The sequence below is a fragment of the Syngnathoides biaculeatus genome, chromosome 17 (assembly GCF_019802595.1).
Source record: "Syngnathoides biaculeatus isolate LvHL_M chromosome 17, ASM1980259v1, whole genome shotgun sequence".
Classification (NCBI taxonomy): Eukaryota; Metazoa; Chordata; class Actinopteri; order Syngnathiformes; family Syngnathidae; genus Syngnathoides; species Syngnathoides biaculeatus.
The window spans coordinates 3,690,909-3,812,804 of record NC_084656.1 but is presented as its reverse complement, the minus strand read 5'-3'; the positions used below and the strand labels follow the sequence as shown (position 1 = coordinate 3,812,804).

At 40.7% G+C, this 121,896-nt stretch overlaps 4 protein-coding genes across 8 annotated transcripts; 2 read left to right on the top strand and 2 right to left on the bottom strand.

The window, feature by feature from the left end:
* The first annotated feature begins 1,278 nt into the window (after window positions 1-1,278).
* ntmt1 (N-terminal Xaa-Pro-Lys N-methyltransferase 1) lies at window positions 1,279-12,675 on the top strand. Of its 2 annotated transcripts, none has more exons than XM_061801649.1 (4): window positions 1,279-1,429; window positions 6,708-6,864; window positions 8,832-9,084; window positions 11,665-12,675. In XM_061801649.1, exons 2-4 carry the CDS (start codon window positions 6,709-6,711, stop codon window positions 11,919-11,921), a joined length of 666 nt encoding a protein of 221 aa, XP_061657633.1. In that variant the 5' UTR covers window positions 1,279-1,429; window position 6,708; the 3' UTR covers window positions 11,922-12,675. The 2 variants fall into 2 exon arrangements, with proteins under 2 accessions (XP_061657633.1, XP_061657632.1); XM_061801648.1 differs by lacking the exon at window positions 1,279-1,429 and adding an exon at window positions 1,494-1,546.
* Window positions 12,676-13,063: 388 nt separating this feature from the next.
* ndor1 (NADPH dependent diflavin oxidoreductase 1) lies at window positions 13,064-41,468 on the bottom strand. Of its 2 annotated transcripts, XM_061801635.1 has the most exons (16): window positions 41,351-41,468; window positions 37,759-37,935; window positions 37,544-37,683; window positions 35,594-35,671; window positions 28,954-29,051; window positions 27,410-27,508; window positions 25,523-25,624; window positions 25,181-25,384; window positions 23,936-24,063; window positions 19,161-19,372; window positions 16,644-16,751; window positions 16,422-16,536; window positions 15,198-15,344; window positions 14,987-15,105; window positions 13,376-13,470; window positions 13,064-13,304 (listed from the first exon to the last, which is right to left on the bottom strand). In XM_061801635.1, exons 3-16 carry the CDS (start codon window positions 37,676-37,678, stop codon window positions 13,160-13,162), a joined length of 1,785 nt encoding a protein of 594 aa, XP_061657619.1. In that variant the 5' UTR covers window positions 37,679-37,683; window positions 37,759-37,935; window positions 41,351-41,468; the 3' UTR covers window positions 13,064-13,159. The 2 variants fall into 2 exon arrangements, with proteins under 2 accessions (XP_061657619.1, XP_061657620.1); XM_061801636.1 differs by lacking the exon at window positions 41,351-41,468 and having other exon boundaries at window positions 15,198-15,341; window positions 37,759-37,917.
* Window positions 41,469-45,167: 3,699 nt separating this feature from the next.
* On the bottom strand, window positions 45,168-86,079 carry lrsam1 (leucine rich repeat and sterile alpha motif containing 1). 2 transcript variants are annotated; one of them, XM_061801630.1, is made up of 25 exons: window positions 85,780-86,079; window positions 84,946-85,130; window positions 80,381-80,437; window positions 78,438-78,482; window positions 78,254-78,331; window positions 73,952-74,020; window positions 73,760-73,844; window positions 73,554-73,675; window positions 73,339-73,429; window positions 72,464-72,573; window positions 72,329-72,358; window positions 69,817-69,939; window positions 69,462-69,601; window positions 69,327-69,371; window positions 69,012-69,082; window positions 63,201-63,300; window positions 62,984-63,071; window positions 62,784-62,858; window positions 59,769-59,849; window positions 58,401-58,496; window positions 55,087-55,185; window positions 54,879-55,010; window positions 53,167-53,233; window positions 45,542-45,669; window positions 45,168-45,450 (listed from the first exon to the last, which is right to left on the bottom strand). In XM_061801630.1, exons 2-25 carry the CDS (start codon window positions 85,015-85,017, stop codon window positions 45,328-45,330), a joined length of 2,127 nt encoding a protein of 708 aa, XP_061657614.1. In that variant the 5' UTR covers window positions 85,018-85,130; window positions 85,780-86,079; the 3' UTR covers window positions 45,168-45,327. The 2 variants fall into 2 exon arrangements, with proteins under 2 accessions (XP_061657614.1, XP_061657613.1); XM_061801629.1 differs by having other exon boundaries at window positions 45,542-45,744; window positions 85,780-86,078.
* Window positions 86,080-93,530: 7,451 nt separating this feature from the next.
* Window positions 93,531-116,260, top strand: lmo4a (LIM domain only 4a). 2 transcript variants are annotated; one of them, XM_061801651.1, is made up of 7 exons: window positions 96,277-97,578; window positions 97,767-97,910; window positions 97,991-98,450; window positions 100,585-100,822; window positions 108,905-109,001; window positions 109,126-109,284; window positions 111,879-116,260. In XM_061801651.1, exons 3-7 carry the CDS (start codon window positions 98,423-98,425, stop codon window positions 111,885-111,887), a joined length of 531 nt encoding a protein of 176 aa, XP_061657635.1. In that variant the 5' UTR covers window positions 96,277-97,578; window positions 97,767-97,910; window positions 97,991-98,422; the 3' UTR covers window positions 111,888-116,260. The 2 variants fall into 2 exon arrangements, with proteins under 2 accessions (XP_061657637.1, XP_061657635.1); XM_061801653.1 differs by lacking the exons at window positions 96,277-97,578; window positions 97,767-97,910; window positions 97,991-98,450 and adding an exon at window positions 93,531-93,726.
* The last annotated feature ends 5,636 nt before the right edge of the window (window positions 116,261-121,896 follow it).

Sequence of the window (121,896 nt, the reverse complement as noted above, 5' to 3'; positions counted from 1 at the left end):
GAAACTGTCAATGACGAATTCGTCTTTGGGTTATAATATATTATGTGGCTTCTCTGTCTTCCTCTGACTCCGGAAAGATCTCGCGCTAATATCAATGGTTTCTCCGTCGATATGCATGTAAATGCCATTGAAATACCCCTCGCTGAAATACTTGAAGCCCCGCTGTCTCCTTTTCAACGATATTTCACTGTTAGCTAAGAATGCGAGTGAGAAATCAGCCGGTAAATCGGACAGTTTCGCGCTATTCTTTTCTTGCTGCGCCGCCATTTTTGCTAATTGTTTGTCTGACGTTAGCGCACGTGGCGTGACGTCACTTCAGGAGGCGTAGTTAAGTGCCCTGTACGGAGGGGTCAATTAAGAGTGTTCAATTAATGTTGCATGTTTTTGGAATGTGGGAGGAAACCGGAGTGCCTGGGGCAAACTCACACAGGCACGGGGAGAACATGCAAACTCCACACAGGCGGGGCCTGGATCGAACCCGGGTCCTCTGAACTGTGAGGCCAACCTTTTACTAGCTGATCCACCGTGCCGCCTATTGGTTTTAATCCCCAAAAATGATATTGAATAATAGTGTACGCCATTTTAACGTTCCTCACAGTACAGTTTGAATATTAAAATCGTCCTTAAATGTAGGAAAACAAAACTCTACTTAAATAAGGATAAAATGTGTTACATGCCAAAATTTAAATAAAAGCTATAGTGAGTGAATGTTAGAAGACAAACATTTCTAAAAAAAAAAAAATCTAATGCAAATATTAAAAGGTAAATACAACTGAACTGTATTTACAAAGTACTGTGCTGGATTTGTCTTTTCGCATACGGCTAAAGGGAGCCCACATACCACTACTGGTACTTGCAACACACTGCTTCGGGGTATTGGTGTTCAAGTCAGGCCCAGGCTCGATTCGGCCCACCACATCAATTTATGCGACCCACTTATGAAAACAAAGTGTGACTACTTCTGAATTTTACGAAATGCACTCTGCAAAGCATATGGAGGCCCCGTATCTCAGTGGTTAGAGCACTGGTTTGGTAAACCAGGGGTTGTGGGTTCGTATCCCACTGGGGCCTCCACTCCCTGAGAAGGGTTGTGTCAGGAAGGGCATCCGGTGTAAAAATTGTGCCAAACATATATATGCGTTCATCTGAGATGACACGCTGTGGCGACCCCGAAAGGGACAAGCCGAAAGAAACACACACTCTGCTAAAGGACACAAGTGAATGTGGTTGGAGGCATGCACAAATGATGCCAAGAGGGGGCGCTATTGTTGTTGCTTTTTCTGGAGGAACCAAATTAGGAAATGACGTCCAGCATACAGTACGGTACACAGCAATGGATGCAAATAGAACACTCCAATCCTGACAACGCGACGGTGGTGGGACGACGTGGCATAGGGTCTTTTAGGGCCAGGAGCTGACAGAGGACTAGGTAAATTTTGTCGTCTCGAAGCTGGTTCATATTTTGTTGTTTTACCCCCGAAGCAGTTTGCTGTGAGCTAACAAGCTACATGCTAAAAGCAGTGGTACAAAAACTAATACATACTCAGTAAGTGTGATATGATATGATACTGTACTTGGCATAATCATTTACCCGGTTAGGAAGTAACTATTAAGTGTGCTTTGAGGCTCTACATTCAACTGGGCTAATGTATGCATGTTCAAAATCTTTGTACGAATTTTGTCGTTTTCACCTACTATCTGCCTGATAAAGACCGACGGTCCAGACTTACTCGTGTGCCCTTCGATTTAGATTTCTAATCATTTGTGTGGATGGGATGTCCGTTCAGGTGATGACTTCTCATTCTTGTTGGGAGTTCACAACTTTGTGACTTTGGTTAGTTGGTTAGAAAACGCATAGTAGCTGACAGCTCGACGTGCGCGCGCGACCATGCTGTTTTTAAACGGTACGGAGTCATTTGTGTGACGTTTATCTGATTTTAAATGTACGGTGGACCGTCGCATACACGCGGTTTTCACATACATATAGTTTTTTCGTCTTATTGGCGGTTTATCCCCGTTTTGAATTTTTTTTTTTTTTTTTTTTTTTTAAGGTTCGGAAATAATTTAAAAAACATGTTTTCAACATAGGGCGTCAATTATCGCCCGCAATTTGCGGACTGGGTTAGGGTTATCCTTTGCGAATAGCACGCGTCCACTGTTTAGTAGTAGTGAACATGTTAATAGTCCTACTTGACTTCACATAAAATCATTTATTTTCCAGCCTTGCGATATTGTAATACCACCGCTGGCACACTTCTAACAACATTCGTTTGTTTTTGTTTTTTATTGGACCAATCTGTTTTTACAGATGGTTTACCACACTGTACGTTCCTATTTCTATATTTGAGTGCATTAACATGAGCTGCATTCGTTCCATGCTTGATGCATTACATCTGTGATTTTCGAGCTGGAGAGGGCAGCACTGCGAGAACATGCACACTCCACACAGTGAGGTCTTTCTATTTTTTTTCTCATAAAATTGAAGGAAATCTCATTGGGTAATTTTTTTCTTTTTGCTTCAGTTTGACCCTAATATAAGTACCTTCAGACAAACTTTGTTACAGAGCGGAACCTCAATAGAATGGATTAATAGGAGGGGGTTGATGGTCGTTGAATATCGCTGATTGTTCATTATATTGACACTTTTTTGTCATATGCACCCATACTATTGTACAGTACAAAAATATTTTAGTTTATTCTTTTTTTTGGGCCCAATACATATACACTTGTAGAGGATGCAGTTGTTGCAAATCTTGAAAATGCTTGGAAGTATTTGAAAGCTTCACATTTTCACCAAATCTACCACGCCAGGATGTGTCGTCATTGAGACACTGTTGATCTACAGTACTCATAATTGGCAAGTCACTTTCATGGTCGTGAGAAATTAGTGTCATTTCTAATTTCAAATCCGCTACCAAATCTAAACGGCTTGACCAAAAAAAACACTGTCCCAAGTATCGCCTTTTCCAGACTGCAGACTTGGTTTGTCTTACTCCATGTCCCTCTCTCTCCCCGCCACATCAATGCCTCACATTCATTATGGCCACTACATAGGGACGTTTTCTGGAATTAAATCATTGTATAGAGCTCGTGCACCTACCTCATCAACTCATGTCACTGGCCAGAAGTGCCGGTCAAACAAACCATTCTTCAATGCTAAGTCTGTTGGAGATGACACGAAAATATGTCTTATATCACAATGCCCAGAGTTTTGTCCGATACCACTAAACATTTAGAAGGTGATAATAAACAAAGGTACATGGAAAAATGAGAGACACTTGGCATAGAGGACCTATATTTAATCCCGAAGTCAATGTTTTCGCCGATAAGAAATTGGACTATTAACCCGCTCCCGCTTGTCTTGGACAACTGGATCTACACATGTATCTGGTGAGTAAGTCGTCGAAATTTACATAGAAGAGTTTGAAAGCGTAGAAATATCTGGACGCATACAAACACTTTGTTGCTGGATGTGTTCTCAGTCAAGAATAAATCCGACATAGTGATGGCCCCACTCAGATTTTTTTCAATACAAATACCAATAATTAAATTAATGACCCCTGGTTTTACACAAATTCGCATTCATTAACTACGATTGCAAAAAAAAAAAAAAGACAGCGGAGTCGGCTCCTCTGTACATGAAGCGCGTCGCGCCCACACGGTAAACTTCGGTCAATTTCTCCGTGACAGACTTTTTTTTTTAAATATGTATTGTTCTCAAATGACTCCAATGCGTATTTAAAAAAAGAAAATAAACTGCTGGGATAGGCTTCAGCCCCCATACACGGAAGCGTGTTGCGGCCACACGATAACCTACGTAAACCTCGGTTTATTTTCTTTTTTTAAATACGCATTGGTCTTATTTGAGAACAATACAAATTTAAAAAAAAATATGTCGAGGAGAGGTTTACCAAAGTTTAACGTGTGGTCACAGCAGGCTTCCGTGTACGTTGAAGACGACTCTATTGGTTTTTGTTTGTTTGTTTTTTCAGGTGTATTTGGTTGGGAACCATCCATCACGTTTAATTGCCGAAATCCATCAATCTTTTCTCGTCTTTTCAGCTGGAATGCCATAGAATGATCTCTGAATATCTGTCTCGTCTGTTGTAACAACCAACAGCACAACAAGTCGCGGGCATTGTGAATATTCTGCTATGGTTCAATGTTCCCCACACTGTCGAGCAGCTATTTTGGCAATATGGTGGCGTGAAAATGGTGACATCACGTGCACGAGCTCTATATCCGTGAGCAGGAAATAAGTCAGTCCCATTCTCTGCCTGCATTGCACCACAGCCCCTGTTAACAACACCAATGAATTCTGACACTAACATACTTTGTCAATGGAAGTTCAAGTGCCACATTGTTCAGTCCCACCAGTCTATTTTATCTGTTATATTGGGGTCGATTTGATCAAAGTTCTACTGTACAGTGTTCCTCCGTTGCATTCCTTATATCCCTGCGAATAATTAAAATCTGTGAATAATGGATTCAGTATTGATACACACTGGTTACAATGTCAGCAAACATGCAACCATGTGTTTTTGCATGTAAGTGCGCTACCATATGATGGCACTCACTAGGCAGTGAGGAACAATTGCATTTCACATCTGTAGGTAGAAAAAGCTTACATTGCCCCACACACTGCCAGTGTAGGCAGGTCACGACTGACGATGTTGTACACACTCACAGTATCACATCGAAACCAAAATTATTTCACCACAGCAAAAATAATAGCATAACTAGCAAATAATAAAACAATTATTCACAAAATAATTGACACAAAACATGCACTTTCAACGCTATTTACATGCTGCCAGCATGCTTTCCGGCATACTGGTGTGGCACTAAGGACCTCTATAGTCCACCTTACATGCAAGGTGAAACACACTGATAGGATGCATGCTAACAGTTTAACCATTGTATTCAATGGATAGGTTTCCAATGACGTCACTACCACCCTTAGACCAATTGGATAAATTAACGGTGGAAAAAAACTTCACGCTTCACCTATCACCTGTGTTCTTTGACCTCAATGACACACAAGATGGCATAATTGGAAACCTATCCATTGCAGTCACTGTGATTTGACAGGCGCACTCGCAAATCTGAACAGTCGAGCATGAAAAATCACACGCATAAAATTTGTTAAGAGTAGAAATACATAGACATTCTCAGCGCACATGAAAACCAATCCAGCGCAAGTAAGTTTGCAAAAACACAAAATTGTTCTGATGGGAGTGTAAATGCTGTAATCTGAATCTTTGAATAAGGCATGTAACTTCAATGGATGACAGTGATCTGACCACAGTGCATACGTCTGATGTTGTTCATAGTGGGCAAAGGGGGCGCTCATGGACTGAATGTGTTTGCTCAGACACGTAAAAAATTAGAAGGAACGTTGGTCTTGACATTAATTTACGGGTTTATTTCATAAATGTTGGTAACAAAAGAAGCCTGATCCTAAACAATCAGTATTCACCCAGAACCAGGAAATGCAAGTTAACCATACTGAGCATGTTCCGTAGTGATGCCAAAAGCACATGTTCCAAGCTGCTTCACGTACTACAGGCACATTTACGTCGGAAGTCATCAACATCATGAGCCATGTCAAAGGAAATTCAGTTACACTGAAAATATTTTTGGGATATAACACAGGTAATGTTTCAGTATCTAACTATAATAAATATGAGATTGTGATTTATTTTGACTTGATCTAGGAACTAACAATAGACTAATCTCTCCATATATCTAAATGCGAAAGGTCATTGTCTCCTGTGGTACCGAAGTTGAAAACTTTTCCCCTCTACATGCTTTAGGAAGATATAGATCATTTACTGCTAGCTTTCATCAAAGGATTAACAATAGATAGCACCTTAAATTATGATAGATTATAACAATACATCATGATGAAATAAAATGATTTGATTGTATGAATACTTAGTTTTGAAACTGAATTTCTATTGACCTCTTTAAAAATGTCTGTCACAGTGCAGTGCCAAATTATGATTATGGTATGAGGTAACGACTACATACTCTGGTATAACAGAGTTTATATATATATATATATATTTTTTTTTTTTTTCAATTTATTTAAGTTATTTTAAGGTCTTGAGATTCCATTCCTAATCACACCCGCAACTTTATCTGCGGGCATGACTGGTGGACCACACCCGTAACTTTATATCTGCGGGCATGACTGGCCACATCCATGCATTTTTCAAATGTGAGTGGCAGCAATTGTGCTTTGTTGGACAAATCACATAACAACATTTGCATATATTTTTACTCATTTGGCAAATAAGATGCAACACATTGTAAGGGACCATGTCTGGTGTGGCGCCTCCTCTATTTAGAAGAGAATTTAAGACCTTTACAATTGTGAAGCTTTGGTAAAATTTTGAAAATCAAAACTTGGGAGGCCAAAATTTGCAAATATGCGGGGACAGGATCAATGAAACGTGATTAGGCAAGGGCACGCTGTACACACAAGTGTATCACACTCCTTATGTGCACTTGATTTCCAGGTCCATCTAACATGACATGAAAGGAAAGTTTGTCATTGATTTGGAAAGGGTCCCGATTAAGACTTTGAGGTTTTAGACCATTATGAATCATGTTAACTACCTGATGATGGGTTTATGTATTTTCATATGTGAAGAATTGTACCGTCTTGTGGCTAAAACATGGATATGGTGGGCTTCTTGCAGGATGGGTGACACATCAGGAGAGACAAATTTCTACTCCAACGCAGAGGACTACTGGAAGGAAGTTCCGCCTACGGTGGATGGCATGCTGGGAGGCTATGGGAGAATTTCCAGCATCGATATAAATGGATCCAGGGCTTTCCTTGGCAAATTCCTTGGCGTAAAATGTCTTTTGAAGCTATTCCTGTTGCACTGAACACACATCAACCACTTCATTCCAGTAATATCTAATCGTTCCTCATACAGTGCTGTGAAAAAGTATTGGCCCCCTTTTCAAATTATTTTTTTTTTGCAGTTTCCCCTTTTTAAGATCATCAAATAAATGTAAATAGACGAATATAACCCAAGTTAAGTTTAAATGCAGTTTTGAAATATTTGAAGGAAAAAAAGTTACCTTGTGGGTGTGGAAAAACTAGCCTCCCACTTGTTAACTCATGAAATTGGCTAAACACAATTTTAGGTTAATTTTCACTGATCACACCTACAGTAAGCCTGGTTACCTCCAGAACTGTTCAATCAAAAAAAAAAAAAATCAAAATAAAGTCAGACAAAAGATTTTAAAAAAGCGTAACAAAATGACTCCACAGACTAAAGGCTCATCTTTTGCAAAAAAAAAAAAAAATATCTGAATGATTCTTTGGGCACGATGGATCAGCTGGTAAAGCATTGGCCTCACAGTTCTGAGGTCCTGGGTTCAATCCCAGACCCGCTTGTGTGGAGTTTGCATGTTCTCATGTTTGCGTGGGTTTTCTCCGGGCACTCCGGTTTCCTCCCACATCCCCAAAACATGCAACATTAATTGGATACTCTAAAATTGCCCCTAGGTGTGATTGTGAGTGCGGCTGTTTGTCTCTATCTGCCCTGCGATTGGCTGGCAACCAGTTCAGGGTGTACCCGGCCTACTGCCTGTTGACAGCTGGGATAGGCTCCAGCACTCCCTGTGACCCTTGTGAGGATAAGCGGCAAAGAAAATGGATGGATGGATGGATGAATGATTCACAAGACTTTTGGGAGAATATTATATAGACTCATGGAATGAAAGTTGAGTTTTTTTTTTGTTTTTTTTTAAAAGTGTGGTTACATCTGTCATACTGTAGATGTAGAACAGCATTTCAGTTAAAGAACATCATAACAACAGTCAAATGGTGGTGTTAGTATTGTGATGGTCTTTTTGCCGCGTTTGCTCCTTCAAGACCTGGACTAATTGCTGTGATAGATGCAACCATGAATTCTGCTCTTGAGCAGAGAAACCTAAAGGAGAATGTTCAGGCATCAGTTTGTAACCACAAGATGAAGCGCACATGGGTTCTGCAGCAGCATAACAATCTGAAGCATAACAGCAAGTCAACTTCGGAATTGTGCAAAAAAAAAAAGGTTTTGGAGTGGCCTCGTAAAAATCTAAACCAATTGAAATGCAGTGGCATGACCTTAAAAAGGCAGTTAATGCTGGATAACCCTCCATTAGTGCTGAATGTTAACTATTCTACAAGGAAGAGTGGGCCAAAATATCTCCAGAGAGATGTGAAAGACAGTTATAGAAAATGCTTAATTTCATTTGTGAAAGACTCCGTGACAGTTATAGAAAATGCTTAATTTCATTTTTTTCTGCTGAGGATGGCCCATGCATGTTATTAGGGGGCCATTAATATTTTACACTGAGCCAGGTAACTGATTTTTTCCCCCTTAATAAACTAATTCCCAAATTTAAACAGCATTTTCAGTTCAATTGGATTATATTTGTCTAATACATTTGTTTAATGATCTTAAAAATTCTAGCCAAGATAAGCAAAAAAAAAAAAAAAAAAGATTCTGAAAATGGGGTGAACACTTTTTTTTTTAGACTCCTTAAATTCCACCAGCTCTCATTAATGGAACAGTAATTACTGGTAATTAGAGACAGTATTGATATTTTCTGGATGTTTTTTCTCTGTTTCTATTCCAATGAAAACAAAAATAATTATAGAATTGCTCAAATGTCCTAAAACCTTTTGCACAATCCAGTGTGAAACAATCAAATAATACACACTTGTCTTATATTATAATTCCTTCAACAATGGATGGATGCTGAATCTTGCATCACACCCTCAATGCATGATTGGCACCCATGGGTGCTTGCCCCTGCTGCAGGAAGGGGAGGGGAAGACAAATGCGGGCTGCGCTCTGGACTGCGGTGCAGGTATCGGGAGGATCTCCAAGCGTCTGCTGCTGCCGCTCTTCAAAACCGTGGACTTGGTGGACGTGACGCAGGAATTTCTGGACAAAGCGAAGACGTACCTGGGAGCCGATGGCAAGCGAGTGGGAAACTACTTCTGTAGCGGCCTGCAGGACTTTGTACCAGAGAGTGGACGCTATGATGTCATCTGGATCCAGTGGGTCATTGGTGAGTCTGGCATCATGTGCTCAGACATTCAGCAGACACTGCATTAAGTACTACTTCATAATTACTGTGAAGAAAATAAATACTTCAAAACCCTGCTATATTGCAAGATCTCCCACTGAGAAATCACGGAGGCGTCTGAAATTTTCATCATAGGTGCATTTCCACTGTGAGAGAGATAATCTAAAAACAAAAATCCAGATATCACAATGTGATTGTTTTTTTGAACGATTTATATGTATGATACAGCTGCAAATAAGTATTTGAACACCTATCAGCTAGAATACTGACCCCCAAAGACCTGTTAGTCCGCATTTAAAAGTCCACCTCCACTCCATGTATTATCCTGAATCAGATACACCTGTGTGAGGTCGTTAGCTGCATAAAGACACCCGTCCACCCCATACAATCAGCAAGACCCCAAACTTGTAACATGGCCAAGACCAAAGAGCTGTCCAAAGACACTAGAGACTAAATTGTACAACTCCACACAGCTGGAAAGGGCTACGGAGAAATTGTCAAGCAGATTGGTGAAAAATAGGTCCACTGTTGGGGCAATCATGAGAAAATGGAAGAAGCCTCATGTGAGATATCACGTCATGGGGTCTAAATGATCCCGAGAAAGGTGAGGAATCAGCCCAGGACTACAGGACAGGATTTGGTCAATGACCTGAAAAGAGCTGGGACCACCGTTTCCAAGGTGACTGTTGGTAATACACTAAAACATAATCGTTTGAAATCATGCATGGCACGGAAGGTTCCCCTGCTTAAACCAACACATGTGAAGGCCCGTCTTAAGTTTGTCAGTGACCATTTGGATGATACAGAGGAGTCATGGGAGAATCTTTTGTGGTCAGATGAGACCAAAATTGAACTTTTTGGTCATAATTCCACTAACTTTGGAGGAAACCGAATGATGCGTTCCATCCCAAGAACACCATCCCTACTGTAAAGCATGGCGTGGTAGCATCATTCTTTGGGGGTCTTTTTCTGCACATGGGACAGGACGACTGCACTGTATTAAGGAGAGGATGACCGCGGCCATGTATTGTGAGATTTTGGGGAACAACCGCTTTCCCTCAGTCAGAGCATTGAAGATGGGTTGTGGCTGGGTCTTTCAACACGACAATGACCTGAAGCACACAGCCAGGAGAACTAAGGAGTGGCTCGGTAAGAAGCATATCAAGGTTCTGGCCTAGCCAGTCTCCAGTCCTAAACCCTATAGAAAATCTTTGGAGGGAGCTGAAACTCCATGTTTCTCAGCGACAGCCCAGAAACCTGTGTGATCGAGAGAACATCTGTGTGGAGGAGTGGGCCAAAATCCCTCCTCCAGTGTGTGCAAACCTGGTGAACAACTACAGGAAACGTTTGACCTCTGTCATTGCAAACAAAGGCTTCTGTACTAAATATTAACATTGGTTTTCTCAGGTGTTCAAATACTTATTTACAGATGCATTACACAGATCGTTAAAGAAAAATCATACATTGTGATTTCTGGATTTTTCTTTTTAGATTCTCTCTCTCACAGTGGACATGCACCTATGATGAAAATTTAAGACCCCTCCATGATTTCTAAGTGGGAGAACGTGCAATATAGCTGAGTGTTCAAATACTTATTTTCTTCACTGTAAGTGGTTGTACTAAAGCTCAGTTTTAAGTTAGAGGGCAGCCAAAAAGTAATCAGCCTGATTTAATATAACCTAAATTTTTTTTTTTTTTTTTTTCTGAAATGAAAGCATTGGCCTCACAGTTTTGAGTTCAATCCCAGCTCTCCTTGTGTGGAGTTAGCATGTTCTTCCCGTGCCTGCGTGGGTTTTCTCCATGCACTCTGGTTTCCTCCCACATTCCAAAAACATACAACATTAATTGGAGACACTAAATTACCCGTAGATGTGATTGTGAGTGCGGCTGTTTGTCTCCATGTGCTCTGCGTTTGGCTGGCAGCCAGTTCAGGGTGTACCAGCCTCATGCCCATTTACAGCTGGGATAGGTTGGCCCTTGTTAGGATAAGTGGGTAAGGAAATGGAAGGATGGATGTTAACAGTTTGTAGTTTAAATACAACAATACAAGAGTTTTGTTTGAACCCGTCTTTCCCCTGTCAGCCTTTTAAAAAAACGATATCACTTTTGGATGTATGTGACAACCAAAGAGTACTGATTGAATTTTTTGCTTTGGAAGGGGAACCACCGTTAAGTATTTTCAGAAAGTTGCAAAATGTGTACGGGGAAGCAGCAGTAGGCTACTGTAAAGTCAGAAAGGACAAAAGCCTGCTTTGTGAGAGTCAATCCATACATTTTCCAAGCTGCTTATCCTCACAAGGGTCACAGGATGACAAGCAATGAGCAGCAGCCTCTCTTCACACTTAATCCTGGCAATAGTGCTAGAATGGAGACACTGATCAGCGGAGATTATTAAGTCACCGTTGACATAACCCTATGCCATAAAACGGCAACCTTTTGAAAATGGTTAGCGGCAGCACATTACTTTTTGAATGCTCCTTGTACAATGGTAATCATGATAGAAATGCTGATATTTGTTGTTATTTTTGAGGCACAATTGAAGCATCCAAATCTCCTCTTCAGGCCACCTGACCGATAACCATTTGGTGGAGTTCTTACGGCGCTGTCAAAAAGCCTTGCGACCCAATGGCTTCATTGTCATTAAGGACAATGTTTCATACGAAGGAGTGGTCCCGGATGAGGTCGACAGTAGTGTATGTCGAGACCTGGAGATAGTCCGTAGCCTGGTGAGCAGAGCGGGTTTGAGAATCATCTACGAGGAGCAACAGCTAAACTTCCCAAAGGAGATCTACCAGGTCCACAGTCTGGCACTGCGATAAGAAATGGACTGACATTTGTAGAGTGCCATTTCTGATATTTAACATGCTGTTTCTAGTTACATCCTGACAGATTTGCATTTGTTGAAGCATTTGTATGTTTTGACCATTGAGGGGGTCTGTCTCATCTTCTTTAACTGAAACTTTGTTCCAGGTCTTAGCCTGGAACAAATGTTCAAAAATAAGTTGTCATTATAACTTGACACTAAAGGACATGAAGCTCCTTCTGTTACACACTGTACCAACTTGTTTGCCACAGTTGTAGGTAACCACCTCAGGTTGGTGGGTGTTGACTTTCATTACAAATTCGACTGCCTGTCATCACTACTACTTCCTGAAAGATGTGAACAATTTTATAATTCACTAAGTGGAGGTTTGTGATCAATCCTTGAATTGTCCTTTTTTTTTTTTAGAACGGGAAATGTTTTTCACAAGCTCATACAAAGGTATAATTGAAATTTAAAAAAAATGTTTCTCATACTTTTCTACTTTGTGTTAAATATTGTAGAAGTAAAAATGATCTCACTGAATTATTGACATTGCCACTGTAACATGCGACATGGGCTTTTTAGAAAAAGCCAATAGAAAATGACCAACATCATGATGAGCAATATACCCACGAGTTCAGAACAATAATCAAGATCTTGTCTTACTTTAAAAAAAAAAAAACCTCACACCATAGTTGATCAAGATCATTTAGGATAAAATTGTACTTGATAATTGAATCAACAATTCCGCTACCAAGTGCTGGACTGCAGACTTGTATCATGGCATTATTGAGGTTATAAAAAATGGAATTGTGTAATCTTAGAAAAGCAAGAGGTCCATTCCTCCCCCCAAAAAGTACCACTGGAATTTCAGATATGGAGGTTTCCCACTTTTTAAGCAATGTGCAATGAGAGCAGGTAAGTAAAATGTTCACCATTGTTGTTCACACCTGTATCCTTGCAGTTGACACTTGTGGTACTTCATTTCCAATTCAGGCACATAAATTCAATTAACGCAGATTGTTTTGTGTGTTCAGTGAACACTAGTTTAGAAACAAGTACTGTAGTTGCATAAATCTCACTGGAAATGACCTATGTTTTGCTACATATTTTGTTGTTGCAGTGTTAGGATTAAAAAGTTCTTTCATCCCTTTGAAACTTAAAAATCAATATATACGCATGATAAAGTCTCTAGAGAAATGATGGTGTCGACAGCACAGTATAGCACATGCTGCTCTGATATTTGAATGCCGATCATGACCAGGTCTCATTCTGGGATTTTCCAGAACTTTCCATGGCCGCCAGCATCTTCTCTGCATCCTCAGGTGAAAGGCCTCCTTCCTTTTGGAACACCAATTTCAGCGCGTCACACACACCACTTGGCATGTCTTTTGCATTTCTGTATAAAGTACAGGACTCTTAAGGACCATTCATGTGTAGTGCAAGTGTGACAAGTTTTTAAGCCCTTACCCAGCGATGTAGAAGTAGGCACCTTTATTTGCAATCAGGTCCCAAATGAGTGTTGCGTTCTCTCGCACACGCTGCTGCACATAGACTTTTTCTTCCTGGAATGACAAACACAAATACTATTACATGATAGCACTTTGGAATGAATTGTGGCCAGTATTGCCACATTCGCCACTGTGCTCTGTAACTTTACATAAGGCCTTAAAAAAAAAAAAAAAAAAAAAAAAAAAGCAGTTCCAATTTCCTATCTTTAAGAAATAGGGGTTGGTAGTTTTTTTAACAATACGTTTTCATTTACCAGTTGTAACTCGACCTCTAACAGGCATGTGGAGAACCACGTCGCTGATAAGATTTATTACGTGGTGTAAAATGTTAAGAGTCAGCGGGAATTTTTAGGCTTTTTTTTTTTTAAATACCTAAGTAAGCGCATTTGTCATGTAAAAGCAAAATTGCAAGCCAGGAGAACGGTAAAACCCAGACGAGCACAAATAGGGACACTCGCAGATGTCACATGCCACCCCACCAGGTACAACCTCTTTAAGGCACTTCCATGTACAGACGCTGCAATATGTATGTATATTCTTGCCAAATACTCCTGTTTTGCCATGGGTACAGTTATAAGATAACAATAATAAGATAAGTAGATAACACGGTTTTGTCACAATCTGTTTCAGTAACAAATTAGTTAAAGATCATCCCATGTTTTAGTACTGGAAGTACTCCCGTTTTGAATGCTAAATAGTTGAAGTCTTGTGAAGGGTTAATCACATAATTCAAGTCAACATGAATAATTCATCCATTCATTTTTTTAGCTGCTTATCCTCAAGGGTTAGTGGAGGAGGGCATTACAGCTTTCTTCATGCAGGAGGCGGGGTACACCATGAATCGGTTGCTAGCCAATCGCAGGGCACATAACTATTTGCACTCATATTCACAACTACAAGCAGCTTTGAGTCTTCAATTCACCTAGCATCCATGCTTTTGGGGATGTGGAAGTAAACTTACGCAGGCACAGGGAGAACAGGCAAACTCCGCACAGGCAGGCCTGAGATTTGAACCCCGGACCAAAGAATGGTAAGACAGACGCTCTAACCAGTTGGTCACCGTCCCCAACATTAATATACTGTACTTATGAGTAACGTTAGCTAATAAAATGTCCCTCGCTTTATTTTGACAGGATTGTTTTAAGTGAAAGTCTATCATCATGGCAGAATGTGAGGTTTTAAGCCACATTTCTACCAATTTTTTGTTGTGGGGCTTTGACACCACCCACCCCACTGGGATTTTGTCCTGACCCTTGCTACTAAGCTATATTAGTTTCAAAAGTTGTCAGGTACAAATTTTGTATGATAGAATGTTGTTTGAAATTGGTTTTTCTGTTCAAATATATGTATTTAATTTACTACTATATATCATTGAATTTTACTTATGGTATGTCTGGAATGTATCCCCTGAAAAAACAGGGGTTAACTGTTATGTGCCTTTCATAAAAAATGAGGACACCTTTCAATTCTAGTGGTAGGAACAGTAAAAAGGATGGTAAAGACAAGAAACAATGACTGGAATAGGATACAGGTAGTACTAAGTAAAAGCTAAACAGAGTAATAGAGTGACCTGGTCGCGAGAGAAGGCTGTGAAAAGGATCAACTTTCCAGCTTTCGTCATCTCCTTCCACTCACACCTGAAGTAGAAGTCTTTGGACTCAGATCGACAACCAAAAAAAAGCACATTGGCTGTTGCAATGAGAAGACAACAGTAGGTGACATTATTATGAAGTCAGCTATCAATGTGATTGGTCCTCAGTGCTCTGAGGTCAAGTACTCACCATTTTTACCCTCAGCAGTCCTCTCTTGTAAAGCTGACCTGAAAGGCGCTACTCCTGTTCCTGGCCCAACCATGATGACAGGGGTGTTTGGTTCTGTGGGAAACCTAAGCGTTCCCTTCTTTACCCAGAGAGGCACATAAACATCTTCTGGAAAACAATGAAGCACAAAAGGCAACACTATTACGTATTTTAAGGTTCAATTGATTTTTTTCCCCATGTACATTAAAATTTTGAGGATATTCTAAAAAAAAAAAAAAAAAAACAAAGAAATACATTATTGTTGTTGTTTTGCATGTTTATCAAAACTGTGTCCCAACAAACTAAATCTTAGTCAAAGACAACACAGGTAGACAAAGTTTTTAAATTCTTCTTCTACTTTTCACTTTGGCTTCTCCAATTAGGGGTCGCCACAGCATGTCATCTTTTTCCATCTTTTCTATCTCCTCTCTAGTTTCCTCCCACATCCCAAAATCATGGATGGTAAATTGATTGAAAACTCCAAATTGCCACAGGTGTGAGTGGGAATGGGTGTTTGCTTATTTGTGCTCTTCAACTGGCAGGTGAGCACTCCAGGGTGTACCCTGCTTCTCTCCTAGAGTCAGCTGGAATAAGCTCGAGCACACCTGTGACCTTAATGAGGATAAGCATTACATAAAATGGATGGACAGAGTCAGATGAACGATTGAGATCCTAATTGAAATCCCCTGAAATAATTGCTTGGCTAAATCATGCAGGATTTGTAAAAAACTGTAAAAAATAAAGACCATTGTATGAGTATGTGTGTAAAATAGGACTGCTAAAACCAATAGAGTGCAGTTAGAAAGTTGGTAATTCATCAACCACCGCTTTCTCGTCCTGCTTAAAACAGGACAGTTGTAGCTGGGAGGGGAGGGAAAGATTGTCCCCTCAAATCTCCCGACTTGTCATTCAGTACCTGCAATTGTATGTTGCAGGGTGGTTAGGTTCTGATACTGTCAATAAAACTGAATATTTACCACCACTTTAAAGCAACATTTTTTTATTTTTAAACAAAGCTTTGATATTAAATTTCATTAGATCGTGCACATGGTAATATACTGAATACAGTAACAATACATAAATAATGACACTTCAATAAAATAGAATTAAAAGTGTAATACAGAAATATGCAATAGAATCATTGTGAACTGTAAAGACGCTCTTCCTGAAGTGGAAACACAATTAGGTTTAAGAAAATAAAAATACCTTTTGTGGGGTCAAGGGAAGCCAACCAGGTGGAACAGAGTCCTCTTCGTGGTTTAAACAGTTTGGTTTTGTATTTGACCACAGCTACCAGGATCTGGAGCCTGTTTGAAAGAGCCTGTGTGGGAAGGAGTATGCCACTTAATGGAATAAGGACAATATAGACATTGGACAGATTTCAGAAACGTGCTGTTTGATGTTTGAAAATGCTGAGGTTGTGTGTACCCTGAGAGACGAGGCGATGGAAAATGAGCGGGGCTGGATCTCAGGGAAAAGATCCAGCAGATAGTCGACCTTAAGTTTTGCTGTTGTGTGGGGGAAGTCTGCCAAGACCTGCAACACAAGAGGATATTCAGACAGTGAATCCTAAACAGAGACATTAATTTTAACCCTAGAGAACCCATGAGATCACATATGACCCAGTGTAATTAAGGGCCCACTGTATAAACAATGCACCACAGTTACTCTTTTTACCCTTAAAGCCCAACGTCTCACATGTGTCTGCATTAACGACCTTATTTTTTGGTAGTTAATTTCCACTGGGTCATATGTGAACCATTTATCTGAACCATAAATAAATTAGTATAGTTTTCCAAATATGATGTTTTTGAGTTCCATTGATGCTTATTGATTAATTTAGTTAGTACATACAATTTTAATGTCTTGGGTTCTCGAGGGTTAAAAGCGTTAAAAAAAAAAAGAAAAAAAGTACCTCCAAACAGGGTAGTTCTAAATATGACATAGTATAAACCTATCCAACAGTGAGATGAATCATTTTAAATTTGACACAAAAATAAATCAATTACATTTTTCCACAGCTTCATCATTCATGTCAGTCATGTGATTTGTTAGTTTTCAGATCATCCCCCACCCCACTCAAATGAGTAGATGCCAGCATCACTTTACAAGCTAACATCAATAATGTCCTTAAGTTTGTATAATTAATGTGCCTCAGTTTGAAATACACTGTATAGTTCAAATGAATGCAACAATGAGGATCTACAGTCTATAATATAAATATTCACATTCACAGCTACGGATTTAGTCTTAAATGAAGCTCATGTATGTTTTTAGGATGTGAGAGGAAACTAGTGTACCTGGTGAAAACCTACGCTAGCAAGGGTAGACAACATAAACTCCAAATAGGACGGTCATAGGCGGGACACAAACTCACAGCCTCTGATCTGTGAAACAGATGAACGGACCTGTCAACCACTGTGCCCCAATGTAAAATTCTCAAGAATGAATGCATTATTGTTTTAGTCAAAGTAAATTTCTGTTTCGTATTTTTGGCTATCTGACATTCATGCACTTATTCAACAAGATAAATCAAGTTAGTCACCTATTGCTGAGTTTTTGAGTTTTTTTTTTTTTTTCACTAAATACTTACACTTACCGTAATTATTTGGAGGCCTACTTGAAACTTTTACTTGACTAACATTATTCCAAAGTAATATTTTAAAGGGGAAATCCACTGGTTTGCATTAACAATGTATCCAATAGGTCATGTAATATGTACTCTATTTTGACGATGTGATGTTAAATCCTCTCTCATTTAATTGTTTTGAGAAGATTTTTTAAATTGACAATTACGTATTTTCAGAGGCGCCGCCGTTTTCGCGAGTCACATGACCTATGTGCACGGATGTGACGTGTTACGTGCCGCAACCAAGGCTCGATTACATCGGAAAGCACTATGCCCAGTGCTGATTTCTTGGATTTATCCTCATCTGATGAAGAAATAGTATCAGTTGATCGGGTAGATGGAGAAATACTCCCATACACAGCCGTGAGCAGCTTGGCCCCTCGGTTGATCAGGAAAATGGAGGGATACTTCCATACATAGCCGTGAGCGGCTCCCCCGAGCCCCGGAGCTGTGTCACTCACGGCTGTGTATGGAAGTATTCCTCCGTCTTCTCAGTCAAATGATCCTGGTATCTTCTCAAAACACTAATAAATGAGAGAGGATTTAAAATCACATTGTCAAAATAGAGTACATATTACATGACCTATTGAATAAACTGTTAATACAAACCAGTGGATTTCCCCTTTAAGTTGAAAGGAAAATTTGGGTTCTGTACTCACCTCTGGATCTAGAGTGTTCGGATTCGCATTTGTAAAACAATTTACAGACATTACAGTCTTATTCACTCATATTGTAATTCTACTGATGTTTTTCTTATTCAATTTTTTTGTCTTTCTCAGTGCTTTTGAAGGCTGTTATATTGGATATTGGAGAAATGCTAGTCTAAAAGGCAGTGATAATTACCCTCTCAAACTCATGAGGTGCAGCATGGTTTGTGTGCGCAACTGACATCTCGATTTCCATGTGTGAATGTGTTTGAACTGTGGGGTGTGCAGCACAAAATATGGCAGCCTAAAATGATTTTCCCCTTTTCAATGATCCATCCATTTCCTTTGTCGCTTATCCTCACAAGTGTTGCTGAAGTGCTGGAGCCTATCCAAGCTGTCAACAGGCGGGAGGCAGAATACACCCTGAACTGGTTGCCAACCAATCGCAGGGCACATGGCGACGGACAACAGTCGCACTTACAATCACACCATGCAAACTCCACCCAGGCGGGGCAGGGATTGAACCAGGGTCCTCAAAACTGTGAGACAAATGCTTTAAAGCTGCACCACCGTTTCACCCCGTTTTTCAATTATAATTTGTAAAATGCCATAAAAATTCTAATTGTGGAACAGTCACATAAAACATCTCAATGTCGACTGAGCCATTACCTCGAGTGCAGTGCGCCGGGGCCGGTTGCAGTAAATGTGCAGTTCCTCCTGACCTTCTGCTGAGCTGAACTCAACCAGCTTTTCACGCTCCAACTTGTCATTTGAGAAGGTAGAAAGCAATTCAAAAAAGGAGCGACGAGGCACGGCTGCGATGTCCAGGTAACTCTCCACCAGATAATGCAATGTCCATGGTTGCTGAAGCCTTGCAGGAACTGAGCACATGAGACTTTTAGTTCTAAGTATTCTTCACAATAGTCAGTTCTGTAACAATCAGGTTCATGCCATTCCATCAATGGATTTTCTGTAATACTTATTCTAACTGGAATCGGTGGGTGTGCTGGATTCTATCCCAGCTATCTTGGAGCGAGAAAAGGGGTACACCTTACTTGATAGTGAAAAACCTTAAGAATTCTGCTTGACAGCAGAGGATAAAAATAAATTAATCTTTCAATATGAAAATAAACCAAAGTAGAGATCCAGATCAACAAAAGAATGGCTTCACTATATGAGGATTAAGGTTTTGGAAGGGCACAGACCTGGATCTAATCGAAAAACTGTAGGGTGACCTGAATAGGGCTTTTCAAAGGAAAACCCCTCACAATCTTACATATTTGAAATGTTTTTACAAAATACACAAATATTGTCATATGACGTATCTGTGTGAAAGACTCAACCCCCCCCCAAAAAAAAAAAGTTGTGAATAAAAGGATAAGGTGCTCCAGCAAAGGATCACTTTGCTGCTGTGTATATTTATGCAGCCAGATTATTGTATTGTATTTTATTTTTGCCCTGAAAAGATTTCAGTATATTTTTCACTTGAGTTGTACAGGTAATTGGTCACATTAAAGAAGGAAAAGGTTTCAAAGTTATCCTGAGCTTTTTTTTTTATTTTTTTTTTTTTACATTACAAAAACCTGGCATTTCAACAAGTGTGTAGACTTTGTGCCCTTGCCCATTTACGGTTCACCGTTCGCAAATTTTCACGATTGTAGAAGTCTTAAATTCTCTTCTAAATAGACGAGGTGCCACATTAGACATGGCACTTTAATGTGGTGGACCTTATGTGCCCACTGAGTTCTACATTTGAAAACAAACAACAAGGTACACTTAAACACACTGATTACCGTATTTTACGGACTATAAGTCGCACTAGCCAAAAATGGATGATAAAGAAGGATAAAAATATAAGTCGCACTGGAGTATAAATCACATTTTTGAAGGGAAATTAATTGATAAAGCCCAATATTAAGAACAGACATTTCATCTTGAAATGCAATTTTAAATAAAAATAGAAAAAGGGCTGAATCGGTGTACGGTATTGCTAACATTGCATGACAACAACGAGTTGAGAACGTGCCTTGTATGTTAACGTAACATAAGTTATTCAGATAACTATAGCATAAAGAACATGCCAACATGTTTACCAAACCACCAGTGTTACTCCAAATCAATAAATCCAATAAAATCTTCATCCCTGGTGTCACTTCTAAAATAACTCCGCCAACTTCAGAGGCAGACGATGCCCCGCTTCCTCTTCTATGTTGCGTTCATCAGACTCATTGTCAGTTGCAGGTAAAACTAGCCTATTCCAGCAAAAACCATCCCAATAGGATGGTTTTGGTTGTCACGGAAGCCCTATACTTTGTCGAGCCATCCAATGACTTCCCGGAAAGTTGCACACCGCATTCACCCAGTTCCCATGAAGCTGGGCTCTCCATCAGTCATCCAATGCTCCCACAGGTTTTGCAAGACTGCCTTAAACCTCCGATTCAGAGATATCAAATGGCTGGAGTATTTTGGTTAAGCTTCCAGGTATGATGGCAGGTATGGAGTTCAAAACATTTAATTCATTTTTAAACCGTGGCATGATGTGCGCTCTTATGCTATAGACTCATCACAAGCAGAGCTTTTTGCGCTTTAAAGAAGCCATCCGGATGCTTAGTGTAGCTGCATATTTCACTACATGCAGTTTGTAATCTGCAAAATAAGATTTTGTCTTCAATACCATTTTTGTTCAATCCTTCAACTGTTTTTATAAGTTTCCGCTAATGGTGAAATTACAAATTTTTAGAGGTACAGAAGTAGAAGTAGAGAGCCATATCATTCTCAGTGATATCATTCCCTTCTCACACACATACCTTTGCTCAGCCAAATTTATTGTAAATGTCACACACCAACATGATGAGAAAATCGACTCCTACAGAGTACCAAGACCACAGGCCCATTAAATTAAATTAAATTTAAAAAAATCTTCCCACACACACAGACAAACTACGAGTTCGACCAAGTCTTGTCCTGTATGTCACAACTCATCTAATGCAGCACTGAAATACATGATTGCAACTATGAATCAGTAGCCATGCTAATGTCTGATATTCTCTGTTCAGTGTGACGGGACAGTTGAAGCGTTGATACCATTTGTTTTCAGGACACAAGATTTCAGCGACATCACTTATAAATTACCCATCAATGTATGGCTTTTGACCCTTCCAATGTTCGAAGCCACTTGATATGATGCAAGCATTTGTCTCTGGATCCTTCATTTTTTTTTTTTTTTTTAAACACATCTGCTTTTGTGTGTGATTTTTCAAAGTGACTAACTTGTGACTGGGAAGTTTGGTCCCTTTTGGAAATTCCAGTTCGATGTTAGCGTGGAGTGAGGTCAAGTAAAGATTTGAAGCGGTGAAATGCAACAGACATATGAAACAAAAGGCAGAGAGTGGCTTGTTGTTACTCTAAAAAAAAAAAAAAAAAGAAAATGTACATGAGGTGTCCCACTCATCCGGTTTTCATACACGTATTTTTAACTGCATTTTTCCCCGGCATTTTGAGAGTGTAATTGAAAAACTATTTTATCCAAAGATCACCATCCGACTGGGAAGCTTGACTTTATTCAATTCAAATTCCTGTTTTGTGAAAACACCGTGCTAAACTTTCCTCCTGCGGTCACGTGACAGAGGTCAAGAGACACATGGGAGATGTATTCTCTGTGCAGAGGTCATCCTGCTCTGTGTCAACTCTTCCTTCTCTCGCTGCACAGCTGAGCTGAATGGCAGGAATAGTAAAGGCCCTCTTCCCCAGTCACCATTGTGTTTTTCTTTTCTTCTCACCCTCCCACTGCACAGTCCCGTCTCCCTCACACGGCAGCGCACAACGCCCACACACACGGTACCAGTAACAACAGTAATAAAATCAAGCAAAGCGTTCACGTAAATACTGTAATAAACACGAGCAACGCTCACTCGTAACTACTGTAATAAACAAAAGCAGTATATAAAGAACTTCTATATGCTTTCATGCCTTCACAAGAGCCACCAGTAAGGAGACAAAGAGCCGCAGGTTGGCCACCCATGATAGGAAATTCAGGTGCCTTGAAGTCCAGTTGGAGCGAGAAGAGCAGCAGGGAGAGTAAAACTTGGAAGTGTCCCAGTTCTGATGGTGGGTGTGGATGAGGTGATGTCTCCCAGCCTCACCTGCTATGTCCTCCCTGTCAGGAAGTTGTAGATTCACTAGCAGATGGCAGGCGAGATGCTGAGCTGGAGAAGCTTGGAGGAGACGAGTTCAGGAATTATAGTGTTGAACGCAGAGCTGAAGTCCAGGTGTTCAAGGACGAAGCGCAGACCCACGTTGACATCGTTGCATCATCCACAGACCTGTAAACTCGGTAGACAAATTGCAATGGGTCCAGATGGGGAACTGCGACTCTCTTGAGGTGGTCCAGCACGAGGCGTTCAAGGGACTTCACGACTACAGATGTCAGGCCAACAGGCCTGGGATTGCAGGTTTCTTGGGGACTGGGATGATGGTGGAGCATATGAAGCATTATGGTACTTCACACAATTCTAGAGAGTTGCTGAAGATTTTTGTGAAGACTGGAGCAACTTGGTCTGCGTAGACTTTGAAGCAGAATGGGGACACAAGGTCTGGGTCCCCCGCTTTGTTAATCTGCTGCTGTTTGAAGATAGATGCATCTCACATCCTGTTCGTGCATGGTCAACTGAGAAGTTGGAGATGTTGAAGTAAACGGCGGTATGACTTGGTGTGTGTGTGTGTAGTAAAAGTGTCTCTTTCTAAACCTCTAGGGTTCTTTTTTTTTTTTTAACCTCACTGAGCATTGTGCACTGCGCTCTTACAGGATTCTTTACAAGATGACTACTCATTGGAAGCAAAACAACAATGCTGAACTTTTATTTGAAGAAAATTTACCATGGACTAATAAGACTTAAAAATAGTTTTGTAAACCTTTTCTATCATCACACAAGTCAACAATTCCCAACTGTAGATCTTCTGATCATTTTTCAGCAAGGCATGGCACATTAAAAACCATGGTTTAATCAATTTTCATTGACTTTACTCAAGCTTAGCTCGCTTTTGACTGATCGACCTCTGAGAATCTGTACCCTACGAGGTTCATTTAACGTTTCCTCCCTGTCCTATGAATGTTTGCATGCTATTTTCAATAATATGAAAACATAATTGTGTGGTATTTGTAATGTAGAAATTTAAGAACATCCAAAGGATCCACATACTTTTTCCTCTCATGGTAGCTTGGGTGTAGGGAACAACTTTTCTAATCAGGGTCTTATCTTAAAAAGCACTGCGTGATGACATAGAAAATCGATGGCAATTTAGATTGAACTAATAACTGCCTTAAACTATAATTTGTGCAGATTACATTTCAAGATGCTGTTAATTTCCATCAATAAATTGGTTGGAGGTTTATCTGTTGAACATTGACTAACATTCATGAATATATTGATGATATGAATGCCTACCTGTAGAGCCATCTGTTGCTTTAAGAGAGAATTTGGCCTCTGGGTCTAATCTCAAGAGTTGACATAGTTCCTCAACATCTTCGATTGCGTTGCAAGGACGCATCATAACAACGTCACCTGGATTAAAACTACACAGACCAGCAAATGATCAGTGAAGTGAATTACATCCAGAGGAAACACACAATGCGCAGGGAAACCATGCAAACCAGACACAAGAAGCCCTGAGCCAAGATCAAAATCCAGAACCTCTCGACATTGAGGCAGACGTGCTAACCACTAAACCGATACAGTAAGATGCCGGTTTTCATCTAGATTCACAATTACAATGGTTAACATTGTATGCTGAATTTTCAGGGGTAAGTGATTCTACTGTGAATCACAATGTGGTTTAAGCATCGTCCATTTCAATTGTTTCTATTATCTAGAGCAGTGGTTGTCAAGCTGGGGGATGAGCCTCTAGGGCAGTGATTCTCAAACAGTGTGCCAGGGTACATTAGTGTGGCGTGAGCGCTCTTCAGGTGTGATGTGGGAAATTATCCAATTTTATGTAATCGCTAAAAAAAAAAATACATTTATTCCAAGAAATAATGTATCTTTATTTATCTATTTATGCCAGTGAGGCACAATGACAGACAGAACAACAAAATCCTCTTCTACTATATGGCAGGAAGTACATACAGTAATTAATCGATCCATTTTTGTTGACATTTACTTTTGTTGGTGTGCCGTGGGATTTTTCAATTGTAAAATATGTGCCTAGCTCTATAAAGGTTGGAAATCACTGCTCTCGGCGGAGGTGCGGCGGTATGACCAAGGGAGTGTGGGGCGAACATGAACACATTTCAGTATTAAGTTACACCCAGCAGATGTAATTTTACTACTGAGCACACAATCCCAGACCAGTGACTGATATGACAAATGAAATGATGAAAGACGTAAAATTTCAGCATGAAAAAAGAAAAGTAACAAATTTTGTTCATTCTTGGTGGGTTGATAAGTTCGCCATGGTAATTTTTGAACTGTAAAAGTGACAAAAGTGACCACTGCAGTGATTATTGCAAAATAGCCTAAGTGTATTTATGGAGAAACTGTGTGTGCGTGCATATGTGTGTGTGTGTGTGTGGGGGGGGGGGGGGTGTAAAAAAATCTAATCTTCAAAAGAGATGATTGTAGAGAAAGGGGGGATGAAATTGGCAATTGCTGCTCTCTGAAAGGGTTTCTCAAAAATAAAAGGGTCAGACTTACTTAATCGTGGATCCCAGGATGTCAAACTCAATGTGCCTCACATCTTGAAAATGGTTTGGGTGAGTTACTCTCTCATTGGACAGCAGTTTGGCATAAAAAGGTTCCGACTGAGAGAGGCCACCTTGTTGTGTCGGAATTATTTGACAGTCATCAGTCTTCTCATTTGTACCATCCAGGAAGTTAAAAGTGTAAGTTGGTGGAAGCCTGATGAGAAATGAGATCAAATTTATATATTTTACAAAACAAAGCAGCATTTTAAGTTCTTTTGAGGTTTGACAGATAAACATGTAAAATTGATTAAACTAAATTGGTTTCTGAGCATAAAAACAAGTCAGTACTCACGGCTCATCTTCCCTCAGTGGGACCATATCCGAAAAACCTAGATACAGAGCAAACACTTTTTCCCAAAATGATTTAAGCCATGGATCAATCACAGCATCAGGCCTGTTTTGAGAAACATTTTTAAGTGACTTTGGTAATATGAAGACAGAATGTATGAATAAATCAAGTCTCAGATGAAGTACTGAGACATCTTACACCACCACCCAAGTAAAGATTCTCCCACAGCAGGTAAAATGAGAACTGAGAACTCATTGAAACTGAAAAAATGCACATTTGTAATAGTACATAGTTTTGTTTTTTTATGACAGGGCTAATACATTTATTAAGCAATGTATATGGTGTGCAACATATGCAAGCAACAAGTAAGGAAACAGTCACGAAAAATAATAGGAGCGACATTTAACCCAATCATGGGCAGCGTCCCATTTTTGGAACATCATGATTTTCATGCATTATATCCTTCAGTATATCAAAATATTTAAGTGTTTTAATCTGAAATCATAATTTTGTATCAGGAGAGGATAACTCATCGGTCAAAGTTAGCACGGAGTTATTTCCCTTTTCTTCCTGACCCAACATGGCTGCCTCAAGTTATCACATAACTTAACCATAAATGAAAAAGAAGTGGTATTTCCTTGATTGTGGCCTGTTAGGAGAGTTTTTCTCCATAAGGCAAAAAAATTGCCACCCTGCCCATGAATAGGTTAATTTAATTCATAATGACACCTTCATATGAAATTCAGTTCCTACAATAACTGGCATCAAATTTCAAATGAATAGGTCTGTAACAGCACTAACTTTGCTAGATCTCTGTGTGTATAGGTGTATTACACACACAGGCGTGCATTTATGGTACTTCTATAAGGTGGCCTAAAAGTTAGTGACCCATTAAAAAAAAAAAAAAAAAAAAAAAAATCCAAATATTTTTGTTTGTCAAGATTTTTTTTTTCCCCAGAGCATTTAGAGCTACCTTCCCAACATCACCATACGCAATACCAGACACAGCCCGAGCCAAAACACGATTTCAGGAATAGTTAGCCGTTTTCAGGAGCAGGATGCAGTTTGTGATATTCCAAGATCTGGAAGGCCTTGTACGGCAACAACTGTTGAGAATAACTGAAAATTGGAGTGAAGCCTGGAAGAAAATCCATGCATTTCAAAACCGGAGAACATTGCCAAGAAAAAAAAAATTAAAAAAAAGAGTTTTGCGTTCCTCCTAACAGAGAGCATTGCACAAAATGGACATGCTTACAATTAATGATTAGAAACGCAATATTGAGGATGAAATTTGAGCCATAAGACCAAAAATTCTTTCAAATGTAATGCAAAGTGTGTTGGATAGGACTGTCAGTACGAAACCGAAAATGGAATGCTTGGAAAACATTTTTAAGATTTAAGACATTTTGTTGTATATTGTGTTGTAATTGGCAAAATGTATATTGCCAAAACTCTCATAAGTATCATTTTACCTGCTGATGAAATTTTAGTATAAAATTAAAAAGGGGCCTGTAATTTTTGGGCCACCCTGTAGTTGTGAAATTGGTGCTGTGGAATATCACACTCACAAAAAAAAAAATACGTAATCTAAAATAAGTACCCTTAAATGTTAATTATCCAACAAAATAATAAAAATAAGTTATTTGTCTCATGAACACCAGGCACACATGTATCTATGCCACTTCTACTTGTGAAACTAGTTCTGTAAAAAAAAAAAAAAAAAAAAAAAAAAAAAAAAAAAATCACACTCACTAAACAATTAGGTAGTCTAAAGTAAGTACCATAAAATGTGTTTATCTGGAAAAAACAAAAAAAAAAATAGTTACGTCTCATGAATACACATTTTTTCCATTCCTGATTAATTGAGCTCATTTTCTTATGGCCCCTTACCCCAGGTCATGCTGGTCATCAGCTAGTCCGACAGGCAGCAGCAGAGAGGCACCCAACTGTATAAGACGCTTGTGAAGCTTCTTGGCCACAAAATTGAACCTACAAACAAATACAGAGTAAAGACTTGCTAAAGATAATGAGTCATTTGAATGAACACTATAGAGCACCTACGGCACCGAAGTCACATGACTGGCCATACTGTTGGTCAAGCAAGGCATTGCTCAATGCTAAGTCGGTTGGAGATGACCTGAAAATACGTTGTATAGCACGACGCCCAGAGTTTTGTCCGATATCGTTCAACATTTAGAAGGTGATAAGAAATGAAGGTACGTTGAAAAATGAGAGACACTTGGCATAGAGGACCCATATTTAATGTCAAAGTCGATGTTTTCGCGGATAAGAAATTGGACTGTTAATTTGCTTCTACTCATCTTGGACAACTGGATCTACACATGTATCTGGTGAGTAAATTGTCGAGCTTTACATGGAAGAGTTGGAAAGCGTAGAAAAGTCTGGACGCATACAAATATTTCTTTACTGGATCTGTTCTCAACGGGGAGACGGCTCGTGAACGGGGAAGTGCGTTTGGCTACACGTTAACCTTTGCCGAAATCCATCAATCTTTTCAGGTAGTATTCAATACAAATACCAATATTTAAATAAATGACCCCTAGTTTTACACAAACTTCCATTCATTAACTAAGATTGGAAAAAAAAAGAGGACAAGCGAGTCGGTTCCTTGGTAGTGTTTCCCAAGAGGTTTTTATAATGCCAAGTTGGCTCATTTGAGAACAATGCGGGGGCGTCTCTTACGTACACGGCCACACATTAAACTTCAGTAAACCTCTTCGTGACAGACGGTTTCTTTTAAAAATATGCATTCTTCATAAACAAGTCCAATGTGTATTTAAAAAAAGAAAATAAACCACTGGGATAGGCTTCAGCCCCCATACACGAAAGCGTGTTGCGGCCACACGTTAACCTACATAAACCTCGGTTTATTTTCTTTTTTTTAAGTACGCATTGGACTCATTTGAGAAAAATGCATATTTAAAAATAAAAAGAATCTGTCGGGGAGAAAGTTTAACGTTTGGTCGGAACATACTTCCGTGTACGTTTGAGACGACTCCCTGTCATTTTTGTTTGTTTTTTTTAAAACACATTCTTCTTAAATGAGCCAACTTAGCATTATAAATACTTCTTGGGAATTTGAGGTTGAGAAGAATAATGCCGACCTGAAATGAAGTGATCGCTACACAGTCGTGTATTTGGTTGGGCACCATCCATCACGTTTAATTGCTGAAATCCATCAATCTTTTCAGGTGGTATTCTATAGAATTACCTCTTTGATTACCTGTCTTGTCTGTTATAACAACCAACAGCACAACAAGTCTCGGGCATTGTGAATATTCTCGTATGGTATGGTATGGTATGGTATGTCCCCCACACTATCGAGCAGCTCTTTTTGACCGGCAATATGGCGACATGAAAATGGTGACGTCACGTGCACGAGCTCTATAAAGACAATAGTGAATCAGACTTACTTTGGGTAAGAGGAGTCCCCAAGGCCCAGTACAGCACAATCCAGCTGACACAGAGATCCAACAGGTAAAGATTTTCTGAAGAGAAACCTCCAGAAATTCTTTGGTGGAAAACATACATAGTTGTTTAGTTGTACTTTTGACTTTATACTGGATTTTGCAAATTGATTTCCATGCTTTTATATACACTGATTACAAAAAGTTTGATATTTGGTGTGCAAGTGAAATTCCAGAACAAACCTGAAATGCACTATTCCCTTTACTTACTTAACTTAATTCGAGCGTCTGCAAACGTTGAATGTACATGACCAAATATTCTATTTTAGTACTTTTTGCACCGCATGCTTTCCTTGAATAAGCTAAGTTCTATCTTCACAACAGGTCTTTGACCCATGAGTTTGCCAATACAATTCTATGTTAAATCAGAAATGGTATTTTCACAGTCCTCTTTATAATGCTGGTCACATTTTGACATCATGAGAACAAGGTGACACCTGACATTTTATTACTATTACCTTGCCATTGTGTGGCTTCAAACAGAATGTTTCCAGTGAAGTGGCCACTGAGCCTTGATTGTCATTAGCAGGTTGCAAAAGAACTCTAAAGAGACTCAAGGAGTCACAGAAAGACAGTAGAGGACACCCATGGAACTTTATTGGTGATCAATAACTGAAACTCATGTTTGCGATAATTATTGATGAGTCTTTCACGTCGCTCTACAGGATTTTTGTCCCACTCGTAAATCAAGCCTCGCCTTCTTTTCCTTCATACAGCGGTTCACAAACGGCTATACAGATACATATACAGATTCTGCACACAAGTGTGATATGTAACACGAAAATAGGAAACTGTCAATGACGAATTCGTCTTTGGGTTATAATATAATGTATTATGCGGCTTCTCGGTCTTCCTCTGACTCTGGAAAGATCTCACTCTAATATCAATGGTTTCTCCGTCGATATGCATGTAAATACCATTGAAATACCCCTCGCTGAAATACTTGAAGCCCTGCTGTCTGCTTTTCAACGATATTTCACTGTTAGCTAAGAATGCGAGTGAGAAATCAGCCGGTAAATCGGACAGTTTCGCTCTATTCTTTTCTTGCTGCGCCGCCCTTTTTGCTAATTGCTTGTCTGACGTAGGAGCACGTGGCGTGACGTCACTTCAGGAGGCGTGGTTAAGTGCCCTGTACGGAGGGGTCACTTGTTTTAACTCTGCTACATGGGAGGGTTTTCTAGCATGAACTGAACATGAACACCAAAGCATCTCAATTGGATTTAAAGCCGTACTTTGACTTGGCCATTCCAAAAACTTTTTTTTTTTTCTTTAGCCATTCAGAGATGGACTTGTGAATGTGTTTCAGATTATTGCCCTGTTGTGTGATACAAGAGCACTTGAGTTTGAGAGCACAAAGTGATTGCCGGATGTTCTCCTTCAGGATTTTCTGGTGCGCTGCAGAACTCATTGTTCCATTAGTCACAGCAAGTTGTCCTGATCTTGAGGCAGCAAAACAGTGCCAGATTATCGCACTGGTCAAGGATGAAGTGCTGACCCATGTTGAATAGCATCATCCGCAGACCTAATAGCTCATCAGACAAACTACAGTGGGTCCAACTGGGGAACTGCGATGCTCTTGAGGTGGTCCAGGACGAGGCGTTCACGAGACTTCATGACCACAGATATCAAGGCAACAGGTCTGTAGTCATTTAGACCTGAGATTACACATTTCTTGGGGACTGGGATGATGGTGGAACCTTTGAAGCAGGTTGGTACTACACAAAGTTTTAGAAACCTGCTAAAGGTGTCCCAAAAGAAAACATACTGAGTAGGTGAGAGCTTACACTGCTGTGAAAAGTATAGTTTTTTTTTTTTTTTTTTGCATAATTATCAAAAAGGTTTCAAATCATCAAACACATTTTAATATCACTCAGAGACAACCCAAGGGAATAGAATCCGACAGCAAGAGAACCTATGTGGTGATCCTGTTCGTGGACTTCAGCTCTGCATTCAACGTCATCACCCTAAACTCCTGTCCTCTAAGTTTCTCCAGCTCAGCATCTCGCTTGACATCTGCCTGTAGATCTATAACGTCCTGACGAGCAAGACACAGCAGGTGAGGTTAGGGGATACCACCTCATTTACACCCTTCAGCACTGGGACACCCCAAGGTTGTGTCCACTCTCTGCTGCTGTTCTCGCTCTACACGAACGACTGGACCTCAAGGCACCAGGCAGTCAAACTCCTAAATTCCACAGATGACACCACTGTCATTGGGCTCATCAAAGACGCTGATGAGTCTGAGTATTGACAGGAAGTGGAGAGGCTTTAGCTTTGGTGTGGTTGACACAACCTGGAGTTGAACACACTAAAGACTGTAGAAATTATTCTGAACTTCAGGAGGTATCCTTCGCAACAGCTGCCCCTCACAACTGTTAGGTGTCAATCGTTGATACCTTCAAGTTCCTGGGAATTACAGTCTCACATGACCTGGAGTGGTAAACAAACAAACAAAAAAGCCCTGCAAAGGATGTATTTCTTGCAGGATTTGAGGGCGCATGGGCTGCCAGAAACGCTGCTAAGACAGTTCGGCATGCAGTCATCAAGTCAGTACTGTGTATGTACCTCCATCACAGTCTGGTTTTGGGTTGCTACAAAAAGGACAAACTCCGACTTCAAACAACAATCAAAACTGCTGAACGGATTGTTGGAACCACCCTACCCACCCTTGATGACTTGCATGCCACCCAAACTAGGACAAGAGGAGGCAGAATCCTACCGGACCCTCCACATCCTAGCCACCTGTTCTTCCAGTTCCTTCCATCGGATAGGCGCTACCAATCTATGCAAACCAAAACTTGAAGGAATTCCAACAGCTTCTTCCCTGTTGCAAATAAAGTCTTACATTCTCGTACACCTAACAATTCCACTGTAACATGCTGCCAAATTTCTGCCTCGAGTTATTGTCATCACATTCTGCTGGACTACTTAGTATTAGTATGATATATGAGGGATTACCTCACGAATGCATACACGGCTTGAAGTCTTGACATCCTTTGTGGCATGGCATTATTGCACTGGACTATCGCTCTAATGGTCATTCCATCTACTTTAAATGCAAGAAGACTCAGCATCGAATCCTGCACAACTGAGTTAAAAAAAAAAGCTGAGAGGTGGCCCTTATTATTCAAGTTTTGAAACTTGACTTTATATTCTTAATTTTTTTTAATTCATTCAAATTTTGCAGGCTTGTTAACATTACTCTTCTGTGTTGTGTCAAAATTACATGCCCCTTTTTTGGGTCTGGTTAATGTTACTTGAATAATATACTAAAAAGTGTATAGAATACAATATATTTTAAAACCGTTTGACGAACTAAATATTGTACAGTGGTCCCTCGGATCTCGACCACAATCCGTTCCAGAAGGTCGGTTGAAAAGTGAAGCGTTCCAAATCTGAAGCGCATTTTCCCATTACAATTAATGGAAAATGAAATAATGCGTTCCAAGCCTACAAAATATTTTTTTTTAAACTTTTTTTTTTTTAGCTTTTCCTGTTCAACTGTTTCAAATGTCTTTGATGGGGGTGACTAACCCCTTTTTTTTTTAAATCAAAGAACAAATCTAATGTAGACTGTTTCTGCCGTCTTTTGAGCACCTTTTGAAGTGGTTCTTAACAACGTCAGTGACATTTTGCAGTACTCTGCAACATTCTGCTTTGTTAGGGTGATGGAGTTTGACAAAATTATGGATGGACATTTGGCACAGATAGCTTTTATATCAGCACTTGAGACATCCTTCCTACATTCAGCCTCATCAGGCAATATCTCCTCCAACATCTTCTTGTTCACAAAAATAAGAATCAACTTTGCGACCTCCTCCAAGATCTGTGGCTTCTTTAGCAATATCACTTGTTTTTAGGGCATCCTTGGATTTCAGAATGGTGCTGATCATCAATTTCGCTATGCCATACTTCTTCGATAGCTCAGAGAAACGCACACTAGATTCGTATTTGGCTATCAAATCCTTCTTGAAGTCGACAGTTTTAAGCACCACTTTCCTTTTTCATCACTAGCAGTTCCACTTGCCTTCTTTGGAGCCATGATTGGGGGTTAATATTGCTCAATAGGAATAAAAAAAAGTCAATAGCGAGACACGTCAGGTTGAGCCCACAGGAGGTTAAGGAAGGAGAAATTTGAGTGCGTTTTGTTGCACAACACGTCGGCATCTTGGCTTAGCTAGAATGAATGGTCTGTAATGGTAACCACTGGCGACATCAGGGGCGGCGTCAAGGATGTTTCTTCCATGTTTGGCTGTGAAAGCCGGCACATATCCAGATTTTGCTTGGATTTAAAACATTTTCTTTAATTTATTTTATTTTTTCAATGTCCAAAATATATGTAATAATACAACTTCATATTGGAGGGTTTATTGTACATGTGAATTTTGAACAAAGTTCTCCTTTAATAGGGGACCTTCTCTGTCTCATTTTGCTCTTAATATTGTTATATACAAAAGGTGCGAAACTAAATTCGGACTTGCCCATATACTTTAAAAACCCATAGAAAACGATTGCTAAATAATCAGTGATGCAGCAAGGGCATAAAAGATGAACTGGAATATAGGAAAGGTTCACTGTAGTGCAGGCGTGTCAAAACTCATTTGCACATGGGGCAAAAATGGGATGAGGATGAATTTGAGACAAAAATTAAACTTTTATATAAATGTAAACCATAATAGAGATGAAACAATATTATTCCCAAATCAATCAACTTAAAAGTTAAAAAAAGTTGTGTTGCTCTACTCTACATAAAAAAATAAATAAATAATCTTTAAACTAAATAGATTCAAAAGATCATGTAAGAAAATGGAAAAAAACCTGTTCTTTTCAGTAAAAGTTTAGATACGTATCTTGTCTTGGCAATAAATTTGTTTACCGTATTTTTCGGACTATAAGTCGTGTTGGGTTTTTTTTCTTCTCCATAGTTTGGCCGGGGGTGTGACTTATTCTCCAGAGCGACTTGTATGTGAAGTTTTTAACACATTATTACATCCACCCATCCATTTTTGAGTTGCTTATCTGTTATTTTCACACTGACAACCATAAGAGGGCGCCCATGCATCTGATGACAGCTGGAGAGCAAAGCTTCCGGGTGAAATCAGCTATGCAACTTTCTGGGAAATCATTGGATGGCTCGACAAAGTATGGGCTTCCGTGACAACACAAACCATCCTGTCAGGATTCAGAAAGGCTGGAAGATGGTAGTTATAACTGCCACTGACGATGAGTCTGACGTAAGCGACGTAAAAGAGGAAGCGGCGCGTCGTCTACCTGACACAGTGGCACAGAGGATGAAGATTTCATTGGATTTTAGTTACCGGACATTTGGAGTGACACGGACGGTTTTGATAAACTTCTTCGTATGTTATTTATGCTATAGTTATCGGAATAACTCTTAATGTTATGTCAACATACCAGACACGTTCTCAGTTGTGTCATGTAACGTAAGCATACAGTCCAGCCCGTTGTTGCCTCTATTCTATTTTTGTTTTTAATTATTCGGCATTTAAATTTTAAATTACATGTCTGTTCTTGGTGTTGGAGTTTATCAAATACTTCAGTGCAAGTTATATATGTTTTATCTTCGTTTTTATTGATTTTATGGGTGTTGCGACTTGTACTCCAGAGCGAGTTGTAGTCTGGAATATACGGTATGTTCGGGGTAAAGTCTATGTTTCATAGATTGTCAGGATGGATTGCCAGTGTTCATCATTGAGGTGACTCCTATGTGGTATTTTGTTAATTTTTATCACAGAGAACAGCTGCTCATAAAGATATTTGCTGATGACTCACAGCATCTAAGCCACACGGAGACAGAGCTACTGAATGATCGCTGGTGACCTAATGCTGTGCATTAGGTTCCTAATGTTGTGCAACATTATGTGAATTGTGTGTCAACAAAGTATGGGCTTCCGTGACAACACAAACCATGTGTGTCAACACAATTCACATCATGCCATTAAGACATATATTGTGGAGTGTTGTGTAGACAAGTGTTTGACAGTATTATACTGCATATTTTGTTATTTTGTACAAACATGGTTTAATAATTAAAGTGGTGTCACTGGTAATCATGTATTTTGCTACTTTTGGTGGCAATGAAGCTGGGACAATGTTACAGTGTTAGTGCAATTACTGATTAATGATGACAATAATGATGATCTTACAGCATTAGAGAATTACATGCATATTTGTATCAAATATAAATCATATGTTGCTGAGAATAGGAAAGACCATGTCTACATCTACACAGGCCACATAGTCCACCCCTATACATCATATATAAAATATGACTAATACTGCCAATCTGTAGCATACTGCATTCCTTATTCCACACCACCTATGCAGTTCAAATGGTTTAGACTTCTGCTATCGATATCACACACAAACACAGGGAGCGTGTCAATTTTGGCAATAAAATGTGATGCTCCTACGGCAATTAGTTACAGTATTTACCAATTTCTTCAAAATATATTACCCACTGGAAATGATGGGAAAGTAATTTTTCTAGAGTATTAAAACCAAAACGTTTTTGTGAAATGTGGACCACACTTCCTTAAACAGTCATTTACTAATTGATCATTACCTTCATGTTGTCAGGAGGCTCTCCTTGGCCGGTGGTTGAGCAGACAAAAACAACCAGTGACTCCGAGATCAAGTTACCCTGTTATACAAGAGGAAAAACAATATGGCAAAGCCAATTACCGTTTGGTTACAACAATATTGTGAATACCAGTGAGAATACTTTGGATATTATTTTGAGATTAGAAATCTTACAAGTATGCATTCAAAATCATTAGGGCAGGTTCAACACATACAGTAGTGTTCAAAATCTTAGCAGTCCAATGTGACTAATAAGATTAATCCAAATTTTAAATATATTTTATTAATGGTACATGTCAAACAAGTTACCAGCAGGTGCACTAGATTCTCAGAAAACAAACAAAACCCAGCATACATGACATACACACTCTTAACGCTGTGCAATTGGGCTATTTGTTGAAAGGGTGTGTGAAAAAAAGTGTCTGCAATTGACTTGACAAACTCAAAAATATTTTGAACAAACTTTTTTTGTTTCTAGGATTTACCAATCCTTTGAATCACTGAACTAATATTTTGTTGTATGACCACATTTTCACATCTGAGTGGTATGGAGTCAACCAATTTGTGGCACCTTTCAGCTGTTATTCCAATCCAAGATTCCTTAATGACATTGCACAATTCATTTACATTTCCTCATTTTGCTTCAGAAACAGCAATTTCGAAGTCACCAAACAAGTTTTCGGTTGGATTAAGGTCTGGGAATTGGGATGGCCACTCTGTGACATTAACTTTGTTGGTTTGGAACCAAGACCGTACACGTTTACTAGTGTGTTTGGGGTCATTGCCTTATTGAAACACCCATTTCATGTCCTCTTCAGCGTAAGGCAACATGACCGCTTCAAGTATTTTGACATATCTAAACTGATCCATGATCCCAGGTTTGCGATAAACAGGCCCGACACCATAGAAAGAGAAACATGTCCATATTGTGATACTTGCAGCAACATGCTTCACTGTCTTCACTGTGTCTGTGGTTTGAATTCAGAGTTTGTGGGTCATCTCACAAGATGTCTACGGGCCTTGGACTTTTACTCTCATCAGTCAACAAACTGTTTCTCCGTTTCTCTTTAGGCCAGTTTGTGTTTTTTGGCATATTGTAGATTATTGTGCACATGCCTTTTTTTAAACAGAAACTTTGCGGGGGATTCTTGCAAATCGATTAGCTTCACTCAGATGTCTTCTCACTGTCACAGTACTTACAGTTAACTGTCTTTACTCACACTGGAGGTGATCATTGGCTGAGCCTTTGCCGTTGTGGTTATTCTGCAATGCATTTTGATGATTGTCTTCTATTTTCTGCTAAGTGTCTCTGGTTTTTAATTTTAATTATTTTTTTTTATTAAATTTTAATTTAATGAGAATAGGAAAGAATGAAGAATGAAATGAAAGAACATTCTCCATTTTAATGCATATGATATCATTTTAGCTGAACAGCCTATATTTTTTTGCACCTCTTTAGAAGGTTGCTCTCCAATCAAACTTTTAACCAAAGTAGGCTGTTCTTTTGAACAATGTGTTGAACAACCCATTTTCCTCAAACATTAATGGTGAAATGCATGTTCAACAGGTGCGAGCTTCATCCCTAAATAGGGGCCACCTGCTTCAGACCTGTTTTTCACAAAACTGATGACCTTGAATACCACACTGCTATTTTTTCAACACACCCCATTCAACAAATTTCCCAGAATTGAGAATCTACTGCACCTACTGGTAACTTGTTTGACATGTAGCAATAAAAAATATATATATACTGAAAATGTGGATTAATCATGTTAGCCACATTGGACTATTATTATTTTAAATACTACTGTATTTGCAATTTTGCAAATTCATATTTAGGTGATAGAGCCCAAAAAGATTAAATTATACCCTGGTCCCCTTTGATCTGTAGTGTTAAAATAAATAAATAAATGAATACATAAATAAAACTGACAACATTGTAGTCATCAAGTGCTGACAAACGCATTTGCAGATGCCTTCTTAACGCCTGCCTCGCAATCCTCTGAGCTGTGTCCTTGGCTGTCCCGGTCTGGCTCCCATAGAGGATAAGTAAAGCAGGGACTGACATTGTAACTGAAAGAGCAGTAATACAGTGAAAATTTTCAGAGGGACTCATTTATATAAAGAATGGCGGTAATGTATATTTACCTGACAGATAGGTGTCAGCTCATCCAACCAGAGTGAGGATAAGTAAAAAAAAAAAAAAAAGGAAAGTATAGAACAGCTATGTGAAGCACGGTCAATCTGTGTGTGCTTAAAAATGCTGGCATTCCATCTTACAAGAACTCCGCTTGGGACTTGACAAAACAATGCGGCTGTCTTGGTCTGCGGAATAGAAAGAGAATGTTAACCAGAGCATGTGAATTCAAACAGCAATATGTTCAAATAAATCAGTTATTGGTTTCTCAGTGTGGCGTTGTTCACATTCAAAAGGAGCAGGGAGAAAAGCTATTCCCAAAAATATGCACAGCACCGGAGTTAACCCTAATACTGTTGTGTAAAAAAATAAAATAGTATAAGCTTATTAATTGTATAAACATCTGTCTTTGTTTATTTTATTTTAAAAATATACTACCACAAAGTGGCACAGGACACATCTAGTTAGCTAGTTGGCCTCACGGTTCTGAGGTCCAAATCCCGATTCTGCCTTTGTGGAGTTTGCCCCGTGCCTGCATGGGTTTTCTCCGGAAACTACGGTTTCCTACCACATCCCACAAACATACATTGATTAGGAGACTCTAAATTGCCCATATGTGTGATTGTGAGTGTGACTGTTGGCTGCCACCAGCAGCAAGCATAACTTAACTCTCTTGCAGGTAGGTTCAGCATTTTTCCTCATGTGAATACATTTTTTTTTTTTTAAATGATGAAATCCAAGGAATGAAAAAAGTTGAATTGTCTGAGTTTCACTGACAGCGCTGATTGACGAACAGGAGTATTGTTCAAATAATATTGAAAATGAATGAACAAATGATAAGTAAGGCGGCATGGTGGAGCAGTTGCAGAGCGTTGGTCTGAAAGTTCTGAGGACCGGGGTTCGAATCATGGCCCTGCCTCTGTGGAGTTTGAATGTTCTCCCCGTGCCTGCGCAGGTTTTCTTCGGGCACTCTGGTTTCCTCCCACATCCCAAAAACATGCATAAATTGGAGACTCTAAATTCCCCATTGGTCTAATTGTGAGTGTAGCTGTCGTCTGTCTCTTTGTGTCCTGCGATTGGCTGGGAACCAGTTCAGGATGTACCCTGCCTCCTAACCAAAGATTGCTGGGATAGGCTCGAGCCCTCCTGCGAAAATAGTGAGGATAAGCGGCTCAGTAAATGGACAGATATTGGCATTAAGTGTCATTGTTGGGCAATATTTAAATTTTCATTTTTACATGTCGATATTTTTAATGCAGCCCTTCTGGGGCACAAGCCAGTGCAATCTGGAGGCCAGCCCCAAGCCCAGATAAATGCAGAGGGTTGTGTCAGGAAGGGCATCTGGCTTAAAACTTTGCCAAACAAATATGAGTGTTCATCTAAAGAATCCCATACCAGATCGCCCGTAGCCCTGGTTAACAACGTCCGCCACTAGCACCATTAATCTGCAAGGTATCGGTGGAAATTCAGATACTGTGGCTCGAAGACAAAGAGGAGGAAAGCGAATTCTTCGGAAGAAGAAGAGCAATGCTGGGAAAGGTAGTAAGGCTAGAAGTTTAGGCCCAGGGTTTAAATTATTTTACTTATTTATGGAGTAGAGGTTATTTTAAAAGAAGAACTGTCTAAGAATGTCTTGAAGGAGATAAGAGTATCAGATTGAGTGATGAGGCTTAAACTTTAAATTGAGGATATGTATAATGTGATTTGCGGCTATGCCCCACAGGTAGGATGTGATCTAGAGTTGGAAAAAAAATTCTTAAAAGGAACTTGAAGTACTTCTGAGCATCCCGGAGAGAGAGTTGCGATTGGTGCAAAAATGATGGAAAAGGCAGGAGTGAACACTTTTTTTCCCAGAAGAGGCAGGAACCTAGATTGACCTACAAGAGCAGAAATAGAAGCATGCATGTGGATTACATTTTGTGCAGATTATGTAATCGGAAAGAGGTTACTGATGGCAAAGTGGTGGTAGGGGAAAGTGATACAGAGCTGTAAAGTTGATGAGCCACACAGTGGAGTTACAGTATGGGAAAGAGCAGTGGAGGCTAGACTCAGGACATAAGTATCTGCAAGCAACAGTATGGTTTCATACCTAGAAAGTGTACCACAGATACATTATTTGCCTTGACTGCGAGTGGAAAAATACAGAGAAGTTCAGAAGGAGCTACAGTGAGTCTTTGCTGATCTAAAGAAAGCCTATGACAGAGCACCAAGAGAGGAACTAGAGTAGTACAGGACATGGACAGTATAAGGGCAGCAGAACAGTAGTGAGGTGTGCCATAGGTGTGACAGAAGAATTTAAGGTCAAGGCGGGACTCCATCAAGGATCACCTCTGAGCCCCTTGCTGTTTGCTGTGGTCATGGATAGGCTGACAGATGAGGTTAGACTGGAATCCCCTTGGACCATGATGTTCACAGACATTGTGATCTGCAGTGAAAGCAGGGAGCAAGTGGACAAACAATTTAAAAGATGGAGGCATGCACTGGAAAGGAGAGGAATGAAGATTAGCTGAAGTAAAACATAATATTTATGCGTGAATGAGAGGGGTGGCGGGGAAAGAGTGAGGCTCCACAGTGAAACGATAGCGAGGGTGGATGATTTCAAATACTTGGGGTCAACAATCCAGAGCAATGGTGAGTGTGGTAAGGAAGTGAATAAATGGGTCCAAATTGGTGCAAAAAGCTGTCGGAAGGGGTCTTGTCTATTATGTGACAGAAGAGTATGATAGGATGAAGAGCAAAGTATATAAAACGGCAGTGAGAACACCCATGATGTACAGATTTGAAACGGTGGCACTAAAGACACAACAGGAAGCAGAGCTGGAGCTGGCAGAAATGAAGATGTCAAGGTTCCCTCAAGGAGTGAGCAGGTTGGATGAGATTAGAAATGAGCTCTTACCGGGACAGCCAAAGTTGGATGGAGACAAGGTTCCAGAAAGCACACTTGTCTGTCTTGGTTTGGACATGTCCAGAGGCGAGAGAGTGAGAATATGGGTAGAAGGTTGCTGAGGATGGGGCTTCCAGGCAAAAGAGCGACAGGAAGACCAAAGAGAAGGTTGATGGATGTTGTGAGGGAAGACATGAGGGCAGTTGCGGTTAAAGAGGAAGATCCAGGAGATGGGCTCACATGGAAAAAGATGATGCACTGTGGGCCCCTAACGAGTCAAGCCGAAAGGAAAAAGAACATATGTAGATATTTTTTGGCAATTGGTCGTTCACGCGTCTTTCTCACTAGTAACTCGGTACGCATTCTTTTCACAGAATCCGTAAGTAAAGATTTGAAGGACCGCTTTCATAATATTGTACAAATTGAGTACAATCGTTGTGTTGGCTACTCTACCCACCTCCTTAGTTGGGTCGTTATGAAAACCAAATTTCAACTTTGCACCTTTTAATTACATTATGTCGAGTAATGGAACGACCTTCATGACTGTGCACAAGGGGATAAGAGGAAGACATTCCTCCAATTATGTAAATGGTAAACGTATAACATCGGTACTACACGACTAGCATGCTAAAAAGAGGTTACGAAATATAACTTCCATATCTACTTATCTTCTCAGGTAATAAATGTGTGACGAAGAACCCAAAATGACAGACACTTACAATTCGTGGCATGATCAACAATTGCGAAACCGCTTCAAATTCATGATGTGCACATTTTAGATCACCGGTTCGGACTTGATCGTCACACTTTACGGCCCAAAAATCGCGCTGTGGTTGGCCATTGAACTGGCGCTACATTCATGGTAAGAAAAAGTATCGGAATTTTACACTTCAAATGCGTTTTTTTTTAACTTTTTATTTCAATACCCATCGACAAAAAAAACAACCCTTGATACATAAATATTTGCTTTATGTGTATTGTGAGCTGCAGTATTGTTTAAATATTCAAACATAAATCTCAACATACGAATCAACTTGGATGCCAATCAAAACGCATTTTTTTTTAATGTTAACAAGAATTCAAAATTAAAATAGAGAAGGCAAGAGACAGAGAAATAAGAGAAAGAGAGAAAAGGGCTAACAGTTTAATGAGTGTTCATTTCACCCAATTCTTAGAATCGATCGAATTTTTGTGTTATAACGCCAGCTCCACCCATATGGGTCCATTATAAGAAAACACAAGAAGCCAACTTTGATATTTGTGGTAATACTCAACCAGACACATTTTTATTGCATGACAAAAGCAATGCCAATATTTACATTGATTACATAATGAGTACAAGAAACAGGCATACTGTATATATTACATTTTATTGGGCGTAAGAGCACTTGAGTGAATACAACAGCGAATGAAGGGTGAATATATACCCATCCATCCATCCATCCATTTTCTCAGCCACTTATCCTCACAAAGGTCACGGGAGTGCTGGAGCCTATCCCAGCTGTCAACGGGAATTACGCATGGTACACCTGTGTGGAGTTTGCATGTTCTCCACATGCCTGCGCGGGTTTTCTCGGGCACTCCGGTTTCCTCCAACATCCCCAAAACATCCAACATTAATTGGACACTCCAAATTGCCCTTACATTGATTGTGAGTGTGGCTGTTTGTCTCTATGTGCCCTGTGATTGGCTGGTAACCAGTTCAGGATGTACCCTGCCCGCTGACAGCTGGGATAGGCTCCAGCACTCCCGCGACCCTCGTGAGGAGAAGCGGCTAAGAAAATGGATGGATATATATACATATAGTGGAGTGAGGTTTGCATCTTCTCTTTGTACCTGCATAAGTTTTCTCTGGGCACTCCGGTTTCCTCCCTTATCTCAAAAACATTCATTAAGTGAAGAATGTAAATTTTCCATAAGTTGTGAACGTTAGTGTTAATGTTTGTTTGTTTCTATGTGTCTTGTGATTGGCTGGCAACCAGTTCTGTGTGTACCCCGCCTCCTTCCTGAAGATAGCTTGGATAGTCTCCAGAACTCCCGCGATGCTTGTGAGGAGAAGCAGCTCAGATAATGTGTGGATGTATGGGGTCTGAATACTTTCTGCTTATGATCTAAAAAACACACCCTCATCTGTGAAGCAGGATGTAATGTCATGGCTTTGGGCTTGCACTAAATACCAGCAAGCATAACTTTACATCTCTCTTGAAGGTGGGTTCAGCATTTTTCCTCATGTGAATTAAAATAAAAAATAAATGATGAAATGCAAGGAATGAAAAACGTTGAATTTTCTGAGATTTATTGACAGCACTGATTGACGAGTAGTAGTATTGTTTAAATTATGTTCAAAATGAATGAACAAATGATAAATAGGGCGGCACGGTGGAGGAGCTGTAGAGCGGTGGTCTGACAGTTCTGACAACTGGCCCTGTGTTTGCATGTTCTCCCAGTACCTGGGTGGGTTTTCCCAGGGCACTCTGATTTCCTCCCACATCCCAAAAACATGCAGAGACTCTAAATTGCCCCTAGGTGTGATTGTGAGTGTGGATGTTGTCTGTCTCTATGTGCCCTGCGATTGGCCTGCAACCAATTCAGGGTGTAATCCGCCTCCTGCCGAATGATAGCTGGGGTAGGCTGCAGCACTCCGCGACCCTTGTAAAGTTAAGCGGCTCAAAAAGTGGATGAATGATAAGTAATGAGTTCCTTAGTTAATGAATTAATTGATTACCTTCTCTTTTATACAGCGTAAATATCGTGAAAGATTTTCTTTCTCAATTTGGTATGTATAAGATGATCATTTTAAGATATAGCATTCCCTCATACAAAATTTGGCAGATAATTAAGATAACTCTAACCAAACCCTAACCATTTTGAAGGGTTAATGTGACCTCATAGCATAAGTAGCAACTGAAGGCTAAATGGCCACATTAACCCTTCAAAATGGAGTGGCCCCAAAAAAGAAAGGGGAGTGGTTAAAATATAATTGTTATTTATTAAGCAATCATTTTAGCTGATCTCATAAATCTGTAATCTATTGCTGCTACTACATATATGTCTAGAGTAATACTGGGGCACTGAGGTGGTTTGGCCAACAGAGGATGTCTTAATGTAATCGTCAGGAAAGCTGCTGTCCCAGATGGACTGCCTGGGAAGGTACTGAAAGTTTGTGCTGATCAGCTGACCAGTGGTTTTACAAAAATCTTCAACAGTTCCCTGAAACAATCAATGATTTCCTTTTTCCTGAAATCTGCAACAATCATACCCATCCCCAAAAAGACAGCCACTGACAGTCTGAATGATTACAGCCCTGTTGCACTCGTGCCTGTGATCATGATGTGCTTTGAGATGCTAGTTGCAAACAACATAAGGGGATCCCTCCCTTACTCCCTCCCTCACTTGACCCATACCAGTTTGCTTATCGAGGAAACTGGGCCACCCAGGATGCTACCGCAATAGCTCTCAACACTGCACTGAGTCACCTGGAAGAACAAGGGAACTCCTGTATGTGACGATGATTTTCATAGACTTTAGCTCAGCGTTTAACACTATCATCCCAGGAATTTTGGGTGACAATTTTAACTATATCTTTCCATCTGCTGCTGGATTAAAGACTTACTTACAAGCGGTTCACAGTCTGTCGGACTTGGCGCACACCTCTCTTCCTCAATAACCTTCATCACCGGGTACCTTCCAAGGTTGTGTACTGAGCCCTCTGCTATTCTCTCTGAAAACATATGACTGCATACCGGCCCATCCCACCATCTCCATTATCAAGTTTCCGTGATCGGCCTCATCTCAAAAGGAGATGGTTCACAACTCGTGGCATCATCAACAATTGCAAAATCGATGGTTCACTGGAATCCTAAAGCTTTAAAAATGGCTTTGCAACTTTTTCCAGACAGATAGATGTAAATTTCTCAAGTGTTCTTGAATTTGGATCATGTTTGTTGCAGTTTCTTTTTTAGATCTTCTGTTCACTTGATTTGGTCAAACATGTTCTCTTTCAGTTATTTCTTCATTGAACAGGGCTGGAGGTAATCAGTCTAATCAGTGAACGTTAACCAAAACTTTTGTTTTAGCAGAATTAATTCATGAATAAACAGCACAGTAATGACTTTTTCACACAGGGCCAGGTAACTGCACAGTTTTTTCTTGAGTAAATGAAATCATCATTTTAAAAAACAGTTTTAAGTCACTTGGGTTATTGTTGATATTTACATTTGTTTGATGGTCTTAAAACATTAAACTGGGGAAAACTGTAAAATGTAGGAATTTCGGAAGGGGGGGATAATTTTTCATGGCACTGTATCTTATCCTCTTTATGTATCTTTGTACTGTGCAAGTGGTCAATGTTGTGACTGATCAGAGTTAAGTAGGCCAACATAAGGTTGGTATGTTGCTATTATGGTTTACAGAAACAAAAAGTATTGCTTAGAAGCAAATATATTTCCACAAAAAGGGACATGCCCATTCATATGTAAAACTGCAAAAACAAGTCCATTAAAAACAAATATGAAATGAATTGGACAAACCAGCAAATAAAAATACCATATATATTTTGTACAATACACCTAACATTTTAGTTAATACAGTAAAGTGGCTCAGCATTTTGAAAATCTCAAAGCGTGTCTATACCTGAACTACAGCAGGATTGTCATCATGCACATTTTACAGAAAAGTAATAAAGCCACAGTGACTTCTAGCTGTGGTAAAGTCGAATGCGTTGTGATATGGTGCCTCGACATAGAGGGCAGTTCTGCAGGGCGTCACTACAGACCTGACAACAGCAAACATGGCCACATGGCAGAAAGATGACTTGAGCCTGGAGAGAAGTTGAGTAAAACAACCATTCATTAGAAAACATGTGTAAAGCGCATATAGTTTTTCATAACAACACAACAATGTTTTTTTACCCCTGTCTCCATGCAGACCACACATTCGGAGCTCCCTGGTCCCTCCACTGGACTTGGGGCTGATGGTGTAACAGGGGTACCGGGGGTGAGTGGTGGGCTTGGGGTCAAGATGCTCGAGGTGTATGAACCTGAGGGAAAAAAGGAAGAGGACGGTTCTGGAGGGGGGACTTCTTCTTTGCTCTGGTCAATCACCTTTGAGGCACCTAAGAATGAAATGAGTTTTACATATCTATCTATATACATTGCCGTGAAAAAGTATTCGCCTCATTCCTTATTTCTGCTTTTTTTTCCCCACATCTGTCACACACAAAGGTTTCAAATCATCAAACTGATTTTAATATCACTCAGACACAACCCGAGGGAATACAAAATGCAGTTTTCAGATGACAATTCAATTTATTAAGGCAAAAGAAAAAAAATCCAAACCTTGCTAACCCTCTGTGAAAAGATAATTGCCCCCTGAATCTAAGAATGTGTGGTGCCACCCTTGGGAACAATAAAAGAAATCAAAAGTTTGCAATAATTGGTGATGAGTCTTTCACATAACTCTGGATTATTTTTTACCCACTTTTCTTTGCAGCATTGTTTGACTGACATATTGGAGGGTTTTCTAGCATGAACCGCTTTTTTAAAGTGCCACTGAGACCTAAAATATAACATTTAGTATGTTCTTAACCAAAAATAATGATCCCGAATGGATGAATCTGTTTTTTCACAGAAAGTCACAATGTTGCTGTATATCATTTTTTCATCTCCCGCCATAGAAAGTCTCTCTAGGATTTAGTGTTGAGGAAGAATCAGGAAGTGACGTTTTTTGCGGTAGCGGGGTCGAGTGTTTCTATTGGTTTACTGTGAAGAATTGAAGTATTTTAACACCCTGCTATATTGCAAGTTCTCCCAATTAGAAATCATGGAGGGGTCTGAAATTTTCATCGTAGGTGCATGTCCACTGTGAGAGAGATAATTTAAAAAGAAAAATCCAGAAATCACAATGTATGATTTTTTAACGATTTATTTGTGTGATACAGCTGCAAATAAGCATTTGAACACCTGTCTATCAGCTAGAATGCTGACCCTCAAAGACCTGTTAGTCCACCTTTAAAAATCCACCTCCACTCCATGTATTATCCTGAATTAGATGCACCTGTGTGAGGTCGTTAGCTGCATAAACACACCTGTCCACGCCATACAATGAGTAAGACTCAAAACTTGTAACATGGCCAGGACCAAAGAGCTGTCCAAAGACACCAGAGACAAAATTCTACAACGCTACACAGCTGGAAAGGGCTACGGAGAAATTGCCAAGCAGCTTGGTGAAAAAAGGTCCACTGTTGGAGCAATCATTAGAATATGGAAGAAGCTAAACATGACGGTCGATCTCAATTGGAGTGGAGCCACATGCAAGCTATCACCTCATGGGGTCTCAATGATCCTTAGAAAAGTGAGGAATCAGCCCAGGACTACACGACAGGACTTGGTCAATGACCTGAAAAGACCTGGGACCACCGTTTCCAAGGTGACTGTTGGTAATACACTAAGACGTCATGGTTTGAAATCATGCATGGCACGGAATGTTCCCCCGCTTAAACATGCACATGTCAAGGCCCGTCTTAAGTTCGCCAATGACTATTTGGATTATACAGAGGAGTCATGGGAGAAAGTTTTGTGGTCAGATGAGACCAAAATGGAACATTTAGGTCATAATTCCACGAACCGTGTTTGGGAAAAGACGAATGATGAGTTCCATCACAAGAACAGTGTGAAGCATGGGGGTGGTAGCATGATGCTTTGGGTGTGTTTTTCTGCACATGGGACAGGACGACTGCACTGTATTAAGGAGAGGATGACCGCGGCCATGTATTGTGACATTTGGGGTAACAACCGCTTTCCCTCAGTCGGAGCATTGAAGATGGGTCGTGGCTGGGTCTTTCAACATGACAATGACCCGAAGCACACAGCCAGGAAAACTAAGGAGTGGCTCCGTAAGAAGCATATCAAGGTTCTGGCATAGCCGAGCCAGTCTCCAGACCTAAACCCAATAGAAAATCTTTGGAGGGAGCTGAAACTTCTTGTTTCTCAGCGACAGCCCAGAAACTTGTCTGATCTAGAGAAGATCTGTGTGGAGGAGTGGGCCAAAATCTCTCCTGCAGTGTGTGCAAACCTGGTGAACAACTACAGGAAACGTTTGACCTCTGTAATAGCAAACAAAGGCTACTGTGCCAATTATTAACATTGGTTTTCTCAGGTGTTCAAATACTTATTTACAGCTGTATCACACAAATAAATTGTTAAAAAAAAATCATACATTGTGATTTATGGATTTTTCTTTTTAGATTATCTCTCTCACAGTGGACATGCATCTACGATTAAAAATTTCAGACCCCTCAATGATTTCTATGTGGGAGAATTTGCAATATAGCAGGGTGTTCAAATACTTATTTTCTCCACTATATACCTATTGTACTGGCGAAAAATTACCCATTTTTTTCCACTGTGTTTTCCAAAATCCCGACTCATTGTATTGCTGGAATTTGCTCGGACACTCGAGAGGATGGATTCACTCTTCACGTTTCCAAAATACCCGGTTCGTTGTGAAAAATGGATTGCAGAGGTGCAAAGGACATGAGCTGTGTGGGTTCTAAATGAGAGGAAGGTGCGTATTGAGCTATGTAGGGATTTGCGAGTTTGGACCCTACGCGTGTTGATGAGTCGAGGAAGATATGACCAATGATTAGAAAAAGTTAACAGCAAATGGATTTATTACAAAGGAATGTACAGTACAGATGTCCAGGTCTTATCTAGGTATCTGCCGCACACGAGACGTTTGTCTTCTGGCAGGATAGCCAAAGAAGAAGACAAAAGCTGCCCAGTTACACAGTTTTTTATCTGTATGGGTCCATGGTAGAATTGGCTGGGAAAGGAGGATGGCGCCAGCTGCTTTTCTGCGTACAAAGATCAAGGACACCCACTGGCTCCACAACACATCCTTGTCTGATGAGCAAATGGGCAACCCTTTATCCGTTGAATAAATGTATAATGTCATATTTAAGCAAATAATGAAACTGCAATAAAAGTAAAATAGTCTTCAGCTATTAAAAAAAAATATAGCCTAGCATTGTTGTGCCTTTGCCTTCTCAGACAGCTTAAACCGTGTATGACCTCAGGTTTGAATAAAACTATGCCTAACATATGCCCTTGTCTTGGAGTTCTGTATTTGGGTCCAGCCCCACACCGTTGTTTCTTGACAGAACGAACTGGCCATTACAGGACCCATCGCTGGGCACGTTGCCAGGCACCCCGCCTGCCTGAGGACCAAGCTTCTCCTATCCAGATGGGCTCTGTTATGTTGTCCTCGGCTACCTTGTCACCCGCACCGCCCGTGAGTCATGATTATGTGCCAACCACGACCCGTTGACCACTGCATATCCATTTGGACTTGGATTTTTTGGACTATGAGGAGGACCTGAATTTGTATGACCGGCTGCCTGACTTTGATACGCACAATGACTTTGAATTTCCTCTCCCTGTGATCAGTCCCAGTCTGTTTGTGTTGCCGCCTCATGCTTCCAGCCCATATACTTTCATCTCGTGCCTCCCATTGTCCATCGACCAAGCCACAGTCAAATTCTCCCCGCGCCTCGCCGGCGGTTCAGCCAAAGCAGACCATCACCCACTCCACGCTGACGAGCAAGCTACTGCCGCATTCCGCTTCAACGGTGACCAAGCCAGCAGATCCGGAACTGATGGCGAAACTTCCAGCCCAGAGGGAGGAGGGTTCCGCAACTCCCGAGGTGCAGCGACTGGAGAATCACGAGGCTTTCTATCGCAAAATGCGGGCAGAAATAGAGCGGCAGAGTGCCGAACTTGGGGTCCTCATGGCCCAGGTTCGGCGGGAATTAGATTACTGGCCAAGCCGAGCCCACGTCACAGTAGCGACTTATCCACTACAGAGCCACGCCCACGCCATGTGGGAGCTATAGACCCGCTGCTGACCCAAGGTCATGTCGTGGTGGCAACAGATTTCCTGGTGGAACTCGCTCACGCTGCAGTAGCAACCAACTCACTACCGAGCCACGCCCATGGCGCGATAGCCACAGACTCGCTGCTGATCCATGCTCATGTCACGGTGGCGACAGATTTCCTGGTGGAACACGCTCACGCTGCAGTAGCAACTGACCCGCTGCTGATCCATGCTCATGTCGCGGTGGCGACAGATTTCCTGGTGGAACATGCTCACTGACCCACTGCCGCACCACGTCCACGTCACGGTAGCAACAGACTGCCGGGCGAACCACACCAAGGCCGCGATAGCCTCCGATCCACTACCGAGCAACACCCACGTCGCCATGGTGACAGACTTCCAGGTGAACCACGCTCCTGTCAAGGCAGCGGCGAAGGCTTGTCGGCCGCCTCGCGTTCCTGTCCAGGCGGCGTTGAAACCCCGTCGGCCCATCACGTTCCTGTCCAAGCGGCGACGGCACGACGGCCACCTCACTTTCTGTCCAGGCGGTGGCGAAGGCTTGTCGGCCGCTTCACGTTCCTGTCCGGGCGGAGGCGAAGGCTCGTCGGTCACCTCGCGTTCCTGTCCAACCGGCAGCGAAACCTTGTCGGCCTCCTCGCGTTCCTGTCTCCGCGACTCCATGGCCGTCTCCCGCGCCTGTGTCGTCAGTGGCGGCGTCAACTCCTCAGCCGCTCCACGCTCCAGTCCCGGTGACGGTGACCAGTTCACGGCCTCTTCACCTCCCGGTCCTGGCAGCGATGACTCCTCGGCCGCCTTACGTTCCCATACCGGCGGTGACGACCCCTCGACTGTCTCACGATGCTGTGCCAGCGGCTACAGGTATGCAACTGCCGCACATTACTGTCTCGACGGCGACCGGATCAAAGCTGCCCCATGTTCCTGTCTTGACAGCGACCGGTCCGCGGCTGCTTCACGTCCCTGTCCCGGCAGGGACGACGATCTGTCCTCGGCCGCTTCCCGTTCCTGTTGCAACAGCGACGACTCCTCAGCCGCCTCATGTATCAGTCTCGGCGGCGACGACTCCTTGGCTGCCCCACGTTCCTGTCTGGTTCCACGGTCGTCTCACATCCCTGTCTCGGCGGCGACCCGTCCATGGTCATCTTTGTTCCTGTCTTGGCGGCGACAGGTATACTACCGTCTCACGTTCCTGTCTCGACGGTGGCAGGTATACAACCACCTCCCACTCCTGTCTCAATGGCGATTGGCCCACGGCCGCCTTCCACTCCTGTCTCGGCGGAGACCGAGCTGCTGCCGATCCACATCCACACCACGATGGTGACCGATTTTCACGCCCCTGTCTCGACGGCTGCCGCCTCCCTCTCCTGCTTCGATAGCGATCGATCCTCAGCCTCCTGATGACCATGCTATCTTGTATCTGAGGATGCGTTTGAGATCCTGTTTGAAAGGCCCTTTGAATGTTGGACTGCATCCTCAAACTTGCCGATGGACACACACCTTTGCGAGGACAACATGATCAGGGATTTCACATCTTTGACTAACCTGCTCACTGATGTCAGGAAACAAGTTTATGCAGCACTACCGAGGTCGGCAGAGGGATCTTTGCATGACATCAAACCCCAGTGACTTTGTGCTGATAAAGAACTTCAGGTGGAAAACGTGGAGACATCAGCGCTGGCTGTGCCCTTTCCAAATTCTCCTCATGACTAACACTGCAGTGAAGGTCGCTGAAAGAGCTACGTGGGTTCACATATCACACTGCGTGAAGATCCCAGTGGCTCCTGAATCTTCCACCCTCCTCATCTTCTACGGCAATTGTCCATAAAGGTCATCATGTTCATAAAGGTCAGCTTATGAAGGCTGATCCGACTGTCTGGATGATGTCGATCATTGTTCACTTTCCTCATCCTGAATCTGTTACATACTTGATGATGACCCGCTTATGATAGATTTTCTTAAACCGACAAGTGTGATTTTTCTGGATGATTGAGGTTGTTGTTTTATTGATGCATGATGATTTATTCATTCATTTGTCATATTTTAGCTTTGTTTTTAGTTCCTTTTAGCTCATTAATATTTAGTTTTTAGTAGCTTTACTTTATTTTACTTTCTTTTAGGTCAATGTTTAGCACTTAGCAACTTGTTTGCTTCAGTTTTAGTGTTTTGATGACTTTCTTTGTTTATTATGTTTGGGTTTTAATGGGAAGAGTTCACTAATGTATGTAGCAGTAGAGTAGTAGTAGTAGTAGTAGTAGTAGTAGTAGTAGTAGTAGTAGTAGAAGCAGCAGCAGTAGTAGTAGTAGTGGATTGATTAGGTTGGATTAATCAAAAGGGGGTAAAATGTGTTGGCAGATGTTTTTATGTACCAAATATTAGTTTTATTAGTTCTATCTTCAACTATCACAAGTTTTGTCCTGTTGTGGCTTTTAGTTCTTCTGGTCAGGCTGTTCATCATGTATTGGTGTTCCTACTGGCTCCTTGTATATACAGATGGACATAGATAACTGTATCATTTTCTCTATGTCTGTCTCTCTCATCTTAATGTAATGAAAGGACTAAGTATTATCTTTAGACAGGGGTCACAACTCTTAAGACTTGTACATTTTACTCTCTTTACAAAGACTTTCCTTTCTATTTGTGAAAAAAAAATCCATGAAGAAAGTATTGTTTCCTTACTTATGGTGTCAGAAAAAGATTTTGCCAAAACATGATTTAACGGGGACATGGGGCCACACGATTATCTTTTCACAGAGGGTCAGAAAGGTTTGGATTTTTTTGGGGACCTTAATAAATGTAATTGTCTTTTGAAAACTGCAATTTGTATTTCCTTGGGTTGCTTCTGAGTGATATCAAAATTGGGTTAATGATTTGAAACCTTTGTGTGTAATAGATGGGCAAAAACAACTGAAATCAGGATGGGGCACATAATTTTCATAGCACTGTATTAGAGGTACAGCAATTTTTCCAGTAATCGATGATTAATCGATTATCAAATTAATTGACAACTACTTTGGCACAATTACCAAATTGACAATTTTGATAATCAATTAGTTGTTTACAGACATCCTAAAGTTGTCAAAATCCTATGAATTAAAGTTTCAAAGAGTAAATATTCTCAAATATATGTAGTCCTCAGTAATTATCAGGTCAATTATCTTTATCAAAATAAAATATTTCCAACATATCCTTTTACTGTGGAAAATAATCTTCATCGTTTCTGACTATTTCCCAACACATTATAGACTAAACTAGGAGGTGGATCATAAATTTGTGTTTGTGAATGTTCTGCAATGTCAATTACAAATAATTTCCTCTTTTTGAATAAAACAGGGGTGCCCAATGCGTTGATCGTGATTGACCAGTTGATCCCTGCGGCAGTTTTGGTCGATCGCGTGATGGCATGCTCAAATAAAAAAGACGTCAACCTATCATCCATCCCATTGCTTGATTCAGGTATGGCTAATACATTGAAAGTGCATTCTAGCAAGCTGACCGCCTATTTACCGTCTGTCTCTTGCTTTCTCCAGAGCAGTCGAGAAACATTGTGTGGTTAAAAAGACAACACTCTCATAGTATTCCTTAACATATCAGGATCATCAATCATACTGAACGTATAACAATGTCATGTAAGGTTTGTGTATTATACCTTCAGGATTACATTCTTGAGCCCAGTTCAAAATTGCTTTCTGGACGCCGACTTCAATAATGCCAAGCTATAAACACAAGGGGGAAAGAAGAAGAAACAATAACGTAATTTTTTCCATAAATAAAATATCGTCCGTTACCTCAATGTTCCACATAAAGGGTTTCAATTTATTTTCCATTTTCAAATAATAAATGGGGGAAAAAAAGATGACTGAAGAAAGGGGCAGTTTACTGCATCCTTTCAGTGTATAAAGATAATGGTAAACTGTATTTCCATCCATCCATTTTCTTAGCCGCTTATCCTCACAAGGGTTGCGGGGGTAAACTGTATATATATTTTTTATTTTATATGTGAGTATTATACTCATTGGTGTCCCTCAAGGGAAAACAACTCATTCTTTCGAACTTAGTGTTGGACAGCACACAGAACCAGATCACACACACTGAGTCATGCAAGGACAGATTCAGAGGTACACAAAGAGTGCTGCACCACTTGAGCTGAGGTGGTAGGGACAATGCCTTGGTCAAGGGCACCTGAAGCGTATAACAGTACTTGCCTTATTTTTTTTTTAATTTGTTTTTACATCTTTTGTGTAGTGAGACTCGGACTTCCACTCCAAAACCCTTAAAAACTCTCACTACGTATGCAGGTCTCAACAAATTTGTTACACCACCCCCAGATAGTAAGGTTAATACTTAAAAACCTATACTAACAACCATGGTGATAATAACCATAGTCATCTTTATGCACACATGCTCCAGCCAAATTCAAAGATCCAAATCTCCATGTGGAAATTTAAATTTTGATTATTGTTTGCAGTTATTTCTAAGTATTGAAACGAGTAGATGGAAGATTGTATATTGAAGACATTTGAGTTCCAGCTCAAAAGATGAATATGAGACAAATCTTGGAGCCGATTCCAGGTCTCTTGGGGCAGGTAGGGTTATGTACACGCTGAACTGGTTGACAGCCAATCACAGGGAAGAAATAAACAACCAATTTACACTCACATTCACACCTTTGCTGCATGTAACGATTAGCAGCACTATACAGTGGCACGTTACTGAGGCTATATCTTTTTACAAATTTTTCGAACCACCCTTTGCTGGCCAAAAAGCCTCGTCCTCGAGGGGACAAAACACAATGCAGGGACCAACAAAGAGAAAAACGCCCTCTCCAAACCCCTGGAGGACATCCCGGTAGATACCACAGTCCCAGTGCCATTTGCTGCACAAAGTGGTTGATTCCTAAGGCTGGATCCCAAAAAGGATTAAAGTACTCCCAAATAGGAGCCAATTCCTCTCGATGGATCGCTAAATACACAAAAGTGCAGCGGAGTTACTACTTCTTGGGTGATGCGGAGGAAGCTTTTGCTGGGGCACAATGCTGAGGTGACATTGTAACTACATTATCAAAAATTATCACTTAAAAAAAAAAAAAAGTTTTCAGGAACACAACACTAAGATACAAGAACAGCGTGGACGAGACAATAGGCAAAGCAAGGAAATGGGTGAGACAAGGGAAGTTGCTTGGTGTAGCATACATATATTATATGACATATTCAGATTTTTGAAAATGCTACATAGATTATTGGATCTTCTCGGCTCAAAAAGAAAACAACAAACAGATGTTGAAATTTCATGTTGTGGAGTGAAATACCTCAGATATCAAGAAGAAAGCAAAATCATTTCTCAATAGTATAGAATACGCACCTCCTTGAGGTCGGATGGGTTCATCTGGCGAAGGGCTTCCATTGTGACACGATTATGAGCAATGATGGGCAAGTAATGCTGAGCTGACAGTTTGCAGAGTATATTTACTAACTCTTTTTCCACACCAACTTCCTGTGATGAGCACACATCAATTGAGTTATTTTTCAGATAATTTTTCAAGAAAGATGCAATCTATGTAGCAATGTACCTGCATGCGCAGGGACAAGGGCTTGGCATCCAACAGTCTCTGGTACTGAATCATCCAGTAATTTTGCTGTGTGGACTCTGACTTCGACTCCAGCTCCACCTAGAAATCCCAAAGCGATTAGTATTGCTATTAAACCACTTGATCACGGAAAAACAATGGAGGAATGACTAGTGCTACCCAGGCCTAGTACACACAAATATTTTCAGATAAAAGATTTTTTATTTGTTACAGACCCCCACACATGAAGAAAAAGAAATCTGACATTTTAATAGTTTTGGTTAAATAAAACCTGCCTTGTAAATGTATTTTCACCCTCCTGATTCTTTTTATTTTTTGGTGGGGGTGTTCCATATCTATCACACAAAGGTTTCAAATCATCAAACCAATTTTAATGTCACGCAGAGACTTCCCAAACAAATACAAAATGCAGTTTTCAAATAACTATTAAATTTATTATGGCACCAAAAAAAATCCACACATTTCCAATCCTCTGTGAAAAAGTAATTTTGTAAATTAAAGTTGCTGTGACTATCCACAAATTTGGGATAGGTGAGTAAAATTTCACAAACCACACCCAGACCTGATTACCACCACACTTGTTGAATCAAGAAATTACTTAAATAAAATGTCAAAGAACGTGAAGTAGGCTACAAGATCTCAAGGATCAGTGCATCATGCCACGATCCAAAGAAATTCAAGGAGAAATGAGAAAAAAAGTGATTGAAATCCATCAGTCTGGAAAAGGTTACAAAGCCATTTCCAAGGCTACAGTGAACCACTGTCAGAACCATTATCCACAAATGGACAAAACTGGAAACAGTGGCAAACCTTCCCAGGAGTAAACAACCAACTAAAATTAGTCCAAAAGTGCGACAAATCATCCAGAAGGTCACAAAAGAACCTCCAACAACCTCTTAAGACCTGCAGGTCTCACTGCCCACAGTTAAGGTCATTGTTCATGATTCTACCATAAAAAAAGTAATTGGCAAAAAATAGTATCCATGGGAGAGCTGCCTGGCTAAAACCCCTGCTGTCAGCAAAAAATAAAATCTCACATTTGCCAAAAAGAGATCTTGATGATCCTCAAGACTTTTGGAGAAACATTCTGTGGAGTGACGAGTCGAAAATTAAACTTTCTGGAAGGTGTTCAACTTGTTACATCTGGCGTAAAAATGGCACAGCATTTGATAAAAAGAACATTACGCCAACAGTGAAGCATGTTGGTCGATGTGTGATGGTCTGACGCTGCTTTGATGCCTCAAGACCAGGACAACTTGCTGTGATTGACAGAACAATTAATTCTGCTGTGTACCGGCAAGTCCTGAAGGAAAATCAGTTAAGGCCCTCAAGCACTCTAGGATCATGCAGCAGGACAACGATCTGAAATACCCCAGCAAGTCCACCTGTAAATGACTCCATAAAAAAAATAAATTAAGGTTTTAAGTCAAAGTCTAGATTTAAATCCAATTGAGATGCTGTGGTGTAACCTTAAACGTGCAGTTCATTATAGAAAACCCTCGAATATGGCGGAGTTGAAAGAATTCTGCAAAGAAGAGTGGGACAAAATTCCTGCTGAGCGATGTGAAAGACTCATCACCAATGAACGCTTGATTTCAGTTATTGCTGCAAACTATGGCACAACCTGCTATTAGATTCAGAAGGCAATTACCTTTACACAGAGGGTTTGGACTTTTTTTGTGCCTTAATAAATTGACTTGTCATTTGAAAACAGCATTTTGTATTTCCTTGGGTTGCCTCTGATTAAGAGTAAAATTGTGTGATGATTTGAAACCTTTGACTGACCTAGATACTGTATAATAGTGTTCTAAATAATAGCAGTCGAATGTGACTAACAAGATTAATCCATATTTTTTTTACTGTTCCATGTCAAACAAGATACAAGTAGGTGCAGTACATTCTAAGAAAACCAACAAGATGTAGCATTCATGATATACACACTCTTAAGGCTGTGCAATTGGGCAATTTGTTGAAAGGGGTGTGTTTGAAAAAATAGCGGCGTGGCATTCAGTCAGTGAAGTCATCAATTTTGTGAAAAACAGGTGTGAATCAGGTGGCACCTATTTAAGGATAAAGCCAGCACCTATTTAACATGCATTTCTCCTAAAAGCCTAGAGAAAATGGGTCGTTCAACACATTGTTCAGAAGGACAGCGTACATTGATTAAAAGTTGAATTTGAGAGGGGAAACCTTATAAAGGGATGCAAAATGTCAGTCACTCACATTTGAAAAATGTACGGGTGTGGTCAGTCATGCCCACATATATAAAGTTATGGGTGTGTGTTCTGTTTGTAATAATGAGTGTACCCTTTAAGAGCGGAGGGGGAGGTGTCAGGTAAACTAGGGAGTACAAGTAGGCTGAGAAAAAAAAAAAGATGTCAGGCCCAATGTGTCGATCGCAATCCATCTTCCGAGTGTTCGAGCAGTATCCAGCAATACAATAAGCTGGCATTTTGATTAACATGAAGGAACAAAGAGCGACCTTTCTGCAGGTAAAACTGGTATAAACACACGAGCCCGCCTGAGTGGCCGTCTGCTAATAACGTCACTTCCCGCTTCTTCTCCAAAACAAATCTCTTGAGAGGATTTTCTTGGCGGGAGTTCCAAAAAGCCATATACGTCAAATTCATCTTGTGTGGTGAAAAAAGCGGATGGATCCGTTCTGGCTGCCTTTATTTTTATTTATTTTTTTTAATTAAAAACATACTAAAAATCATGCTTTTCCTGTCAGTAGCCCTTTAAATTAAAATTGTGCATAAAACAAGAAACTGCATTATTATTCTTTACAAACGTTTCTAGTGAGACAATTTCAAACAAATAAAAATAGGTTTCAGTTTAAACTTGGCATTTATTATATCAAAAAGATAAGACATGGCATTAAAAAAAAAGAGGAAGCCAAGTAAGTGAACTTTTTATACCAGTACAATTTTATCTAAATGTGGAATCTCAGTCACAACAAGAGAGGACTATTTAAAAATTATGACAAATATGGAATCAGACTAATATATGTACAGGAAGCCCATACAGCTCACATGTTGGCTCACGTGTAACTATTTTGAAGTTACAAGTCTTTACTGTTCAGGTTCAAGTTGAGTTGCAAGTCTTTTTACATATTGTCAAGTCAAAAGTCATGGAATTTATGACTCGAGTCTGATTAGAGTCCAAGTCATGTGACTCAAGTCTCTGACATACGGTGTCATCTCGCTGTACTGAGTTTGTACATACTACAGTTGGTAAGAAAGCAAACCATGGACATTGTCAAGAAAACAAATCATCTAGCAGTTCAGTGTGCTCACCAGAACTTGCAGCAGTTCTTGCTCTCTCTGGTGCTTCTGTTTCAGCAGTTGCTGCAACATATGACCTAGAGCTGTACGCTGGTCCACTAGCACTTCCTCCATCCACACATGGACATAAATACATCAAGACACACGAAAGAAGATTGACTCAATACAATAACGTGATTCATCAATTCCTGATTTAATAAAAAACTTAACTCAGTCCTAAGAAATCAGAACCATGTCTTCCACAATTTAAATCTCTGAATTTAAGAGCGTGAGCTGCTACGACTAAATAAATTTAAATGCTGAATAAAATGCAACAAAGAAATTGTATTCCCAAATGCTAGGTATTATGTTCACTGTAATTTTAAATGAGTATTAGGGTCAAATACCTTAATATATTTGGCCTTTATTTCATTGGCCTGTAATGACATCAGTCACACATTTTGACCTCTCTCCTTAATCACCCTAACCTGTCTTCCCGTCTCTATTCCTCTCTATCCTCTGTCTCTATCTTAAGATACTTTTTTCTTTCTTTAGTGTCCAACCTGGTACACATGTCCTCATATGTCTCTTGTTTAGCCTTTGCCACCTCTACCTTTGGGGTACATCGCGTCTCAATGTATTCCTTCGTCCTCTCTTCGGTCCTCTCAGTGTCCAACTTTTTCTTTGCTAAATTATTTCTTTGTATGACTCCCTGTACATTGAGGTTCCACCACCAAGCCCCCTTCTTCCCTTTTCTACTAGAAGACAGACCAAGTACGCTCTTGCCTGTCCCTTGGCTGTAATAGTCCAGTATTCCAGGAGCACCTCCTGCCCGAGAGCATGTCTCATTTCTTTGTGAAAGGCTGGACAGCACTTTGCCTTTCTCAACTTCCACCATGTAGTTCTCTTCTTTCCCTTTATATTCTTAATCTTCCTCCCTGTCACCAGTCATCCTACACATGTGTGTCTATCTCCCTATGTCCAGCCTCTTCTGGGGGAAAAAAAAAAAAAAGTTCACAGCTGCATTTCCATCCTTTTTGCGAACTGTACCACCATCTGTCCCTCAAAGTTCCTATTCTGGATGCCGTACTTACCCATCACTTCTTCATCACCCGTGTTTCCTTCACCAACATGTCCATTAAAATCTAGACTACTTACAAATCTCTCTGTGTCTGGAGCTCAACCTGTGAACTGAAAACCAATTGTCTATTGTGCTGCCGTTTTAATGACTTAATTGATATAATGAGCATATTAGTATGATTTTGATTAGTTCATGAATGTTATATTGAAACAAAAGGTAGAAAAGATGGAATAAAATAATATTATACAGAAGAAAAAGAGAAAACAAAATAAAAAATGACTGTGGGCAACTAAAAACAAAAGAGGGAGGGAGGCACCTACCTGCAGGTTCTCTGCATCCAGAGTCTTTCTTTTAACTTCCAATTTTGTCAGCTGCATTAATTCACCCTCAATTAGCTTGATCTAGAACAGTGGAAAAGTAACATGAAGCTACCAGGGAGAAGTGGCATGCTGTGGAATGCAAAAGTTAGGATGAACAAGGATGAGGATTTAATTAATGATTTTCTACCTACAGAGGTGGGTGTATAAAATATGAACCACTTGAGGTCATTAAAAGTGCAGACAAAGTCAGGATACAATTCTATAAGTAAAACAAATTTCCCCTCTTTACCCTCACCAGTAAGCTCAGGTAGCAGTGCCTCATCTGACACCCAGCAGCAAGGTTGACGACAATATGAAAATAAAGCTGCAAGCAGCAATTAAAAGGTCCCCACTTGGCACACCACTTTTGATGACAAATTGTCAATATGATCATCAAACTTTGACAGCATGCTGTGCACCCATTAGTTAGATGGGCTTTAGGCAAATCCCAAAGGCAAACGAGCATGGCTGAATGATGACAAGCTATATATAGACTGTCAACTATTTCGTGACGCCAATGTCATGCCCTGGCTATTCTAGACACCTGTCATGACTTCTTTTGATTTGTTGCCGTTATGAATTTTCAATCGTACATTATATTTTGTTTTGTTTTTTTCTACTTCATTTTATATAAACAAAAATGGAATCCCGCATGCCATCAGCACGAACCTTCACACCTATCTTTCTGCTTTCCTGCTCTTCTTGATTCCACACGCACTAAACACGCAAGTCACACAAAATTGTTCTTGCACAACACAATTCATTATCACCCAACATCATATTATCCTGTGGTTATTGTTTGGTTTCCTATGTCCAGTGTGTATATACCCTGGCATCGTAGAACTTTATAGAGCATTTTCTCTAGTTTACATTCATCAAGACAATAAAAAAATTTCCTTGAAAGCTGTAAAAAAAAGCAACAACAAAGAATACATAGTACCAAAACAATTTAAAATTATGATATGTCACACTTGACTTTCGTGTCTTAGAATGCCAATGGCATCCGATCACGGATAAACACAATTAAGATTACGGACAACATTGTTAAATTTAAAACAAACCGACTCATATTACAAGAAATGCACCTTACTAAATCAAAAGAAAAGTGACTTGAGTCATGATTTTGTTTTATGATAATGCTTTTCTGAAACGTCTGACAGTTTGATTTCAATCTCATGAAATCAAATTAACTGTGTTTCACGTGGCCCTTAATGTTTTATTTAACGAATTCTACCATTCGTACAAAGTCTGTCCAGGTAATCAAACATATGAGCACAACTATATTTTCTCATTTACAAAATAAACGTAGGGCTGTGAATTTCAACTTGAGCGCAAGTAATAAAAGTATTACGTTTTTAAAATAATAATAATAAAATACAGATAATACATCATGTTTTCATATGGGTAGAAGTAAAATCATGCATTGTAACTGACTTACACATAGGTAGAAGGGTTTTCCAGAATTTTGAGGTCAAATTTGGGGTGCGTATTTTACATAGGTGAGCATTATAGATGAGAAATTAGGGTAGATGTGCACGTGTAACCAATGCCGTCGTTATGTTTTGCAACAATTAGCGTGTGATGGTCTTGAGACAACTCTTTGCTCTTCCCCATTATGAGATGTGTCTTGACTCACACCATGGCAATGAGACCTCTTTATAGGCAATCAATTAGAACTGAACCAGCTGATATTCGTATTCACTCACAAGTAGCTGGAGTGTTGTTTAATTACTGATTGATCTTGGTTGTTATCTTGGGTTAGCACTTCCCTTTCTCCATGTGTCCAATTCTTGTTCAATGTGTCATTTCACATTATTACACCAACTGAATTTTTCTTTAATCTTTCTTACTTTCTTTGTATGTGTGGCTTACTTGGTATGTTCCCAACATCTGGTGAAAAGTTCATGTGAATGGGACTGTTGGAAATATTTCACTTTTTCGGATGCTTATGATTTCGGATACAACAGCTAAAATATCTAAAATTATGGCCAGAAAAATGTCACCTTTTAACCAAAATGCAAGGCTACCTGTGAGTTTCACAGCATAGGTTGTTGTAGTTCCACAATAGAAGCAAGCCCAAAAATTATAATCAATCAATCAATCAATCCATCAATCCATCCATCCATCCTCTACCGCTTTTCCAGGTCGGGTTGCAGGAGAATAGCTTCAGTCTCTCCCCATGGACAACTCCACAGTGGAACAGAGTCCAACCCCTCTCAAGAGGAGTAGTGCCAGAGCCCAAGCAGTGCATAGAGGCGAGTCCCACTATATCTTGTCGGAACTTCTTGACCTCACTCACCAACTCAGGCTCCTTCCCTGCCAAAGAGGTAACATTCCATGTCCCTAGAGCTAGTTTCTGTAGCCAGGGATCGGATCGCCTTTGGTCACCACCCAGCTCACATTGCACCTGACCCCATGGTACCTCTCACATGTGGTGAGCCCATGGGAAGGGGCACTCATGTTACCCTTTCGGGCTGTGCCTGGCCGAGCCCCATGGGTGCAGGCCTGGCCACCAGGCGCTCGCCTTCAAGTCCCACCTCCAGGCCTGGCTCCAGAGGGGGGGCTCCACTGACCCATGTCTGGGCAAGGGAAACCAAGATCCAATTTTTGTAGTCATCATAGGGGTTTTGGGGTCGTATTTTGTCTGGGCCCTCACCTTGGACCTGTTTGCCATGGGTGACCCTACCACAGCATGAGGCCCCAGACAATTTAGCTCAGAGGATCATCGGGACACATAAACCCCTCCACCACGATAAGGTGACGGCTCGAGGAGGGGCAGAATTATTATAACCAAGCAATTTCAATTGGGCACTTACATGGCTGTGCTCAAGCTTGAAAAAAATGTCTTTGAAAGTAAGAAGAGCGTAGAGTATCTTTAAATCTGCCATCCATTTAATTCTACAGCCATCAGAACAGATTATAAACTGAGGACAGGTTTGACCCTCACTGCACTCATTTGCATCCCTCCATACAAACCTGGTTCCGGATGTAACCATGGACAGAATCTTTCTGCAGCTGCAGTGCTTGGAACGCAGCTTTCTGCATCTCCTCCTGCAGAGTTCAAATAGAAGACATGAATGTTCACTGAGTTTCAAGGTTATTTTATGTTTCAATTAAGGCTGGTTTTCACTCCCAAACATATCTAAACAACTTCTATTTGATCACTGAAGACATACCTCCTGTAAAATCTGGGCAATGGCTTTAGATTTGTCCAAAACTTGAATGGATAACATCTTGTCAAACTTCTTCTCCAGAGTCTCCATACTGTTACACAACAGGCGGGAAACACCATCGACCATCATAACTTTGACTGGTTGATTAGAACACACTGAAATAGTATTTGTGTGTTTTTCTGTGGGTGCACGTGTGTGTGTGTGTGTGTCCATTCTAAACCTTCTGTAAGCCTCAGACACGAGGCTCTTTCTACGTGAATCACTGGCCTCTTGGAGGAGGCTCACAGCGCAGCTGTCTGACAGCATCTTTTGCATGGCCGCTACAAATGATATAGAAAAGATTGGTTTCTAAAAGAAACTAGAATGTGGTGCAAGCATTGATTGAAAGAGCAAAAAATACAACAGCAACAAATTGGAAGACCTTAAAAAAAACTAATTGGTTTGCAATGGATTTTCCAATGGCATACTGACATTTCATTTAATAGTATGAACATCTGGAAACAATGCCCATCATCCATTAATCATGTAACTACAAACTTCCCCTGACTTTTTGGTCCCAATCATTTGCTTACATGTTAGAAAGGCATTGATATAATACTTTTGTATAAGACAGTATGGGTTTAATTCTGTTCATGTCCCCGAATACACAGCAACTGATGATCTCGAGCCCATCCGGGAAAATTGCTTCAAAAAGGGCATTTGGTGTAAAAATCGTGCCAAACAATTCATGCGAGGTACTCTCTGTTGCGACCGCTTATGCAAAATTAACAAAAACAACTTTGTAGTAGCTGTTAGGAGACCTTGCTGCTTGTCCCATTACTGTAGATTTTAGCATGCATGCATCCATTCATGAATCCATCCATTTTCTACAGTATATCCTGTTCAGTCATAGGTCAGGTGGAGCCTATTCCCACCAGGCGAAAATATGTACAAATATAATTTCATCATGTGTTTTGTGGATTTGGAGGTGTTCGACCGTGTCCCTCGGGGAGTCTTGTGTGGGGTTCTTTGGGAGTATGGGGTAACAAACCCCCTGATACGGATTGTTCAGTCCCCATACAACTGGAGTTAGAGTTTGGTCCGCATTGCCGGCAATAAGTCGAACTTGCTTCCTGTAAGAGTTGGACTCCGCCAAGACAGCCCTTTGTCACTGATTTTGTACATAACTTTTATGAACAGAATCTCTAGGCGCAGCTGAGGCGTAGAGGGTGTCCAGTTTGGTGGCCTTAACATCGCATCTCTGCTCTTTGCAAATCATGTGGTTCTTCTGGCTTCATCAAGCCCTGATCTCCAACGCTCACTGGATCAGTTTGCAGCTGAGTGTGAAGCGACTGGGATGAGAATCAGCACCTCCAAAGATCAGACCATGGTCCTCAGTCGGAAAAGGGTGGCATGCCCTCTCTCAGTCACTCACATTTGAAAAATGTACAGGTGTGGTCAGTCATGCCTGCAGATATAAAGTTATGTGTGTGGTCCGCAAGTTGCGGGTATGATTAGGGATGGAATTTCAAGACCTTAAAATAACTTACTGAGTTGTTATACCCAAGTATGTAGTTGTTATGTAATACCATAATCATAATTTACTGACACTGAGACAGGCATTTTAAAAGAGGTCAATAGATAAATAAAGTTATAATCTCATATAATATACGGTGCTATCTATTGTCAATCCATTGATGAAAACTAGCAGTAGATTATCTATAGCTTCCTAAAGCATGTAGAGGAAAGTTTTCAACTTCAAGATACCGCGTTACCACGGGGGGAAATGACCGTTCGCATTTACATATGGACAGACTAGTCTAACATCAGAACTTAGATCAGGTCAAAGTAAATCACAATCTCATACTTATTATAGTTAGATACTGAAACATTACCTGTGTTATATCCCAGAAATGTTTTCAATGTAACTCAGGGGTGCCCAGAATTTTTCCCCCAAGATCTACTTTTCAACCAGCCAGCCTCTCGCAATTAACCACCGGGGGCATGGGGGGTTGCAGATGTGCATCGCCGCGACTGCCGTAAATAGGATGCCGGATTACTAGAAAGCGCCTTTATATGTGTACACTCAACATATAGGCCTCACCTGAAAGCGACGAGGTGGATGAAAGTCTAACGTCTTTTTTTTTCTTTTTTTTTTTTTTGGGGGGGGGGGGGACGCCGTCACACAATCAACCAAAACTGCCTCGTGATCGACGCATTGAGGACCCCTGGTGTAACTGAATTTCCTTTGACATGGCTCATTATGTTGATGACTTTCAATGTAAATGCACTCGCAGTAGGTGAAGCAGCTCGGAACATGTGCTTTTGGCATCACTTCGGAACATGCTAAGTATGGTTAACTTGCATTTCCTGTTTGTGAATATTCATTGTTTAGGATCAGGCTTGTTTTGTTACCAACATTTATGAAATAAATGAATGTCATGACTACACAAAATAAGCGACGTCTTTAAATATCAATTTTTTTCTACTCATAACAAATTTGACACGCGTGATTTTTCGTGCTCGACTGTGGAGATTGAGTGCGGTGGCGCGCCGGCGTGATCGTGCCCGTCAAATATGAGTGACTGCCTCTCTGAGTCGGGGATGACATCCTGGCGGATCAGTGCAGCATCTGCAGTGATGCAAGCTTTGTATCGATCCGTTGTGGTAAAGAGGGAACAAAGTCAGAAGGCAAACCTCTCAATTTACCAGTCAATCTATGTTCCTACCCTTATCTACGGCCATGAAATTTGGGTCGTGACCAAAAAACAAGATCCCGGCTACAAGCAGCCGAAATGAGTTTCCGCCGCAGGGTGTCCGGGGTCGCTCTTAAAGATAGGCTGAGATCATCCGGGCGGGTGTCGAGCCACTGCTCCTCCGCATTGAGACAAGCCAGAAGAGGTGGCTGGGCATCTGATCCAGATGCCTCCCTGGTGAGGTGTTCTGGGCATGTCCGACCGGAAAAAGACCCTGGGGACGACCCAGAACACGCTGGAGGGACTATGTCTCTCGGCTGGCCTGGGAACACCTCGGGATCTCTCCGGAAGAGCTGGTGGAAGTGGCTGGGGAAAGGAAAGTCTGGGTATCCCTGCTAAAGCTACCGCGACCCGACTCAGAGAAGCGGTAGAAAATGGTTGAATGGATGGATGGATAATTTAATCACTATGGGACGAACAAAGTCAGTTGTAAAACAGGGCAGACATCTATCTTCCGAATTATGAGCCCCTTGTAAGATTTTGTAATTTACATGAAAATTGGGTTACGAACACAGACGGGAACAAATCAGCTAAGAATTCTGAATGAACTTTGTGTTCGATCTTGAGAAACATGTCACAAAAACATTTGCAAACAAAAAAAAAATTCTTTCACATTAAGGATTGCTGTTTCAACATTTTTGGGGTCTCATTTGAGATGACGACCATGATGACAGGTTAATGTTACTGCAAGTATTTGTTTGGCACAGTTTTAAGCCAGATGCCCTTCCTGACGCAATCCTGTGCATTTATTCGGTCTTGGGACCGGCCTAAAGATTGCACTGGCTTGTGGCCCCATGGTTAACAATTATAAGTACAACTTTACAGCCAACTGAAACTACAGATTGGTGTATAGTTGGGTAAAATGTAACAAGAACAGTGATTCCTACTTTGCGCCTGGCCATCCCACACTTACTGACCCCACCCGACCTTACCGTCCTAACTCAGCCTCCTAAGCTAATGTTCGTCTGGCCTTGGTTGTGTTCCTTTTCACCTTATCTTGCCTATTGTTGAAGATTGCCCTGTTAGCTCTCATTAAAATTTCGATAAAATTCACGACATGCATCCTTTTCTTTGTGTTTGAGTTCAGGAGAACCGACAAGCCCCTAATATTGAGAACCTGTTTAAATTAATGTGTTAATAAGCCTTCAATCCCTGACTGATCAATAATTAACAATGGGGTTTCTCATAAATTTTCCCTAACTGTTATCCACAGATAATAGGTGGCTATATATATGGTTTAGTCGCTACACCATCAAAAGGTTATGAAAATCGTGTAGCCTACATTTTGATTCCATTATGACAGGGATACATGTGACTGCATGCATGTACAGTGCCTTGTGAAAGTATGCAGCCCCCTTGAACTTTTCAACCTTTTGCCACATTTCACGCTTCAAACATAAAGATATAAAATTTATTTATTTTTTGTCAAGAACCAGCAACAATTAGGACACAATCGTGAAGTGGAGTGAAATTTATTGGATACTTTAAACTTTTTTAACAAATAAAAACCTGAAAAGTGGGGCGTGCAATATTATTAGGCCCCCTTGCATTAATACTTGTTAGCGCCATCTTTTGCTGGAATTACAGCTGCAAGTCGCTTGGGCTATGTCTCTATCAGGTTTGCACATCGAGAAACTGAAATTCTTGCCCATTCTTCATTGCAAACAGCAAGAGCTCAGTGAGGTTGGATGGAGAGTATTTGTGAAAAGCAGTCTTCAGCTCTGCCCACAGATTCTTGATTGGATTCAAGTCTGGACTTTGACTCAGCCATTCTAACACCTGGATACGTTTATTGTGAACCATTCCATTTTAGAATGGCTTTATGTTTTAGATCATTGTCCTGTTGGAAGATAAGTCTTCATCCCAGTCTCAGGTCTTTTGCAGACTCTAACAGGTTTTCTGACAGAATGGTCCTGTATTTGGCTCCATTCATCTTCCCATCAATTTCAACCATCTTCCCTGTCCCTGTTGAAGAAAAGCAAGCCCAAACCATGAGACTGCCACCACTATGTTTGACAGTGGGGATGGTGTGTTCAGGGTGATGAGCTGTGTTGCTTTTACGCCAAACATATCGTTTTGCATTGTGGCCAAAAAGTTTGATTTTGGTTTAATCTCACCAGAGCACCTTCTTCCACATGTTTGGTGTGTCTCCCAGGTGGCTTGTGGCAAACTTTAAAAGAGATCTTTTATGGATATCTTTGAGAAATGGCTTTCTTCTTGCCACTCTTCCATAAAGGCCAGATTGTGCAGTGTACGACTGATTGTTGTCCTATGGACGGACTCTCCCACCTCAGTTTAAAGTTTAAAGGTTGGGAAATCCTTTTGTATCCAAATCTGGCTTTAAACTTCTCCACAACAGTATGTCGGACCTGCCTGGTGTGTTCCTTGGTCTTAATGATGCTCTCTGCACTTTAAACAGAACCCTGAGACTATCACAGAGCAGGTGCATTTATACAGAGACTTGATTACACACAGGGGGATTCTATTTATCATCAGTCAACATTGGATCATTCAGAGATCCTCACTGAAGTTCTGGAGTGAGTTTGCTGCACTGAAAGTAAAGGGGCCACATAATATTGCACGGCCCACTTTTCAGGTTTTTATTTGTTAAAAAAAATTAAATGTACAATAAATTTCGTTCCACTTCATGATTGTGTCCCACTTGTTGATTCTTGACAAAAAAAAAAAAAGATTTTATATCTTTATGTTTGAAGCCTGAAATGTAGCCAGAGGTTGAAAAGTTCAAGGGGGCTGAATACTTTCACAAGGCACTGTATAATGATGCTCATATTTTACATACCCAGGAGATTGTGAATGTTTTTTTTTTAATGACTGAACAACAACCATAATTAATTTCTTTATGTTTTGTGTCATGATGATGCTTTTCTGAAATACTTTACAGTTTAATTTAAACCCCATTAAAATAAAACTAAATGTGTTTTGCCTGGTACCTCATGGTTTCTTTAAAAAGTTGTATACATCTTAAAGATTCTGGCTGGGTCATCAAACATGAGCACAACTATGTGTTTTCTCATTTACTAAATAAAAGTAAGTCTGTGATTTTCAAAATAAGAGCAAGTTAAAAAAATTATTTTGTTCAAAGAAAGTGCTTAACTTCAGAATACTACTGTGATAAAAATTAACAAAATACAACAAGTACGTCATGTTTTGATCATATGGGTAAAAGCAAAATTATACATTGTAAAAATGGATTTTACACAGGTTCAAAGGTTTTCCAGAATTTTTTAGGTTAACTTTGGGGGTTCACATTATTAATGATAAATTTCTGTACATACTGGCAACTTCTCTCTTCCTCAGAGAGTTAGCTTCTTCCTGTGTGATGGAAGTCAGATGCTCCATACGGATCCTGTCAGGAAAAAAAGATATGTGAAATGTATTGAATTGATTTTATTCACGCAGTCAGACAAAATGTGGTATAAGATAGAGGGACAGAGAGAGAGAGAGAGAGAGAAAGAGACAGAGAAAGAGGAAAATTTGTAAAACTAACACATTACAATGCTTGAATTTTACAAAGTCGTTAATAAATTCATAATATCCAAGTGAATTACAAACTTTGCAACATTGGAAGTATGTGATTATCTTTCACTTACCGATCTTCCTCCATGGCCTGGAGAAACTCAGCACTCTTTTTTTGCCTGCAGAGGTCAGAACATAGTAGTTCATTTATCAGGTGGGAACAATACTTCCCCTTTGATATGCATTTACATGCTGCCTTCATGTACTACCTGCTGTTATCCAACAGCATGTTGCTGATTCGACTGCTGATGTCGTATTCAGCGTGTCTCACTTTGTCTAACAACAGCAACCTTTCAGACTCCTGGGCCCGCTGCTGCTGTGTGACCCCTTGCTCCAGGCGTTCCTGTTCCTAAACATCAGTGGAAAGGTTTAGTTTCACTTCACTGTTTGATTTCTGATACTAATTTATGATGTGAATACTCTTTTTTTTTTTTTTTTTTTTTTTTTTCCCCCCAAAAGGTGAGTCAAAGTCAGAAGCAAACATTGACCAGCTATGAAATGTTCCTAAGGGGTAGGGTGAAAAAAAAATGGGGAATGACTGAACTTTATTTGAGAACAGCCTACCTGACGGACTGAGTTGAGGATGTCTTCTTTACGAGAGGTGTTCATGAGTAGAAGCTGGGTGTGCTCATTTAGTTTCTCCTCTCGGTGTCGCTCAAAGGCCAACTTTTCCTGCTGCTTCTGAAACTGATAGAGAAGAAGCGGCATGTCAATTATGCTTCAATTTCTCCTAAATCATTTTCTAAATTTTTCCTTAATATTTGAATTCAGTTTTGTTTCTTTGGTTTTTTTTCTTTTGAAATTTGAAACTCCAGCTGTAATGAAAAGGTGGAGAGTGATGAGGTGAATGTGTGAAGACCAAAAGCTTTGCAATCAGTGAGGACGATAAACTATCTCCATGATTACAGAAAAGTATAAATATAGGCTGGTAAGAAACAGAAACAGGCATAGGAACACGAATAGTATAAAACTAAAACAGAAGCAAAGGAAACCAAATTGATTTATACAGTGCATTTCATACGCAACTTAATGCTATGTGATTTACATGATTAAAAGCATTTAAAAACATCTTATTAACACTTAAAACCGAGGAAAAAATAAAGTACAATTAAAATACAGTGCAAGCAATATTTAAAAAAAAAATCTAAAAAGCAGGAGAAAAAAGAATTGAACCTGGAATCTGGAGTTAACATTACTTCTGTTGGCAACTCCATTTGTGTGCAGCATAATAGCCAAATGCTGTTTCACCATGCTTGGTTTGGCTGCTGTGGTCCACTATTTCACCTGAGTGTGTCAGTCAGTTGCAAGGGACATATCGACACCGCCACTGAGGGAAAATTGAACTCACACTCCCCGCACCAAAGTCAAGCTTGTGTACCACTACACCATTGGTGACTTGACCTGAGTCTGTTGATCTCAGAGCCACAGTGGATTTATATTGCATAAGCATATTTTTCATATACTGTATTCAGAACCACCGTGTCACGATTGACTGGCAACCACTTCAGGCTGTACACTGCCTCCTACCCAATGACAGCAGCACTCCCACGACACTCATGAGGATAAGCGGCTCAGAAAATGTGTATATATATATATATATATATATATATATATACAGTGCCTTGTGAAAGTATTTGACCCCTTTGAACTTTTCAACCTTTCGCCACATTTTACGCTTCAAACATAAAGATATAACATTAAATTTTTTGTCAAGAATCAACAACAAGTGAGACACAATCACAAAGTGGAATGAAATTTATTGGATATTTTATTTTTTTTTAACAAATAAATCTCTGAATGATCCAATGTTGACTGATGATGATAAATAGAATCCACCTGTGTGTAATCAAGTCTCCGTATAAATGCACCTCCTCTGTGATAGTCTCAGGGTTCTGTTAAAAGTGCAGAGAGCATCATGAATACCAAGGAGCACACCAGGCAGGTCAGACATACTGTTGTGGAAAAGTTTAAAGGCAGATTTGGATACAAAACGATTTCTCAAGCTTTATACATCTCAAGAAGCACTGTGCAAGCAATCATATTGAAATGTAAGGAGTATCGGACTACCAAGACCCGGCTGTCCCTCTAAACTTTCACCTCGAACAAGAAGAAGACTGATCAGAGATGCAGCCAAGAGGCCAATTATCACTCTGGATGAACTGCAGAGATCTACAGCTGAGGTCTGTGCTGAGGTCGAAAATGGAATGGTTCACAAATAAATGTATCCAAGTGTTAGAATGGCCAAGTCAAAGTCCAGACCTGAATCCAATCAAGAATCTGAGGGCAGAGCTGGAGACTGTTCGCAAACGCTCGCCAACCAACCTCACTGAGTTCGAGCTGTTTTTTAAGAAAGAATGGGCAAGAATTTCAGTCTCTCGATGTGCAAAACTGATAGAGACACATCAAGTGACTTGCAGCTGTAATTGCAGCAAAAGTGGCACTAGAAAGTATTAATGGAAGGGGGGCAAATAACATTGGACAGCCCACTTTTCAGGCTTTTTTTTTTTTAAGTTTAAAATAGCCAATAAATTTCATTCCATTTCACAACTGTGTCACACTTGTTGATTCTTGACAAAAAAATCTAATTTTATATCTTTATATTGGAAGTGTGAAATGTGGCGAAGGGTTGAAAAGTTCAAGGAGGCCGAATACTTTCACAAGACACTTTATATGAACTGTTTAAGGACTATTCCATTGAGTCCTACACAAATTACTAACCTGTTCAACAGTACATTATGATCTACCATATCAGAAGCCACACTGAGATCCGACAAGACCAGAATTGACACCTTTCTGAGTCAGTATTCAACCTTATATCATTTAACACTTTGATAAGAGCAGATTCTTTGCTGTGATGAGTTTGGAAACCTGATGTAAATTTGTCAAGGAAACCTGATGTAAATTTGTCAAAAAGGTCATTGGAAGTTCAAGAAATTGCTGAGTTGAATGTTTGTAGCACAACTAATTATAGCAAATGTGGTACTACAAGATGAACTGTACATTGCGCTACTTGATTACAGCTGCAGCTTTATTTCAGAGAGCAAAAAATCTCAATTTTGAAGGGGAGAATGCATACCTTTCTCTTCTCATAGTCACTGAATTTATTCTAGAACAAAAAAGAAACATTCAATATACCAATTGAACAAGATACACTTATAATTGATGACAATCAGGTGTAACGAGTTTTACCACAGTACAGGGTGTCAACTACCTGCCAGGCCTCATCCACACCATCCACACAGTCAGAGTTTTGTTTGCCACCGTCACATTCCAGAACTGGCAGGAGATACTGGGATGGAGGGCAGTACTCTTCTCCCAGCTCTGGGGAAAAAAATAAATTCAAAACTATGATGAATCATCTTAAAATGAATGTCCATATAGTACAGCAATGAGTGGCTAATTTAATTTTGTACAGTACGTGAGTAACCTGAATATCAAAATATTCCTTGCCTGTAATAAATGATTTGAAATGGCGAACAATTTCACCCGTGAACAGATTATACATCATATTTTGATTTCCACTATTGTCTAAGGGGGTGCTATGATGAATCATCTTAAAATGAATGTCCATATAGTACAGCAATGAGTGGCTAATTTAATTTTGTACTGTACGTGAGTAACCTGAATATCAAAATATTCCTTGGCTGTAATAAATGATTTGAAATGGCTAACAATTTCACCCGTGAACAGATTATACATCATATTTTGATTTCCACTATTGTGCATTCAAAACAACTCAGATGTTGATGGTCAAGTTACTTTGGGGCAGTGCAATATTTATGCAAACAGAAGTTATAGTTCCAGTTCCTCTCCTAAAAAAATTACAATACCAGATTAAAATGTCTTTAGTAAATGGCTTATATGAGAAACCAGAAGAGGAAAAGGAATGAAACACAAACACCCTTTTGAAAATTGAAATATTGAATATTGAAAATTTTATATAATTATAAATATTGGGCAACATGGGTCATCCTGTTACTAGCTTCTGAAGTAAAAAAAAATGTTTAAAAAGATTTTACAAATAGAGGTATAAAGAGCAATGAAAAAAAGGATATATTTTGTGGTGATAAAGTAAAATATACTCACCACTGCACAGGAATTGCTGAATTGTCGCTGTACCTTCCACACATACAGATGCAGGAGGATAGGTCATTGAAGCTGCATCTACTATGAAGTTCTGTCACAGTAAATGTGCGCACACAGAGACACACACGCTTGCTCTGAGAAATTGTTTTGTGATCTTTATTTATTTATCTTTTCTGAGCTATGGTGTGTAGCAAATTTCCAGGGTAAACGCCTACCTCCAGTGTGCGGATATAAGCAAAGCTTTTGGGAATCTGGACTATGAGGTTGTCACTCACATCCAGGGTACGTAAACTGGACAGAGAGCTAATTGTCGATGGTAGTTCACCAAGACAGTTGCCTAAAACAATGGGAATCGCCACAGTAAATTCAACGTGACATTGAGAAACAACACAATACACAACAAACGAGGAGTAAAATTGACCTTTCAAATTGAGTGTCTGCAGTAGCCCAAGATTCCCAATGGATTCCGGAAGGACCTTTAAACGATTCTTCTCCACATTCAAAATCTAAAAAAAAAAAAAACACAATATAGTAAGTAAGTAAAATAGTAATAAGAAAGTAACAATATTCAAAGTAAATAATGTTTATTTTCAAAAGTTCAAAATAGCTCTACCTGCAGAGATGTCAGCTTCCCGATGTTTTCTGGAAGTGAATGAAGCTTATTATCATGCAAATCCAAAACCTTGAGTGGAAGAAAGAGGGAGAAATAGTTTGCTTGGTCAGGAAACTTTATAGAGAAAGCAGAAAAATTAAATTCACTTTAAGCCTGTGATTTAAGGGTGAGACTAAGTATTAGTATTAGATGTCGTGTTCTGTGTGAGACCCCAGGATCAAAATCAATAATATTCCTGCAGTCTGATGAAAAGCATACGTGTACATTATGAGAATGATCATTTTGTAACATGATGCAGTTGTCTGCATTTGCAATCATGTAAGGTCAAAATGATAATTGAAAATATGATTAATTGCACTGTTTCTTATTATTTTTTCTCATTCATCATCTTTGTAAAACACTTCTTATCCAAACTAAAAACAGCAATTTATTTAAATTATGGATCAGCATAACACTCAACGTCATCAGGATAAGAGCCACATCTTAATTTTCATTTGGATAGCAAATGCAAATTCTACACAAACTGTCTGAAATCTCAATCCATATTGTTTTACTCCTGGACTATAACTAGAGAGCACACTGGAAATTACAGTTATAACATTCCAAATATGTCACCAATACGGTTTGATAGGATTCTATGGTATAATAATGAGTATATGGAGATTTATAAATACTTAAAGCGGAGCTCTGTATTTTATTGGTATTATTAGAAGAATTTTTGAAAATGTAATTCTGTCATTTATTTAATTTTTTGTAATCTCAATATGCGCATGACAGCATTTTTAATGTGTACCTATTTGATGACTGTATTTTATCATTTTATTACATTTACTGTACATGGCAGTATTTTGAATAAAGAAGCCAGTTTCTGAACATGACCTTTTTCAGCAAAATAGATACAGTAGTATCTATATATTTGATTTATATACTAGAGGTGGTTTTCTAATAATAATTTTTTGTTGTTTTTAAATGAATATGCACAAGATAATTGTCAACTGCAGCACAATAAGATGGGGAAAAACAGAATGGAAAAAGGGGAAATTAGCAATTACAGAACTTGTGAAAAACAAAGAAAAAAAACTAAACTAAACTGATCAAAGATTTATGTATGCATTGAACAAATCATGATTAAAATATTGCATTGATGTTGTCTCAATTTATCCAGACAAAACCCCAAAACGGTGACTGAAATAACTTGAAACTGACAAAAGTAATGATGAATAAGTGTTCACTGAAAATTAACTCATGAAAAACAATGGTTCAACAGAGTAATTAAAAGAAATAATGTAATGAAACGGGCCTTACGACAATAAAGTTGACTTAATATTTTTTTACACCTTTTAAGCCAATCCCTGCAAACAAATGGTTTATGTAACTTCTATGAGGTTTCTGCAACACTCAGCAGGTATTTGGGCCCCCTCTTCATGAGCAAACTACTCCAATTGTCTTGAGTTTGAAGAGTGCTTTCTCTAGACAGCATGTTTCAGCTCCTTCAAAAGATGTACTATAGCACAGGTGTCAAACTCAAGGCCCGGTGGCCGGATCTGGCCCGCCCCATAATTTTATGTGGCCTGCGAAGCCAAATCCAGAGTGTAAATTTCCATGATTCTTGTAAAAATTGTACCAAAATTTTAAATTGTCATATATCATAAATGATACAAGTTCAGATATTAAAAGCTTTTATGTGCTACCAAATGTGAATAGTTGAAAAACACATTACCCAAGATTTCTGGTTCCAAAACTAGTTCATAAGTTGATGATGTAAATATGATGAGATGATTAAATATTTTTGTTCCACAGTAATAACTGCCCACTGAGGGAAACTGGAACAACAAGGCCTGCGAGAAAAATGAGTTTGACACCTCTGTTCCATAGGATTTACAGTAGATCAGGGCTCAACGAAGGACACTTCTGAATAGCCCACTGTATTGTTCTCTGCCACTCAGAATCAGAATAAGTTTTAATGGCCATGTATGTAACAACAAACAAGGAATTTGTCTCCGCCAGTTGGTGCAGCACTGATACGAAATTCATGTTTAATACAGAGAAGAAGTACAAACAACAAACAAACAAGAACAAAGAACAATAGACAGTCTTGTTCTCATTCATGTTTTTAGCTGTGTTTTGGGTCATGATCGTGACTCACGATCATAGCAGCAGAATGACATCTGACATGTACAAAACCATTTTGTCTGGGACTTTATAGAAAAAAGGCAACCAAACTAATCATAAGATGCGGGATCTTGACCATGCAACAAGACAATGACCCCATACACACTGACAAGTGGAAGGTCAATCAGCAGACCTTAACCTAATAAAGCAAGCATTTTACCACATCAAGAATATACTGAATGGAGAAACCCCCAGAAAACTTTCAGATACTACGGTATGCTGTGGATATGCCTCAAATATGGTGTGACGCAATTATGTGCTGGTGCGACCAACTGACAGCACCAACTGAAGAAGTGCTGTCAATGCTATTACTGCAAAAGTTACTTCAGAGCTCTGCAAGGCACATCTTGAATCTGTTCAAGAGGCGATACAAATTCAAAACGATCAAGGCATTCTGGAGAGAAATGTGTGCTGCCTTGTGTCAGTAAACTGGGGCTCAGTAAAAGATCCGATGGATGGATGGATGGATGGATGGATGGATGGATGGATGGATGGATGGATGGATGGATGGATGGATGGATGGATGGATGGATGGATGGATGGATGGATGGATGGATGGATGGATGGATGGATGGAGTTGAGTCAATGCAAAACATTGACATTAGACTTACAAATTCAACTATAACTAGACCCAGCCCAAGAATGGTCTTCCACTGAAAGGTATGAAATGAAATCAAACGAGATAAAACTAGGAACCCAAATGTAAATATTTGGTGATGGACCTGTCAAGTATCTGAAATGTTTTTTCAGTGAGAACACCACCGAAGTACTGTGTTTTACCAATGACACAGTGTCTGATATCTCTTGAAAAAAAATGTTAAATCACTAATCAGCACCCAACTGTGAAATCTCTCATTAGAGACAATCTGCAGAAATACTGAGGCGCAATTTCGCTGATCTCCAAATAAAAGTGCAATGTTTGAATGCTGAGGTTTTTATAAGCGAACCTCTCCCACTTGTACAATTTGGAGATTGTTTGTTGATGCTCTATCAATTAAATAAGTGGCTAAGCAAACAGTGTACTGCACTATCCGTGTAGTTAAGAAAGTGAAGCTTTGTGGTGCAAGCATTACGACATGGGCATGTTTCTCTTACTATCGTGTTGGGCCTCTTTATCGCATTCGAGGGTTCATGGATTTGGTTTGCATTTGTCAAAATACTTAAAAGAGGTCATGTTGGCTTATGCTGAAGAGGACATGCCCTTGAAATGGGTGTTTCAACAAGACAATGACCCCAAACACACCAGTAAACATGCAATGTCTAGGTTCCAAACCAACAAAGGAGTGGCCAGCCAAATCCCATGACATTAATCCAATTGAGAACTTGTAGAGTGACATCAAAAACGCTGTTTCTGTTCCTGACACTACTGTACATGGAGGCCAGACACAGCGGTGTACATTGCGGTGGCAAATGAGGTGCGCATGTACGCGATGGTGCTGTTGATAATAGCGCGCCCTACCAGGAAGAGGAAGTCCTTTTGTTGCACCAGGCAGCCAGTAATATTGCTTGTGCACCTCAATATATATTCGTAAAACTGTAGTCAAAAAAACTTCACATTGCTCGAACGATCTTGGACTTTATCATTTACAGTACATGATTCTCTATAATTTTCTTTCTAATGTCTTGAGGCAAGAATCACCTTCATTTTCACTGATCAATTTTCATTGTTATACAGACCAATCACATTACAACACAGTCTCCCTTTAAACAGGCAGACTGGCTCATGACAATTTTGAAAATACTTGTGATGCTAATTACAAGACATCTTAGTTTAATATATCATTCAAGTTAAAACGATCAGACTTTTCTAGGAGTACCAGAATCAGAATAAGAATCATCAGAATCACAGTTTTGTCTTAGCCTAGATAATTTTTTTAATGCTTTTGTCGATTCACAATTTAAGACCAATGTACTGATTTTCATTGGGTAATTTTCAGTAAAATAAATTTTTTGTAGTTTTATAAGTTTCTAATTATTTCAGTAACCAAAGTGGGCTTTTTTTTCCTATTCTCGAGGAAACCTAAAGAGCAAACACACAAAGGTTTATTGATATATTTAGGTTTATTGCTATAATAAAAAGAATTAGATTCATCCCAGCACTGGAATATTTGTGTGGCTGGGTGACTGTACCTTTAGACTGCCAAGGGAGAGAATGTCACTTCCTTTGGGAAGCAGCGATTTGAGATCATTGCTGTGCAGTATCAGTACCTGTGGACGAACAACACGAGAAATGTTAACAGTTAAGGACTAGCTAGGCATACAGAAAATACATTGTGAGTATTCTTTTGCTTTCCACTCTTTGTCATGGTCTTACCTTCTTCTGGAGAATTTTGCAAATCGAAAAGGCACTTGAAGGAACCTGTGCAACAGCAGATAGGTGTTTTCAATTGATGTTGAAATGTTGAATGTTTTGCTCTTCATTGACATCAAGAAATCTCTGATTTATGCATCTCTGCATAAATATTATTGTACTGGAAATTATTTTGTCAAACACTGGGCAGGTATTGTACAGTCTTTCTAAGCAGGCAAACCACGATCACCAGATAGTGAAACGATCACAGTTCATACATACAATATTTAGGCCAGTGTTGATAAATTCCTTCAGCTTTTAGATTTGGTTATAAGCTGAGAACTTATTTTGTTTTTTAGATGACCCCATTGGGAAAGTTTTGTGATGGCTGTCAAGTTGAAAATTGACTTGGTAACTTTTAAACATATTTTTAGACCAATGTCCAGGATTTCTGCTCAGCATGACATGTCCACAATAAATGCTGAATAAACCTCCACAACGACATAAATCATAGATAATGGTAACACTAATAGATATTCACTTTCTGCAGTGTTCTAATTAAAACGTTGAGCTAGAAGATGTAAACTTTAGATGCCATCTAAGAAAACCAAATTTTAAAGTGACTATCCACTTGGAACTATGAAATTATGGGCAAAAACGTCAATCAATCAGGATACCGATCTGCAAAGTATAAAGCTTATTGTATGAGACAGTGCAACACTGCATGATTTTTTTTATAGTACTTTAAATCTTTGAGAAAACCTAGAATTTTAGATGGTGATTTTGGTGTTACTTGAATTTATTCATACAATACATAAAACAAATTACATTTACTTGACATATCACTAGGCAGAAAATTGACCCAACTGGTTACAGCATTGGCCTCTCAGCTCTGAGGAATGGGGTTCAAATCCCAACCCCGCCGCTGTGGCGTTTGCATGTTCTCCCCATTTCGGTGTCGATTTTCTCCGGGCACTCTGGTTTCCTCCCACATCCCAAAAACATGCATGAATTGGAGACTCTAAATTGCCCCCAGGGTGTGATTGTAAATGTGACTGTTGTCTGTCTCCATGTGCCCTGCGATCGGCTGGCAACCAGTTCAGGGTGTAGCTTGCCTCCTGCCACTTGATAGTTTATATATATAGGCTCCAGCACTCCTGCGACCCTCATGAAGATAAGTGGCTCAGAAAATCAATGAATAAATGAATGACATTTCACTTCATCTACCCAGATTGAATTGGATTTTCACATCTTTAGTGTTTGGTTTATAGTTACAGTGAACTAAAGAAAAGAGTAATTTCAAGGTCCTGTAGCCAGTTTCCAGATCTCAACCCCAGAGAACATTTTTAGAGCGAGTAAAAGTTTTGAAGGAGATCTCAATGGCAGAATGGGCCAAAAAAAAAAAAACAGCAACAGCATGTGAAAACCTTGTTAAGACTTGGGGAAAACATTTGCCCTCTGTCATTGCCAACTAAGGGTTTGTAACAGACTCTTGAGATGAACTTTTGTGACTGAACAAATACTTATTGTCCACCATAAAATGCAAATAAATTGTTTTAAAATCAGACAATGTGTTTTCCTGGATTTTCTTTCTCATTTTGTCTCTCCGGTGAGGTACACCTCTGATAAAAATTACAGATCTTTCTCTTCTATTTAAGTGAGAGAACTTGCAGGACTGGTGGCTGACTAAATACTTTTTTGCCTCAGTATATCAGTAGTCAGTAGTAACAATTATGTAGTAGCTACTTCTGAGCAATATTCCTCCTTTGACTTAGTGTTGTGATCTGCATACACGATATATACAGGGAGGCTTGTATTGGTGAAGTTCAGTGCAAATTATACTGCACCATTCTTAATGTAATGCTTTAGAACTTCACTTGTGTTTGTTGTATCTGATCTTTATACTATACTATCTGGGTGCATAGGTTTATTAAAATTGAGCACACAGTAAAATACTAAACACCGACCTCAGAAAGCTCACAAGACGAGATGTCCAGGATGTCCTCAGCACCTGCTTCCTTTGCCTGTGGAATAGCAGTTAGTATGTTTTGCATCAATTTCAGATTTGTTTTTAATGTAAAAACAGATTTTATAAACAGACACTTACAAGGAAATTGTCATGTACACTTGGGTTCAGAACTATTTTACAGACAATAAGGTTTTATATTTACATGCTACCACAAATGAAGTCAAAAACATCTCCAGGAATGAATCTCACTGACTGCAGAGGATTTTAATCCAAATATTAAAACGTTTATTTCATTTAAGGCAAATCAATATATGACTAAGACCCCGGAAATCTACAGTACCACTAGAAAGTATTCACACTCCTTCACTTTTTCCACATTGTGCTTTTACAGGCTTATTCTAATGCTGGTTTGATTATCCAGTGGGTACGGACAAGAAACAAAATTGTCCATGATCATCTTGGCTACTTGAAGGTCAGATACCGGTAGGGGCCAAAGATGCTTACTGTAGCGCACAAACAGCGGAGGGTCATGTTGCTCTAGCAGTGTCTCTCCCACTATGAGAAAGATGGTGCTGAGTTTCTGAAGAAAGTAGTCACATGTGACGAGACATGGCTTTCGCACTATGAACCTAAGTCCCAACAGCAGTCCAATGAGTGGAAGCATGCAGGCTCTGCAGTGAAGAAGTTCAAGTACCAGCAGTCCACAAGAAAGGTGATGCTCACCGTTTTTGGGGATATGCAAGGCCCAATCACCATTTCATTCCTTGAGAAAGGAAACACTGTGAACAGTGCCGAATACTATGAACTGCTGAGGCAGGTCAAGAAAGACATTAAGAACAAACGCAGGTGTCATCAGTGAGAAGGAGTCATGTTGCATCATGACAACACAATGCCTCAGACAGCAGCCGAAACGGTGCAGATCATCAACGAGCTAGGCTGGGAGCTATTTCCGGATCCCCCTTATAGCCCAGACCTTGCCTCTTCAGACTTTCACCTGTTTGGTCCCTTGAAAGCATTCATGAGAGGCACGAAGTTTGAAAGTGACGAAGTCAAAAGTCTTATGAGCGACTGGCTGAGACATCAGTCCAAAGATTTTTCCGGTGAGGGAATATGGAAGTTTGTGCAAACATGGGAAAAGTGTGTGACAGTGCTGGGAGACTATGTTGATTTTTTTTTAAAGTAAGTTATCTGTATTAGCAGTCCTTATACCAAAAAAATCACCTTATTGATTGAATGACTCTCGTATTTAACCTGATAGATTGTATTTTTTCACAAAAGTAACAGGCAAACTTATTGCATTTATCAGCTGTTTCGAGCTCTGGAGCTATCTGATTCGGGGACGACACAACTAAAATATAACTGTGTCTAATCTGTTTCCAGTCTTTAATGAAGTTGCATGTAATAACTTTTAAAATCTACCAGATGTCGCCATTCACAAAAAAAAAAACACAGTTTTAGCACAGTGTCAACACAGTTTGGGAAATGTGCCATACATCCAATGAGGTATTGGTATGAGTATTTGGGAGCTGTCATCTTACCCTCTTAGAGGACTAGCCCAGTCCCTACAGCAAAAACACAGTCCCACAGCATGATGCTGCCACCACCATGCTTCACATGGATGGTGTTAACCAGGTGATGAGCAGTGCCTCTTCTTCTCCAGATATGGCACTTGCAATTCAGTCCAAAAAGTTCTATTTCATCAGATCTGATAATTTTGTTTCTGCAGGACTGAGAATCCTTAAGGTGCCTTTATGCAAACTCCAAAATGGTTGCCATGTGCCTTTTACCGAGAAGTGCCTTCCGCCTGGCCACTCGACGATACAAAGGCCTGATATGTAGATTGTGTTAGCAATGGCTGACCTTCTGGATTGTTCTCCTCTAACTGCAAGAGAATTCTGGAGGTCTGCCTTAGTGACCACAGGGTTCTTGTTCACCTCTCTGACGAAGGCCCGGTTCCCCAGTTGCTCAGTTTGGTCCAATGATGCAGAATAAAATCTAGACTGCGCAGAGACCTCTTTGATGTGGTAATTCGGCTTCAACGACCGGTCAGGGCAAAACATTGCTTTGGGTACTATTTCACGTAAAAGTTGACATCCTTTGACATCCTCACAATTGTACATTGTGAAACATAATAACATCCAATTTAATTGAAATACGTTAGGCTTAGCTTTTTTGGTGTCAATATGGTTAATTTTTATTGCGCTGCTGGCTGTCAAAACCGTGCAGGTGGTCGCAAAGAAGTAACTTTTCGCCGGTAAGTGTGTTTCAGTTTAACCTTAATAATTAATTATTATAATTATGAATGTGGAAATATATCACTACAGTGCAGATGTGTTTGAAGTATTAAATCTAGGTGTATAAAAGGCTTCTATCACTGATATATTTCTGTGTCACAGGTGTACGTATATCTTAGCTTCATCTCAATTATTTTGTATCACAGTCACTGATATTTCACTATCACAGGCATATATCACAGCCTGATCACAATTCTTGTGTATCACAGTCACTGATATATATTTCCGCATCAGAGTTTATCACAATTATTATGTATCGCAGGTTGTATACTGTTGAATATAAATTATGTTACAAACATATCTCCATATGTGTATAAATGAGTGGAAGTGTGCACTAAAGGTTACATTTCAAGTTCATAGAGAATAATCTCTATTAAAGGGTATCAACTGAATATGTATTGTTGCGGGTGTTGTGATGGCGGGGTCACTGCAGGTGGGCGTGTGTACTGTGTAGGTGAGACGGACTGTGTATGCATGTTGTGTGCTAAGAGCCAATAAAGTGGATATAGCAGTGAATCGAGGCTCTGTGTTATTACTACTCCCGCCATTGAGCTTTGGAGGTGGTTTGGACGCGAGAAAGGAGTTAACCCCGAGGAGGACAACCTCGGCCCAGGAGAAGACGTCTCCCCTGCATCTCCCGACCACGGTCACGTGACCGGAGCAGGAACAGTTAACAGTGTGTATATGTGTGTGGATTTTATTGATAACATTTCCGAGATTGTTCATCCTCTTGTACAAAAAGTGTCCGAAAAATTCCTTGTCATCTGTGGAATATATCAATTGAAATGCCTGCTACACTAAGACGAGAGGTGGGCGTGGCAGTTGACATGTTTGGCATGGGGAATATTACTCGGGTCTGTACCTCCTATTCCATATGTACTGTATGTGTCAATGTATCCTTTAAACCTTCCTAGGCATGCTGCAAATGTTTAGATTATATTAATGTCTCTTGGGATCCAAAACATCCCAAGTATTTAAATTTATCACATCGTTTTCCATAACAATGTGTGTACGTTTACTATGCTTTTTGCCCTGACTGGAAGTCAGAACCTATTGACAATGTCGGCGTCCATAATGGATGCAGAGTGCGCAGTCTAGTTTTTACTCTACATCATTGGTTTGGTCTGACAGCGAGCGCTAGAATGGGACCTGGTGGTTCCAAAATTCTTCCATTTTGGAATAACTGACACCACGGTGCTTTGTGAGACCTCCAATGCTGCTGAAATTCTTTAGTATCCTTCCCCAGGCTTGAGCCTTCACACATTGTGATCTAGGAGGTCTGCAGACAGTTCCTTAGACTTCATCCCTTGCTGCTATTCACTGTCAATTCAGAGCTTTTAGAGACAGGTGTGTGACATTTAAAATTATGTTTAATCACGTGACTTTACAAGAGGTTGACTGAATTGTAGAAACTCAAGGATGATCACTGTAAATCCAATACACCTTATTTTAAATTTGAGTGTTGTAGCAAATGGTGTGAATACTTATGTAGCTATTATGTATGAATGTATACCTTTTTAAAAAAAATCACACAAATGTCTTAAGATCTTCTATTACTTTGTCATTATGAGATATTTCATGTAGATTTTTTTCCAAAGAAAACTATATTCAAAGCCACATTAGAATTAGTCTAACATAGAAAAATGTGAAACACATGAAGGAGTGCAAAAACTGTCTGGTGTCACTGTTGGTACTTTGCATTATATGGCTGTAAAATCTTAGCTTGAAAAAAATGTATTTGACGTTTATGCTTCCATCACAATATTATTATTTTATTTCAAACCAAATACCCTACCCTTTGTTATATACAAAGGTCAAATTTAAAAAATGTGTCATTTTTTAGGCCTAAATGTAAATGACATTCTGTATTACAAACTGTTTTGATGTAGTGAATGTAAAATAGCTGACACATACTCTAACACAGTGATTTCCAACCTTTTTAGAGCCAAGGCACATATTTTAGAATTGAAAAATCCCACGGCACACCAACAAAAGTAAATGTCACAAAAAATGGATCCATTAATTACTGTATGTACTTCCTGCCATCTAATTGAAGAGGATTTTTTTGTTCTGTCTGTGATTGTGTTTCACTGGCATAAATAGATGAATAAAGATACATTATTTCTTGGAATAAATGGGGTTTTTTTTTAGCAATTACATAAAATTGGATAATTTCCCACAGTATACCTGAAGAGCGCTCATGGCACACTAATGGCACGCTGTTTGGGAATCACTGCTCTAACATACACTAATTTGCCTTTTATTTTACCCGACACAGCTGATATTCAAGTCTCTTCTTGGAATCATCACTGGGTTTCTTCTTTCGGAAAAACAGAGGCATCTTGTCCCCGGTTGTGTTGTTAGCCAGGCCAATTGGGTTTTTACCTCAGTCGTCTTCAACAAGAGCCACTTGAAAGGCTGATGCACCAGTATGGAAAGCACTCAAGGCACTCCCTGTATCATAAAAAAAGGTACTTTAAAACAACAACAAAAAATGAGCTCAGTTGTCATGGCAAGTGATTGATTCTCGTCCTTGAATAGTCTATTTGCTGTAATATAATAAATATGACCATCTTTTCCTAGATTTATCCCTTACGTCATGTTCCTGTAGCAGTAATTTGATAATGGAAGGGTGTGTCTTTAAGTGTCTACTCATAGGGTTCACAAAGAGCATCACCCGTTTGCCATCTGTATAAGAAGTAATCTTTGTGGATAAATTTTATAAACTGGAAAAGATAAATAAATACTTTTCGTGATTATTCTGGAGAGGGGGGAAAAATCAAAGCTTATCCGAGCGACAGACTGATTCAACGTCTTCTAAGGCCAGACCTATTTCATCGGCAATGTGGGTGGGTCGTTTTTTCAAAACAAGCGACGCGAATTCCCGAATGGTCAAACATAAACAATTAATATATAAATTACAACTAATTTAGTTGCTTTTAAAGCAACATGGGGATCATTAGTATGTTTTGTCTCCTTACACAACACACTTACATTTTCCACACACTGTTAAGTCGTGTCATTAGCTAGCTTTAACACGCCTAACTTGGACTATTACGAACACTAAGCCCGGAATGAACGTAAAATTCTGTTTCATACTCACTATGAGTAACTTCCCACTCGTGCTAGGTGGATGTTTCTTTCTTGAATTCAAACTGACCGTTTCCACATCAACAATCAGTTGAACACTTGAGCGAAATGTGATTGTCCACTGACAATTCCTTCACTATTACTCGTTTACTTCCCAAACTTGAATAGACACTTTCTAGACATGAATATCAGTTTTACAACAACCCCTTAATAAATTGTTCTCCGTCCCGTGCGTTCGAACGATGATGCTGTCAAACAAACCAAGATTCTATTTCGTTCTCAGATTTTGTGAGACCACACAATGGAATGGCACGTTGCTGCCCACTATTGGTCAGTATGTTGGAAAACCGACAGCACACGTCGGGTTCTTGTATTCTGAAGACTTGGGTTTTAGATGAAAAGATTAACATGAGACAAAAGTTCAGAATTCCAACTTTCAATTCATGGTATGTACATCTAGATGTGTTGATCAACTCGGGATAGAGTACCTTTAGTTTGAAGCCACCCACTTTCAAGTGAGCAAAAGCATTCGAACAGGAATTTGTTAAATTAACTTAAAGTGAATAAAATTTGCTGTAATATTTGGTGAATTAAACCCTTACTTTTTTGTTTTCAAATGCCTTTAATCATGTAAAGCACATTGAGTTACGTTGTGTATGAAATGCGCTATACAAATAAATTTGCTTTGCTTTTGCTTTGCTTTGCTTACTTGCAAGAAGCACATCAAGTATGCAACCCATTGACTTCAACAGACTGTTACGTTCTTCATTAGAAATGCTTTTCCAAGCCTTTACTGCAGCTTCTTTCAGTTCTTGTTTTTCTGTGAATTTCTGCCTTCAGTTTCCTCTTCAGGAGGTTAAAAAAAGGCGACCAGGGACCATCATAGGGGTATTTGGAGCCACGCTTTGGCTGATCATATTCAAACAGTCCAAATTTTTTACCTGGATTTATCGAGTGAGGTGATCCCCTCTACTCAACATTTTTTAATGCACAGTACATTATATTTCTGTAGTATGAAATATAATTACAACATATCGCTATAAAATGTCTTTCCGTTCACCACAATTTCATATTGCTTGCCCCCATTGTTTTGGAGCAAATAATTGCAAATAATTTGGTGTGATTTTTTTTTTTTTTTACGTATTGTGGTGATTCGGGGATTTTTTTATATGCAATTTACAGATCAAACAAAAAATAAACTCAGCACAACATACAAACTAAAGCAGCAACTATTCAGAAAGAGCATGCAGTTCTCCACCCACCTAACAAATATGCACATAAAAATGCAGTACAAGTAGTGGTAGTGCTTGAAAATAAATTACAAAGGGTTCCACCAAACCTAGCTAGTTCTTTTGAACTGAAGCTGTTGATTGATATTTTGCTGCATTCAATCTCTTGAAATATTTCTACAGTAGGTCATCATTGTAACGGAACTATATTTTTCACAGGGCAAATGGTGGCATTTTGTAGGTGGTATGTTTATGCTTAATTTGTTCCTGAAACTTTTAGCTTTAGCATCTTTTCGCCCTCACAGGCGTATTAATGTCAGGTCCTCAGTGCGACTTCAAGTGGGGGGAAATACAGTTACTTTCTTGGGGGGGGGGCGTTTTTCTTCATTCGAACAGATCGGATTGCACTCCCTGGTGGGCTGGTTGATAGCCCTGAACTACAGTAATTATTTATGAGTCCAAAGACAAACGATGAATAGTTTATCCACTAGAGGTCCCCCTTTACTTATACTTGAAACACTAGCCACGCCTGAACACTTTATGGCCGTTTATTGGATTCCAATCATAACTTCAGAACTGTGAGGCAGGTGTGATAACCACTCACGTAACGATAGGCAGGAATAAACACTTTACAATTAAATAGATTTTATCGGTATACTTATTTGAGTATTACTCTAACCGCAGTAACAAGGTTGTAAGTCACAGGGTTTCAAATTAGTGGTAATGTTAAGACTTTTTGTTCAAGAGCGCACGTTTATTGCTATTCTAAACGGTCAAGACAAGGAGAAGTGCATGTATGTGATGAAGCAAATGTTTTACCAAATAGAAAGTAGACATATCAACAAAATTATACCCAAACCTAAAATGTATTCTTCCTCTTAGATGTAATACGTGAGGTGGTCATCAAGAGCGTATGAAAAGCAATTTAAGATTTATCCATCCATCCATTTTCTGAGCCACTTATCCTCCCAAGGGTTCACAGGAGTGCTGGAGGTTATCCCAGGCTTAAGGTATAGGGGTACACCCGGAACTGGTTGCCAGGGCACATCGAGACAAATAGCCGCAGTCACAATCACACCCAGGGGAAATTTAGAGTGTCCAATTAATGTTGCATGTTTTTGTGATGTAGGAGGAAAACGGAGTGCCCGGAGGAAACCCACACAGGCACGGGGAGATCATGCAAACTCCACGAAGAGAGGGCTGAGTTTCAACCCGCGTCCTCAGAACTTTGAGGCCAATGCTTTGCAGCTGCACCACTGTGCTGTCTGGATTGTTTGAATTTTTATGCTGGCGACCAATTCAGGGTTTATTATTAGTTCAACAATTGTTTTGTAACACTTCAGACCAAATTTTGTATATCTTGATCTTGTCTCGGACTCGATTCTCAAATTAGTGGTCTTGTCTTGGTCTCGAACCGGCCAGAGTCAGAATTTTTTGTCAGGACTGGTCAATGACATACAGTGAAGAAAATAAGTATTTGAACACCCTGCTATATTGCAAGTTCTCCCGCTTAGAAATCATTTTTCATTGTAGGTGGATGTCCACTATGAGAGACAGAATCTAAAGAGAAAAATCCAGAAACCACAATGTATGATTTTTTAATGATTTATTTGTGTGATACAGCTGCATATAAATATTAGAACACCTGAGAAAACCAATATTAATATTTGGTAAAATAGCCTTTGTTTGCAATTACAGAGGTCAAACGTTTCCTGTAGTTGTTCACCAGGTTTGGACACACTGCAGGAGGGATTTTGTCCCACTCCTCCACACAGATCTTCTCTAGATCAGATCAGATCCCTCCAAAGATTTTCTGTTAGGGTTAGGGTTTGAGACTGGTTAGGCCACGCCAGAACCTTCATATGCTTCTTACGGAGCCACTTCTTGGTTTTCTTGGCTGTGTGCTTCGGGTCATTGTCATGTTGAAAGACCCAGCCACGACCCATCTTCAATGCTCTGACTGAGGGAAAGAGGTTGTTCCCTCAAATCTCACAATACATGCCCGCGGTGATACTCTCCTTAATGCAGTCATCCTGTCTCATGTGCAAAAAAACACCCCAAAACATGATGCTACCCATCCCCTTGCTTCACAGTAGGGATGGTGCTCTTCTGATTGAACTCATCATTCGTCTTCCTCCAAACTCAGTTAGTAGAATTATGACCAAAAAGTTCCATTTTGGTCTCATCTGACCATAAAACTTTCACTCATGACTCCTCTGTATCATACAAATGGTCATTGGCAAACCTAAGACAGGCCTTGACATGTGCTGGTTTAAGCAAAAGAACCTTCCGTGTCATGAATGATTTCAAACCATGACGTCTTATTGTATTACCAACAGTCACCTTGGAAACGGTGGTCCCAGATCTTTTCAGGTCATTGACCAAGGCCTGTCGTGTAGTCCTGGGCTGATTCCTCACCTTTCTAAGGATCACTGAGACCCCACAAGGGGATATCTTGCATGGGGCTCCACTCCGATTGAGATTGACTATCATATTTAGCTTCTTCCATTTTATAATTATTGCTCCAAGAGTGGACCTTTTTTCACCAAGCTGCTTGGCAATTTCTCCGAACCCCTTTCCAGCCGTGTGGAATTGTACAATTTTGTCTCTGGTGTCTTTGGACAGCTCTTTGGTCTTGGCCATGTTACAAGTTTGAGTCTTACTGATTGTATGGGGTGGACGGGTGTCTTTATGCAGCTAACGACCTCACACAGGTGCATCTGATTCAGGATAAGACATGGAGTGGAGGTGGACTTTTAAAGGTGGATTAATAGGTCTTTGTGGGTCAGAATTCTAGCTGGTAGATGTGTTCAAATACTTATTTGTAGCTTTATCATACTAATACATTGTTGAAAAATCATATATTGGGATTTCTGGATTCTTCTTTTTAGATTATCTCTCTCACAGTGGACATGCACCTATGATGAAAACTTCAGACCCCTCCAGGATTTGTAAGTGGGAGAACTTGCAATATAGCAGGGTGTTCAAATACTTACGTTCTTCACTGTACATTCATTTAGCTACAGTACCTGGTTGTTGGTGTATTCAGTTGTAATTGTGCTTCTTACAATTGCTATTATAAATTGACATTATAAGTTTTCCTTTACCCATGCACAGCTGCTCCTGTATCAAACGTTTTAAAGGTAAAGGCTAATTGCAGACAAAAATCCTTGCAGTGCTTTTAGAGAACAGTGCATGTGTTTACAGCTGCTGTCGTTCTTACACCTCAAGAAACCAACAAACTTCATAAGTGTTTACAGGGACATGGTATTCTGGTTTTGCTCAATCCCCATGAAAAAAAAAGATATTCATGTTAATTTCTCATTAATTGGAGACTTTAAGTTGCCCCTAAATGTGATTGTGAATGAGACTGTTGTCTGTCTGTCTGTGCCCTGCGATTGGCTGATAAACCAGTTCAGGGTGTACCCCGCCCCATGCACGTTGACAGCTAGCATAGGCTCCAGCACACGTGCCTTGCAGTTCCTCCTTCAGAGCTTAGGAGGCGCATTGCACCGTCGCCTTCTCTCTCTCTCTCTCTCTCTCGCTCTCTCTCTCTCTCTCTCTCTCTCTCTCTCTCTCTCTCTCTCTCTCACTGTGACACATCATGAGGAAATCATTTACTCTATGGAAATCATTTACTCTACACTCTCCCACCTACAAAACAAGTGAGAGGACCACTGTGAAACAAAGTCTTAAAATTGGAATGCACTTTTGTTACTTGTAGTAGTACTTGTGATTTAATAACGAGAATTAACAGCAATTTTTTAATTGGTCTTTATTTTTTAAAAAAATCTCCAAACAGCAAAGACTAAGGCGGTTTTGCTTTTTTTTTTGAGGATTTCTCCTTTGAAAAAATAAATCCTTTCACAAGGCATAGATGAACGTTGAGAGGAAATGGAAATGACAGCCAGTTTTTGAATAAATTTGGAAAATAATTTCTTTACTCTCTCTAGTACTGCAGTGAGTCCTCCTGTCTATGTTTAATTCTAACATGTATTTCTGTACTTTGATTATTATTGCATTTACTGTCAGCTAGTGATGTAGATGAAGGAGTTTTACTTTTCTGAAAGGATCTGTCCAGGCAATGCCACAGTTTGTTTCCTCCCAAACAAGAAAATGTTCTTGTTTTTCTATCCATCTATTTTCTTTGCCGCTTATCCTCGTGAGGAGTGCTGGAGCCTATCTTAGCTGTCAATGGGCAGGAGGCAGGGTACACCCTGAACTGGTTGCCAGCCAATCGCAGGGAACATGGACACTGACAAAAGTCGCACTCACAATCACACCTAGGGACAATTTAGACTGTCCAATTAATGTTGCATGTTTTTGGAATGTGGGAGGAAATTCCGGAGTACCTGGAGAAAACCCATGCAGGCATGGGGAGAAAATGCAAACTCCACACAGGGAGGGCCAGGATCAAACCCAGGACCTCAGAACTGTGTGGCCAACGCTTTACCAGCTGATCCACCGTTCCACCCGTTCTTTTTATTGTTGGTTCCATCTTTTGAACACTTGCAAATCACTAACCTAACCAAATTAAACAAGTTGTGCGGGTGGACTCCAATGCCTTTTGCTGTGCCTTATATTTTAAATGACATGCAGTTTGCACCCCATTTTCTGAATCCATCACGTGGTAGGGTGGGTGCTTCAGGAGGGTTCGAACGTCATCACTGACATCATCAAAGCACAATCTGAACTACACTTTTCCTGGATTTCGCTGATTACTTAGCACAAACTTCCAAGTCTTGACACAGACCGTAACATCACTACTGAAAGTTGTGTTGTGTGTATTGTGTAAGTTGTGTTCTTGTCTTCAGTGCTCCTTCTATGCTGTCTGTTCCAGCCATCAACGCACAAACTTTTTCCTTGTCGTGATGAACACCTTAGAAATACCGAACCTCAACTGGATTATAATAAACCATTCTTCATTACATTCTCCGCCTGCTTCTGGGTCCAGTCAACATTGATGTGATTGTATCAAGACAAATGTAATCTAATGAATTAAACTGATTTTGAACACTGAATTGATTTTGCAGTGGGCCTACTGATGGTTTATTTGACAGATGCACCGATTGCATCAATCCATCCATCCATTTTCTGAGCCACTTATCCTCACAAGGGTCGTGGGAGTGTTGGCGCTTATCCCAGCTGTCAATGGGCAGAAGGCAGGGCACACTCTCAACTGGTTGCCAGCCAATCGCAGGGCACATGGAGACAAACAGCCGCACTCCCAATCACTACAATTGGAGTGTCCAATTAATGTTGCATATTTTGGGGAAGTGGGAGGAAACGAGTGCCTGGAGAAAACCCACACGGGCACAGGGAAAACATGCAAACTCCACACAGGGAGGGCTGGGATTGAATCCGGGTCCTCAAAACTGTAAGGCCAACACTTTCCACGTGTAGCACAGTGCTTAATTTTTTTCCTCGCCAAAATCACCATTAATAAAACATTGTGATGTCGTAAAGGAAAATACAGAATGCCAGTGGTGCTACCTTGTGTCCAACACTGACGCTAGAATCCATTCATTTTACGTCAATTAAATCTGGACTCATAAACTTTACCATTCAGCTCACTGATTCTTCTAAGAATAGAGGTAAATAACTAACAGCATTGTAGACAAAAGTCAATCGTCTAACAGCGGTGGCAAAGGTATACTCGTGTATATATATATATATGTACTGCTTAAATATCAGTAAAAATTGTAATCGTCGAAGTAGTGGTTCAACACCAAGTTAAAGGTTCAAAAGCATAGACTCTAAAATTTAGTTGCATAAACACTGAAAAAATTTGTACTGTCAACAATTTTATGCTAAAAATGTTTTGATAACTTGTGATAACAGAAAAACCCTCTGCACAAAAAAAGACTTTCTCACTTTTACTGACTTTTTTGCTATTAAAACGTGTTCCCAAAACTTTGTTCACATTTGACTGATTAACCAAAACGCTAATAATACAACTGATAGAAATACACTATACATGTATGTTTTTCTTTTTTCTTTCAGATTACATGTAAATATTCTGAATGCCAAAAGCTTGTGGGAGTCTGGCATAAGACAATGCACTAGCCACAAATAATTCTTGGAACCATCAAATAACTTTCTGGGGCCATGTTGGGGAATATCTTGCTTCTCTCAATCTGTTGACATCATTATTAATGTTCCCTCCTCCACCTTCATCCCCTGTTTTCCATTCATCTTGTTAATTTTTCATCCATATGTGATTTCGTTCATCTTAATGATAACAAAGGTGGCCCATTATTTCAAAGGGATGATAGACAAATACTCTAGACAAATCTAGGTGTTCGCCTTTTCCAAAAAGGAGGGGGGAACAAGCTGATTCAAATGATCGGGCTATATTTTATTACGGATGCCTTGTGAGGATAAGCGGCTTGGAAAATTAATGAATGGATGGATGATTCCATCCATCAATGGCTGGTCTTGTCAATGTTGTGTACAACAGAAGAAAGACCCTCCCCTTACACGTAGCCGAGTAGCGATGACGTTTTAACAAGGCGAGCACGCGCTGGACCGCAGACTTGCTTCGCTGCCAAACTGTTTGGAAATCGACGTAAACAAAGTGAAAGCGGCCAACTGTCACATGGAGAGCTGCTGTTGTTTGCTTTTACAGCTCTCGCGGCGAGTGGACAGAAAACCGTTGAGGACTACAACTTCGAGCGACACAAGACTCGACCATTTGAGCCTTTTCTTCACCGTCTCCTCAGGCCACTAATGTAAGTTCAACAGCCTGCATGTCTTTCCTGTTTTCTTATTTTTCTCCTACAGTGTGGAAGCGGTGTGATGATATGAAAAACTTTAACTGCAATTGTTGCTCCGAGTTGTTTTGCAATTTTAGTTATATTATTCCTATCTGAACAAAATTTATCAATTGCCATTTTTTTTCTTTATGTACTGTACTACTGTTTTGCACTTTATACCCATACGTTAACACCTAGTCTCATTACCAGTCGTAATGGTCACATATAAAAGTACAACTCACAACACCCCCCACCCCCTCCAAAAAAGAAGAGTTCCAGGCCAAGAAAAAGTGGTGAGATTTTTTTTTTTTGTATTCAAGTGTTCAACTTCATACCCACTATTAATAAATAATGGTTGCTGTACACCTTAAACACAGGGCATTATGTCGATTTTTTTGTTTTTCCCCCTGAATGAGACAAATCGTTCAAATTTTGAATCACCTTTATTTAATGTGACAAAGCATAGAGAAGGACACAGGCTTCAAATAGATGTGATTTACAAACTGGATCCAATGAGTTTAAGGGTTGGTGGTTTAGTGCTCAAGGGCTAGCTCCATGCTTCAGCAGCATATCCCAATTGCTTTCCCTGTGTCCAATTTCTGAGCCGATTTATCTTCACAAGGTTTGCGCTAGTGCTCAATCCTTTCCCGGCTGTCTTTGCCAGGGTGTACACCCTGAGCTGATTGCCAGCCGATCAGAGGGCACATAGAGACAAACAACCATTCGCACTCAAAATCACATCCAAGGGCAATTTGCAGTCTCCATTTCATGCATGTTTTGACATGTGGGAGGAAATCAGAGTGCCTGGAGAAAACCCATGCAGGGCACGGGGAGAACAAGCAACCTCCACACAGGCTGCGCCAGGGTTTGAACCCCAGTCCTCGGAACTATGAGGCAGAAGCTCTCACCAGTACCACCATCCCAAATGCTAAGATTGAACTAATCGCTCTCCAGTCCTCAAACCACAAATTACTGTCATTACAGCTTTTGGCAGATTTATCTATACATAAAAGACATCTGTCAGATGGGTTTAGAGAGCCCATGAGTTATTTCGTTAAGAACTGTTGAAGTTCCTTTACACCCTGTGTGTACCTGAAGACACTGAGAGCAAATTTCCTAAAGGATAATAATATCCTTTGTTCTATTTTATTTCCATTCCTTGTGTAAAAGTACACGCAGTCCTACATGGTTGAACAGTTTTAGACAATTCAAATATCTTTGGCTTTATGTGAAGTAATTGGCCACTTAACGCCATGGAAGAAGCGTTTGGCAGACTTCTGAACTGGAAAGTCTGGTTTGAAAGAGCAAAAAATTGTTTATGCACTAACTGCACATACACTAAAAAGTCATATCTAATTTAAGCAGCTACGTGCCAATAATATATATAGATTTTTTCCTCTACTGAATACATACCATTAGTTGAACACAACAGTGGTCGCAATACAATTTAGACAAATGTTTATAAATGAAAATTTCAAAAACACAAAATGAAAACAACCAAAATACAAATAGAAGGCAGCTGTAGATTTTGTCCTTCGATACCAATTTAGATGTTCAATAGGAGTAGGAGGACATAAAAAAATATTCTATCCTACCTTAAACCTAATGACAGTTTTGACTTTAATAATACTGTAATTACAAAAAAATAAGGAATAAACAATATAATGTTTAAAAATAACATATGCATGTAAGAAAATCACAACACTTAAGCTAACAGAGCAAATCTTCATCATTATCATCATCAGATTTTGTTTATATACTGAAGTTATCATCTCTTGTTGAGCTTGCTGAAATCCAGCCATCCATTTTCTGAGTCGTTTATCCTCACGAGGGTCGCGGGAGTGCTGGAGCGAATCCCAGCTGTCATCGGGCAGGAGGCAGGGTACACCCTGAACCGGTTGCCAAACAATTGCAGGGCACATGGAGACGGACAACAGTCCCACTCACAGTCACACCCAGGGGCAATTTAGCGTGTCCAATTAATGTTGCCTGTTTTTGGGATGTGGGAGGAAACCGGAGTGCCCGGAGGAAACCCATGCAATCATGTGGAGAACATGCTCGACATCTGCGCCTTCGTGCTGCCCTTGTTGAAAGTAGTCAATATAATTCTTAGCTCAGGTTGAGTTAATAATTTGAGCTTGAGAAAAATATCGCTTGTTGAAGGCATTGCTATGCGAATGTAAAAAAAAAAAATAATTAATTGACTAATACGGTGGGGCGGGCACGGTGGCGCAGCTGTAAAACATTGGCCTCACAGTTCTGACGACCAGGGTTCACTTCCGGCCGCGCCTGTGTGGAGATTGCACGTTCTCCCTGTGCCTGCGTGGGTTTCCTCCGGGCACTCCAGTTTCCTCCCATATCCCAAAAACATGCAACATTAATTGAACACTCTAAATTGCCCCCTGGTGTGATTGTGGGTGTTAATGGTTGTCTGTCTCTTTGTGCCCTGCAATTGGCAGTTCAGGGTGTACCCTGGCTCCTGCTAGAAGATAGCGAGGATAGGCTCCACCACTCCCACAACCCTTGTGAGAATAAGCGGCTAAGAAAATGGATGGATAATCCAGTGCTTCTAAATTTTACTCCACCAAGTGCCACCTCAATACTTATTGTAGTTGCATAGTAAGTCCAAGTATTGATTAAAAAAAAGGATGTTTTTAGATTATTCGCAAAATATTTCCAATTTAATGATGATATTATGCACTTCTGCACCACTGCATACTTCAAGTATACCAATAGGCATACAGTGCTACCTTTACTTATGAAACTAATCTGTTCCGGAAGTCATTTCGTAACGTGAAACATTACATGTCATTATAATAATCCGTTCCATGACCCCACCCAGCCACCCCCCGCCCGCCAAAAATAAGCATTCAAAGTACATAATGTAAAGAATTATAAAAATGATGTTCATTAACTTTGGCATTGGATGACTATGTGAAGAAAAGGGTGAGTGACAAGCAAAAGGCAATGTGGGGGATGGAGGAGGAGGTAAACTTTGACAGCCGAGAGAAAACATATGTACGAATGTACACACACACAACTTAATTCCACTAAAGTTTCTTGGGGTCCATGGTGAAGAAAAAGGAATAAACTTGCAAAAAACGCAAAAAAAAGTTGTACTTTTCCAATGTGTGTTAGCTTGTGACGGCATGTGACAGCGCTAGCGTGATTTGATGACAGTTGAGTGTCCAAGGGAATGAAAAACTATCGTGTGCAAAGATTAACTTCCCTCCTTGCCAAGTGGATGCCTGGAAGATGCTACGGTGATAGCCAATGGGAGAGTGTCTCTATTGGGCCACACAAACCAAGAAACAGGATGTTTGATGGAATTTAAAATCAAAATCAAATCAAAAGCCTTTAACGCCATTATATGACTCTACATACAATGAAATAACAAGCGCTTCTCTACAAATGCTTGTGCGAAGAAAATAGATTAAAGTAGAACATCTGAGATATGAGGTAAAATAATGGGTAAAAAAAAGGGGGAGGGGGGTAATTCAGCACCTATTTTTTATTTTTTAACTAGAGAAAATATTTTTCCAGAGGAGATGTTTCGTAAGCTGAATCTTTCATTAATAGAGACATTCGCAAGTAGAGTTACTGTCATGATCCTGCCGCTCCAGCCTGGGCTGGGCGGGTGTCCGCGGTTGCTCTGATTGGAAGGTGCACACCTGCGCCTCATGCAGCCTGATTATGCTGTGGATTTATATGACCGCGATGACGACTGGCCGGGGCCAGTTCGTATGATCTTCATGTCCCGTTCGTGTGCTCCGGTATCCCTGATCCAACCTGTGTGTACCGACCTTCGTCCGTTCTCCGACCAACCTTGTAAGCCTGACTCCTTCGTTACTTCTGCCTGCGTTGATTGTTCTCCCGTGTACACTCCTGCCTGTCCGCTCGTCTTCTCTCTTCGCCCGACGTCCCAACTACCGCTGCTGCACCGGACTGCCTGCTCGATCCCCTACCTCTGCATATAATAAACGTGTCTCTTCTCGAACTACCTTGCGTCTTCCGAGTTCCTGCATTTGGGTCCTACCCCCGATCCGATGGGACGTGACAGAACGAACTGGCCAATACAGGACCCAGCAGGAAAGACCCGGCGTCGCCGGGACCGACGCAAGGTAGATCGTCTGCCGGAGGACCAAGCCTGTCCAATCCGGGTAGGCTCCCTGACGTCCTCCGCTCCCATGTCTTACGCTCTGCCAGTGAGTCAGTTTGTTTCATCTCCCCGCGTTTCCAGCACCCGAGTGACTTCGCCCTGTAGGTCCAAGTACACCAATCTGTACGAGGGAACCCGCTTGGCCATCTACCCGGGACCTCCGCGTGGCGGCCAGAGGAGACGCCCCGGCCGGGCGCTCCCTGGTGTCTCTCGCTGCGCGGCAACGAAGACACCGTCCTCCCACTCCTCGCCGGCAACGGTGAGACCTGCAGACCCGCAGCTGGTGGCGAAGCTTCCAGCCCAGAGGGAGGAGGAGCCGCCAAACCACGAGGCGTTCTGTCGCAAAATGCGGGCGCAGATAGAAAGGCAGAGCGCGGAATTGGCGGCTCTCACGGCCCAGGTCCGGCAAGGATTGTCGAACCAGCTGAGCTACGCTGACGTCTTCAAACGTGTCTCTTCTTGAACTACCTTGCGTCTTCCGAGTTCCTGCATTTGGGTCCTACTCTCGTTCCGATGGGACGTGACAGTTACCACTGTATTGGTAAAACCTATTATTAATAATGGCTGTTACAAGTCTTGTATTAGACCATATTCTATTGTGCAAGTCTTCTTAATTATGTTGGCAGTGAGTCTATTTCCTTATGTTAGGTAGAAATGGAAAAAAAAAGACCAATATTGCAACCAAGATGTTAAAATGTTGTTTTATGGTAGGTGAGATGTGCAGGGGAACAAACACTTTGTGTTTAACATCATTTGGAATTTCAAATGAAGGAAGCAAATTATTTCAGGAGGACTTGTTTTGACTTTTGAAATCCTGCTTTAATAGGAATAGCCTGAGTAAATCAATTTTGGTAATCACAAAAAGTAAATGGACAGTTAAGTCAAAATCTTGGTGCATGTGCACATAAAGGTGCATTCTATCAAGTTGGCGAGTTGGCCTCCTCTTTGTCTCTTGCTTTTTTCACAGCCGTCGCGGCGATGATACTCTTGCACATGCATTTTTTGCGCTCATAGGTAGATGACGGGAGGTTGGCTGCTTGAAATGTAGATCTTGGGGCAAAAAAGTTTAAGCACCCATAAGTGCATTACATTGTGCAAGTGTAACTAATGATTGTGGGCAAGGAGTGGTTTTCTTCCCGTTAGGTAGGGATTCATACAGTATTAACCATTACTGTAACCACAGTGAATGTTAAAAGCAGAACACTCCTTGGTTAAGCATAGGTGCAATATTAAGATGATTGGTGCAACATGTCCTAAAATATTTGTTAATTTACGCTTACAATGTCCCGTTTCTCTATTGAATTAATAGTTGTTGTGGTGGTTCCATTTTTGGGGGAAATGGGTGTTAGAAAAAGACCAGGCAAAGGCAATTTCTGAATTTAATGTTCCGACATTTCATCAGAATTTGCTGAAGTTCATACCGTGCATAATAATGCTGTTTGCCTTTACTCTGTTTTGTGTGACTCTTTCTGAAAAACCTGGCTAGAGTTGTAATTGGATGACCTGAGAGATTGTGTGGTGTGCTTTGTCAGAATGTTTACTGACATTAACAACTCTTAGCCCCAAGATGTTTTGCCCACAATTGCCTTGTCTAGCATGTTGAAAGAAAGTCTAGATATTTATTAACTCCGGTTGAGAGAAATATCGCTTATTGAAGGGGTTGCAATGCCTACGTGAACAAATTTTAAATTGACTAATACATTGGTTGTAAAATGTACTACACCAAGTGCCAACTCAAAACATGCTTAACTATAGTAGTGTAGTGAGCCTAAGCGTTCATAAAAAAGCTTTTTTTCTCCCTAAAATGTATTATATACTGTATATTCCCTATTGTAAGCTGCTGAAAAGTTAATTTTGAAAATTACCACTGTAATGTGTAATTAAAAACTACTTAAATGATATAATTAAAATTAGTAATTAACTATTAAATTACAAGTAGCTATTAATTAAATATTAAAAATGACTATCCATCCATCCATTTTCTGAGCCACTTATCTTCACAAGGGTCGCGGGAGTACTGGAGACTATCCCAGTTATCGTCTGGCAGGAGGTGGGGTACACCCTGAAATGGTTGCTGGCCAATCAGAGGGTAAATGGAGACAGACAGCCGCACTCACAATCACACCTATGGACAATTTAGAGTCTTCAATTAATTAATGTTTTTGGGATGTGGGAGGAAACCAGAGTACCCGTAGCAGCCACAGGGAGAGCATACAAACTCCACACAGGCAGGGCCGTGTTTTGAACCCCCCGGTCCTCAGAACTGTGAGGCTAGTGCTTTACACCGTGCCACATATATAAAACCACTATTGACCTCCTTAGTGCCATACCAGCATGGAGCAAAGCCTGCTGGGGGCATTTAAATACTGTTTTTTGTGTCAGTTATTTCAAGTCATTCTTTTGTTTTATTATTTGCTAGCTATGCGATTCTGTTTACTGTGGTGTGATCATTTTAGTCTTGATGTGACACCATCAGTGTGTACAACATTGTCCAGGAATGACCAGCCTACACAGGCATTGTGTGGGGCAATGTAAGTTTCCTCTGCTTACAGATGGGAAATGCAATTGTTCCTCACTGCCTAGTGAGCACCATCATATGGATCATCATTTGGAAATAAAACAGCTATTTTGCAGATATTAATGTCAACTTTCTTATTGTGCACTGTGAATTTCAGTTGTGATGGTGAACAACAGGGTGGAGGTGCCCACAGTGGCCTTGATGGGGGGGACAGCAGGTCGGTCGTGTGCAGGATGTGGATGTCGAATCGCAGACCGCTTCCTACTCTTCTCTATGGAGCAGTACTGGCACACTCACTGCCTCAAGTGCTCTTGCTGCCATGCTCAGTTGGGCGAGTACAGCAGCACCTGTTACAGCAAAGGAGGCATGATCCTCTGCAAGAACGACTACATTAGGTTTGTGTGGCTCACAGTCCGCTGAACATGATTTGCTTAGGCACGAGTGCATATTTCATTCTCACTTACTGAATGTGACCGCACCAATGTTGTGGCACCAGACATGAATGCATTTAATGATAGAGAGCAGAAAACATGGGCAGTGTAAACAATTGCTGATTAGATAAAGTGTCCCGTTTCTGATTGTTTTTTTTTTTTTTTGCATATTTATCACACAAAAATGTTTCAAATCATCAAACCAACTGCAATATCACTCAGAGACAACCCAAGGTTATACAAATTGTAGTTTTCAAATGACAATTCAATTTATTAAGGCCCCCAAAAAATCCAAACCTTTCTGACCCTCTGAAAAAATAGTTGTCCCCTGAACCTAATAACAGGTTGGACCACCACTGGTAGCAATTACTGAAACCAAGCGTTTGTGCTAGTTGGTGATGAGTCTCTCACATCACTCTGGAGGAATTTTGTCCAATCCTTCTTTTCAGAATTCTTTCAACTCCACCATATTGGAGGGTTTTCAATCATGAACTGCCCGTTTAAGGTCACACCACAGCATCTCAATTGGATTTAAATCCGGACTTTGATTTGGCCACTCTAAAACATCTTTTTTTTTAGCCATTCTGAGGTGATTTTGCTGGTATGTTGTGGATCATTTTCCTGCTGCATGATCCAAGAGTGCTTGAGTTTGAGGGGACCAACTGATGGCTGGATGTTCTCCTTCAGGATTTTCTGGTACATAGGAGAATTCATTGTTCTATCAATCACAACAAGTTGTCCTGGTCCTGAGGCAGTAAAAAAGCCCCAAACCATCATACTGCCGCCACCATGCTTCACTTTTGGCATAATGGTCTTTTTATCAAATGCTGTGCCGTTTTTACGCCAGATGTAATGGGCCACACACCTTCCAAAAAGTTCAATTTTTGAATCGTCAGTCCACAGAATGTTTCTCCAAAAGTCTTGAGGATCATCAAGATGTTTTATTTTTTGGCAAATGTAAGATGAGCCTTTATATTCTTTGTTGACAGCAGGGGTTTTTGCCTGGAAACTCTTCCATGGATACCATTTTTGGTCAGTGTCTTTCTGGAAAAGTCATGAACACTGACATTAACCTATGCCAGTGAAGCCTGCAGGTCTTTAGATGTTGTTTGAGGTTCTTTTGTGACCTCCTGGAAGGGTCGTCGTCACACTCTTGGAATTGTCATGACCAGAACTCGAGGCTGAACCCAAGAGTCACAACTCACGAGACCAGGTACACTTTGGGGAGCATATTTATTCAATTTGAGGTCGATACACAGGCATGCAGTCCAAACGGGTAACACTGTCAACAATCTGGCGAAGGACTAGACCACATGCATGGGAATATACAGTATATGGACGATAATTAACGTGAACAAGAAGCAGGTGGGCATGTCTGCTAACTAGGAGGAAGGACACACTCATGAAACAACACCGGAGCCCCGTCTCCAGGTCCTGGTTTATGCGTTCCGTCTGGCCCTTGGTTTCTGGGTGACAGCCTGAGAAAAGGCTGAGAGTGCCCCTTATTAGGGGAAAAAACTCCCATCAGAACCATGATATGAACTGGGACCTCCTGTTGGATACTATGTCGCTGGGGAGTCTAACCTAAACACATTCGTCACGAGAAGCTCCGCCATCTGTTTTGCGGAGGGGACTTAAAGGCAGCGCAATGAAGTGTACCATTTTTAAAAAATGGTCCACCACTATGAGAACAGTGGTGTGACCCTGCAAAGCTAGCAAGCTGCTCACAATGTCTGGTGAAATATGGGACCCCAGGGGACGGGCAGAGATCATAAGTCCCCTAAGAGACATTGCCGGAAGGATTTATTCACCGAAGAAACAGAACACACGTTAACGTACTCTCTGACGTCTTTTTTTATGTTTTGGCACCAAAAGCGTTGCTCTATCACCGACTGCATTTTGGCCATTCCCGAGTGCCAAACTGTTCGATTGGTATGGGCCCATTCAACTACCCTACACCTCAGCGGGGAGATAACATACAGCCTGTCATCTGGGCACCCTTCAGGGCTGCGAGAATCAGTGCGTCCTTAGCCTGAGTCTCAATTTCCTGTATGAAAACCGAGACAAAACGAGCTTCAGGCAGGATACACGCGGGGTGCGATTCCGTTTGCAGTGCATTGGGTTTCCTGTTCTTGGTACCTGTCCGATAGGTCATAAAGTTGAAACACAAGGAAGAGTGAACATCTGGGCTGTCTGGCATTTAGCTTTTTGGCTGACTTTAAATATTCCAAGTTCTTATGGTTGGTTAACACCACGAATGGAACTTGAGCTCCTTCTAGCCAGTGTGTCCAACCAGACAACGACACTCCGACTGCTAAAAGCTCCCGGTCCCCAATGTCATAATTATGACCCACTGAGGTGTGGTGAGGTTAGTTTATGCAATGGGGGTGTGACTGCACTAATGTTCTGAATGAATTTTCAGTAGAAGTTGCCGAAAGCTGTGAACCTCTGCACTTCCTTGCGAGTAGTAGGAGTGGGCCAATGTAGAATGGCCTCGATTTTATGGGGATCCATACGGATATCACGCTCTGCCAACACAAATCCCAGGAAAGATACAGATGAAAGGTGGAACTTGAATTTTTCTGCCTTGACGTATAGGTCATGAAGCAGCAACCACTGTAGTACTGCTCGAACGTGCCCGACATGGAATTTCTCGTCCGGGGAGACAATCATAATATCATATAGGTACACAAAGACATCTTTGTTGAGCATATTGCGTAAAACATCATTGACAAAGCTCTGAAAGACTGAAGGGGTGTTCGGAAGTCCAAAAGGCAAATATTCATAATCACCAGGTTGTGTTGAATGTTATTTTTCAACCGTCCCACTCTCGTATCCTGACGAGGATGTATGCATTCCTCAAGTCTAGCTTGGAAAAAACATTGGCCCCCTTCAGGAGCTCAATGGCTGTGGCAATGAGGGGGAGCGCGTACCTGTTCTTTCCCGTAATATTGTTCAGTCCTTGATCGTCTATACAGGGCCGTAGGGTCTCATCCTTCTTTTGCACAAAAAAGAACCCCGTCCATGCCAGTGATGACAAGGGCTGGATAAGCCCGGCAGCCTTGCGACTCCTCCACATATTCATTCATGGGTTGATGTTCCAGACCTGAAAGAGAAAAAAGGTTCCCATGAGGGGGTGAGGAGCCAGGCAGTAAGTCAATTGTGGAGTCATGTGGTCTGTGCGGAGGAAGCGATTTGGCCTTGGATTTAGAGAATACTTCCTTCAGGTCATGGTAACAGGAGGGCACGAAACACAAGTCTGGATTATCAAGTGAGGTCTGAGGGTTTTCCTAAGCGGCATTCCCCCCCCACTCCCCAGTCCGTATTGTGTGTTGAGAAACACATTAGCTCGCACTTCACTCCCCAAGACCTGATTTGTCCCGTTGACCAGTAGATATAGGGGGTCTGCAGTCTTAGCCATGGACCAAAAGATTATTTTATGACACGAAAACTAATGCGTTCCGTGTGAATCTTGTAATGTCAATGTGAGAGTCTGAGTACAGTGGATTATTTTGCCCCAAAAAACTTCCATCAGCCACATACGCGTGGCAGGGCGCTGTACTTCAAAAGTTCTCAGACCCAAGCTCCTAACGAGGAGTGGGTTGAAAAGATTGGCACCCGAACTTGAGTCTATGAAAGCTGTTGCCTGGAGTGGCTGCCCTCGTGAACAAAGGTTGACCGGAGGTGGCGCCGGGGTAAAGCTGTCTTGAATGAGGTTGACCCTCTCCGTAGTCGAGATTCGAAGACACTGCGGGACGTGACATCAATGTACAACAATCTGGCGAAAGACCAGACCACATGCGTGGCAATATATATCAACGGTAATTATCGTGAAAAAGAAGCAAGTGGGTGTGTCTGCTCACTGGAGCAAGTGTGTACTGGGTCAAGGAAGGACACGGGCATGACAGGAGTAATTTTAGTTTGTAATCCACTCCTAGGAAGGTTTGCCACTGTTCCCAGTTTTCTCCATTTGTGGATAAAGTTTCTGACAGTGGTTCGCTGGAGCCCAAAAGCCTTGGCTTCTGATGGAAAGGGACCTTGGAATTTACAACATACCAATCCCCATTCTGGATAATGTGTGTACCACAGCTACTTCTGGGGTTTCATCAACCTGATCTTCAAAATTGTGACTGGAACTCGGCTGGAGCAGGAACACTGAAAAAAAGTAAATTGCATTGCTGTTGCTGTAGGAACTAATTTCATTCTTGGTCGAAATGGGCCCTGTTGACATAGGTAAACACTGTTAGGGAGACAAGGAGTTCAGGAATAAAAACAAATAATGATGGCCATGCTCAAAGAATGGATGAGCGGCTGACATCTTTTTTTCCTCACACGTCAGCAACCAATAGTACCTTCGCGACCAGTCAATTGTAGCATTGGGCACCCCTAGTCTTATGTGATACAGGATTCTTTGAAGAAAAACAGGGATTGTTTCTGATCTGGGTATCCTGTGGGAGGTGGAGGTAATCCCTCCCACAAGATACCCATATCAGAAACAATCCCGGTTTTTCATACGGGAGTAGTCAAGACCCAGATGCACAGTGCCGACGACAGCCCTGGAAAGGCAGTCCGCAACCACATTGGATTTGCCGGCGATGTGTCGGATGTCCATAATGTACTCCGAGATGAATGACAGTTGGGGTTCCTGGCGGGCAGACCACGGCTCGGCCACCTTGGACATGGCGACGGTGAGGGGTTTGTGGTCCACATATGCCGTGTACTCACGGCCTTCCAGTAAGGAACGGAAGTGGTGGATCGCCAGCCAGAGCCCGAAGAGCTCCCTATCGAATGTGCTGTATTTGCGTTCCCTGGGGACCAGCTGACGGCTGAAAAAAGGCAAGCGGTTGCCAGGTGCCACCCACCCACTGTTCGAATATGGCCCCAACAGCGTAGTCCGATGCGTCAGTAGTGAGAGCGACAGGGGCCCCGTGGGACGGATGGGCCAGCATACCGGCATGACTCAGCGCGGCCTTCGGAGCCTCGAAGTCTTCCACCCTCTCAGCCGTCCATTTAATGTCCTGGTTGGGGGCCATGCCCTTAAGAGCCTCATACAGCAGGCGCATGGTGTAGGCCGCCCAGCGGATGAACCGGTGATAGGAAGTCACCATCCCCAGAAACTCTCGAGCGAGGTCGGGGAAAAGCGGACCTTTGACGGAAGGGGGACTGTGCCGTTTTTGTCGATGACGTGCCTGAGGAACTCGATGGAGGGCACCCCGAAAACACACTTCGCTGTGTTGATGATCATCCCATGCCGCTCAAGTCTCGCGAAGAGGTCCCGAAGGTTTGCTGCGTTGGAGTCTAGCAGTTGCGTCTCATCAGCTTAATTATGACTGATTCTTAAGATGCTGTGGTACATCAACTCATCTGCAGACTATTAACGCTCTACACTATCTGCCTTTCCTTCCAGGAGACCTTGAGATTAAATCTGTAACCCATCCTTGCTCTTTGTCCCCAGTCTGTCATCTGCCTTTGGTCCCTGTAAACCTGCGCTCGCCCCCTGCTGCCCACTGACAACCTAGAACCAGACTGCTTCTTCTTGGAACCCTGCCAACCCTGGATCCAGGTGTAGGGGTCCTTTCAATGAGGTTTCAAACTTGTTTTAAAAAAAAAAATCAACTGGTTATTCCGGCTCTCCAACACTGTTGGCATGTCAGCTGAATCTGCTGAAACCATGCCCAGTCAACTGTCAATCAAATACCACATCATCCAGCGTCTTTCTTGTGCCTACACATCCCTACATTCGAGCTGTGAAAATGCTTAAAGTCTTCGGTGGCTGGAATATACTGTATACCACCACAAGAGGTATACAGTTAATGGATGGCATATACCTATCTCCACAATTGAGAACTAAAAAAAATCACTTTCCACGTTTACAGCAATTACCTTCAAATTTGGACAATGTGTTGAGAAATTAATTTCTTCTTTTTGCAGGGTCTTTTGTTACTAATGTAAAGACAATATACACGCATACACAGACGCACAATAGTACCTCAATAAAGCGGAATAGAATGGAAATCCGATATAATGGATATTGTGTCCCACAATAGTTTCCATTTGTCACTTAAAATCCCATTAACAGTTTGTCATTTGCAGAATGACAGAATGACTAGTGCTGTTTACTGGCGCAATTCTGGCAGTGACTATATTTTAAGGTCATAGAGATACAATGTTCCTGCGACCCTTGTGGGGATAAGCAGGTTAGAAAATGGATGGATGGATGGATGGATGGATGGATGGATGGATGGATGGATGGATGGATGGGAGATATACAATATCACTAGACTCAATTCCAAAAAACATGCGTTCTGTGGCTATGTGGTACCCATGTTCAATGTGGGTTATTGATGTGGTTGCCAAGTGACAATGGTTATATCTATTCTCTGTTGAACGTAGAGCAGAACAAGAGCGGCATGGGTGCAGTTACTATGGGGGGAACAAAACAGTTCTTTGCTATCTGGAACATGATTTTTGGTGCAGTAACTTCTTTATTATTAGTATTATTATTTATTCAATGTATTTATTTTGTCGATGTCGGCACGGTGGATAAGCTGGTAAAGTGTTGGCCTCACAGTTCTGAGGACCCGGGTTCAATCCCGGCCCTGCCTGTGTGGAGTTTGCATGTTCTCCCCGTGCCTGCGTGGGTTTTCTCCAGGTGCTCCAGTTTCCTCCCACATCCCAAAAACATGCAACATTAATTGGACACTCTAAATTGCCCCTAGGTGTGATTGTGAGCATGACTGTTTGTCTCTATGTGCCCTGCGATTGGCTGGCGACCAGTTCAGGGTGTCCTGCCCGTTGACAGCTGGGATAGGTTCCGGCACTCCCCGCAACCCTCGTGAGGTTAAGCTGCAAAGAAAATGGATGGATGGATGGATTATTTTGTCACTCTAATTGCCTCTGGCAAAATATTTGGCTCATGAAAGCAACTCAGTCATGATGAGTATTGTATGTCAACAATGTCACCATGACCAAACACATTGGAGGATTAACTAGGATTATTCCATCCATTTTCTTAGCCGCTTATCCTCATAAGGGTCACGGGAGTGCTGGAACCTATCCCAGCTGTCAACCCTAACTATGATTAAAATTTAGTTTATATTTTCAAACATTTTCAAACTTGTTTTCTTATTTACAAAATATTTTGTACATGACTGAATGTTTTAAACCACACACACAAAAAAAGATCGAATGGTGGACAATTTCTTACCACATTTGCTTCACAGTTCTGAAAACCCGGGTTCAAATCCGCCCTCACATGTGTGGAGTTTGCATATCCTCCCCGTGCCTGCATGAGTTTTCTGGTTTCCATCCACATCTCAAAAAGATGCATGGTAGGTTTAATTGAAGACCCTAAATTGCCCTTAGGTATGAATATGTGAGTTGGAACGGTTTTATGTTTATACCTGCTCTGCTACCGGTTGGTGACGAGTTCAACAATCCCACAACCCTCGTAAGAATAAGCAGTTAAGAAAATGGATGGATGGATATATATCCTCGCAAGGGTCATGTTGGTGCGGCACTAACAACCTGAGTGTGTACATCATTGTCAGTACGACACAGGCAGTGTGTTGGGGAATGTAAGCGTCTTCTTCTTACAGATGTGAAAGGCAATTGTTCCTCACTGCTTCGTGAGTGCCATCATATGGTAGTTTTCATACATACTAAAACACTTGCTGGGATGTACGCTAATAGTGTAACCAATCTGTTTAAGTGTACATTGTCAGACAAGTCACATCACATTTGCAAATGTTGGAACTCAGTGTGGACATAAGGTGCACCACATTGTAAGGCGCCATTTCTAATATGGTGCGTTGTCTATATAGGAGAGAATTTACGACATTTGCCATCATGAAAATACAGTAAATTTAAAACAAAAAAATTACTTGGAGACCAAAATCCACGAATATGTTGGGCTGCGAACAGTGAACCACGAATGGCCCAGGTCACACTGTATTCTTCTCCATATTATTAACCATACAAGTAACCTAAAAAAAACTTTTTGATAGTTGTAAAATTGTTTTATTTGTGATTTTTTTTTTTTTTAAGGCTGTTTGGACACAGTGGAGCTTGCAGTGCTTGTGGACATTCGATCCCTCCTAGTGAGATGGTGATGCGGGCACAAGGAAATGTTTACCACCTGAAGGTGGGTGTGATTTTGGAACTGATCTCATCATTTTTTACAACACCGTATCATCAACCTGCAATGTGTGTGTTGTGCTCAAATGTGGTTGGTTAACAAAATGATCAACAAGTCTTTCATGTGTCAGTGTTTCATTTGTGCAACCTGTCGGAACCGCCTGGTCCCAGGTGATCGCTTCCATTACATCAACGGAACAATTTTCTGTGAACAAGATCGGCCAGGACATGGACTACTCAGTGGACACCCATCTCAAATGCAAGCTAACAATATGCTGTCAGACCAAAAGGTGAGAGGCATTAGTAGTTGGTGGTAGTTAAAATTTGCACTTTAGAAATCATAATAATGACGTCTAGTCAGGTGTCTGCTTTGTACAACAATGGATTCTGTATTACATTTCTCATAAACCAAGTTCTGTTTTTTAATCTAGTTGTCAATGGTAAATGTTTCTCCATTAATCATTGTCTATAGTTTTGTAGTTTTTTTCTTTTCATCTAAAGAAAATATATTCTTGTTCGATAAATGAATCATTTAAATGGAAAAAGTAAAAAAACTTGGAAATATTTTTTATCTCACAGAAATGACATTAGGTAAGGTTAGGTTTAAAGAGTTGGTGAATGAGGAAAATGAGAAAGAAGACTAGGCAGTTAGTCCTGATGACATGCCTGTGGAGGTATGGAAACAATTTGGAGATGTGGCTGGGGAGCTTTTGACCAACTTGTTCAACAGAATAGTATAACGACGACCCGACCTTGGATAAGCTGTAGAAATGGATGGTTTGATGGAAGTATCCTGATTTTGTGTAAAAATTATCCATGTGATCATAAGAGATTTGATAGTATAAGTTCCTCCTTATGACATAAACACCAAGCGCCCTTATTTCATGCATTGGCCATTAGGTGGGATTGCCACTTCCTGACTCATAATGGACCCAGTTCTGTCAGTATAGTGTGCAATTAACCGTCTCTGTGGTGTGCCAAATTTCGAGGCACTTTAGTGTAACTGCATTATGGGTGTACATGAGGTAGGGTTGGAAATCAAGAACCGAGTGGAGCCAGGAGTAAATTTACGGTTCTCCTGGAATTGTTCAAATTGAAAAATTTTGGTTCCCAGTTTTGATGCTTACGATCCACCAACCCAGAAGAAGAAAGTGACAAAAACGACCGAAGAACTTAAACAAAGACATGTTTCTGCGTGATGACATTGGCAAACAAAAACGTGTCTTAAATTTGTCAAAATAAATCACCAGTCACCTGGTGCAACACTTGGAATAAGATTATATTGGGCAAAGGACATGGTGGCGCAGCTGTAGAGAGTTGACTTCAATTCTCCCGGTCTCACCCTGTGTAGAGTTTGCGTGTTATCACTGTGCCTGCGTGGATTTTCTCCAGGCACTGTGGTTTCCTCCCATATCCCCAAAACATGCATTAATTGGAGACTCTAAATTTCCCCTAGGTCTGATTGTGAATGCAACTGTTGTCTGTCTATGTGCCCTGCGATTGGCTGGCAACCAGTTCAGGGTGTACCCGCCTACTGCCCGAAGACTGCTGGGATAGGCTCCAGCAGTCCCATGACCCTTGTGAGGATAAGTGGCTCAGAAAATGGATGGATGGATGGAAGTATAAAGGACATGCTCCCTCCCACTTCAGCCTTAGCGTACACTGCACAGAACTTTAGTCAAGTCATCGGGGTGGATGAAGCAATAATATAAGTTTATGCCAACACTGAAGCGGCTAATATGTAAAACGGTGGGTTGCACTCTTGTAGTGATGATTTTTTGCATTTATTTTAGTCTTCATTCCAACGTAAGAGCCAATAACAGGACAAAAAAAGAAAACGCTGAGCTAAAACCTCCCCAAAGGTCAAACTAGCACCTTCACAAAACAATAAATTGGGACAAGATTCACAAATGTTGTCTCATAGTATCACCAACCTTGTGTTTCATCATTGGACAGATAAAGGAATCCTTGGTCCCATTCCCACTCTTTTTGTTGCCATCTGGGTTTACTTTTGTGTAAAGTTTATTTTCTTGTAAAAATCCTGACTTCGACTGCATATCCTTCAAAATAAAAAGGGTTATTTAGAGTGTCCAATTAATGTTGAATGTTTTTGGGATGTGGGAGGAAACTGGAGTGCCCGGAGAAAACCCACATAGGCACAGGGAGAACATGCAAACTACACACAGGCGGGGCGGGGATCGAACCCTGGACCTCAAAACTGCGAGGCTAATACTTTACAACTGATCCACCATGTCGCCCAGTATAAACCTTTTGACGTGATGAAATAATTGTTTTTGCAATGCTAAATTTAACCTTTAGCTGAAACATTAATCAATATGTGAATTAGGTCAGTTCTACACACATTCTTTTCTGGTTCATTGGTTTGATTTTGATACTGGTTATAAAGAACCCCGAGTCAAATGTTCATTTTAGTTTAAGCTGCATGCTACTAAGAAAATGGACATTCATCATTTGGACACCTTTTATTTAAAGAATGCCAAATCAGTCCCCTAAAAGAGTGAATCAAGAATCGCTTGGAACCGAAATCAAGACTGGAATCGATCAAATTCAGATGATGCCTAACCATATGTGTAGATACATAGTTATCAATAATGGTGTGGTGAGGGATGATATGTATGGAATGAAAAAATAATAATGGAAATCGTAGTAGTAGTAGAAATAAAAATGACGACAGTTTCTATTGGTAATAATACAAATCATTGAGAGAAAGGAAAATGATTGAATAATGAATAATCAGTTTGCTCAGGTTGTCTTTCTGGGATGTCAAACTTGGTTTAATGATCCAAATATTTTTTTTTCTGCCACTCAAATTAAATTTGTTCATACCAAGTATATAGTAACCTTGGATTTCCATTATTTACAGGTCTGCTGAGAAACAGAATGGGGAAACGTGAGTCTTCTCCCTCAGCCCTTTTTATCTGCCCCTTCTTCACCTTCCTCGCCTTATAAATCAGCTAGTCACACTTTCAATGGTGAAAGAACACTGAACTGAGAGTTAGTTGCTTAATATGACGGAGTAGGACACTGAGGATGGTTGGACCACTAGACTCCTGTATTTCATGACCTGTGGCAACAATGTGGTGAACATCAGGCATGACTGAAAGGACGAAATCAGACATTGATATTTTATACCTGTGATTTCAACGGAAACCAGTCGGGCACATCTCAAGTTTCACACAGTGGTTATTGAATCTACAGGTAATACTGAGGATGTTGCTGAAAGTGAATTCAACTCTTACAAAATGTGTGAGATAGCATTCTTTGTCCGTTCTAACACAGGTGGTAACACGCATGAAAAACAATCGTGTGTTTTTTCTGTTGGTCAAATATTCGTCTTATTTCCAGAGGAGAAAGTGGTGGTTCTGTTTTTAAATTGTGGTATTCATATGACTCACAGAACTTCCTTGAAAGCTTTTTATCTTATTTTTCTATGTATTTGTATGTACAGTGCCTTGTGAAAGTATTCGGGCCCCTTGTTTTTTTCAACCTTTCGCCAGATTTCAGGCTTCAAACATAAAGATATAAAATTTAATTTTTTTGTCAAGAATCAACAAGTGGGACAAAATCGTGAAGTGGAACGAAATTTATTGGATATTTTTACTTATTTAACAAAATAAAACCCTCAAAGGTGGGGCGCGAAATATTATTTGGCCCCTTTACTTTGAGTGCAGCAAACTCACTGCAGAACTTCAGCGAGGATCTCTGAATGATCCAATGTTGACTGATGATGATAAATAGAATCCACCTGTGTGTAATCAAGTCTCTGTATAAATCCACCTGCTCTGTCATAATCTCAGAGTTCTGTTTAAAGTGCAGAGAGCATCATGAAGACCAAGGAACACACCAGGCAGGTCCAAGAGGCTGTTGTGGAGAAGTTTAAAGCCAGATTGGGATACAAAAAGATTTCCCAAGCTTTAAATGTCTCAAGGACCACTGTGCAAGCAATCATGTTGAAATGGAAGAAGTATCAGACGACTGCAAATCAACCAAGACCCGCCCGTGCTTCTAAACTTTCATCGTGTACAAGGAAAAGACTGATCAGAGATGAAGCCAATAGGTCCATGATGACTCTGGATAAACTGCAGAGATCTACAGCTGGGGTGGGAGAGTCTGTCAATAGGACAACAATTAGTCGTGCACTGCACAAATCTGGCCTTTATGGAAGAGTGGGAAGAAGACAGCCATTTCTCAAAGATATCCATAAAAAGTCTTGTTTCAAGTGTGCCACACGACACCTGGGAGACACACCAAACATGTGGACCAAGGTGCTCTGGTCAGATGAAACCAAAATCAAACTTTTTAGCCACAATGCAAACCAATATGTTTGGCGTAAAAGTAACACTGCTCATCACCCTGAACACAACATCCCCCTGTCAAACATGTTGGTGGTGGCCACATGGTTTGGGGCTGCTTTTCTTCAGCACGGACAGGGAAGATGGTTAAAATTGATGGGAAGATGAATGGAACCAAATAGAGGACCATTCTGACCTGCTGCAGTCTGTAAAAGACCTGACACTGGGACAGAGATTTGTCTTCCAACAGGACAATGATCCAAAACATAAAGTCAAATCTGCAATGGAATGGTTCACAAATAAACGTATCCAGGTGTTAGAATGCCCAGGTCACAGTCCAGACCTGAATCCAATTGAGAATCTGTGGGCAGAGCAGAAGACTGCTGTTCAAGGAAGCTCTATCCAATCCATCCAATCTCACTGAGCTCGAGCTGTTTTGCTAGGAAAAGGGCAAGAATTTCAGTCTATGTGCAAAACTGATAGAGACATACCCGTAGCGACTCGGAGCTGTAATTGCAGCAAAAGGTGGCGCTACAAAGTATTAATCCAGAGTTTAAAATATACAATAAATTTCATTCCACTTCATGATTGTGTCCCACTTGTTGTTGATTCTTGATAATAAAATTTAATTTTATATCTTTATGTTTGAAGCCTGAAATGTGGCAAAAGGGTGAAACGTTCAAGAGGGCTGAATACTTTCACAAGGCACTGTGACTGTGTATTCTTGTTGGCTTTTTGTCTTTATTTTATTTCTTTTGAAAACACATCAGCACATCCCTTACAACCAGTACATTTTCAAAGCAGAGTTTTGGGGGTGTTCAAATGACCTTACTTTATTGCACATATGAGGATGATGACTTGGATCAGTAAGATTGTTTCTAGATTTTGAACCATTCCAAGTAAAATATTGTAACAATAACAATTTGGGATTTTGAACATTTGGCTTTGGGAGTGAAATGCTCATTGGGCCACTGACGTTTTGTTCGGGTGATCTGATGTACTGGTTATAACTTCTGTGATTGCCTAGAAACCAGTTAAGTATGTACCCCACCTCTGGCCCAAGGCAAGGTCACCTGGGATAGCCTGTGATCCTAATGAGGACAAATCTAAAACAGATGGATGGAATTATATTTCTGAATAAATTACCATAGAATTTCAATATGAATTGTAAAAACATTGCATATCGGCCATTGCATCCTAAATCGACTTTGGATGCGAATCTCGTTCTTGGTATCTCAACAGTCCAATTGTGTGTATTAAACCTGGTTTGTTATGATAAAATTACCTTTGTTCACTTTTATTCACACCTGATTGGATTGTTTTACATAATATAAAACAATTTCAGGACATTACACATGCAAGATTGGATCAAAGCTGTTCCAAGTCCAGCAAATTTTTGGGGACTTTTGTTGTTTGAAAGGACTGGGCTTATTCTACGGCCCAAGCAAAAATGCAAAGCTGGTTAAGACAACTGTTGAATCAACACGTTGGTGGACACCAATAGTGAGGGATGCTGTCAAGCTGAAGAAGGAGTCCTATTGGGCATTTCTGGCCTGTGGGACTCTCGAGGCAGCTGATAATTATCGGCTGGCCAAGCGGAATGCAGCTTCGGTGGTCGCTGAGGCAAAAAAAGGGAAGAATGTAGCAGGAGATTGACAGACGGATCGGTGCAGCGTCTGCAGTGATGCAGACCTTGTATCGGTCCGTTGTGGTGAAGAGGGAGTTAAGTCGAAAAGCGAAGGTCTCAATTTACCAGTCAATCTACGTTCCTACCCTCACCTATGGGCATGAGCTGTGGGTCGTGACCGAAAGAACGAGATCCCGGATGTAAGCGGCCGAAATTAGTTTCCTCCACAGGGTGTCCGGGGTCTACCTTAGAGATAGGGTGAGAAGCTCAATCATCCGGGAGGGGCTCAGTGTCGAGCCGCTAATCCTCCGCATTGAGAGGAGCCAGATGAGGTGGCTGGGGCATTTGATTCGGATGGCTCCTGGGCGCCTCCCTGGTGAGGTGTTCCGGGCATGTCCCACCGGAAAGAGACCCCGAGGATGACCCAGGACACGCCGGAGAGACTATGTCTCTCGGCTGACTTGGGAACGCCTCGGGATCCCTCCGGAAGAGCTGGAAGAACTGGCTGGGGAAAGGGAAGTCTGGGTATTCCTGCTGAAGCTACTTCCCCCGCGACCCGACCCGGAAAAGCGGTAGCTAATGGATGGATGAACGTTTTCAAAATCGGTACTCAAATCCCCCCGACAAAAACCCGGAAATAACATGATGCACACGGCCAGATCAGCTGACCTAGTATGCGCTTTGTTGTGAATTCCCATGCCGCCCAAAAAAAACGGAAATAACATAACGCACGCGGTGCAACCAGCTGATCCCACCCACGATGCACTTTGTTATTCTGTATAACGCAGACTCTGTACGCAGACCTGTCCCGGTAGAGACTATTTTTTACTTCCTATTGAGGACTATTAACCCCCATCATGGTTCCAAAGAAGGCAAGTGGAAGCTCACTACCGAAGAACTCCTACACCTTCAGGAGGAGCAGAAGAAAACGTTGGAGGAGGAGATGTCATCTGATGAGGCTGAAGGCAAGAAGGATGTCCCAAGTGCTGATATAAAAGCTATCTTTGTCAATTGGAACGAAATCCATAATTCCGTAGAACTTCATCACCCCAATAAAGCAGAATGTAGCAGAGCACTGCAAAATTTTTATGACGTTATTAGCCACTTCAGAAAGGTGCTTAAAAGATGGAGGAAACAAGATTTAGACAAACACTAGATTTGTTCTTTGTGAAAAGGGGGCAAGTCACCCCCACTGAAGAGATTTGATACAGTAGTTAATAGTTTTGCATTGCTTTTTTCTTGTAGACTTTAATAATTCTCTGTTCCATTCACATTTCTGAATTTTTGTTTTGTTTCAAAGATTCCGTTAACTCGAGTTACGAATTAGTTTTTGCGTTACTTTTTGTAAAAATAAAAAAAAACTTTGTTTTGCTTTTTTCCCCTCATTATTGCTTGTTTAAAGTTATTCTGAACTTTTGTTAATAAAAAAAAAAGTTCACAAGGCCGGGAGGCGAGTCACTACAGATACGGCAATGCACTCCCAGCTTAGCCAACTCTACTATTAAAGCATACATTTTAAGGAAAAAAATATATATATTCCTTAAAATATTTTATTATATAAAGTACTTAAACTATACATGTATTCCTACTATGCAGTTTATTATCAGGAAAAGCTAAACAAAATGCTTTAGAAAGCCTAATTTTTTTAGGCTTGGAACGCATTATTTCTTTTTCCATTCACTGTAATAGGAAATATTGATTAGATTTTCGACAAATTACTTCTCGAACTGCCTTCTGGAACAGATTCTGGTCAGGAACCGAGGCTTTGATATAAAACCTCAATTAATACTGCTAAACATTCATTTATCTGGAGAACTACAGTATTACAAAGTGTGAGATCGCCTGACAAAATTAATTAAATATCTCATGACATTTCTTCTAACAAATGTGAAATGCTTGAAAGCACCAGCATCTCCAAAAAGTCTTGAGTCAGTGTCCTCTATACTCCTTCACAGCTTTGGGCAGGTTGCAGTAGTCAGAGGACTGAATGACCTGGTCTCTGCTGTTTCCTATGATTCCTAAGGTTTAACTTTATGGCCGTGATTTATTTGGAGTAAACAAAACACTACTCATAATGAAAAGAACAACAAAAAATTTAATTTGTGATTTTTTTTTTTCAATTTTAGTGTATTTCATTCATTTTTATTACCTCTAACCTTGGTCTTTATTCACACATGTCATTTTGTGAATTGAAATTTTATGTCAGAAAAGTGTTATATCACACGCCTGTGCAGTCCCATCTAACTCAGCCATCAACGCACACGCCTACATGCACTGAGCTTGTTGCCACAATACCCATAGCAACCATAATAAATTCATGCAAAGTTCACATGCAAATACCGTAATAAGCAAAGCGCACTTGCAACTACCATAATGAACTCAAACGAAACTTCGATATGCTTTTGTACCTTCACGAGAGCCACATGAAAGGAGAGATCATGGTGTTTTTCAGGGACTGAGGAAAGGTCAATGGGGGTTGAAGAGGGTGACAATTTATCAGAGAGCAGTATAACTGAGAGCAGTCAGTGTGAGTGGCAGTGAGGTCTCAATCTAGTGATGGCTAAGTGTGTCCAGTTGATGGGGATGTTTTTTGAGCCAGGGAATTCTGAGAACTAATGGAATCTTAGGGGAAGGGATGACAAAAATTGAGATGCTTTCACGGTCCATCCATTTTCCATTATCTGAACCTCTTATCCTCACAAGGGTTACGGGAGTGCTGGAGCCTATCCCAGCTATCACCAGGCAGGAGGCAGGGCACACTCTGAACTGGTTGCCAGCCAATTGCAGGACACAAGTTGACAGACAGTCAGCCACACTCACAATCACACTAAAGGGCAATTTAGAGTCCTGAATTAATGCAAGCACATTTTTGGGACGTCGGAGTAAAACCAGAGTACCCAGAGAAAACCCACACAGGAACAGGGAGAACATGCAAACTCCACACAGTTGGAGATTTGAACCCCAGTCCTCAGAACTGTGAGGCAAACACTCTAACAAGTTGCACGACCGTGCCTGTTCTCAAGGTGACTACCCAAAATGAGTAAGGTAAATGGCACTGTTTGGTGGGTAACTGGTGATAATTCGGCCATCCATGGTTGTGACTTTCTTCGGGAACGGAAGAGGTCAGAGGTTTTTATTTATGTGGAGCCTCCCCTCGTGCACTCTCTTAACAGTCTGTTATCTAGACCAATGGAAAGTGCCATGAGATTCTTAAGAGAGGAGTGCTCATCCTTAAGTTGGTCTGATAACTCATTCGGACAAATCCACCCTGAGCACTGCATCATCCCACTCACATTCACTTGCCAAAATCCGGAGAGAATTCAACTGATTATTCTGCTACTAAGTTACTGCCCTGCATGAGCATGAGGAGGCAACGGGTGAAACAAAAAGAAGCCAATGACTCAATACCAGGGAAGGGTTTTGCCATTAGGACAGCGACCCCTTTGTTGCATTGCCGCTGAGGACGTTAGTGATGTATGCTACCTTGGGTCTTTTGATGGGATAACTGGGGAGTTATAGGTTGAAAATTGGTGAGCAATTGAGACGAAACTAGCTACATGCACCTAAGTCCTTGGAGTAGGGCTCAGGCAGTGGGACATGAGGTTCTTTGTATGGGAGCGGGATGGCCCGGAAGCTGTGGGCTTGCAAAAAGTACTGACAGCAGGTTATTTGGATTGCATCTTCATGGAAAGATTGGATACTTGTTGTGTGAGGGTTTGTAGGGATTCCATGAGTTCTTGGGGAGTCTGTTCTTGATTTCCTATATGGGTGCCTTGCTTTCATGATTGCATCCATGGATGATGGTTACATGATAAAGTATTCTGTCATGTATAGTGAGGAACTGGACCCAAGAGTACGGATAGGTAGAGAAATGGTGATGAACTGTTTTATTTTATTTCGGAAGGTAATAGAAGTGGTCCTGGATGTGGTGGCGGTGGCATTTTCTTGTAGTGGATTAGTCACACACCTGCCACTTGGCAGCTACTGTTCTCAGGATTTCCACAAAACTAACACCAGATTTTGATGCACTGTCAAAAAAAAAGTGATACACAAAACACTGATCCCATTAAAAGTAAACAGAGAGGAAAGTAAGAATAAAAGGTTGAAAAAAATTCCACGAACATTAAAGAAGAGTCTAATTTGCACTCTTCAAAATAAGAGCAAGCGGAGATGCAAAGGAAAATGGTTTAACTGAAGCAAAGAGTCAAGAAAAAAATCCAAATTCTCCTAGTAATTATGGGTGAACTATACAAATAGTAAGCTCAAAGGAGAGGTAAAAGGCATGTCTTCTAGTCTTGATAGAGGGAAAGAACCTCAGCCAAAGTAAAAGTGGAAGTGAGGAGATATGGGACTGGTCAGGTAGTGTAGTGATGGCAGGAATGTGTAAACAGGTGTTTAGACTCCTTAGTTTTGTTGATGTCAAATGCCTGAGTTCCTTCAAATGTCATTTGTTCAAGGACTTGAGGGTCAAATTCAAATTTGTACCGTTTGAAAAATGTAGAAACCACAATTTGGCCATCAAAACGGTTGGATGGTGGGTGGTGCCAAGTAGCATCCTCAATGTCTACAACGTGTCATCTTTGGGGGCGTAGCTGCTTGCACCAGAGACAGGAACGATTTTGCTAAGGAACTCGGTCGGGATTGACTTGCACAGCTGTGGAGCTTGTTAGGAAAAACTTGATATGGACAAGATTCGTGGGGTCTGTCAGGGATCTAGACCGAGTGACTCTATGGGCCTAAGGGGTCCCAAATGTGGGAAAATTATGCCTTTTGTATTGCTGTCTATATAGGGAACAATTTCATGAAGCCTGTCATTTATTAACATGTTAGCAATCTGCGTGTGTGAAATGCATTCTTTTTCGTTTAACGCATAAAACAAAGGGCAAAAAAGATGTACGCTCTCGCGGGCATTGTCCCAAAACTGGGACGGGTATGTTATCAGTTCTGTGAAGTGGTACATACTAGAGATATGTTTAATTAATTCTTATTCTAGAATGACACTTGCACATTAATAATACTGATGGATTAGCATTTTGAAGACAATCTTGGTTGCATACTGACCTTTCTCTCTTTCTTCTCTTGCAAAATGCTCCATGTGTACTCAAGGCAGCCATGTTTGGTCAGAAAGGAAAGGGAAATAACTCAGTGCTAACTTTGACCGATGAGTTATCCTCTCCTGATGCAAATTTTTGGCTTCAGAGTAAAACACCCATATTTTGACATACTGAAGGATATAATGCGTGAAAATCATGATGTGCCAAAAAGGGGACGCTGCCCACAAATGTGTTAAAGGAGGAGCTGGCTAAGGATGTCTTGCAGGTGAAAAGAGTATCAGATCGAGTGATGAGGATGACATTTGAAATTGAGGGTATTATGTGTAATGTGATTAGCAGTTGTGCGCCACAGATAGGATGTGACCTTGAGTTGAAAGAGAAATTCTGGAAAGAACTAGATCAAGTAGTTCTGAGCATCCCAGACAGAGAGAGAGTTGTTGTGATTGGTGTAGATTGTAATGGACATGTTGGTGATGGAAACAGGGGCGATGAAGAAGTGACGGGTAAGTACGGCATCCAGGAAAGCAACTCTGAGGGACAGATGGTGGTGAACTTTGCAAAAAGCATGGAAATGGCAGTAGTGAACACTTTTTTTCCAGAAGAGGCATGAACATAGAGTGACCTACAAGACCAGAGGTAGAAGCACCCAGGTGGATTATATTTTGTGCAGACAATGTAATCTGAAGGAGATTACTGACTGTAAGGTAGTGGTAGGGGAGACTGTTGCTCGACATAACAGGATGGTAGTGTGTAGGATGACTCTGCTGGTGGGTAGGAAGATTAAGAAGACAAAGTTAGAGCAGAAAACAATGTGGTGGAAGCTGGGAAAAGAAGAATGTTGTGCAGCCTTTTGGAAAGAGGTAAGACAGGCTCTTGGTAGACAAGAGGAGCTACCGTAAAACTCAACTACTACAGCTGAGGTGATCACAGAGACAGGCAGGAGAGTACTTGGTGTGTCTTCTAGTAGGAAAGGGGAGAAGGAGACCTGGTGGTGGAACCCCAAAATACAGGACGTCATACAAGGACAGAGATTAGCAAAGAAGAAGTGGGACACTGAGAGGACCGAGGAGAGAGGAAAGGAATACATTGAGATGCGATGTAGGGCAAAGGTAGGGATGACGCCCTTCTGACATGGAAACTCTTTTCGAAGAATAGAACATCTCACAATCGAGTGAAGTGACCGGGGCAATATTATCCTATCGTTTTGAGCCATATTTAGATGATATGCGGATCACTTCTAACAACAGACTCCTCGACAGTACTGTATTTTTCTTTTTTGTGGATAATCCGTTGTTTCATCATTATGTGAGCGTGCCCTGCTAATTAGGACAAGGCTGGTGTTAGCAACAAGACCAGCCGTCAAGATGCCTCCCTTCTCTACTGAGGACTATCATGGACTACTGCAGAGCGTGTCAATTCTGGAATCGAAAATCTGCCGTCTTGAAGTCTATATGGATGTAAATGGACAGTGGGAAGTGAAACCACTCTACAGAAGTTTCAAAATGTTGAGCAGGGTATGCTAACAGACAGCAAGCTAGCTCAACAACGAGAACTTAAGTGAACTGTGGAAAGGATAACGGACCCTCCAGCAGTTCTTCTTGGAATTTTCTGGGAGCAAAACCCAAAAATATGGGACATTTAAAAAGGAAGACACAACAGCACCAGGAGATTACAGAGGAATCTGGCTGGCCTGTGTTGCGGGCCACCTCAACACCATGTGAGAGGCCATGGATGGTCGTTACAGCAAAGAGCAAGAAACTAACTTCTAACTTAGTGTGTCTATCGAACCATTCTCTCCAGCCATCTCTGCAAGACTAGCTCTTTTTAATATCAGGTCATTGGGAAACAAATCAATGTTAATCAATGACATCATTACAATGTCTGGTCTGGACTTTTTGTTATCAAAGG

What these genes read in the sequence shown, in the direction of transcription:
- ntmt1 (XM_061801648.1), top strand. Translation starts at nt 1,509, where the DNA reads ATGCTAAAAGCAGTGGTACAAAAACTAATACATACTCA. An exon ending in CAAAAACTAATACATACTCA is followed by an intron (nt 1,547 to 6,707) that starts GTAAGTGTGATA and finishes GGCTTCTTGCAG; the next exon opens with GATGGGTGACACATCAGGAG. An exon ending in CTGGATCCAGTGGGTCATTG is followed by an intron (nt 9,085 to 11,664) that starts GTGAGTCTGGCA and finishes TCTCCTCTTCAG; the next exon opens with GCCACCTGACCGATAACCAT.
- ndor1 (XM_061801635.1), bottom strand. Translation starts at nt 37,678, where the DNA reads ATGTCAGTCCCTGCTTTACTTATCCTCTATGGGAGCCAGACCGGGACA. An exon ending in CAGCCTTCTCTCGCGACCAG is followed by an intron (nt 13,471 to 14,986) that starts GTCACTCTATTA and finishes TTGTCATTCCAG; the next exon opens with GAAGAAAAAGTCTATGTGCA. An exon ending in GCCTACTTCTACATCGCTGG is followed by an intron (nt 13,305 to 13,375) that starts GTAAGGGCTTAA and finishes TACTTTATACAG; the next exon opens with AAATGCAAAAGACATGCCAA.
- lrsam1 (XM_061801629.1), bottom strand. Translation starts at nt 85,017, where the DNA reads ATGCCTCTGTTTTTCCGAAAGAAGAAACCCAGTGATGATTCCAAGAAG. An exon ending in CTTATATCCGCACACTGGAG is followed by an intron (nt 73,430 to 73,553) that starts GTAGGCGTTTAC and finishes TTACTGTGACAG; the next exon opens with AACTTCATAGTAGATGCAGC. An exon ending in CAGGCCATGGAGGAAGATCG is followed by an intron (nt 69,083 to 69,326) that starts GTAAGTGAAAGA and finishes TTTTCCTGACAG; the next exon opens with GATCCGTATGGAGCATCTGA.
- lmo4a (XM_061801651.1), top strand. Translation starts at nt 98,423, where the DNA reads ATGGGACGTGACAGTTACCACTGTATTG. An exon ending in TGCAAGAACGACTACATTAG is followed by an intron (nt 100,823 to 108,904) that starts GTTTGTGTGGCT and finishes TTTTTTTTTAAG; the next exon opens with GCTGTTTGGACACAGTGGAG. An exon ending in GAAATGTTTACCACCTGAAG is followed by an intron (nt 109,002 to 109,125) that starts GTGGGTGTGATT and finishes TTCATGTGTCAG; the next exon opens with TGTTTCATTTGTGCAACCTG.